Below are 101,827 nucleotides of genomic sequence, written 5' to 3'. Positions count from 1 at the left end.
GAAGAAGCAGACGGCACCCGGTAGGGCTACGTCACCACTTTACCTGGCTCAAATTTCCATAGGTAAACAAAGAGCCGCCACAGAGCGAACCTGTGTGGGTGTGCCTTTCGAAGTAGCTGACATTCAAGAGAGCATTTTCCTCATTTTAATCCATATTTTATTGACCTAACGTTTCAGGTTAACCTTTCTCAGAAGCACCGGTGTGCAGTTGCACACCAGTGTACCCCTCTGTGCGAGAGGGGTACACCATGTAGCTTTGTTGTAAGTTTTTGCCTCATGATGTTTCTTATGTGGTTCGCCCTACCATAAAAGTCCATAATAGCAATTTTTAGACTGAAAAACGAGATGGTGTTTGTGTATCACCGTTAATTACAGCATGCAACAGATTAATAATGTCACTTATTATTTTTGAAAAATACATGACAAGCATTATAAATTCTCTTGTGAACAATCAAAAACTATTCGTCAGAAAGTGCCACACAAAAAACATTGCTAAATCAAATGGAAAGTTAGCTATTGTAAACTCAATCTTTGATCCAATTGAGCCCAGGATTAATTTATCCAGCTCAGACAGGTTCCAGCATATATGGCACAAATCTGGGTGCCACAGCGATTGCATGGCCCTGACTGTAAAGCATAGAGATAGAGTCTGTCATATGACGCTAAATAATGGTAAAGATGTCAATTTATAGATGGACATGTGATAATAGCACCCATAGTCTCCAGAAGTCTGATAGGAGAGGAACGGTGCAGTATAAGAGTGATTTAAACAAACCAATAGAATTACAGGAGAAACATCCAATAGAAAATCTTCAAGGCATTTTTAAGTTAGATACAGAGACACTAAACAAAGAGAAGCTGAATAAATAGTGGTAGAACATTTTAAAACTGGTCTCCTCCAAGCCAAGGAGAATTAAGTATGTTATCAACAATAAAAGTAAACTAAAGTTTTATTCTTTTAAAAGAATAAAAGATTTCTTTTGAGTTCCAGCTGCGGAGCTTGTGTTTCTGTTGGACTAAATCTAAGCAGTTAGTTTTTCATTTGGCTTTGAAGTGATATTGCATAAGTGGTGTGTATATTTCTGTTAAATGAACAAAAAAAAGAGTTTGATGGAAAATTTCAAGAAGAAAGCACTAAAGAAATGCCCAAAAACTTCCATTCACCAGCCACTTTATTAGGTACATCCGTCAGTACCTCGTTGATGAAAATCTATTAAAAAAAAAAAGAGAAATCAATGAATAAATCGATCACGTTTCAGCAACTCAGTGCATTTAGTCATATAGATCTGGTCAAGGTGACCTGCTGAAGTTCAAACTGAACATCAGAATGGGGAAGAAAGGTGATTTAAGTGACTTTGAATGTGGCATGGTTGTTAGTGCTAGACCGCCTGCTCTGAGTGTTCAGAAACTGCTGATCTGCTGGGATTTTCCCACATAGCCAACTCTAGTGTTTATGGAGAACAGTCTGAAAAAGAAAAAATAGCCAGTGAGCAGCAAAAGATGTCTTTCTGATACCAGAGGTCAACAGAGAATAGCCAGACTGCTTTGAGCTGATAAGGCAACAATAACTCATATAATCTCTTGTTACAACCAAGGTATGCAAAAGAGCATCTCTGAACGCACAACATGTTGAACCTTGAAGCAGATGGGCTACAGCACCAGAGGAGCACAGCAGGTGCCAATCCTGTCAGCTAAAAACAGGAAGCCGAGACTACAATTCACAGGAGCTCACATAAACTGGACAGTAGAAGACTGGAAAAACATTGTCAATCGGATCAGATTTCTGCTGTGACATTCAGATTGTGGGATCAGATTTTGGTGTAAACATCATGAAGGCATGGATCAGTCCTGCTTTGTGTCAATGGTTCAGGCTTGTGATAGTGGTGTAATGGTGTGGGGGATATTTTTCTTGCGCCCATCTGGCACAGTGTTCACTGAGTACTGTTGCTAACCATGTCCACCTCTTTATAACCACAGCGTACCCATCTTTTGAAGTGATGCCACAAAGTTCAGATCATCTTGAACAGGACAATGAACTCATTGTACTCAAATGGCATCCGACGTCACCAGATCTCAATCCAGTAGAGTGCCCTTGAGATCTGGTGACTGTGGAAAATTCACATTATGGATATGCAGAGACTGTTTTACTGTTGAGGTCTTAATAAACAAACATTGTGACTGTAGCGACACTCACCCCATATTATCCCGATGAGTTACTGCTTGTTATTACATAGTTTTACCAGGAGAGAGCACCAATGAGTTATACGTTCAAATGTGAACATGATAATCGCTGTTCTTTACAGTTTGTTTGTTAGTTTTTTGTGTGTCATTTGGCTCCAAAAACAAAGAGCATGAGCCAGTAGACCTATATCAACCGGATGTCAATGTAACAATAATGGGCTCAACAATCCACCAATCAAGAGGGTGAACACTACACTGAGTCTATGACCTAACCCAGGAGGTTGCAACATTAGCTGCTGCTCTGAGGGTCACAGACTCTTACCAAAATCCAGATTAAAGAAATATCCGGCCTGCTTCTGGATTAAACAGGATTTTGACACATTTCCGGAACTGCTGGAACAGTACGATTTCAGATCCAAGGAATGAATAAAAGATCTCTCGCTCTGTTTGTTTCTAGTAACATTTTATTATGCTTATTTATTTTCTTTTATACATACATAAATACACACACATTCATCTTACGTGATCTACAATCATGAAAAGATCGGCAGTTCGAGACTGGGAGGAGACACAAACCCAAACTTGGGGGATGGTTGCATCAGGAAGGACATCCGGCTTAAAACCTGTGCCAAATCAGTCATGCGGATCCATCTACTGTGGTGACCCCTTGGGAAATAAGTAAGCAGGTGACAGTACCTTCTAGTACTGTAATAGACTATGAATTGTAAGGCGTATTAATCTCTGAAGAAAATATGTTTGGCTCTGTGGCATGCACATGAGAGACAAAGCCTGGGGGCTCGGTCTGCACAGGAGCGCTGTGGCCTAAGCAACAAGGCTGTAATACTCTCTGTAATGTATTCAACACATTTTAAAATTCATTGGTATTATATGGGGCAATAAAGCTTTTCTTATTCATAATTCCAGCAGTAAAATATTGTTTGTTGTCCACTTGCATCATAATAAGAAGGATGTGTTTTTGCTACTTGCACTACACACCATGCATTTCTTTCTGGATATTCTTTGTGGGTTTATGAGTGATGGGGGAAAAGAGTAAATTCACTATATGTATTTAAAAAGTGCAGCCTTCTCGGGAAGTTGTTTAATGTTCAATGACCTGATTAAAAAATTCAACTGAACATGACATGAAAGAGAATGAATTTATTAATACAGCAGATAGGAGAGGATCTGAGCCCGATGCTCCACACGACATAAAGCCAAGCAGAGTTCAGCTCGAGTGCTGCGGCTGCAGTTGTACAACTCAGATGTCGAGGCTGCTTCTTGATAGAACGTGTAATCTGGGATAATTGGCCCCTTTCTGGGACTCAGATTATACCACCACCATGGCTGTTAGAGGTAATGGGACAGTGTATAATGTTTGGCAGCTGAATAGCACACACAGAGAAAAAAGAAAAAAAGACATCAAAACTATTTTTATTTTTGATCAAAAGCCCGCTGGAGCATTTCAGTCCTTCACATGTCAAACCTACAGACGCACAGACATGACATGCTGTATATCAACTGTCTCCATCACTCGTCATACTTGCAGATGATGGACTGTAAACTCTACACAGACCTTTCCACTTGTGCATGTTGGTCACAATTTCTTTTAATTTATGACTGCATGTCAATTAAAACCAATAGACCCGAGTGCAGGTGTTTAACAGTAGGAATAGCAAGGAACACTGTATTGTGTGATTAGTACACTAATAACGACAATAGGCCTGTACCCTGCTAGAAATAATCAAGACATGTATATGATATCCACCATGCTACTGTGATAATGTCAGGGCCAAAGGAAGGAAAAGAACACATTATTTCTACGTAGCACTTAAAACCCATTGAGTCGGCCCCTGGCTCCTCTGGTCCACATGTCCTGGACAAAATACCGAATCCTAAATTTCCCCCTCACCATTCATCCATCAGAGCATTAGTGTGTCTGTGAATGTTAGAAAGTGCTTTAGGGCATAGAATAAAGAGCTGCATGAATGCGTGTGTGAATGGGCGAATGTGTCTTGTAGCAGAAAGCACTTTGAGTGCTCAGATAGAGTACACTTACCATCACACTTCTTTTACAGGGTATCCTATTTGATACATGAAAACGAACATCGTCTTTTTAAATTAAATTTGCCACTATAAAGTAATGAGAATAAAGCATGGCAAAAAAAGAACTAATGTGAATTAATGTCAGACTTTATGGACAGTCAGTTCTGGCAGAAAATGTTCATGTATGAGCTCACCATCAGAAGTTTAATTCAGAAGTTTAATGCGACTCAGTCTGCTGTGCCTGCAATAATTTTAGCATCAAGCGTTACCTTTGACCTGAGGAAAACTGAGGAACAGGATGGAGTCTCTATATCAGGTTTTCACACAGGCTTGATAAAACACATGTCTGCTGCATGAGAACTCTGTGGAGAGGCTGCCGTCTGTAGATAAACATACAGCTCGAAAATGGAAAGCAGCTTCGACATCTGTTAGTAAAATCCCCTTCTCCGTGGACAAAGAACGCTGATTCAAAATGAAGAAGAAACGCCTCATCGGGGGCCTTGTGAGCGCCACAATGAGCCAAAAGTTGAGAAGCCGAGCTAAACAGAATTACTGAAAACCCATCAGTCATTTTTAGATCATTGTTCAAATAGCTGCCTTCTGACATTTTGTGGACACTGAAACAGAGGCTCTAAAACTACAGTTTCCGAGAAGATGATATTACAGTTGATAGGAAGAAATTGCCTGCGCTCAATCAAATCAAAACCTTCCACAACAACAAAAAAAAAAAAAAATCCTGCAGAGTGGCATCCCACAGTGTACGTTTCACAGTGACAGCATGCTAATCAGCGTGCTCTCCTCTAAAAGTAAAAAAACAAAACAAAAACAACAACAAAAAAGGAAATAAGGAAAACACTCTGTGCTTGCTCAATGTGCTGAGGAAGCAAAAAGAAGAAAAGAGGACTTTGGGATTTCTCGTGGTAAGACTGATGAAATATGCTTCTCTGTCGTCCTCGGGGACACCACCGGGACCAGCCACTGATGCATGCACACGGTCATATATGCACACGCAGCGAAATCAAATACAAATGATTATATAGTGTTAGAAAAACACACACAGTAGTGTATATACTGTACTACACAGCACATGATAATGTGATGATGCAGTAGGGGGAGAATGGATTATAGGGGGAGGGGAAGGTGAGTAAAGGAGGAGATGGGGAAAAGAAAGAGGGGGCGAGAGCAGGGAGAGATAGTAAACCAATTACTCCAAGACTGGAGAAAACCTTTCATTCCAACTCTGTCACCACGCACAAAAATATACAACTTCTATCTCTTACTCCACCTTCCATGCATACAAATGCAGTGTCTACACACACACACACTGGATAGACAGCTCTCTTTATCACTCACTCACACACATATTCAGAGCTCTCTTCAAACAAATGCACTCTTGATTAAATATTGAAGAGGGCCTGTGGCGAACTGAGCAGAGATACAATTTCTGCTGTCTCTCGTGGAGCTCTCCGTCCAGGGAAGAAGAAAAAGTCAAAGGAAGAACAGAGCGGCCTGAGGAAAAGGCACAAAGGGAAGAGGAGAGAGGAAAGGATGAGAGGTGGAGAAAGGGAGAAGAGCCAACAAGGTTGCGATTACAAAAAAATGACAGGAAAGGAGAAGATGGAGGATGGAGCAGAATCACAAAGGAAAGAAGAGTGAGGGGAGAACTGTTACATTGAGCTAAACACAAAATGACAGACAAGGTCATGTATACAAGAACAGAAGCAAAGCTCAGACCCTGAAAGAATGGTTCTTTCATTCTGGTTACTGCACTGACCTTTACAGCATGACAGATGTAACAGGAATTCTGACTCTGCTGCCTAACTGAGTGAAACAGCTCAAAGACTGTGAGACAGATTTCCCCTGAAGTTTGGGTAGAGCCTCATAAAACAGCCGTTAACTTATGGTGGCATTTCCCAAAGTTTACCATATAAGTTTACTGAATTTAAAGTGTGATGTGCAGTAGAGCAAGATGGTAATAGCTGAAGATATAAGGAAAAGAAGAAGCAAATAATAAGTAATATTAAGTAGTGAGTAAATTCAGGGTTTTTTTGGTTAACAACAAAAAAGTCATTTTAAGCAGTATTTTAAAGGAAAACACAAAGATGTTTCTCCATATCGTAACAACAATGTAATTTTACAAGAATGGGGCGTGTCACTGAGCAACCTAACATCCTCATCCTACATTGTGATTGGGCATTTTTTTTGATGCTAGGAAACACTTATGTGAATTGTCAATGTTTGAACTGTCCAACTTAATTAATTACAATAAAACAAATCACATTAAAATTAAATGCATTCTTTTGGAATAGAATTTTAATCAATGTAAAAGTGAATTCAATCCAGGTGCTCTGAAACAGTGTTTGATCCCCATGGAAGATTCTTCGACTTTCACTTTGCAGAAGGAGAAGAAGAAGAAAAAGAACAACAACAACTGACCACAGATTCCCAGATCTCCTTTTAGTTAGTCGGCCCCATCTCTATAATTTAAATATCAAAGTACTACGTAGTTAATATCTAGAGAGGCAAGATTATCCTACTTAGTAATACAGCAAGATCTCCTAAAGGTAATGTACACTAGAATGGTTTTATGCATAGGAAACACTTACATGAACATTTTAGTGAAGCAGAAAGCAGAAATTAAACACATAACACATGTACAACAGATTCACATATACATAAATTCAAGCTTGGTCATATATTGCTGCAGTATTAGCGTGGGCAAATAACAAAACAAACAGTCCATTGCATACCTTTAGCCTCAGGAAAGTCAGCTTTCAAGAGAGAGCTGATCAGAGCGTGAATCCTTAGAGCTACACATGATTGCCATCTAGCAGCAGCCCCAGTGTACTGCAGTAAAGAGTTCAGTCTTACAAGCTCAACCATCGTGTACTGTACTGTATAAACCCTGACCCTGACCAGGACTCACATATCGTGCCCAGAATGTTTTATCTGAGAGGTATGCATGTAATAATGTCTAGCTTTTAAGAGCAGGACACTTCAGGCTGCATTTCTACACTGCAGTCCAAGCGTGAAAATGTAAACCAACAAAAAAATGTATTTATTAAAAATGACCATTTATAGCTATGTTATAAATCATGACAAGACCAAATTGTTTGTTCTTTTCATGATTTGCATTAGATAATAATTACAACCACTGAATGTCAGTTACATCTGCTATCTTAATTTCCACATTTGGCCAGCTGTTATGAACTTGTCTGTATAAATAATTCATCTCCTTAGAGCCCTGGGTCAAACTTTGGAGGGTTTGATGAGTTTCCTTTATACTGTTTCCACCTACTGAGTTTATAACAATGTTGGCGTGGAATGATTGCACAGCATGCATCTGTAGTGACTTTAAGTAACAAAAACTGTTTGGATTTTCTCAAATCTACACAAAGAACAAAAATGGTGAAAAGGTGCAGGGATTTGTTGAAACGTGCAATCAGATGTAAATTCATTACATAAGGCATCAATATAGTTTGTACAATTCTAAATAGCTTAAAGGACAATATTTGGTATGACCACCTTTATTCTACAACAGTCTCGACTCTTTGAGGCAAGCTTTCTTGTCATTTCTCTGTTCTCAGTATAGATAATCCCACACTGCTTCAATAATGTTGAGGTCCAGGGAGGCCAATCTATGACTGTTGTAAATACTGATAATGATTTGACCCAACAATTTCCTAACTGAATTCAACACCCCATAAGCCCTGCTGTTGCTGATTTTCATTTCTTGTGCAATTTGGCATAACTCAGCCTTTACTTCCTGCTTCCATGCTTCTTTGCTTCAAATTCAACACCTTCAAACTTGAATTTTCCAGCTGCTCACATGATGGTCAATGGACAAGACAAAGACTAATATATTTGGCCACAATGACAAGAGGAGTAAAGGTGGAGCTTTCAAACCTAAGAACACTGTACCAGATGTCAAGCATGGTGGTGGTAGTATCATGTTCTTGAGCAGTTTTGCTGACAGTGGCACTGGTACACTGCACAAAGTGGATGGAATAATGAAGGAGGAGGACTCCAAATTCTCATAATTGACATACTGAAACTTGAACACAGCTAGGTGTTGCAACAGCATAATGATCCAAAACACACATCAAAACTGGGTTTGCAAAAGCATTGACATCAACCTTATTGAAAATGTATGGGCTACGCTTAAAACCTGGGTCTACGCCACAAAACCAAACAATCTGAATTAACTCTAAATTCTGCCAATTATGCCAAGAACACTGGTCAAATATCCAGACAGAATTATGGCAGCTGATTGCATATTTTTGAGATGCAAATTCCTAAGAGACATTTAACCCTACATGTATAAAACTTCAGTCTTGTGCACCCCATTGAGTGCACGTAAACTTGACCACAACTGTATTTTGTATATTTTTATTTAGATTCTTTCATCTACTGAGCACTTTCGAGGGCTAGAACTAGTCCCGATACACCAATGAGATTTGTGGCATATTTACTGTGAATAAGCCACCACTCACAGGCCAGAGAAAGAATCATAGCTCTTACTTTTATGTTTATTGTAAGGCAATGCAACCATATACTGTATACTGTGAGGCAATCAAAATGAACAGGATCCGTAATGTTGGAATTTCAGTGTCGATGCAGTCTCACTATTACATTATTTGTCAAAAACAGATATTCCCCTCTGTTTAAAGATGACTGCTAGTTTGACTTTTTTACACATACAACCAATACAACCAATGCAAAAGAAAAGTGAACTGAATTTCCCTGAATGTAAGTTTCATTGATAATGAAAGGAAAAAAAAGGGGATCTTACTAATTTAGACACATTTTATTTCTATGGAACATGGATAGACTTGTCTGAACAGATACTGGATGTTATATAGTTAGTAGTTATAGTTAGTATTTCCACAATGCTGCAGTTTTTGTAATCGAGCAACTATGATGTGATCGACATGAAGGGTTTCAACTTCAATTCACAGTGTTAAAAATATTGCATATTGCAACATATTTCCAAACATAAAGATTGTTTTTAATACTTGAACAAATATTTTTTCGGAGTCATTGACTGTTTGAAATCTAGAACGAATAGACATCATCAAATGTTGTGTTCCTTCACTCGAAATGATCAGCCAGGCCTTTACTGGAGACAGCTTTAGTTGCTGCTTGTTTGTGGGCTCTATTTCTAGTTTTGCTTTGAGTTACTGAAAAGCACACTCTGTTGGGTTGAGATCAGGTGACTTGGCCATTGAAGAAAATCCAATTTCTTTGCCTTGAGAAACTCTTGGTTTTTGCTTTTTTCAGTTTTTGTTTCAGGTCATTATCAGTTTTCACTGTGAAGTGCTGTAAGATCAGTTTTGCAGCATTTGACTGAATCTGAGCAGAGTATAGCCCTGTACACTTCACAAATCATCCTGCTGCTTCACCATTCCCTGGTTCTGCACATTTTTCTCTACTATGAACTATTACTCTAGCTCATGTTCATCTTGGTTTTTTCCCAGACCTGTGTAGGCTTATTTGGATTTTTTCTGTCTAATCTGGCCTTCTTGTTCTCAAGTGTTCTTCAGTGTAACCAGAGGTTTGCATGTTATTCTGAACCCTCTGTATTTCCATTTGTGATTTGTTTTTCTTTCAGACTTTGACAATGATACAGCTGCCTTCTCAACAGGTTTTTTTTGACCTGCTGTGGGGGGTTTCTTGTCAAGGAAATAATTCTGCCATCACTCACTAGTTTAGTGATCTTCAGTGGTTATTCAGGTCCCCTAGAGTTGCTGAGTTGCCCAGTGCATTTATTCTTTTTATGGATGAAGCAGATGATTGATTTTGTCGCTCCTGAAGTTTTTTGTTTCTTTGTTGTTGTTTTGTTTCTCTCTGATAGGTAAAAATTGTTTTTCTTTTTTTCACCGTCATTTCTTGGGACTTCGTTCAGCTACCATTTGGATCTTTAACACTTGGAATCAACTCCAGATCTTTATTAGCCATGAAATAAAAGGGAACAGGCCTCACCTGGCCTCTGAAAATGGTGGATTGTATATAAAAAAACTAGCTGTATCTTCATTTGATGCAGTACTTTTATTAAAGACCTAAAGCCTGCACTTCAGTTGCAGTGTAATAGTATAATTTAAAATCCACTGTGGTGATGTAGAGTTCAAAAGGTTATGTCCCTAACTGTAAACGTTACGATAAGCCATGGATGTTTCTTTTCGTCATAATTAGTAATTAGCTTCAGCTTGAGTCCTCACCTCAGCATTGACTCAAAGTGGTTTCAGTAGAAGGAGCTGCAGGTTTAAGACTAGTCAAAAGAAAGCAAATCTGGCAACCACTATGAGTGTGAATGAGTAATTTTCAAGTTAAATCATTTTCAAGTTAAATCATTTTCAAGTTAAATCATTCCACTGCCATAGTTTTCCCAAGATCAGCTTATTTGACTCAGTTTACTTTCACATTTACAGATTGATGCACTCGAGAGAAGGAAAGCTCATTTCCTTTTGTGTTGTCACATCCTTACTTGTTATTTTTTGTAATGAAAAAATGGGAAGTTAAAAAAAAAGTGCTTGCTGCAACCAATTTCATTACTCCTTGCTTTCATTTTATTGATCTTTTTAGATTTTAGACAAAGTGTGACAGAGACAGGAAACTTCCAAATGATTCTTGTAGATGATGGGCAGCAAAAACAAAAAACATGTCATGTCATACGTCTAGTTCATGACATGTCATGAACTAGACGTATGACATGTGACTTACCGAGGTAAAGAGGAGGTACAACTGCATCATCAGTTGCATGACCCATGGGCCTCTTGACCCCAGGACCGACTTTTTTTTTTTTCTTTTTTTTTTGTGTCCCGTTTGGATCTTTAGCCATCAGAATTGTTGTCTTAAGGCCAAGAAAGATGCCAAGCGGATTTATTTTACCAAGTGGATCATCATGGCCTTGCCATATTGGTCCATTTGATTGACCTTTATTATAATTATGAATTTATTTTATTTTCGGTTGCTACAAACGGGACAGACATGACTGGGGGATAGGACAGGGAGAAAGAATGAAAGAAAGAGAGCGAGAGAAAGAAAACCAGAGGGGAGAAGAGACTGTGAGAAAGGGGGGAAGAAAGAAAGAAAAACAAACAAAACACCTGGATCACCTGTATGGAGAAAAAAAACAGAAGAGAAAGCAAACAAAAAAAGAGCAACATAATAAAAATAGCACCATCACAATAAACTAGCTAGCAGTAGATAACAGTAGGTACTAAATATTAAACGATATTGTGCAGCACGCAAGATAGACAGCGCACAATGTGCTTTGAGGCAGCAGCCAAGAAAGGTGTAGTCCTAGGGAGTGTGGGGAGCCATAGCCCCATCCCCCAGGGTATGAAGCAGGTATGGAGGAGATCCAGGCCCCAGATATCCAGAGGCCCCAGAGTACGAGGACCCGAGGAGGACCACCAAAAGGGGGGGAACCGTGCCACCCTCCTGGGAAGAGCTGAGTAGAGCCCCAAACGAGAGGGGGTTGCAGTGGCGTGCAACCCCCTCTGGGGGTGACCGAGGACCGAGCTTCAGGCCCAGACGCCAGAGGCCTCAACAAGGACCACCACCACACCAACGTCTGAGGGCATCAGCCACCGGCAGGGAGTGTGGTGAGGGGAGATAGGCCTCCGTACTTTGGAGGGCCTGAGATGTACCCAGAGAGGTTGAGTCTAAGACCCAACCTGACATATAGACACAGACGAACAGGCGCACGCGGACACAAACGTGCATTCCCACCCCATACACACAACCAAATACTCAGCACTCACCCAACGTGTAGACAGACAAAAATAGACACTGCACAGACAGTCGCACTCCCCAAACATGCTCTATATCCCAGGTCCAGGTACCCCCGCCCCCAGAGGGGCAAGCCGCACCTAAACCCAGGAGATGTAACCCTTCTCTCTGGGGTGGAGGCAAGCGGACCACCTCCTTATCTGCAGTAGCAGGGAGGCCCCGCATCCCAGACCCCAATCTGACGGCCAGCACCTCCTCCCAGCCCCCCAGCCCTTTTTTTCTTTTTAATCATGAAGGTCAAACATTGAGTCAGCGTCTCAAATTATTTAACAGTTTCACTTCCCTTTACATGAGACTTGCTCTCTGCTATTTTCTTATAATTTATGTACATATGATTCTAGTTTTAGTTTTTTTCTTCAAAGCAGACACTGTTACCTGGTTGGTTTAGTCGGCAGGTTTTATACAAAGATTGTTTCATTCATTTTAATTTAGCTCACAATGCTTACCTGTTTCTTGCTGATGTAGTTTTTCTTTCCATGTAAATCAGTACAAACCACACAGGAAGTCCCTATGTCTTTAGCTTGAACGTGACATACGCTGCTTCAAAACTACTACCTCATTTAGCACATAGAGATATATAGAGATATATGATATATCTATATATAGAGAGAGATATATATAAGATTTAGACTGCCAAACTAAGAAAATATAAGAAATGGTTGTCTTGGAGCAGCAGGAAAAGCATGCATTAAATCATAATGTACTCCAAGGTGCTTAGTGTAGCAGATGGTAAACCCCTTTTAAAATGCAAAGTAACAAAGTACAGAACTTCCAAATGCACACACACACACACACACACACACACACACACACACACACACACACATATCCTAAACAAATCATCTCAATACGTACTGGGCGGCTACAACAGCAAGAAGTGGCATTATAAGCTCTTGTTTAATATTTAGATGAAGGATAAAATAAAATGTAGATTTTTTTATTTCCCAAGGAGAAGACAGTCTGTGGTGTACTGTGGACCTTTGTGGTAGAAAACAAATGACTTTGGTCACAACTACAAAAAGCAGAAATGAGAGAAATAGCTTGCAAGACTTTCTTTCCAGAGAAAACCAACCAGGATAATCACACGTAAACTAAACCCGGTGAATGCATCTGAGAATTGTGGCAGTTATATTTTCCCCAAACCTTACAGATTTAACAATCTGAAATCGTGTCTTGAAATTAGGGATGCAAATGTCAAGACTGGCAATTCCCAATAACTACACCCACTACCCCACAACCACTGAGCTATTCTAAAGCTTCAGAATGTCCACTGAAAGTACCAAAATACTCTACAATCAAATGTGGAAATAAACCCATTCTTACAACATCTCCGGCCAAAAACATGTAGCGGCATGTTACATGTACTCTGTTGTTTAGGTTTGTTTGATTTTAAGCCAGTTCAGGAGTTCTCTCATTTGATTCTCCACTGAGTAATCCCAGCAGACAGAGGGAAAGTTTCATTCCAAATATAGTAACAGGGGAAAATTAGAAAGAATTACATATTTTGACTATAAACCTCACACTGAGCTGGTGAACTGAAGCGCTCCAGACAGCTTGCTGAGGTGAATGCAAGAAATGTATCTGCATGTAATTGGTCCTTGAAAGGAGAAGATTAAGAAAGAAAGAAAGAAAGAAAGTTGTAAAAACAAACCAAATGCTGGTGGAGGAAGTTCGGATCTTTAAGTATTAAAAGAAAAGGAAATGACATATACGGCCAATATTAAATCTTTGATTTTGACACACATTCCATGTAAAGAACAAAGCTCATGTCTAGATTGGGGTTATGAGCATCATATTCCTGCCAGGTTTCAATGTACTGAACAGATTTGAAAATCTTTTGTCTTCTAAGCCAAACTCTCGAAGAACAGAGAACAAAGGATAAAACACACTCACATACAAAAAATGTAAAATTCACCAATTTTTCTGACATTCGTTTATTTGAACACAGAGAACAGTTGTAACTGTTGTTGTAAGCCTGTTGCAACAAAGAGTAAATCTTTCAATTGTATTGAACTTCAAAGAGAGAAAGTAAAGAAAGATAAATATTACAGAGGCCTCAAAGACGTCCTGTTTTTCATGTTATTATAGGGCACAGCTAAACAGCTATCCATCTGTGGGGAAAAAAAAAAAAGGTAACAAAGTGTTAAAATAAACAGAATTTCAACTAAAAAACATTAGAACTACTGATAAGATGATGAGTCTCATATTTTAGGCTGATGTAACATTATGTACAGTTACTTTAAATACCACCATTATTTATATAGACTCTATTATTCTCCAATTAAACTTTCTGTTAACTTCAGTCATTATTTCCTCCAAACAATGAACGTGTCTTTTAGACCCCACTGCTACAAGGCTGTCACGGCGAGTGGGAGATTACACACGGGTGGGGGACACAGCTGGGAGTAATTAATGAGACGAGACAAGGGAGGTAAAACTGAATACACTCACGTGAGACGCAGACCTTCACAATAAAACAGGAAACACGAAATCACTACACAAAGACACAGACTCGACACTGAGAGGCAGACAGGTAGGGTAGTTGTGAAACAGCTAACTGATCATCTGCAGATAAATTGCTTATTTTCAAGAGCTTCAGTCAGGTTTATGAGCGAATCACTGTACAGAAACAGTTTCAGTGAAGGTTACAAATGATCTTCTTAACAGTGTTTTATATACTAATATTTTATTTTATTACCTAATATTTTATTACAGCGATTAGAGCATACTGTAGGTATTAAAGGTACAAACTGGATAATAGACTCCAGTTTGTTCGTGTAAATGGAGAGTCCTCTACACTAAGGTTAATTATGGAGTTCCACAGGGTTCCATGCTGGGACCAATTCTGTTTACGTAATATGCTTTTCTTGGACAGCATCATTACAAGTAATTTTCACTGCTATGCAGATGACACCGAACTCTATCTATCCATGAACCCAGATAATGCACACCAATTAGGTAAACTGCAGGAATGTCTTAAAGACATAAAGACATCTATGACTTCTAATTTTCTGTCTCTAAATTTTGATAAAACTGAGGTTATTGTACTTGGCCATAAAATCTTGGGAATATGATATTTAACCAGATACTTACTCTGGATAGCATTACCTTGGCCTTGAGTAACAGTGTGAGGAATCTTTAAGCCATTGTTTTTAAGGATATGTCCTTCAAATTGCATATTAGACAAATATGTAGGACTTCCTTTTTTATTTCCACAATATCTCAAAATTTAGAAATATCCTGGCTCAGAGTGACACTGAAAAACTAGTTCATGCATTTATTACTTCTTGGCTGGACTACTGTAACTCAATATTATTAGGATGTCCTAAAAAAAACTCCCTGACAATACTTCAGCTGATCCAAAATGCTACAGAAAGAATACTGACAGGGAGTAGAAAGTGAGAGCATATTTCTCCAATACTTGCGATCTCTTCAATGGCTCCTGTTACATCCAGAAATAAATTTGAAATCCTTCTCATCACATACAAGGTTCTGAATAATCAGGCCCCATCTTATTTTAATGACCTTATAGTACTGTATCACCCCATTAGAGCACTTTGCTCCAGCAAAGCTCTGAAGTGAAGATGTAAGTGCAGGCTCATGCAGTACTGTGGAAGACAGTTGAACCATTGGTCATTTCTTTATTATTTGTGAGGAAACTGGAAAATAGTTGCAGTGATTTTTTGAAAAATGGGAATTCAGTATGTAAGGCAACAGCAGAGTTTGCACAATTCTAATCAGCTTGAAAGTCAGCATTTGGCTTGAACCCCTTTATTCTTCAACACAGACTGGACACTGAGGTAAGCTTTCTTGTAATTTCTTTAAGTGGTCTTTAGGCTTGTTGAAGGACATTCAAAGCTCTTCTTTGGATGCCTGCTGCCTTTTATTCCATTCTCAGTAAAGATGATCCCACACTACTTCAGTAATGTTAAGGTCTTGCTTCTGGGGAGGCTAATCCATGACTGACAGTGCTCCACTGTGTGTTTTCTGTTCAGTTATGCAAACTCTGATGGTACTTTTATCCATTCTTATCATCAATTTTGACAAGATCTCCAACATTACTGTCTGATATGTACCAAACCATGACAAAGCCTCCATGTTTTACAGATGGCTTTAGACATTCACTATTGTACCTCATTGTACTATTATATATATTGATGAAGATTTGATCCAAAAAAGTTCTTAATTGGATTCATCACTCCATTTCTTGATTTCTGTCTCTGTGCTTCCCCTGTGTTCCTTGTGTCACGTCTCATCTAGTTATCATTTTATGTCTGTGCTTCTCCTGGTTTCACTGTCAAGTCTGTCTCATGTTTCCTGCTTTATTTTGACAGTTTTGTGCTATGTTAGTGTTTTCAGTTTTGCTTCACCTAGTCTCATTGTATGTGATTTCTCCCAGTGCTCTCCTCCTGTGTCTCATTTCCTAGTTCTCCCTGTGCGTATATAAACCCATGTCATCCTCTGCTTGTTGCCAGATCTTCTGCAACCGCTGCATTTCCTATGTCTCATGTTTTTAGTTTCTTTATACTTGTTTCTAGTTTCCTCCCAGTTTAGGCTTTGACAGTTTAGTCTTTGTCTTTCTTCGCTTTTGTGTTTTGATTCTGCCACAATTAAAGGCACGTTTCAGTTAAGTCCATTGCCAGTGTCTGCATTTGGGTCCACACTCTCTCTTCACTCCACAGTACTGTTTACTCGGTAAAGGAAATAAAAGTGTAATATCAATATGACGGTAAAATAAGGCTTATATTTAATCTGAAGTAGATTTATCTTGGATTGCTTTTTCTCCCGCAGAAGCTGAAATCAAAAGGTTTCCTAAAAGTTTGGATGTGAGTCTAATGTAACATTAACAACCTCTGAGTGGCCTTTTGTGAAGTCACAGCCTAATCTACTCGATGCATAGCTACAAATCTTTCCCACCACTATTATCAAAAGGTTTGGCTTTCTCGAAAAGCTGTCGTTTTTGAACATCACTGAGCAATAACATGTCTTATCAAAACACTAAATGATTTAATGGGTTTTAAACTTTCCAACCTTTATATTCTGCTGATGGGAAATATTTGTGATATTTAGGTCATCATGCTTTATCATTGCATTTTCAGGATATGCTAGTTACACACTTGTCCGTGATAACAGTAAAATCTCTCAGCAGTTCTTCCTTTCACGAGCTACTTCACTGAGGTCACTCTATTGAAATTTCTAGACTTAGCACAACTTCCTTAGAGACAGAAAGCAATTTTATTTCGCAGGATTTTTACTGTGTATTTTCACTGAAAATGGGAAATCCCCATTTTATAGTAATACAAAATAAAATGTTAATGTTTTAAATAAATAAATATACATTTTATTAGTCTGCATGTGTACATATGAAGGATGGCAAACTGCTAATGTTTAAAGTCTTTCAAAAAAATGAAAGTATGTAAAGCAAACTGTATTAAAGGTATGAAAAAAATTGCTGTTCTGTAAATTGTTATCTGATTTATTATGACGCATGATATTATCAGATATATAGGGCACAATTATTCTATAGGGAAAATAAGGCAGAACCCCTTTTAACTTCAAATGCATGTTAGTACTCAGTTGATTGTCTGATAAATACTATGTTCAGTGACACCCCAGTTTTGGCAGACCAATTGTCAAAATGTACTTAAGTAGTTGCCAAATCATAGCTTTACCTCGTGAATCTCTAACCTTTCCTTTTGCTTTCACACATCTAACACAAGAGAGTGTGTATTTTTTTTTTCAGATAACTCCCATTACATTGGTTACAACTGTACATGTATATGTTTAGACACATTTTCATGTGATGCAAATAAATGTATAATTCCTGTACAAGATAATGAATGGGGTTACATCTATTGATCATTTCATCTGCTTGTGCAGTGTATTTATGTATGTCTGTATGTATTTACGCATTGTTTATTCATTTATTTCTTTATTCATTATTTCATTTGATATATAAAGTTGCTACAAGCTAAATGCACTGGAATGCTGCTATGCAAATGTTTGGTTTTAGAAGGATTTTCCCTTTAAATTCTTGAGCTGAAAATATCATAGGGATTTTTTTACATGATGATTCTCTGTGCTTTATAACTTCTCCAATCTTTGCTTAAAAAATTACTTAAATGGCACTTTTATAAATAATAATAAATACATATAATATATATGTATTTAATATATAATACATATAATATATATATATATATATATATATATATATATATATATATATATATATATATATATATATATATATATATATATATGTATTATATAAATATATTATATATAATATATTATATATTATAAATTCTCACAACATAAAAACATAAAAATTATAAAAATTTAATAATAATAATAATGATAATAATAAGGATCAACTGGTCCTGTTGAAGACACTCATAATCTTCATCAAATCTTCATGACGCAGTTACTGTTAATTCCGTTTTGCAAGTCGGGATTGGAAAATCCCATTCGTCTGAGGAATGTATAAAAACAGCGCATCTCAGATACAAGCCAATTCCTTCTGGCCCTGGCAGCCTTCAGCATCAGCGGAAACTTGACAAGTGCTTCCCAGCAGCGCACCATGCCCTCTATATTCAGTAAGTAATTTGCAGGCTGTGGTGCGCGAGTTTCCTGCATATCTTCCTCTTTTCATTCATTCATTCGTTCATTCTTGTTCTGTCTCCCCTAGCAGATGTGCACGTTTTCTCTGCGGTGATGCTGGCCGCTCTGCTTCTCTGCGCTTCCGGCGCTCCGATTGAAGACAGAAGTGTGGCAGGTGACTTCTCAGGTGAGGAGACGGAGGAGGCGGAGATGTCCACTGTCAAGCCTTTTAATATATGGAGGACACTCTTTGACTCAGCTCAAGATTACGAGAAAGCGGTAAGTGCCTGCTCATTAACTATGATTAACAGGTGTCATCAAGTCCGATTGGGGTTCTCTCGGACCCCTGGGACTCTAAAATACTTCCAGCCTATTTAAGTTGTATTTGAATTCTTTTCTATCAGTTTGAGCACCATTTCCAGACTCTGGAGAATCGCGATCAAGCTTTGGACTCCCACACCCCCGCCTCTATCCCGAAGCACTGCAATATTACCAAGTTCAGAAAGGTGAGAGCTCCTTACTCTTTTTCTATTGCTGTCACTAACAAAGGTCGGTGGATGGGTTGGGGTTAGTTCGATAACTCGGGCTGTTCTTCTCTCCTTTGTGCAGGAGGTTTGTCTCCAGACGCTGGCCAAGGGTCTGCTCATCTATTCGGTTTTACTCAAGCACGTAGAGAAGGAGTACCGCGGCAGTTTGAACTTCTCCGACGCTCCGTCAAACATCGGCACTCTGATCGACCTGGCCGGCATGGTGAAAGGAAAGGTGGGTTTGACACGCGTCTTTAACTACGTCAAATTTGACTTTGCAGCAGTCTCTTGGGTTTTTCCTGTCAGTAATGTTAGGAAGACTGATAGAATAAAGTAGATTTACTTCAGAAAAAAAAAATCCACTACATACAGATATTAAAAGTAAAATTCACAAAAAAGGTGACTTCTCTACATTTAGCTGTCACAAAGCCCAGTAACAACATTTCTATTGTAAATGGGAGAGGAGCAGAAGTGATAGGTAGCACAAAATCTCAATTAAATACATCACCTCTCATACTACATCACTATTTCACCAGAATGCCTGTTATCTTAATACTGGCACATTTTCACTTCTGCGTCCTGTTCCTAAATAACACCTCATTCTACCATCTCTTCTGACCCACAGATGAAAAACAGCAATCAAGTCACAGCGCTGACCAGCAGTGAGGAGGAGCAGCTTCTCAAGGAGGTCAACAGCCCAGATCCTTACCACAGCAAGTTGCACGCCTACAGCATCCTGAGAGCCCTCAAAGCATTCCTGAGTGAGGGGAAAAGAGCTGTTTGTAGAATGGAAAAGAAACTGAACCAATCAGCAGATACCAGTTGTTAAAAAGACGAATAATGCTCAAATTACATTCAGTTATGAAATAATAGCTCAGGGAAAACTGGATGGTTTTGACACTCCTACTTTCTCAAGATCATAACCATGCTCCTTCAAGTGCACTGACTCCTCTGGGTACAGCAGGCCCCACAGCAACATACTGTGTATGTAGATTCACCTGCTGTGCTATTCTTATTTATCTTATTTATAATTGGTAGAGATTATTTATTAGAGAAAGATCTATTGTGCGGGAGAAATGCAGTGTAAATACAATTTGCACTGTACTTGTAATTAGCATTTCTGGTGCTGATTACTATTTATTGTTAAAGAATTTTACAGTACAGTGACTTTATTGTTTTTCATATGCTGAAATAAAAAAAATCATTTGCATAAAAAGCAAGGACTTATTCTTTCCCCGACATTTCACACATTTCAACGCAGCAGCGCATTCTGCAACTGCATGAATGTTGACACTTAGATTTAGATCAGTCAACTTAACACATTTATATACACACTTTTAAAGGTGGATGGAAAATGTTCCTGTTAATCTATGACTATGACTCATCATTACCATGTAAGACTGATACATTTGATATATCAAAACTTTATAATTGCTCAGTAAAATATTTGCTACCAGTTTCTTCTGCATAAAAGCGACTGGATTGTTTATATTAAGGAAGAAAAGAGTCATTTCTTTGAAGATTTATTTTCAGAAATGTTAAATTACAAATAAAAACTAAGAAAAAACAGGAAACAAACATCAGTGCTTTGCATTAACAAAACATAACCCTCCAACTGATAGTCCGATCAGCGTGTATTTCAAGGGACAAACCTGTTCACACATCTCTGTCCATGTACCATAGTTACAGACTACATGGAAATGGATAACATCCAATCATTACTTTACAGATAGTGAGAAACAATGTACAAATGTCATCTGATCATTATTATTTTTAGAGGGGAAAGCAAAAGAAGTCCATTTCGTCCAGTCACAGGTGGGTCACATGGTTTGGTTGATGGTTAGGGATTGGTCGTGTGAAGATGTTCCTCAGCCCCAGAGCAAGCTAGAGGACAACAAAGAAAATCAATATTAAAACATCCTTGGAAATATGTTACTGACATAGTGAGGACATAATAGTGTGATGTACTAACAGCATTGCCAAATATATATATATATATATATAAAAAAACATGCTTACAAATGTTATCACAACTATCACCATGTAACTATGTTACATGGGCTGGTAACACACTGAAGTCTTGAACACTTAACAATTTTGATTTGTACAGGATGTTGTTTAGCGCAGCTCAGTATCGCTGCCTACTTGGATCGACTCGCCATGGATCGGCCACGACTTGACTGGTTTTCCTTTATATTCAGTACTACGCAGCATGTGTGGTTGTCATCACAGCAACGCATCAAAGCGTCCCGCGACGTAATTAATATGCAAAACAAAGGCTACATAAAAGATGGATGTCGAGGCAAGAATAAACCTACTGCTCGGTCCGTGGCTTTTTGTCAGACTCAGGGAACACCGTTGTTTCCATCGAGTGACGCTACTGACCAGCCAATCGGTGGCATTACAGTCTGATGACGTCACATTTTAATATCTGTTTGGATCGTTGGAACCCGGGCCAAGCAGGTACTAAAAAAAAAAAAAAAGTACCTGGTACCAGGTACTATGACCTAATGGAAAACCCTGTAAACCATGGCGAACTGTGCCGAGTCGATCCGAGTAGGTACTGATGGAAAAGGGGCTTTAAAGTCCTGGAAAACAAACAAAAAACACTTCTATTTACATCTCATGATTTTAAGATGATCCACTAAAATGCAAAATAGAGAATTTTGCTATCATACCACTTGCACATCATATTTAAATGCTTTACAGAACGGTGCAAAAGTCTTGTGCCAACTCTCATTTCTTCATATTTTGCTTCCAAGCAGCCAGACTTTCTTGTAACTTTTTTAAGTGGTGTAGAGCAACAGTTCTCCAAGTTTTTTGTAAGTCTTTTAAAGTCTTCCTTGGACATAGGTTGCTTTTTTCACTTATTCTCAGTGCCATCCCTGTACCTGACCAGCATCGTCATACATGCTAAAAAAGACACTAAATGTACATGTTAATTTCTAAAATATTGAAAACAATGACCACAGCTTAACTAAAGTCATAATTTCATATTTAATTATTTGTTTGTCCTCATATTTAAACAAAATCAAATCTCTATATAATTAAAAAATTATATAGAGATTAAAAAAAATTTAAATTAAAAATGTTAGCAACGGGCTGTTGAGACTGGGGAGGCGGAGGAGGAGCAACAAGCAGCTCAGTTTCTGGTAAATATAGGTTACCTTTTTTCCTGTTTATCTATACTGAGATAACAGACAAGCCATACATGATGCAATAGGTTCTTTAAAAAAAGAAATAAAAAAAACAAAAAGAAAAAAGATAAGAGATTCTTACAGGACTAAAAATAGCCTCACATCAATACTCCAAGGCAGGTATTAAGACATCACACATCCTTTTCTCTTCAAGCTATCATTCAACTTTGTTAAATGGGCAGTTTTACTTAAAGAATGAACTGTTTTGACATATAATGTATTTTCATCCTTATGTACATGGTCTAAGTGTACATGAATAATCCCTACAATGACCCTACTTCATGAGACTGGACATAAATGTTGTTGGTCAGGAGCTCACCCCCCCCCAAAAAAAAAAAAAACCAAAAAAAAAACCCAGATGTATTATTTGACTTTGGATCTAGGAGTAGGATGCTTTATTTTATTACACACCTCTCAGACCGATTCGTCTTACCTTAAGAAAGTAGGTTCAGGCATCCCTGGATCTGCTCCTCGTTTGAAACCTGTAAGTCAAAACCATAAATAAGAATAACGAGGTGATTCTTGTAAGGCACACTCAAATGTACAAGACACCAACTAACAGTTTTGAATTTCAGTGCAGTCCTCGTGTGCAATATTTTTCCCCCACACAAAACCACATTGTACCCCTTGAACATAACTCCTTTTGTACACTTTACAATGTGTAAATAACTCATGTAAAGTGCACTATTCTACTGCTCAGCTCCATACCATTTAGGTTTATTTTCACCACGTAAGGGAGTAATGCCTTAACTTGAATGTTAATGCTCAAATGAGTGGGGCTCGATTAGTGCTGAAGCGCTGGTGCACACATGACAGAGGAAAAGAGAATATACCGAAACTTTAAAGTTGAGAAAAGAATGATGTGGCTTAATATGATGATGGCGAGATCTAAACATAAATCCCCCTTATTGAAAGCATTTTTTGGGGGGTGGGGGTAGTCCCTCAAATTTGGAGATATGAATTTGAGCACCGGTTTTACTCATATTGTGGTTTATAACTAGTTTCGAGCCACAGTGAGTAAAAATACTGTCCTGTTGAGAACTAATGAAGCAAATCATTTGCTACTTCAGTGATTACGGTGCGTCAGCAGAATGCAAACAGACCCAGAAAAACATCCTGCTTTCATTAAACTAGCTTAGATCAGATCATTCCACAAGCAGCAGAAGACTACAAATTCATATCCCCCGATATCGATACTTCAGCCTTCATTTAAAGTCAAGGAAGTAGTTGAGCCTGACGTAAGACATTCTCAAAAAGGAAAAAGATAAGAGGATCCTGGAAGGCGAAAAATAGCCTCCTGTTACCACTCTCCTAATATCAAGGGTAAAACCTGATTTCTTTGGCTGCTTTGTTTAGACCCGTCAGGTGATCACTGTGTTTAAGTTTAAGGGGTGTATCAGAATCTATCATGGGGCAAGAGTTGGGAGTTCGCCTTGTAATCGGAAGGTTGCCGGTTCGAGCCCCGGCTTGGACAGTCTCGGTCATTGTGTCCTTGGGCAAGACACTTCACCCGTTGCCTACTGGTGGTGGTCAGAGGGCCTGGTGGCGCCAGTATCCGGCAGCCTCGCCTCTGCCAGTGTGCCCCAGGGTGGCTGTGGCTACAATGATGCCTGATTGTTTCCATGTGATAACCGAACACGTAGGTGTCCAGTGAAATCGTCACCAACTTTACAGCTGCTGTATGCTTCGACCCCTTCAGCAGCCTCGCCTTAACCAATGTTTCTGATCCAGAGTGTCCTGATTTGAGCTAAGTGCAGGAAGGTACTCATTCATGTGTGAAACAGGGATGGGCCACGTAGCCTTCAAATTACATCACGATATTTCAAGAAAGTTTTCCGTAACAAGATTTCTGAAACGTAGAAAAGAATTTTTTTTTTTGCTCGGCTTGCAGCTTGCAGGCAGCAGCAATCACAAGTGGAAGTAAATGATAGATATTTCCCACTGAGCTGTCACTGATGACACACTTCCTAATCTGAAGTGTGAATTTATTAAAAGAAGGTGCCGATAGCATCCGCAGCAGTAATATGGTGCAACGGTAGTGACACAGCCTAAGTTAAATGTAAGCACAAAAGCAGCCTGTGATGCTGATCCCCTACAACCCATCCAGAATTCGGGCTCCCACAGAATGTCTTCTGTATGCCACACAGCCAATCAATTACAGATGCTCCTGGCATCAAGAAGCCACATCTAAAGGTCAGACTAAGGTTTGCCATTGAACATCTAAATTATTCAGAGAAGGTTTAGGAGAAAGTGGTGTGGTCGTCAACTCGGCCTGCTGTGTTTGGAGGAAGAAAGATGTTGTGAAGAAAGATGAAGAAAAATGTTGTGTATGAAGCAAAGAACACCATCTCCACAGTCAGGCACAGAGGTGGAAACATTATGCTTGGGGATGTTTTTCTGCCAAGGGTACAGGACAACTTCACTTCATTGATGGTCCAATGAACAAGGCCATGTACTGTAAAATCATGGAAAAGAACCACCTTCCCTCAACCAGGACACTGAAGATGAGTCGTGGGTGGGTCTTCCAGCATGACAATGACCCAAAACATTCTGTCAAGGCAACAAAGGAGGGGCTAAAGACGCATATTAAGGTCATGGAGTGGCCTAGCCAGACTCCCTCACTGTCAAGTCCTGCTTTCCACCATGTAACTACTTCAGTTTGTTTCACAACACCACTTGCTCTTCCTGTCTTAACTAGTGATCACTCCAGCAGTGCTGTAAATGGTTTTCCATTTGGGTGGTACATCACCAGCTGCTAATATCTCCTTTGTAGCCTCGTAGTACATATCGACTATGTTTTTGCCTCAAGTGGTGAAACACGTTTGCTTCTTTCAGTTTTCTTGTATCTTTTGCAAAGATGTTGGAGGCTGTTGAAGTAGCCCCATGTTTAGGCACCAAATTGTCATCAGAGGCTGACGCACAACTCTTGCTCTTGCGTAATATTATCTGACACAATATATGTGGTATAGCCATAGCATGAAAACATTCATCATTTAATATACTAGTTGTTTAACTTCTATATCGGTAATATTCATTAATTTTTTTTTAAAAAAGTACTTCATGACCGACAAACTCAATGCTTGAAATATATAGAAAATGGTGGTAACCCAACAGCAGCATGTATTTAATTTAAGACTATTCTTCCTCAAGTAAACGAGTTGCACATGCAGAAAAGGCAGCAGGAGGGAAATTAGAGAAAGTGTGACATCACTGTTGGTGTTTCCAATATACTGAGAGGAATCTCTTAAGGCGTATGGTCACACATGCACAAGTCTCAACTTCCCCCACATAATCCAAACCACAGCCATGCAAAAGTTTCAACTTCCCCATCAAAGCATAGGTCTTCCCCAACACTCCTTCAAACCACAGCCAGCTATTTCAGGATCACAGAAATGTCTGAAGAAAAACTGTTTTGAATCTACTACCACAGGGACGTGTTACCCGTAAGGCACACAAGGTCACCGTTTACATCATTAAAACAGAAGGGAACTCAACTCGCATAGTCAGCAAAGTGCTGCAAACAGAATGATATGCATTTGTGGCGGAGGTGGGGGCACAACATGGGAGTCCTAGCAGGTTAGCATAAACTTAACTTTCAAAATAAGAGTGAAGGGACTGTCCACAAATTTAAAAGAATAAAAATTAAAAAAAAAAAATATGAGTCAGAAAATATACCAGTTAATTTACTTGGGCAGGCCACCTAATCAACTCTATGTGTAGTAAATGCCATGATAAACCATCATCCTTCCCTTTTTCTAAAAACCTCAAGTAGGGTTCCACCGCTGGCGTTATGTTTGCAAGTGGGCAACAAATAAGAGCCAATATTGGCCTATACCAGATATATCAATATCAGTAAACTTGCTGTTTGGGCAATTTTGAAATCTTATTGATTTACATACAGACAAGCGATGTGTTTTGGGTCTTCTTGTAAGATAGAGGTAACCTTTCGCTTTTAAAATTCAGACCCCGTTTTGTTGCTGACTGCTTGAGGGCTTTTGGGTTGTTGTTTTTTGTTAAAAATCGCTCATATTTTCTTGGCCTGCTTTACTTTAAAATTCAGAAGAGACATTTATATTTATATACGGCCTATGTGAATATATGTTACACGTGTTTAGAGCAGCTCATATACATCTCCATACTTACTTCACCTGCCTTATCAGCACGGGTTTAAAAAACAAAACAAAACACCAAAGGCTACGTTCACACTGCAGGCGAAAGCACATCAAATCCGACTTTTTTGACCCTATGCGACCCATATCTGATCATGGTATAATAGTTTGAACAGCACAAATCTGATATTTTCAAATCCGAACTAGGTTACTTCCGTATGTGGTACTGAATCCGATACACATTTGATGTTTTAGAAAGCGACTGCTGCTTGAATGGTTGTGTCACATTACATCCGTCTTTTACGTCACTGACACAAGCCAGACGCCAATTATCAGCGCCGGAGAAGCGCCCGAACACTTCCTGACCATCCAGTGTAGATGTTAGTGAAACTGTTGGGAAGACAACATTGGAGAAACGTTATTTTATTTGTACTGTATAATCTGCAGATTCTGACAGAAATCTGCAACTATCCTTTGAAGCACTGCTCCTCACTAAAACAGCAATAGGGATAATTATTAGGCCATATGTAAATAACAAAATAACTTTATAATTTAAAGCAAAATTGGGAAACAAAGTCCGAAACAAGTCTTTATATTAAGGGCCATCAGTCAAACAATACTGTTTGGTCTGGGTCTAAACAGAGCGTGTTGTGTGTGACGTGAGGGTTCACACTAGAGCGCGTTTGCTGTCACATTTTATTTGTAGTGTGAACAACCAGACAAAAAAATCGGATTTGATCAAAAAATCGGAATTGAGCATTAAGACCTGCAGTGTGAACGTAGCCTAACGAATGTAACCAAATTTTTCTATGGTGCAACCACAAAAATCCTTGGCCGGTGTGACCAGCTGTTCCAGTAAGAAAAAAGAAAAAAGAAAGAAAAAAGAAAGAAAAAAAGTTGTGCCCCTATCGTGTGTCCCAATCAGAGATAGTCAGGGGCGGGACCTCTATGATTGGGGAGAGGGGCCCGTACACGGACACGCCATCGGGGCTGAAAGCCGAAAGCTCATTGATTCTGACGTGTCGTCGGGTCCGCGCTTTGACAAAAAAGACAACCAACCAAAATTCACAGAACCAGCAGCAAAAGAAGATCCAAACTACGCTTCAAATTTGATAAATGTCGTCATTAATTCCCTCTGACTTTTGCTGTTTGGCTTCCACCACAAAAAAATCACACTTCATGCACAGCTCTCTCTCTCTCTCTGTGTGTACTTCAAGAACAGCTTCCCATCTCAAATCTCTGTTTTCGGCATCATTCATTCGTTTATTACCCACCTCGGACCAGAAAGCCTAATTTCTGCTGTTCAATTATGAAGACAGATATTTTTTAAAATTATGTAATATTGCAGAATATTTTAAAGGTTGTCTGCTATAAAAATCCAGGACAGGAAAATCTCCTTCATGTTTTTCTGTTTTATTCTCAGTTACTTTGACACAAAGGCATCTGCTTTGATGCTCACGCCTCTGATAAAGTGTCACATGTATCAGTACTGATAAATGATCAGAATTATAATATTTCTGACTATCTGAGGCAAAATAGAATCAAATCGGGACCTTGTGAATCGGAATTGAATGGATTATAGAAATCAGTGAAGACACCCAGCTCTAGTGAGTAGCCTAGGCCTGACAGAAGTAGATGTAGCTGTGAGTAATAAGAAAAGATGAAAAGAACTATTGATACATTTTTTTGTTAAGTTAAGGCCTAGCTTTGCTGATACAACAGGTTAGCCATACAAATCCATAGCATGAGTTCATGCTACATGAGTTCCTCTACAACGTACAGCAAAGCCATAGCTGATAGACTAGAGACACTTCAGTTTTTTAAAAATAAAACTGGGGCTCGCAACATTTTATTAATCATGTTATGTTTGATATGCTGTTTTAACGAGGGCCCCAATACAACCCGTCAACCTCACCGGGACAGAAGAAAATACAGTTTAATGCTATGAAGCTGAGCTAACCGGTTAGCATTAGCATCATCTCGCCGCATACCCCTCACTCCTATTCGGATACTGACCGAGGTACAGCACGGTTGGAATAAAACCCCATCGGATGACAAACTGGCCGCACTGGAACAGCTGCTGCAGCCGCTGTTTGCTCTCTTTGCTCAGTTTAGCCATGTTATGATCCCGAACAGACAGTCTCGTGCTGCTTCCAAGGGCAGGGAAAAGGAAGTGACGTTGAAGAGCTAAACACTTACCTTCTCCAGCTGTCATAGGACGCCTCCTTGTGGATGGGCGTGTAGCGGCGGCTGGTTGGAGTTTACATGCTAAACTGCCACACTTTAACTTTAGAAACAGATAGCATGTTCTCGATGAGATGATTTTACTGATTATACCAGTTTTCTTTAAGCGGATTTGGCTTTAATTAAAGCCAAAACTTTATTAAGTCGATAAGACCGTTTAAATAACATTAGGCTCTCCCAGAGTCAATCGTTTGGAGCAATGTTCTTCTCCACTGTGGATGTAGACAACCATAAAGATCATCAGAAAGCAAATCACATCACACACATGGTTTAAACTTATATACTGCACCTATGGAGCAGTTTTGCTGGAAAAAATGGGAAATGGGAGCAGTTATTTATTGACAGATGCACAGATGATGAAAGTCAATATCTTGTACTAGGACCTTTATCCTTTATTCTTCAACACAGCCTAGACACTGAGGCAAGCTTACTTGTCCTTTCTTTAAGTAGTCTTAAGGATTCTTGAAGAACATTCAAAGCTCTTCTCTAGATGTTGGCTACCTTTTGTTTTGCTCGCTGTCAAAATGATTTCACACTGATTTAGTAATCCATCACTGGTAGCATTGTGTTGTGTCTTTTTCTATTCAGGCATGTTTCCACTGCACTGGCAGTGTGTTTGAGGTCATCAGTATCTACTGATTTTCAGTCCAGTTCTTGTGTACCTCAGCATGCCTTCTCCCTGCATGGCTAGAGAGCTACTGCTCAAGATCACTTTATAAATAAGAAATGAGGGGTGACTCCAGACTTGTCACAGTCCTGTATGTGCATGCTTTATATAAAAACTTGAAAGGGTTTCAGGTGACTTTATTAGTGTGATGTTTAGTGATGAGCAGAAAAAACAAACACAAGAGTAGAAAAGTGAAATATAGAAACACTTTATTCCCAGAAGTTGTAGCAGTGAGTTATTTTCAGACGTAGAAAGGCCAATATAACCGGTCTTGAGTACAACAGTATGATGTACAACAACAGCTTACCCGTTCACATTCTGTTAAACCGCACACAGAAAAACATGATTATTGTCCCACCACGTTACAGACACACAGCTCTAGTATACAGACAACAGACTACAAGTTTGCTTGAGGGTCGAGCAGCATGAACGCTTGATTTAAGACATCAAAATTAGCTGATGGTTGGAGTTTTTATTCATTTGCTGGTACAAGAGAATATCACCATGTCTTGTGCAGTGATGAACGACAAGAGGAGACACAGGAAACACGTCACTAAAGCACTACAAACAGCTGGAATGGTGAGTGGATCACAGGACGGGATAGATGCCCTGTTGCTTCAGACAATCTTCCACAGTTGAGGTTGAGTCAGCAGAACTTTACTGTGAAATACCAAATTCTTTAATCACTTTGGAACCTTTAAAAAAAGAGCAACAAAGCATTTTTCTCTTACAGGGAAAGACAATGTTTGAGAGTCAAAACTTTCTCATGAATAAGAAAATACCAGCGCTGAAAAACACAACTCATTTGTTCTTCCATGTGCAAAATTTAATACTTAAATCACACACACGCACGCACACACACACAGCCATCATCCATTAAAAACCCAAATCCTCTTTGTCTTCGTTTTAAATTTTTGCCATCAAATACACAGCAGTTCAGGAAGGAGCGAGGGTGGTGGGGGGGTTGGTGGGGCAGGGGTAATATTGCTTCTCCATCTTTAATGAGAAAACTGTGTGATTGTAAACATAAAGACTAGATTCTTATCATACCGTTTGATTTTTAATGTTTTAGTTGTAGGTTTTTTGTTTCTCTTTAGGAAGAATAAAGCACAGGCATAACTTCTGATAAGTGCCAACAGAAGGAAGATTCAGTAAACAGCCCAAAATATAAAAAACACTGAATAGGACAGTTTTGTATTGCTATGGGAAGGGATCCATTATTATCATCATCATTATTATTTTTTTATAAAAGTAGTAGAAACAGTGTTCCAACTAGGAGAATCAACTATTTCACTTCATCAATCAGCAGCCTTTTTTATCTAAAAACAGTTGTACGTACAGATAAAGTCAACGCACACACACTCACTCACTCACAAACATGCTCGCGCACTCAACACGTGCCCTTTAACAAACCTGGGCGGTAAGGATGGATGTATGGAAAAGCCATGCAGAGGGCAACAAATACAGATTAGATCACTTTTGAAGTACTTTCCCACATAGTTTCTTAGTGATTTTGAATTTTAAGCACGCTCGTTTACGACCACAGTTATGTCCAGGTCATGAGCGCACTGCTAAAAGTCAGACAAAGCTGGAAGCGGCGTCCTCGACGCCTCTGACTGCGCTCGGCATTTCACAGCACAGAGAGTTAAAGATACGGGGGGGGATAAAATAAAAAAAATGGAGTGACAAGGGGGAAACAGCTGGAGTCTTTCTTTTGCAGTCAACTGCAGTTAGCATGGCTTGGAGTTCCAGGTCACAGGTATGGGGTCACAGGATCAGACATGAGTCAAGAGTCACACTTGAGTTCAAAGGTCAGAGCCGAGATGAACGCTAATGCTGGGGGAGCGCTGTGTGTGATTTGGCGCTGGACTCAAGTACACCAAGCCTTCCTCCTGCAGGCTGCAGGAGTAGCGGCCGGCTTCGGAGGCGGTGTGGTTGCTTGAGGGAGGGGCATTGCCGCTGGCCACGTGCTCAAAGGAGCGTGAGAAAACGGCGCTGGCGGTGCGCGTCAGGCTGGTGAGGGCACCCGCTTTGGGCACCGATTGGCTGGAAGTGAGCGTTAGCCGCTTGACAGACAGCTCTGCGTTCTCGCTGGCGGCCCGGCCCGGCATTAGAGGGCCCGCCTCCTTGTCCTTGTCCTTGTCCTTGCTGGTCCGCCCGCCAAGCCGACACTTCTTCATGGCTTTGGCCCCCAGGTTCAATGTTGTGACGCTGTTGCTGATAGTGATGGTGGGTGGGGTCATGTCAGGCCCCGCGCCACCTGGCCAAACCCCTTCATCCACCTCCGAAATATCCATCAGCTCATCCGGGGAACCCAGATCCACTGCGTCTGTGAGATAGACAGGGGGAGATGAAACAAGAGAAACATGAGAAAGCGGCACACGTGTCAAAAGTGAAGAATCTCATCTGTCATCCAGTCTAATCCAATCAATCCTTTAGAGGCTTGTGTTTGAATTTTGCACAATATCATGCTGCTGGATGACAGAGGAGGTCCATCACTGTCCAGCAGGTGGCGACCTCACACTGCAATCTTTCACCACCTGACCAGAAACAGTAAGTCCGGGTACAGTACACAGGTTAAGAGACCCAGCAGCTCTGTGAGACAACAGTCAGTAATTTAGTGGCAGAGGAGTGCATGTTTGATCCCAAAAGCAGGAAAGGACAGCATCTAAGAGCAAAGCCTATGAAAGACCATGAAGGGAAAGTAAGGGAAGCAAACCAAGGCCCACCCTAAATATTTTTTCTCTCTTCACTAACTCTAAATACACAAGAAAACTTTTCCTGTTTTCTTGAATTCATGCATCCACAACTGTGTGTAAGCTTCCAACCACCTTCACATTCACAAACACACATTTCTAATCTGATGCTACCAGTGTAACACAAACACCAGAACAGCTGAAAAACAGACAGATAGGCAGGTCTTGTTACACTTACAGTCTTTCGTGCTCAGATTTAACCTCTTCAAAACAAATATTCACTCATTGGATTCTAAATTTAAATATGGTGAAAGCACATAATTCAAGACCAACGTATCGTTTCTCAGTTCCTACCTACCAGTCAGAAGGAAGTAATCTGTGACCGGGTGCAACCTGGGGTAATGTGTCAAGGCAAACAGACCAAGAAGGTCTCTGATAACTGCGGCGAAAACACAGGAGTTTCCTCGATATGCTAACAAAGATATCTAGGTCTTTTTATTCAAGGTCATCATGACTTATCAGTGAGTATAGGCTTTTGGGGTGACCTTCACTGATCAGGAAAGTCTCATTTTAACACTGTTATTATTCCCCTCTCTGATTAATGCTCTGCTTTTAATGTCATCAACTCGCTCATCATAAGCAAATGTCATTCCTTTGACTTTAATGCATTTTTTATTAGGTTATTGATCTGTTATTCAGTGGCATATTAAATAATTCATTTGCTCTTTAGAAATTCCAGCAGGAGATCTTTATGAAGAAGTTTTAGCCACAAAGGAGAGAGTAAAAATGAATGATGCTTAATAGACAGATGAGAGGAGCAGCACAGTGAGAGGAGGGTAGAACCCAACGCAAACAGGTACAGAGGGGGGAGAAAGAAAAAAAAAAAAGACATCATGCAGCTTTTTTAGAACACACCCCCACAATTGGTTACCTAGGTTACCCCATGAGTGGGGCAAGGGGAAGGAGGGGCAGGACCTTAGTACTGGTTCCTCCCTGTGGAGGCTGACCCAGACCCCTCATTCTCCACCATTCGCCTCACAGACTTCTGCCTCCTGACCTCCAGACGTATGCTGGAGTCATGACCTCGGGGGTCCATGCTGACCTCAGAGGTGGCACCCATCATGTCGCCGTCTGTCGGGGAACGGCCATCGGGGCGTGGCCGCAGGGAGTCCCCGTTGGGCATTCGATCACCGCTCACGCCCGTTACATTGATCTCTGGGATGGCCACGCCCCCCACCGCAGCTTCACCGTCTACACACATCTCCTGGTTCTCTGCTGGTGGGTGGGTGCATGGACGGGGTAGTGAAACAATACACAAACATATAGACACACACGCACGCACATGCACATTTCATGCAGAGGTACATGAAAAAAAAAAAGAAAAAGAAAAAAAAAGGTTGCCAAAAAAACAACAACAAAAAAAAAAAAAAAAAAAAAAAAAACACACAGAGACAACAGAAAAAAAAAAAAAAAACACAGAGACAAACAGGTAATCAATGTAATGGCAGAAAAATAAAAATAAAAAGCAAATCATAGTGATCAGAACATAACACATGGTCAACGTACATGCTAAATGGGAGTGAATACGAACATAGCACTTAAATGAAATAATACTGTTCATAGATCACTGTGCATCCTCGCAAATAATGAATACTTAATACTGTTTTCCTCCATCATCTGCTCATAACAAAAGCTTTATATATAAACTCACAAAAGTAGGATCTGTGACAGAAAAAGCAGGCGTTAGGCTCAATGTGAAACCTACTTCTTAAACTAGCTCAAGGCTGTAATTTACCCAGATGTAGCTACACTGGGAAAAGGGAGCAGCCCTCTCCTAATTCTACACCACAAAGAGGCTGCCATCATTTACTCTAGAGGGTAATGGAAGTCCGATTCATTTGTTCTGTGGTCATTATAATATTAATAAAAGTCTTCGGCACAAGGCTGAAACTGCACAAAAGACTAGCAGACACACATTTTCCACCAGTATCCTACTTTAAAAACATGCTACCTGCACTTTGTCTGATCTGATTTATGTGGCATGCTGAATCTGTCTGCCTGGCAGGCTGTTCTGTCCCTGTGCTGCCAGCATCTCAAGAGTATTCTCAGAAATCAGACAGGAAGCGGTGGTTTCCAATGAGCAGATTCTAAGATGGAGAGGGACGGCACTAGTTAGAAAGCTGAGGATGGGCAATCTATGATCTTGATGGGCTCCATGAGGGATGACAACAACACGTCGACTGTCACACAGTGAAAAAGGGGAAAGCGCACGATGAGATCTAAACCTCTTGCTCTCTCCTTTGGTGTTAAATTCATTCGTTGGTTTTACCTTTTTCTTTTTAAAACATGAGAGAAGCGTGTAGGAACTCTTGTTTGGTAAGTTTGCGTTAGGCCTGTGTATGCGTCTCACCATGTCTCTTCCAGCGGTGTCCCCTGATCGAGAGGGAGGTAACAGCGTTGCGGGAGATCCTCGAGGAGGTAGGTGTGATCTCCACCTGAATACTCCGTGCACCCTCCTTATTGTTGCTTTTCAGTGCTGCACTGTGCAGTGATGACTTAATGGCGTTACCCACCTGGAGATAACAAGAATCGCACATTTACTGCTTCACAGTTCAGTCTATTACTCTGTAACACATTTTAGGAGAAAGACATTGAGCCTTAAATCATGGGGGATCTCAATGTTTTGATGACTGAGCGCATAGTTCAAGAAGCCAGCACACAGATGAAGGCCACACTGAAATTATGCACCCATCAAGATGGAAAAATAACTCCAAAACCAATAATTTTATTATAGTTTTTAATTTAAATTTAATTATAGTTCAATTGATTCCAATTCTGCCAGAAAGCTTGCTTAGCTGCACAGCAGATGTCGTTATATTATCACAATCATCTAACAATGTAATAAAGTTCATAGACAAACTACAGCCTGTTGTCTATGTTTGCTCTTTTAGGTTTCAAAGTTCAAGTTTTATTTTTAGGTAATGTTTAAAATTTCTGGGTTTAAAGAGAGTTATGGTTTATGAAGGCAATGGTAAATTTATGTCCCAGTTCATGGTTAACCATTAGTCAGACACCTGTTACACTTCACACCAGCTGTATTCAGAAATATTTTATTTTTTTTTTAATTTAAAAAATAAAAAAAAAAAAGTTTATGCCCCAACGTCTTTACACACACTAATCTTAGTATGAAGCGAACTGAGACTGATGGAAGAATGCAGCAGTCTCATGTTGCATTCAGGCTCAGGTGGCATAAAATTTTAAAAGTGTTTACTATAATTATGTTTTTATGCAAGATCAAGTGCCGAGGATTTACTGTGCACTGCCAAATTTAGAGTTTTTAAGCCAAGTTACAAAGCTGTCGATATTATAGGTGTATGCTATTTTACAGCTCCAAAAATTACAGAAAGTTTCTACTTTCATTTCCATTTCTGTTTTTTCTTATTGGGCACAAAAAAAACAAAACACCCAACCAAAAAAATAAAACAGTACTAATGTATAGCAAGCACAACTTAGGATGTACACACACTGAGCCTTCAATTGGGCTGATAGCTGATGTTGATACTAACGTATTCTACTTAACATAATAATAATAATAATAATAATAATAATAATAATAATAATAATAAAAAATGATCAGTTTTAAGTATTTCACTTAGCCAACAAAAACCTGATGTGAAACAAGAGAAGCTCTGTTCCTGATCACCAATATCAGCCGACATATGATATTCAGACACTATGTCAGAGCATCCCTGCTTCAACTACATTAGAAAATTGACCCCATCAACCAAGCACAGGATGGACATGAAGTACACGCTGATGTTCTGTCAAGTGGCTAATCCAACAACATCTCATCAATAATTTCACTTGCACATAGTAGACATGCAGGAATTAAGTAACAGAAGAAGCAAAATAAAAAGAAGGAAAACAAAGCCTTGTGTTTCACACTGAAATGGATTTCACAAGTCTTTATACAATAATCTTTGTTCCTAGTGCTCCTCACGGGGCACTTGCACTAATAATCTCCTAACAGCCGAGCACGTAACACACGACAGAAAGACTCATAATCACAACACAACATGTCTTTTGTCTGTGAGGCTTCGGTACACTGGTCTCATGAGGGACACGCCACCACGTCACGCTAAGCTAGCAGCCACCTGGTGTATTCCAATTGCAACACAGAAACCGACAACACAAAATTGACATTTTAAACTTTCCACAGTATCACATGTGTCCCTTTACACGGGAAAAAAATAAAATAAACCATCACCACTGTTACTAATATGAGTGTAAATGCTGTTTGTTTTGATTGCTGTGAAGGAGCACACCTTGAACTGTGTAGTAATACTGTAAGTGCGGGTTCAATCCTCTACTCTCTGGGCCGCAAGGATTATAGCTTAACGGAGCAGAGTGGAAAGCATGTAAATAATCTCGTGGGATTACACTCTGCTTGCACTCTCTGACTGACACACACACACACACACACACACACACTCACACACACACACACACACACACCAAGACAATGCCGTATACTGTGCCGTGCATGAAACAAAACCAGAGGCCAGCATGTGCACAACCATCACATGCTCTCCCCTCTCTCTTACAATTAAAGACACAGACACACACTTAGAGGAGGTGTGATAGTGGCAGAAAAATATCATTGCACCCACCAACAGGGCTTCGGGGAACAACTCTAGCTGGGCTCGATACAGAACGTCATCCAGTGCTTTGGATCCCAGGTCAACTTCACCATTACACCTACACAGGGGCAGAAATGTGCGCACACATGCACACACACACACAGTTTGTTAGTCTAAAACAGATTAAGGGATTATTGTTATTATCATTTTATTTTAATCTGACATGCTGAAATAAGTACAATTTAAAGAAATTAGCTGAGACAACAGAAAAGACTGTAATTACGTTTTCACATCACTTATAAAATGTAAGCTTGGAACATAAACTGTCTGCACTAATTATCTTAACGAGTATCAGGAGATTCCTGTACCCAATCTCTGTGGAATCTTTTTATCAACGCAACTTGAACTTTGACATTGTGATGCCATGAGAACTTTCACTGTGTGCTGCCGTGTGCGTTTGTACTCACAAGGCGTAGTGGATCCCTGTGATGAGCTGAACCAGGAACTCTGATGTGACTGTGAGCCGTGTGTTAATGCCTTTGTACCGCCGCATCTGTTGCCGTGGGTAACCACAAATACACACCCTGGTAGATAACCAATAAAAACACATTAGAGAGGCTTAGATGAGTAAGAACGGAAGCAGAGAAACCACTCCAGTGGGCCACTTAGCTGCAGCACCATTAAAGCCATTTACTTAAGTGTGTGGTGAGCTGAGCTGATGTGAAACTCACCAAGCAAGATTCTAAGTTAAACCACACCCACACCCCCACACACCATGCATCTAACAAGCTTCAGAGGAGTCAAAAAGCATGAGGTAACACCTGTATATTAGAAGCTTTATGCATTGTACAGCGCTGCTAACACAGCAAACAGTTAGGCAGAAATCAAGGCCGATGACTTCTCTTTAGCTCAGTGCTCAGCAGACCAATGCTCAGATTACGGAGCTGGGATGTGTGTACACTGCAGCTCTTTGCCAAATAGCGATATCTTGGCTCTCTCTGGCAGCAAAGTCTATAAGAGGATCAGATAAGCAGCAACTTGCAAACGTGTGTGTGTATGTGTGTGCGCGCCTGTGCGGTTGTGTGTGCGTGCATGCGTGTGTGGGTGTGTTTGTAAGTTGCCTCCATAAAATATTACCTAGAACTTCAGCAACACAAGCTATAAAGTTGGAAAGCAGTTTGTGTGCGTCTGTGTCTAGCCCTCAAGTTAAGTGACCCACAAATGCTACAAATGCTAATGCTTGTGGGCGTGTGTGTGTTTATGTGTATACATTTTACCTGGAGCTGAGCTGGCAGAGGGACTGCAGGGAGGTGGAGGACATGTAGCTGAGAGCGGCGTTGTAGCAAAGCAGGAGGAAGGTCAGCACCTCAAATCTCAATAACACAAACAAACCCTTGAAATGGCACGTTACGTAAGACACACCAAAATCTTAAAACCTGAAATCCCATCTGTACAGAACAGGAGGGTTACTAAAGCAAGAAGTACCATTAGGATAACAAGAACCAAAACATTCAAAATATTTCTGTGGGATCTTTAAATGCACCACTTTTTTGTCTAATAAGAATTCTCCAACTGGAAAACAAGCAATTTGTTAAACTAACTCAAAATTAAAAATGGTTAAGGCAGAGGACGTTCAGTTCAGGCCAACATGGCCGCCAGTCTTTCATCTCAGAATAATTTAAGAAACCCTAATGGCAATATAACAAGTTTAAATGTAACAAGGCAGAGACAACTGCCACAGGCCACAGCTGAAGCTACCCTAAAATAAAAAAACAAACAAACATGGCAGCAGCTTAATTCCCCATCAGTACACAAGTCATCATGAATCTGTTTTAGCCAGTTTGTTATTAAAGGTAATATGTCCTTTTTAGGCTATAATACAAAGCATGCATTCACAAATGAATAAGTAAAAGTACCTTTTTTGATCAGATTTTCCATCTTCCTTTATGTGCATTCTTATTTTGTTAATTAGCTGGTGTTTGCTGCCACTTTGAAAATGAACAGACTGACATCCTGCTACAAGTAAAGCACATTTTAAAACCAACATGACTGTCTTACCTGTTCTGTGCTGTGAAGGTTTCTCTCTGGAGGTGAGGCCCGCTGTACACCACTCTGCTCAGCCCATGGTTAGCTAGAGCTCCTTCGGTAAGGGCCATGGAGCCAATAGTTGAAGGCTAGAGGTGGATACAGTTTATGTAAGTACATTTCTGCAGAAACAACCCTGGCACAACTTTGAATGGAGGACACACTCACCTCATGGTAAACTGAGGGTTTGGAGAGGGAAGGGACGGTAAAAGATAACACCTTACTCTGTCCATCCTTATCAACTATTTCCTGTGAAAGAGAAAGACAGGAAGAGGGAAAACTTATGTGGGCGAAAGCAAAAATAAAAAAGCCCTTTTTCTGTCTGCGTCTGCCCTCAAACCTCTAAAGAGCGTGTGCTGATCTCTTTGAGCACAGTCATCCGCAATGTGTGGGTGGCTGTGTATAAACCTGAGGGTCTCATTTCCCTACTGACACTTTGTTGGTGTGCACTCATATGTATGCATGCGTGCTCACACAGGCACAAACCCCGGGGTTTTGGTGTCCCTCTATGTGCATGTTAATGTCAAACAGATTAATGGGAACCAGCCAGTACGCTGAGTGACAGCTGACCTATTCTGGTATTCAGAGAGGAAGTGAGGAGACAGTGGACTTTGCTGATAGATCACTCGGAGCTGAAAAGGATGAAATACAACTCAACAAACTTAATCACTTCTAATGCTCCCATCAATCTGCAAATGAAAAAAGGCATTTGCAAGGTGCTGTCCATCAGTGTATATGTGCAAAGTCACTGTTTCCACCACTCCTCCCCCGTATTTCCTGTCACGGCTGTCTAGCAAGGCAGAAAGGGCAGAAAGTAATCTTTCAAAACTCATGACGCAGATCCCTGAAATAGTTGAGCAGTTAAGTCCTCTTCGTTGGCAAATTGCACGATAATTTCCACTTGGTAAGGATCAAGGACTTTTCTAGTGTTTTTCCTTACTGTGCACTTAAAACACTAGATACATTTTATTGCCGTCAACCAGAGCAGCTCGCCTCTAGTACAAAATAAATAAAACCGATCACCCGTGAGCTTCATCTCTGCAACTAAAAAACAACTGCAACAAGTGCTTCACCCTCTCCCTCACCAGGTTGTAAATGCCTAGCAGCAGGGCCTCGATGCAGCCGGAGGTGTGGGGGTCTCTGGCTGCGCTGACGGACAGGAGGCTCCACAGGAGCTCTGGCAGGAACTGTAGCGTGAAACGCTGCAGCTGCGGCTCACCGCTCCGGTAAAACTCAAACAACTGGTGACACACTGGCTCTAGTAACTGCATGGGACACATATCCAAAAGAGAAAAAACACATGGCATACAATTAGGCCACAACATTTAAAATAAAAAATAAAGTAAAAATCATGAGACAAGAACTGCCAACTCATTTGCAACAAATTTTGCAACTAGCATCTACAGTTCAATGGTAAGATCAGGGTATAAACACAGCACTGCTTGAAGGACACAGTGTGTTTGCAAATCTGACACATCCATAAACACAAGATTATCAAGCATGAGCAAAAATATAACAATAACAAAAACAAAGCAGGTAAATTGTCGGACTGAACACATGACTAAATACTAAGTACTGGTTGGGTGGTCAGACTTTTACAATCTAATTTTCAAGTTAATAAAAGATTTATATCTACATACATCACTGTAGTTCTCTCTGATGACCTTGTAGAGTGCAGGGACCAGGGCACCTTTGTCTTTTAGTGAGGCAGCATAGGTGGAGACGGCACTGTCAGGAAGGGTCTGAAACACATATGTAACCAGCTCAAGTTTAACATGCTACACATTTAGGTCTTACAGCATTTCAGTTTGAAAAGTAAACACTGAAAAGACAAACACAAATTCATATTATTTACACAGATTTGCCATATATATATATATATATATATATATATATATATATATATATATATATATATATATATATATATATATATATATATATATATATATATATATATATATATATATATATATATATATATATATATATATATATATATATATATATATATATATATATATTCTCATTGCTTTTTTTTTTAAAATAAAATCTGCCATTTAGCAGCAAAGCAGACTGATAGTCTGGTTTTGCTGCTTCTGAAATGACGTTTTAATAGCAGTGAGATCCTGCAGAGACCCTGACAGCTTCTTTAACCACAATCACTGTCTGTCACACTGAGCTGGCTATATTAGGAGGTCAACTTTACAGACATGACAGCAGATTGGTCCTCACACATTCACACAGGAGAAGAAAAAAAAAATCTCATCTGCTCCTTCATTAATATTCGTCACTAAGCCGCAGCTCTAGTACTGGTCACCTAACAGCAAATGCTCATATTTGAGTAGAGCGTGCAATTTTCTGGTAGCGAAGCACTTCAGAGTGCGTTTGTTTATGTGTGAAATAAATCCTGTCAATAATAAGAAGCAGAGTATGTACTGCATACAGATCACAGGTAAATGGCTTTTTTAGTATTTTTTTCCCCTGCCCAAACAAACACTTTCATACAGAAAATAAAGCTTTACCTTAAATTCTGACAGCCATTCCTCCACCACTCCTTGGTCCATAGCCAACATGTTCCTTCATCTGCAGTGGAGTTACCTCTACCTAAAATAAATAAATAAATAAATAGATAATAAAAAGGAAAAAAAAAGAAGAAACAATGATTAAAACAAACAAACAAAAACACAAACTCTGCATAATAAATGTTAACATTTATGACAGCAAATATACAGAACACATACAAACAGTCCACACTTGAACAAAGCTCCACTAAATCTATCAGCCTTCTTTTTTATTTTTGGTAACTTTCAGAAAATAAATAAATAAATAAATAAATTCTGTTACACATCAAACAGTAAGTCTCTCCTTCACGCTCACTGCTCTCCAGACGCACACCTCTGCAGGCGCCGCCTTCTCAACTTAGGCTTACAAATCGAAAAAAATAAATAAATAAAAATCATAAATCACCCACACAGAGAAACCTGGCTGGCTTCTCTTTTCAAGCACTGACGAGAATAAGAAATATGGCACGGCTGAATGCAGATACTCGCTGAACAGGCGCTACAGTTTATATGTCCATAAACAGACAGACAGAGAGGCTCCTCTCCTACTTCAGCTGACATTTTCATGATGCAATGAAATCTCTGCTTCCTCCATTCCTGTTTGTTATTTTTGATATCAGTTCCAGTCCATCACAGTATTCACACTCTCTGCGCACCCTGTACGCCATGCATGTGGCTTCTTTTCTATTGAAACTCCAATGGCACCTTTTCTTTCTTCACTTATTGCTTCCTTTGTTGTCATTTTAATTCTCACTTTGTTGAGAAACAGTATCAGATGGCTCCTACTGCACACTCCTATTTGTTGCCTTTTCATCCTTTATGCCCTGCAGTCACTTGCAGAAACTTGTAGAAAAATTAAAAAGACAGTTTAACCACAATTCTAAATCTACTGCAGTTTGGGTGTAGTTAAAAACGCAGTATTATTTGTTCACTCAATTTCACAATTTTTTTTTTTTTTAAATTAAACGCAAGTAAAAAGTGTATAAGACTCCTTAAGGTGTGTATGTATGTACACACACACACACACACACACACACACACACACACACACACACACACACACGGTCCATCCAATCTTAAATCTTCACTCTACCTAATCATATGCAAAAGACACAAGCTTCAATACAAGAGAAGTAAATTTAGGTCAGATTAATGAGAACTGTCACAAACTAACTACATCCTATCACCAGTTTCAATTCACTTTTTATATAAATAAAGTCACAAAACTCCATCAACACTTTGGGAATCAGAAGACTTGAGCCTAAAACTATAAGTTCTTAATCATCTTGCATAAACAAGACATTTTACAAATGTAACAACTTTGCTTTTATATCAACAAGACTGCAGCCACGCTAACAGCTATGGGAACATACACTTCACATCAAAGCTGGCTGTTGTCTTCATGATGTCACCCATTTAAAGTCTTGTTGTGACTTGTTAAGCTGACCAGTTTCGTAATTAGCATTGTGGTGTATTCAAAGTGTATATTACAACCAAGGGATGGATCTGACTGAGAAGCTGAGGAAAGTGCATGCTTATACAGTAGGAACTGGTTAATTGTTAGTTTTACTATAAATTAGATCCTTTTTTTTTTTGTTTTTTAAAATCACTGGCATTGTTGTTCACACACACACTAAACCCACATCCATCCTGCACAGTCTATGCAATTAGACCCTGACTAATAGAAGACTAAAGTCAATATCTGCCAATTAAAAATTTGATAAATCAGCAGATATTTTTTCCTCTTTACACATGAACCATAAAAACATTTGTTATGTGCTGCTAGTTAAGAGTCTGTGTGAAAAAAATATGAGAATGAAGTTTAAAAAATAAACTTATTTTGTTGTCACAAATTTGTCTAGCCTCTGCCCAACTCTGTTCAGATCAGCAGGTTTGTGGCATTCCAAACGTGTGCTGCCAAACAGGGAAGTCACCGAATGCCCTGGTGGACAAACTATTCAACATAAGCACTCAAAACATTGTTAATTACATGTGTCTTCTTTACTTTGAATTTTCATTTATTGGCTATTCTAAATGCTGATGCCCTATTATCAACAAATACATAGTATTCGCTGATATATCTGTAGGGCTTTGTAAGTGAAAAGTCATGGAATTCAATTCAACAGTCGGTTGCTTCAAGACCCTCCAATAATAGAGAAAATCCCAACAATGAGATAGCCCCATTGAGCAAGCACTTGGTGACAGTGGGAAGGAAAAACTCAATTTTAACAATGACCATTAATGTGATGGAAATCCCTGCAGCAGTTTCCTAATGAACCAATAGTGAGAGTCGGCCTAACACCATCCTCTTTAGAGGCATCTGCATGAATCACATTTTTAAATATTTACTTCTTAAATGTCACATTTTTTTTGTATCACTGGAGCAACACATATGTACATGTTGACGACCCCTTAACCAAATCTACAGTGTGACTATCACTGTAAGACCATGGCAGGCCAGATACCACCTCTGTGCCTCTCTGATGAATCCTGTGTTTTCAGTGAATGGTGCCTGTGTTGTGTGCGCACCCTGAGACTGCAAGTACAAGGCTAAATTGACTGTTGAATGCAGACTCAAATTCCATGTTTGGTATGTCTGGTGAAAGAGGCTGAGGAAAAAGAAAAACGGGGAAGGAAAGAGTCCTTTTATGCTCATACCCGTCACACAGAAAAATGTGCTAAAATTTGGTGCAGGGAAGATAGCATAGTTTCAATTTAACACTACTCCAATGTTTCACTTCTTAGATGAAAAGATACACAAGCGGTTATTAAAAATGTCTTTACTTTCACCTCAGGTAGAAGGCTGGCTTTGAAAGGTAACATTACGCAACATATTCTGTTAAAGAAAATACTCGTTAAGATAAATACAAAACCCACATTCTATAGATTATTGGACAGATATTAATCAGAAAATCTCCCAAGAAGCACAAATAGCATAAAATGGTAATTAAAAAAAAAATAGTTATTTGATTTTTGTGCCTTCCTTTCCCTGTCCCTCTTTTACCCATCTATTTATCCTCCCACACATCATTTCTCTTTCCTCGTCCTCTCTGCCTCCAGATGCCTTTTTCATCCATTCAAATGCTTCTTTTTGTATTACTTCAGTGCTTGGTCCCTTCATGGCAGCCAGGTGTCTATTTATGGACTCCACCAATGACAGGAATGACGAGGGGGGAGGGGAGCCAGTGACTCATAAAATGTGGAAGGATTATAACGCAGAATAGCCTCCATTTACAGAAATTAGTCCTTTGTGGTAGCCTGTTGTTTTGCTCTTTAACACTGATGAGGACAACGAGGACAGCCAGCATATGCTGTTTAATGGCAGACTAACTTGAGTAACAAAATAAAGAGTGTGATTAGACTGAGGATGAGTCAGACTTGTCAGAGGACTTCTTCCTCCTCCTACAGAATCACTTTTAACCCAACTACTGTGTCCACACTGGCGTCTGGGGCATGTCATCTGCATCATATGGCTCCAGAAAAAGACACGTGAAAGCTACAATCACCAGCTGCCAGCCTTGCCGCCCATCTATGTGATATATTTGCCTTCAATCCCAGCAGCAGGAAGAAACTGCAGTGACCAAGTTTGATGCATGGCCAGTAACAAGATACACAGAAAGAATAATCATGTAGAGACAATGGAAAAGAGTTAAGAGTCAAATCAGCTCAACATTGAAGGATACACGCAATTAAGTAATACTAAGAGGAAGAAGTCAGACCACCCTTAATATGCAGATTATTCTTATCATTGAAACCACATCAATAAATATGTCTAATAACCAGTTAGAAATGGAGAACAGAGGCCATTTATAATTTCCAAAGAGCCAAATAAGGAAGTAGCCAGCTCAACTTACAAGTAGCCTTCGCAGAAACATGTGACAGAAACTGTTACAAAACAGGAGGCTGGAAAAAAAACCCATGAATGAATAACATGTTCAAATCATCACCCAGGTCGATTTTTTTTTCCCAGTCAAATGACGCATCAGTCATACATTGTTAATCTTTTCAACTTTATGACTCATGTAGTTCAAGATAGGATCAGCATACCAAGGATTCATGGACGCGCCAGGTGAACATTGGCATCAGCTGATATCGGCCTTGTTGATCACCATTTTTCTGTTGCGTCTGTGTCATTTAACCAGTGTGATGAAGACGTGACAGGCCTTTAATTTAGTTATTTCATAAACTGTATATGAAAGACCTTTTCAAGCTCCCTTTGTCTGGGTTTTTTTTTTGTGGTTTAAAATCCTCCCTGTGCTTCTCTCATCTTCATGCACAAATGTGAACATGGGCCATGTTCACAACATGGCTTATTATTTCTTGCCATTTTATAACAGTGATCCAGAAATCTACAGTACAGTATCAGTCACAAAATATGCCTGCTCCTGTAGTTAGCAATCACAATTTACAAAATAATTATCACACTGTATTCAATAAGATGTGAAACTTGCAACTGAGACCACTGACTCATCATGGAAATGTTTATTAAAGTCATAGATCAAGGGAGAAGTAGGGTAGGTTTTTTATAGACATCTGTACAATATTAGAACCTAAAAGACATTGTTTTTTAAAGACTAATGCTAATGTCTTATGACTTTAAAAAAAAAAGTAATACAAGCATATGTTTTTTTAAATCACCTTTCTTCAACTGCAAATTATGTTCTTTAAGTTAAACTTTGTCAATATTCATTTTATTCTGTAAGATAATGTTATCGTACTTATTTTTGGTTTCTGTTGTTTGCTGCCAAATGAGATTGTCAGGAATACCAACATTTTACTAAATCAATCTGATATCATGCAAATAAATGGGGTAAAGATGGCAATTTCATGCAATTTCTCTGATAATGTAACAATTAATTATGATAAATCATCAGAAATCAGACATATGTTGCTGTCTGCATAGGCAGACATTGATATTTAACGATTACATTTGTGCTCAACAACCTTAATGTTCTATAGGAATACGATCAGAATGCAATCAGCTGACAGGCTGTTGCGTCAAGTCCCTTCGAGTTGTGCTCACTGACAAAGACTCATTCAGACTAATAACAACATGTTGGATATCCATCTGCATTTATACATCAGACAGCAATTATTTTCAAACCTTAAACAATCTCTCTGAGAGTGATTTTAGTCAATCCAAGTCAGACAGCAACTGTTTGCAGAAAGGTTGCCTTCTATCAGCCAAGCTACAATGACATATTAAATGAAATATTTAATATATTTCATTTTTTTTGTAGAACATGCAAGTGGACCATCGTTATTACCGTATTTTTCGGACTATAAGGCACTCTTAAAAGCCTTTAATTTTCTCAAAAATTGACAGTGCACCTTATAATCTGGTGGGCTTTATGTATGGATTCTGTTTTGCTTACTGGCCTCAAACCGATTTTATGTGGTACACAGCGCTCAAAAATCTGTCAAAAAATGTTTTAGTACAACTTTGGTAAGCTACAAAGCTGCACCACTTGATGGATTGTCGGAGCATTGCGGCTACCGTAGTCAAGAGCCTCACGGAGTAATACGTACTGCGCTTCAACATAATATAACCGTATTGTATGTGTATAAGGACTCCAAAATGGCACCTGTTAAGAGACATGCGTATAAAGCGGATTTTAAACCCAAGGCTATCAGTCACGCAGTAGAACATGGGAAGAGAGCAGCTGTGAGAGAATTCAGCATTAATGAGTCAATGGTACAGAAGTGGAGGAAGCAAGAAGAATGAGTTGAGTAAAGTTAGACTTATCTGACTGCTTTATTTTGCTTAATACGCCTTATAATCCCGTGCACCTTATGGTCCGAAAGATACGTATTTGACTTATTTATTTGGCACTGTGGACTTTTGTGGATATTATACATGGTTATGCTCAGGATATGTCAGCCCATTTCCACTGGAAATGCCTTTTGGTTAAACTGTCAGCAAGGAATTTGCATTTGCACCGTTACATTTTTATACAGCTTTAATGCACATAAAACAGCTGCTTGTTTAAGTGAAAATAAATTAATGGGGTTTTTTGCACTAATAAAGTTGTGGAGTTGTAAAGTATTTTGTCTTGCATCAATTAGATCATTATCGCAAATTTTCAAATATATATCGTGATAAATATTTTTGGCCATATTGCCCTGCCCTACTTGCGATCATAAGTGGTAGCGGATGTGAAACGCTCATAAGCTCTGGATAACCGTTTACTCAACACAAACTGCAACAGGTCGGAGAATATAAGGAAAAACAAAAACAAAGACAAGATTATTTTTCTAGCTGCAAGGAGGTTGCCATCTTGTCTTTTGGTCATGTGACTGAGCTATTACCTTGGTCTAAATTAGGAGGTAGCTTTGTCAAGTTAAGTGTGTTGGCTTTTCAGCTGAGCTGACTTAATGCAACTTTGCTTGGCTAATGTTATCTCAGGATGGTTGGCATGATATGGGCATTCTTAGAGTAATTTTATTTATTTTATAAAATATTGATATTTGATGTCCCTTTATCGATATAATATTGCAAAGCAACATATAATACTATGCTATAGCGACGCACACGCACAGATATAATGATAACTCAATCTGAAACTACGTTGAAACCACAAGAGACAGAGATGCACACAGCACATAATAACCTGTTTCAAAGACTTCTAGCCTCTATTGACAAACTGCAGGCAGACTCAATCATCTGGTGGAGGAAAATAGAAATGTAATTGTCTTTGGAGTACACTACTGAGCATAATTATGTCATTAAGCAGGTGTTTACCTTCCATCTAGGTCTGGCTAACTTGTTAGTGGTCTCTGTGTCATTACAGGCTCCCTAATCAAGACAGAAATCAATACAAACTGGAGGGAGCACCCTTGAACAAAAATGATGCAGTAGCTGATGAGTTTTCTCTGTGCAACTCAATAACGCTGACCAGTAAACACATGAATAAACCAGCGTCAAAGATAAGGCGGCAGAGCAGGCTTGACAAGCAACAGCAACAAATCGATGATGTGCTAAAGAAGTAGATGTGAGATAAAGGGAGAAGAGTTGCAGATGGGCAGTCCAGGAAGATAAATAGAGCAGAAATCAATGACTAAATTAAAAGCGGGATAGTGATATCTATGATTCGGTATGAAAGAAATCCCAAGGGGTGGATAACTCAAGACAAGTGCGACACCAGGGTGCACTAGAAGCACATTCAGAGAGCAGACACCTCTGATCTAACATTAGTAACAACAATGCTCATAACAACATTACAATACTTTCTCAAATGGAAATGTGGGGGCACAGCAATGGATTATTTGCAAACTGACTGACTAAAAATAATATACCCAGTGAAAGTTTTCTCACTAAGCTTCATAAGAAACAGCTAGATTTTACTCAGTCATGCCAACTGCCAAACTTCCTTGGTGGGGGTTATAAAAGCAGAGATTTCATCAGGGGTCGATGTTTGTTGCCCCTGGCAACCTCTTAGCCTCTGAGAAACACATGAGATAAGGAATGATACTGTCACACATACATACACAGCTATGTCCCTGTGACCTAGACGAGCTCAAGGAATATCCTACATGTTAAGTAGTTTAACCACAGAGTTTTGCAAAAAGCTGACAGAGCCAGCTACATGGCAGAAAGCAGCAGAGGATGTGTCATGGATTGTACAAGTGTGCCTGTGCAAGTGTGTTTATTCAAAGTCTGGTTTGACAAAACCTGTTCCTGTTAGCTAGCAGAAGTTGACAGCTCATTCCCTGTGATTTTTACACCTACACTACTGTCTTGAACTAATAAACACACACACACACGAACACACACTGGGCTCCCAGTCTAAATGAGCTTATTTGTGACTCCTCCTTCCAAGGACTTCTTTCAAAACAAAGGCTTTGAGTTTACATTTCTAATCCTTGCTGTGAGCTTGATGATCTTACAGCATTGATGCACAACACCTGAGGCAGACATACAATAGCCCAGTATTTCCTTCACATGGTTTCATACAAAAGCCACATTTAAAAGAACACACACACACACACACTACCTGTCTGGGAGAGCTGGAGCAGAGAGAGTGAGAGAGAGAGCAATGAAGCATGTCCAAGTGTGAGAATGAATTAGGTTGACACCCACACACATGTATACATATCTGCCTGTTGATTACATCATTTCCCATTACACACATACTTCGGAATCGGAACCTCCTTTTTTTTTTTTCCTTCTTTTTTTTTTTTGGAGGAAGTTGTTTAGGCCAATGGGAGTGGACGTTTAAATGGAAGGGAGAAGAAAAGAGAATGACGAAGCGGGTGGTTTTAAGAGTGACTGAGCTGCCCCAGCTGCTTTTTCCTGTGGTACAGGGTTTAGTTACAGAAACTGCTGCTTGGCAAAACAATGAGAATCCTACTTACACTGCTACACCAAGGAAGAAAAGCTAAAGGAATGAAAGACAACTATAAAAATGAATGTAATAAAGTAAAATAAAACCTACAGTAGCAAATTACCCACACCTGACTACAGATACACTTTAACTGTTATACTAAGCAACTAGTATCAAAAAGAGGAACTAAAAAACAAGACTGTTTAACCTGAACAGAAACAGAAGTTATTAAGGAACTACTGTAATCTACACTGTGGTTTGTAAAAGCAAAGTTAAAGGCAGGGTTGTGCAACTGTGGTCAAAAAAGGGGAAGACAGGAAAGAGCCTCCATCATGCCCAGAGCTCACAGTTTGACCCCACCTCCCGCTAAGAGTATTTTACACCATTCAGAAGACTTTAACATTTTATTTTGACATCTCTCTTCAGTTTATATCACTTCTCTTTTACACTGTCTGTTGGCATCTTCTTTATTTGGACTACCTTAACTCTGTTGCATCACTGACTCCCACCTTGCTCTCCCCCTAAAGTCTTCTTCAATAGGAGGTTTCGTATAGCTTTGGGGGAAAGGGGATAGGCGGGGGTCTGTTTTTCTGCTTCTATTTTCTTTCATGCGTGCAAACATATAGCTGAGGACTGCCGGTAGCTAAGTAGAAATGACAACAGAGTCTGTGGTTTGCGTGTGGTTTTCACTGCTAAGGGAGACAGAGAAGAGACCCAACAGCGAGGAATCCTCTTATAGCAGCCTACGCTCTCCTCTCTTGCCTCTAAGCTAGTGATGTATCCCTCATCTTGCCCCTCCAATTCTCCATCCTCCTGCAGCAAGTGATTAAAATAAGGGTTTTGTTTTTCCTTCCATTTTTAACACTTCCTTTTCTTTCCCCACCACATGCTTTGTTTCAGCTCATCCTGTTACAGTTAGGCAACTCATTTGTAGCCTCGTGCATAAAATTAGCTTGATTTTCAAGGTTTCTTGTGGAGTTAAAGTGCTACAGGTAATGGCATTTATAAGTACAAAATACAGCTTAACCCATGCCATGCATGTGTGTGCAAAAGATACAGAATTTTTAAAAAAAAAAATGGAAGAGACTGCAACAGTTTTCACCGCTCAAATTGCCAGAAAATTTCATGAGCCCTCTGGCACAGACGACTGTCCATGATGCCAGATGACAGCAGAGCCTGCACGATCTTTCTGCTCCATGACCTGCTGTGCTTCATTGTCAAAAAGCATTAAGAGCCCTAAGACACTTGCAGCCATGGATGCCACACATTAACAAGCCTAAACACACACAGACCCACCCAAATGACATTACACTGACAGGGCACCCAACCAACAAACCCTAGGCACAGCCTCCACCTAAAGTCAAAGGTAAACACACAAACACACATATGGTAAGCAAAGGACAACAATGAATTAAACGCTAAAACAAAAACTGCCACAACAGCAGAAGCCTTTTTTTTTTTTTTTGCGAAGGTCACAGAGAAGTAAAACAAGCAGCTTTAAACTTCTGAGAGCACGTACTCGCAAGGCTCTGTGGCTTCACACCAGCCCCCCTATACAGGAAGCCCCAGAACAGGATGAGTGGTGTGGAGAAAAGCTGCATCACATGACAGCTATTAGAAAAATCCCAACAACGCATTATCCAATATGCCCGTCTGTGGTGGTTTCTCTTCCCCTGTCACGAACACAAATCACCTGAGGAATAACAAGTGCACACACCTGCACACAGCTGTTACCAAACAGGATAAAGACAGGTACAAAGTCTGCCTCCACGACTGATGGGACAGAAGCAAAATGGTAGCAAAGAATATGTCGTTACTATGATAAGTTGGAAAGCCCCCCCGCCTGCTGTGTCATATCAAATTATTTAGTTGATTTAAGTAGGATCCTACCTGTTCCTGGGCGCTGCTATCCAGCTAGTCTCACACCCTCAACACTGGTTATACACCTTCTGTTTAAAAATAAATTTAAAAAAAGCCAAAAAAAACCCCGAGAATTTCTGTCCCGGTGAACTGTTAGCTCAATGGAAAAATTACATTAGCTTTTTCCCGCCGTTCACTTTGAGGCATTTTTCTTAGCCCGTATGAGCCAGAGACCTAAAATTAATCCCGAGCCGTCACACTCTCTCTATATCGCCTTGCTGAATGACTTCGAGCTGTCACTACGGTTGCTTACAGATTAGCTAGTTAGCTGGATCAGCTAAGGGGCGACTCTAGGCAAACTGAGGAAGTTGCTGTTTACTTACTGGCATGCTATCTGTCAGCTTCCTGCTATCACCGTCCTCCGTCGTTCCGCTAGGACGAGTAAACGGCTATCACTTTGCTACTCCATAAATCTCCTCAATAATTCAACAACATCACCTCCTTCCATCTTCATTACTTTCTCCACTCAGACAACCTTTTAGAGAAGAGGACGCGCTCTACACTGAATGTCAGGTTTCTCAGCCAATAAGAGAGAAGTATATAATCCAATTGCCGCACGCCCAACTAAACCATCCAATCAAATTAGACACGAGGACCGCAAGTTAATAATTTCCACGATCACGGTAGGTTGTCCCAGTCAGTCACCGCTCTCTAACAGCCAAGTGATTTGTCAAATCTGCTATTAATGAACATTTGTATGTATAAGAAACGTACAGTTTGCAGGATATTAATTATCGATTTAGATTATTTACTAAAAATACGAATGTTAATGAGTAAACTATAAAAATATCCAGTTACCATATTTCACTAAAATTGGGTCCACGGCCTATATTCAAGATTTTCCTCTATTTGATCCTCGTTCTTTTTATTTGCCGATTATTTTCATAAAAAAGGAAGTGTTGGTGTTGCTTCTCTTTTACATCACACTTTACACCTAATTAATCCAAAGCCAAAGACAGAAACACTGCTCCAAAACTGTCCCTCTCTGGTAAACAATACCATGTGACAATAGCCTTTAGAACAATGGATTTTTGGAAATGAATTATCAACATGGCATATGACCATGTGTTGGTGGGCTTTTAGGTTAATAACAGTGGGAAAGCTGCGGTTTTTAATCAGTTAATAGAAGTCTGTATATTGAAACAGTAAAACATCCCACGCACAATCACGACAAACCCCCAGTTTAGTTTTCAGCTGCTGTTGCAGTGAGCTTTCATGTCATATCATCTCAGCTCTGTCATGTCTGGGAAACATACCAGGCATGAAGTTTGCAATCTGTTAAAGCAGAGTCCAGGCAGAGTTGTGGGAAAGCTTCGCAGAAATCAGTGAACCTATTCTGGTAAAAGTCACACACACACAAAGTAGTGGCACGTTTATAAATTTAATTCTGGAGTTCAGACAAGCTTTGTCATTGCGGTGCTATTTCTAAAAGCCTGATGAGTATGTAACGATGAGCGGTTGTTAGATAAAAGTGAAGCGGCATTGCCCCCTAATGTTGGCTAGTGAAATTACATGTATTCGGGAAAGAATGGGACCCACTGTGCTGATTTTCAACTACACAAGTTGTCAATTCCACAGGCACTCATACATCCTCATACCACCAGAGATGCAGACTTTTGAACTGAGCACTGGTAACAATTGTCTCTTTAGTCCAGAGGATGGAGCTTCCCTGTTTTTGATTTGATTTGTCTGACCACATTGCCTCAGTCCAGGTTAAGTGCCTCAGGGAAGACAGCAGGGTTTTTTGATCATGTTCACATATGGCTTCTTCTTCGCATGATACGCCTTTAACTTAAATTTGTGAATGACATGGCAACGCATGTTTACAGACAATAATTTCTAGAAGTGTTTCATGAGCCCATGTAGTGATTTCCATGACAGGACTGTACGTTTAATCCCGTGCATTCAGATTTTCAGCGTTGTCTCTTGTGCACAGAGATTTGTCCAGATTCTCTGAAACCTTTGATGGCATTATGCACTGTAGATACACAGATATATTAAAAGTCTTCACAATTTACATTGAAGAACATCATCAAAGCTAAATCTAGAAGAAAAAAAAATTCTAAAATGGAATATTTAACACAGTTTGAAGCTTGAGCTTTTGGCTTTTACACAGTTACACACATCCAGAGTTCATTATTAGAACCTTAAGCCAGGTTAAGTATGAGCATCTACCACTCTAACAATACATATGACCGAATGTAATGACGCAAAATAAAATAAAAAAAAACACTTTAAACCTATTTAAAGTGTTAGAATACATTTCTATTATAATCAAATAATAAAAGGAGATATGACAGTCTTGATACAATTGGTGGGGATATTTATGGAGATAACCCATGGAAATGCTGTACTTCTGCATTGTTGTCGGTTAAAACAAAACTTTTAGAAAGGTATGTGCACTACAGTTGAGCCCCTGCTATCTGTGCAGCCTCAGTGAGAACTGCCGTGGCCTGTTGTCTGTATCCTTGAGACAACTCTTTGGCCCTCCTCACTTCCCTCATGTTCTCCTCCAGGTTCTCACTAAGTCTCCCTTGTTCTTGGTAAGTTTCTGCTGTCTTCTTCACTTGCTCAGCCATTTTATCATGGCTACGGAGCAACCAGCCAATAAGCTCTTGAAGGGTGGTCCCCTTTGAAATGGTCATCCTGGTGCTGTCAGAAGCACCCTTCAGTTCGTTCTGAGCCCTCTGCAGACGTGGAGGAAGCGGTTTCCCCTCACCTGCGCCCTCAGACCACACAGAAACCGCACTGAGGAAGAAGTCGTAGCCCTTCATCTTAAGAGAGACCTGGTATGTTGGTTCTGGAAGTACATGAGTTTTTTAAAAAATGGGGGAGGGAGTGAGGCATGAGCTACCATGTAGCGTGTGTTAAAAAGTATGTGTCACTCACCCTGCTCCTCTCTAATCTTCCCCAAACACTGAACAAAAGCGAGGGTGTCATCATGGGAACAGTCACAGCTCTGCTGGAGGTTTCTTATATGCTGCACCATGGCCTCGTAGCCTTCCTGCTGCTTGTTGAAGGTCTCAGCCATCTCCAAAAACCTCTGATCCAGCTCTGGCACGCACACTCGCCTCATCACCAGCCGTCCAATCCGTCTCACAGTCTGTGCATCTGAGTAGAAAAAGAAAGAAAGAAAGGTAGTAGTAAGACAGCAAGAAAAACAGGTGGATCAAATTTATCTGTCATTTTTATAAGTATTAAAAAAAGACTGAGATGACTTGCCGCTGTGCGCTGATGAACGGCTCAGCCTGGCGGATTCAGCACTATTGACTTCAGAGCGTCGGGGATCCAGGAGAGGCCGTCTCTGAAACAGCGAAAGTTGGTTTTATTTACATAGTGTTTTTTCTTTTCTTCTTCTTGTGCCACAAATATTAGGCATATTTGATCATGTGTACCGGTGCAATGATGTGATCATAAACTCAGCTTCAATATTATAATAATTATGTTTCAAATCCCCAACAAAAGTAGATTATTAGGTGAAGACCCAATAATGCTACATTACAGCAGTTAAGAGGAGGATCCCATCATTTTACTTGCAATGGAAAAATCGAGCGAAGCGAAGCTGTATAGTTTCCTTGCTAAACACGCTCTTATAAAGACACCATAAAACCCAGTGCAGCGCATAAACACATACCTCATTGTTGTTGGAGTTATCGCCAAAGAAGCAGCAACAGCATAAACGGAACATTTTCTGCGGCTCTGTGGCCTCTCAGTTTGTTTTCAGGTCACTTATTTCTAACAAGGCAATTGTAGTCCGCATTCTCCGTGACGTCAGCGTCATGAGAGTCGAGGAAAGAAAAGCTTCCTGGTTTTGTATTTTACATTGCTGTACAGATAAGAATTCAACAGGTGCAACGACAGGTGAGCTATTACAGCGCATGCGCTTTGCGGCGCTTTGCATGCCGCAAAGCTGAAGCAGCTTTGATATGCCTGTCCGATAGGATATAAAACTACAGTTTTGTTATGAATAACAGAGTTCGCAGAAATATACAGTTAATATACAGCTAAAGTCCAACCAGAGCAATAACTAGTGAAGTAGACAAACACCCTGACTAAAAAAACCCTATATCATAATTAGTCCACAACCTATTATAACCTATATAGGCTTCGTCCCACCTATTCTGACTGTAAGAAACAGCCTTTTCTACAGTTACTCGGAGACACTGACATATTATTCCTCCAGGTGAAATTAGCTGTATCCCAACTGTACTATAGAGCTATAGAGAAACTTTTATGTTTTATTCACACCTGCTGTTTATGAAAACCAAAACGAACTGCTGGGCTTATTTCACAACTCTTCTTGGTCTCAGAGTTGTAATACAGTATTTTTGTCCAGGCTACAGGGGGCAGCATTACGACATTCTGTGCAGACCACAGAAGAAGGCAAAAAAGACGGAAAAAGAAGAAGCAGAAGAAGAGCATCACAACAACCAGAAAAAATTGAGTTCTAGCTACACGAATGAACAATTAAGCTAACACGTTGTGCTTATTTGTTTTGTTTTTTTAACCCCTGGCAGACAAATTAATTTATCCATATGTAGAAGCCGCCGTGAAGTTGTCGGCCTTTACAACAAACTGCTGTCGGGGTTTGCAGGCAAGCTGCCTGTAGCTAAGCGACAACAAAGAGACTACAGCTGTACGCCGTAGTCATACTGTTAGCGTTGGTACCAAAATCCTTCATTTTTTCCTTCGTTTTCCGTCAAGTAGTCAGACTGACATGACGGGGATGGCTTCTCCAGAGAAGGCGTCAAGCTCAAAAAAGAAGGGCGAGAGAAAGTGTGCCACCAAAGAGGAGTACAGGCAACTGTCCAGCATCATGGGAGTCATGAACAATTTGAGAAAACAGGTGTGAGTGTGTGTGCGGGAGAGAGAGAGGGAACACGAACCAAAAGTACCAGGCTGAATATCTTTAAGAGGGCTTTACATTAGGCATTTCCTCTGTTCTGACACCTGATTACTGCGTGTGATTTGCAGGGTACTCTCTGTGATGTGACCCTGGTGGTTCAGGGAAAGCACTTCCCTGCCCACCGAGTGGTGCTTGCTGCTGCCAGCCACTTCTTTAGCCTCATGTTCACCAGTAAGTCTGACAAACACAAACCAAGACCAATATCGGCATGTTGAGGGAGCAAGAGTGTGATTTCTTATTATATTTTAGAAGGTAGTAGATGCAGATATATGTTGCATAAATAATCAGTGGATTCCTGTTTTTGGCTTTTAAAAGTTGAATGAGCAAAAGGAAAGAATTTTTTATGTAAAAGTAGATGCCAGGAGAGCATGTATTGCATCTCCACACCCCAAAGGCTGTGTCCTCACTGCAGAAAAACTGAATATTTTACTTAGTGTCATCTGCCCACTCCTAATCTAATAAAGGCAAACATAGGGATTAGTCTGTTTAAGTAATTACATTGATTGTGTGTTTCTCAATAAAGATGGCACAAAAGCTGAAAGTTTATGACCACCCCTATAACGACTACTATGTATTTTTATGCATAATCTATTTATTACTGCTTCCCATCTTGACACACTGACAGTGATGTTGTCATGTAGTGCTAGTACACTTGTTATATTTGTGTTTGTTATATTTTCTTTACTTCTAGCCAGAATGATGGAGTCAATGTCCCACGAGGTGGAGCTCAGGAGTGCTGAACCTGAGATTATTGAGCTGCTGATTGAATTTATCTACACTGCAAGGTAAGAATTGTGTACCAAATTAATTATTACAGATAAAAAAAAAAAACAGAAGCATTTTTATTGAGAGAGGCATGTTTGTTTTTTGTTTGTCTGTGTGTGTCAGAATCTCAGTGAACAGCAGTAATGTCCAGTCACTGCTGGATGCAGCCAATCAGTATCAGATTGAACCTGTGAAGAGGATGTGTGTGGAGTTCCTTAAAGGACAGATTGATGCAACAAACTGCCTAGGTGAGTGCACAAATACAAATACAGACCTTCCATTTGTGTTACACATGATATTTACTTACTCTTGTTCTGTCCTCTTGTAGGCATTTCAGCCCTTGCAGACTGCATGGACTGTCCAGAGCTGAAGGTGGCTGCAGATGATTTTTTTCAGATTCACTTCACTGAAGTCTATAAATTGGATGAATTTCTGCAACTGGATGTTGCGCAGCTCACACATCTGCTGCACCAGGACAAACTCACCGTCCGTGCTGAGGCCCAGGTACGCGTGTATACGTCCTTTAAATATATTTGTGCCAAAGAAGACGTCTGTCACCAAAAATTTGTTAACATGTTCTTCTGTTGCGTTGTGCTCAGATTTATGATGCTGCGGTGCGCTGGCTGAAGTATGATGTGTGTAACAGAAAGCAGTACATGGTGGAGGTGTTGGGGTGTGTTCGCTTTCCACTGGTTTCCAAAACATTCCTCTCCAAGACTGTCCAGGCCGAGCCCCTCATCCAGGACAATCCACAGTGCCTCAAGATGGTCATCGGTGAGCAGGAAGAGTCAAAAACACGTGCACGCATGTACAAATTCTACATTTCAAGTGAAGAAAATGAGCAGACAAAGTTAACTGTCTCGTTCATGTCGATAGACAAAAAAAGCACAAGCAGTTCACACTGGCAAAAAAAAAGGTTTTAAGGATGTTTTATAAATGCATTAAAGGAGTAATATCTAATTTATATGTAAGTATTTAGACTTCTCGTGCGGCACCCTTGGGTCCAGTCTACTTGGAATTATCCTAGAGCCCTTGCTTTTGGAAGTTTCTCTAATTTTTCTCAGCAGAATTGTTCAGAAGGTTAGTTGCTCAGTGACTTCTTTCCCCAAAACACTGAACTTATCTGCTGCTTTTTGGTGAACTCCCTGCAGGCCTACTCTTGAGGTCTTAGCCACCTGTTTAACTAAGACGCTCTGTTTCACATTACTCAGGAAGCCTGTTAGTTATTCCAAATTTCTTCCATATAAGCATGGCTGAGGCTGCTTTTAGTGCTTTAAAAATATTTGTAATCCTTCCCCGGATCTATACTTTGGCACAGTCCTGTCTCACAGGTCTGTGGAGAGTTCAACTCAACTTCACCTCTTTGTTTTCAGACGGGTGTGAGTCTTTAGTAATTGCGTCCAGTCCAATTATTATATTGCTTGTAGAGGGACGAGTTAAACTGTATAAACCACTAACAGGTAGATTGCACCAGAGCTCATAATACGGGATCTGAATACTTCAGTAAATGGAAAATTTCGTAACTCTTTCCTTTTACTTTGTCATTGTGGATTATTGCGTTTTGATTAATTGTGGAAAATAAATTCACTCCAATTTGATCCAAGTCTAACACCCTCTAAAACAAAATGTGAAATACTTGAAAGACTTGATAATTCTATGCATGCCCTGGAGTCGTAGAAGTGCTGAATCTTAATCTAAATGATCTACATCATACATTATTATGATAGCAAAAGATCGATGTATAACATATATTGGGTATTTCATTACCTCAAAGGGCTGCTCGCTTTACTTGAGCACACACACAAAACAAAATAACCAGTGCTTTTCTCCAAGGTGGGATGCGTTACCACTTGCTCTCCCTGGAAGACCGTGAAGACCTGGGAGAGAGCAGTCGGCCACGACGCAAGAAGCATGACTACCGCATTGCTCTGTTTGGTGGCTCACAGCCTCAGTCCTGCCGCTACTTTAACCCGAAGGTACCGGGCTGCAAATGCTAATGAGTTATAGTCACAGGGGCAATCACACCAAAGAACAATTAAAGGGAGTGCAGATATGTGCTCTTGAGTATTACAGTATAATTAATAAGCTAAAGATAAGATTGTTTTGTTTTTTTAAAAAAGGTTTTAATTTTACAGACACCTAATCCGTTCTTTGGTTCACAAAACACTCTATGAGACTTGAGTTTAGTCAGGTCTGTTGAAATCATATTTGGGAATGTTTACTATGGTTTTCCATACAGGACTCTAGCTGGACCGACATCCGCTGCCCCTTTGAAAAGCGCCGTGACGCCACAGCTGTCTTCTGGGACAATGTGGTTTACATTTTGGGTGGCTCACAGCTCTTTCCCATCAAGCGTATGGACTGCTACAATGTCCTGAAGGACAGCTGGTACTCCAAGCTGGGTCCACCCACACCTCGCGACAGTCTGGCTGCCTGCGCTGCCCAGGGAAAGATCTATACATCTGGGGGATCAGAAGTAGGTAAGCATGAAGTGAGGGGAGAAAAGGTTTAAAAATGAGAGACTCTGGGATCTTGTGCAACTACCCAAAGAGATGCAGACATGGGATGGGGAAAGTAAGCTGGTTTGTGCTACTATTATTACATTCTCTAAAAAAGTAGGAACATTTAAATAGTAAAGATGTCTTGTTAAAGCATAGATAATAATTTCTTCACGGTTGACTGACCACCAACATGTGCCTACAGGCAGCTCAGCCCTGGACCTTTTCGAATGCTACGACACCAGGACAGAGTCATGGCAGATCAAAACAAGTATGCTGATGGCGCGCTGCAGCCATGGATCCGTGGAGGCCAACGGGCTCATTTATGTTTGTGGAGGAACGGTGGGGAACAATGTCTCTGGCAGAGTGCTCAACAACTGTGAGGTCTACGACCCCAACACACAACAGTGAGTCAAACAAACATATAACATACAACGCTTCTTAATGTGTCCATTTAAAATGCCATTGGCCTGCTTCACTCAATTTTTGCCTTTCACAGATGGAGGGAGTTATGTGGGATGAGAGAGGCCAGGAAGAACCACGGACTGGTGGTTGTAAACAACAGGATATATGCTGTTGGAGGGCAGGGAGCAATAGGTAATTCATCGTCCCCCCAGATTTTTATACTGCCCATGCACTCCCCGTCATTTTGTTCCTACCTTCAGTGGCCCTAATATGCAATCGTATGCACAACTGTCTGTGTGTGTGTTTCTAGGTGGACTGGACTCGGTTGAATACTATGATATTGCAACTAACGAGTGGCGTGGCGCTTCACCTATGCCGTGGCGAGGTGTAACTGTGAAGTGTGCGGCAGTTGGTGATATCATCTATGTGCTGGCAGGATTCCAAGGAGTGGGACGCCTTGGACACGCCCTGGAATACCACACTGATACTGACAGGTTGGGTTATTAACTGAATACTACCCAAGTAATACAATTTGATTGATACGGCTGAAGTCTTTATCAGTAGTATGTGAACACCACATGACCACCTTCTTCATTGACATTTTCATTAAATTTTCAGGTCTGGCTATTTTATTCATTAATTCCTTAGTTGTTTTTGGTGGTTACTGTAGCTGGGTATATATTGCTAATAGGTGTAATAGCGTATTAGCTAATAATCATACTAGTAAAAAAATACTCATAAACATGCTGTCAAACCATTTGAGTTGCATTTCTTCACAAAACATTGTTCAATTCAGTCACCTGGGCAACGCAGGCTGTAAATCTATACAGTTAAGTAGTAACTTGTTTAAACGCTGAATCGAAATATTCTGATTTTCTTCTTCGCTCAGGTGGGTGACTTGCAACAAGGTGCGAGCGTTTCCTGTCACAAGCTGCCTGATTTGTGTGGTCGACACCTGCGGAGTCAACGAAGACGAAGACATGGACCTCATAGACTCTCAGCCACATGCTGCAGCCACTGCCTCATCATCTTCCTCAGCCTCATCATCCTCATAGCAGTAGAGGTAGTTTAAGTGTACTCGTATATTGAGTTGCGATGCTTGTCAACAGTTCTGACACCCAGTGAACTGATTTCTGTGGGCTTGTTTTTCAGAAAGGAGCTCATAGTAAGGGTTAGGCTGTTAAGTGGTTATGTTCTTTAACCAGTCAGTCCTAATCCTTTGGGCTGGACACTAGTTTCATCTATCCATTCTCTGGATAGGTAGTAGGATTTAAAATTTGGGATTTAGATATTCATCTGAAGGCCTGTTAAAAAGCCTGCCAACAACTCTACGGAAAATACTGCTGCTGTCACACTGTTGACCTGTCTCTACCTGCTGCTCAGTGATTGTTTGCATCTTATTGCCCAGACAGGGTCTGTGTTCTGGATGAGAGAACTGTTGCTTCTAACTTTGGTCTTTGAATGTTTTAATTCACATATAAACGTAGCTGAAATACGTGGGGTTATGTAAGGTCATTTTTGTTTGATGTTGCATGGATGGATGGATCCAGTTGGATCCAGTAATTCATTGGACAAACTGTAACTGTGCCTCTGTACATAACTCCAGTATATTTTGAATTAGACAATCAAGATGATCAGACTGGCAGCTATAATTCAGAGGGGTTTACATTTTCATACATTGGAGCCTTTGAAAATGGCAGCCTAAGTAATTAACGTCAAACCTGGAGACCATCTTTGTATTCCTGCATTTGTTTCTTTGACTGCACGCTCCTCTGAGACCATCAGGAGTTAAGCAACCAAACTCAGCACAGGGGTACAGCATAGCCCCCTAAACATATATATTGATATCAGATATTTTGATGCCATCATGTTACCTACCAACCATCACCACCCCTTATTATTATACCATATAAAAGTATATCAATTTGCCAAAAACACAAATAGGCCTGTACTGTATTTTTAATACTTGAATGAAAACCCTTTGGACTCACTGGCTGCATGAAGGGCTTTTACTGATGCTTTTTCAGGTGTGACAGCAGCAACAAATGCTAGTTACCGTGGTTCATTTGCAGCCAAACACACCCATACTAACATTGCCTCCATCATCTTTGACAGATGATGTGGTACGGTTCATATCATGACCTGTTTCTCTCCTTCTCCATAGTTTTCTCTTCCCATCATTCTAGTACAAATTCATCCTGGTCTCATCTGTCCAAAGATTTATTTAGACCTGTACAGGCTCTTTTAGATGTTTTTAGCATAGTTTTCTTTAGATTTTCTGATCTTTTGTTAGCCACAGAAATAATTCTGTCATCGTTTACTTTAGTTGTCTTTTGTGGTCTTTTTGGCCCTTTGGTGCATTCCTTCTTTTTAAAAAGCCACTCCTAAAGTTTCTGCCATCTCTCTGATAGGTGTATGACTAATATGAACATCTCTTTGGGCCTCATTATGTAAAAACCCCCCAAAACAAAACAGTGAAGAATTATAAAATACAAATGTTGAGACTTTGAGTCAACTTTAGATATAATGACTGTGTCACATGTCATGAAATTGAAATGGAACAGGGCTCATCTAGTGATGAAACTAGGTGATCGCCAATTGTCCAATTACTTTTTGAACCTCTAAAAAATGGGGGACTGCGCAAAAAAAAAAAATGCAATACCAAAACAGTTAATGCAAACTTTTTGTTAAACCCCCTGAATTAAACCTGAAGGCTTGAACCTCAGTCACATCTTGATTATTTGATTTATGTGGTGGTAGTGGTGTGCAGGAACAAAGGTACATAAATTGTGTCTTTATTCAACAAATTATGGACCTAACTGTAATTTTAAACACTTTTCTTTCTTTTTCAGTGCTCAGAAAATAGCATTTGAGGGACTTGTGCAAATTTTCAAGGGCCAGCGGGAAGTTTTCCCAAATTAATCGAAAAAGTTCTTATGCTTTTTAATGTTTTTCCTAGTTTATGTGGTTTACTCTGTTTGCTTATCTTTTTATCACTTCGGTAGTTTGGCTGCTTACAGGAAGGTCCTGTCAATTCAAACCCAGGACCTTCTTGCTGTGAGGGGACAGTGCTAACCATTGAACTGCTGTGTGAGCATTTCATTTTGTATATTCACGTCATTTTCTTGTTACGATGTAACTTTTTTGCTGTTTGAATTTAATGTGTGTAAATCAGTTTGTGAAAGAAAAACCAGTCAAATACTGGCTGGGTTTATATTTTATTTTATTTTATTTGGTCCTTATACAAAACACTGTAAAATTAGAATTTTTATGGGCTGTAAAATATTCTGTGTCAAAGTGTAGATACAGCATCTGTAAGTATTTAACTCTTGGCTGTGTGCTGATTTAACACTGGTGTAGCATCTTACTGTTCAGTAGCTTTGTGTTGTGCCTTTAAAGAGAAAGCGTTAACATTGTATTCTTAGCTATAAGCAGTTGCAATTAAAACACATAGTGTGATGGTTTAAAAACACGTTTCCATTCCTTTTCAAATACAAATATGATTAAAAATATAAGAGCACCAAGTTAGTGAAACATAAGGCAGCTGCAATGAAATGAAGAAAATGTAAGATTTTATAAAATGCTCCAGACTTTTTCATTAGCTGCCATACAACTTTCTGCTCATGTTACTGACGAAAACTAGGATCTCTGTGACTGTTTAAATGTTGTGCTCGAATATGTAAATAAAACTGGGAAGCTGGAAACAAGTGCATTCATTAGAGTAAGATTACTTTGATAAAAGCTCATGATGCATAATGATGCTAAAATTGTGTAATTTGTGGAAAAACTGATGTTCTGATATGAACGTATGTCTTTACAGACATTACTCGAGATGGCAATGCACAATTAAACATTATGACTAGAGGAAGTTAAATTAGTGCAACATACACAGTGGTAAACATTAAGAGCTGTCATTTTCCCTGAGCAACTGTTGTAAACCACTGACAGGCCTTCCTTAATTTGGCCCCCGAGCAAGTGTCTTTTATCCATCTGTTAATTTTTCTGTCTCCCTATCAATAATCCTCATCGTCATCATCAGACTCTTCCTCGCTCATAAGGAGAGCAAACCGGTTGTTTATCTCATTAGCATCTCTCCCCCCTCCCTGAGCTCCTCTTCCTCTTCCACCTCTCCCTCTTCTTCCTCTACCTCCCCGCCCTCTGCCTCTCCCCCTCCTCCCTGATTCTGAGGATGAGTGAGTGGCTTTGGAACTGCAGTTCCTCACAGCTTTCAGCAGGGAGGAGTAGAGCTGCGCAGACAAAGATCCCCCAGGCAGCAGAGACTCAGCATCTCGGCCTCCTTTCAGATACCTGACGAGGCCGTGCACCAGCGTACCACTGAACAACCTGAGAGACAGAGGGAGTGAGAACAAGGCAACAAAGATGCAAAAATGTACTCTAAAAAAATACTCTTTTCCATCGTGGTATAACTGTGGACAGATATCACATATAATTATTATCACCCCATTTGTGTAAGCTTAGCAGAAAAACCCCAAACTCACGTCAAATGTAATTAAAGCTTTCTACATGTAAATCTAGAGATAATTCTCTTTTTCCTTGCCAGCTCCTGTTTGTTGGTTGCACCTCTAGTTCTAATGCATACAGAGTACCATTTTCTTTTACTGTATGTCCCTGACATACAGTACTTACCATGAGAGATGAGGTTCTGGCAGCGGCAGCAGCAGTAGCTGATTTAGACAAAGTGCACTCCAAAGGCAGGCCTGCCATTGGCTGAAACTGTGAGCCATTCCAATATCTACTCCCCGTCTCTCACCTGGTCTCACACGTTGTCGATCTAGCCCTGCACACACTTTATGTTCCAGAGCCCAGTTTGGCTGCGGAACTGCAGTGTTTGAAAGCAAATACAAGCTTTTAGGTAATGACAAGAAAAATGAAAGTTTGGCATGTTACTAAGGCATATTAGTATTTTTAACCATGTCAAAGAAACCAGGAGGGATACAATCCAACTAACCAGTGTGTTGATAGTGGATAGCTCCAAGCTGTGTGTTCAAGAAGACCTCTCCATAAACCATGCCTAGGACCAAAGCTTGCACCTGGGGCTGTGAGGGTGTCGGTGTGGCCTCTCGAAACCAGAATCCTGTCACAGCTACAGGCAGCTGCAGGTGGAAAGGAACGGAAACTAAGGCTGACTGGTTCACGCCCAAGACTTGTAACAGGGCACCAAGTCGGACTGCTGCAGGAGCCTGGAAAAAAATATTGAAAAATACAATCAGATCATGTGGAAAACTTCTAACTCCAGACAGATGCAAAACAAATACTGATTCTGAAAAATGTTTACCTGACCAAGTCCAGCCAGGTGTACATGGTTTCTGAGTGGGACTGCCTCCACTTCCATCTTCTTCAAGTTCAGGTCCAAGCGATCATACTCTTCCACAGAAATGGGAGCGCCCTGAGCCTGGACTGTTGATGACCCAGCTGCTTGTTCCTTGCTAAATGCTGCATTTATGCTCTGACCCCTACCTCCACACCCCCTTCCTCCTCGCCCACCTCTCATTCCCTGTCTGTTTTCTTGCATCCTCATATCTTGTATTTCACCTCCTGGCCCCTTCATTGGCTGTGTACCTCCAACTCTTCCTTCAGTTACATTACCTTGAGATCTGTGCAGTAATATCCCGTATACAGCCTGCCGAATGGCTCTAGAACTACAGTGGCTGCTAGCTAGTTTACTGTTCTCCACCTGCGGGATGAGAAGGACCCTGCGCATCACCAAAGCATCAAGCACCAAGGGAGGAAGCCGACCCTGAAGTGCTGCTGTCGACAGGCACTCCGGCAGCTGTGCCGGCCCAGAGGTCTGCCCTCCCTGAAATGCCTTACCTCCAGAAAACCAGCGGGCCACAGAGCTCGGAGCCTTGATATGGTACTCCTGCATACATGCCAGCAGCCTGGATGCGAGACCACCCTTCTGCCCTCTTTTGCCCTTACAGGCTTCCTCCCCCATTAGGCTGCTCACTTCTTCTAAGGCCTCAGCCACAGTTTTAAAAGAGGACAGCCAAAGAAGGAGGCCTTCAATACGAGAAGGGGGTGATCTACCTTTACCCCTGCCGCCACCTCTCCTTAACAGACTTGCATCTAACAGAGAAAGAAGGGTTTCAGTATCTTTTGGAGTTCCGTAGTCATTTCCAGTCAGAACAGCACATAAAGGGAGCAACTCGGGGTTCATGCCCCCGAACAAGCGACACAGGCCAGCAGTGGTGTAGCAGCGAGCTAAGATGTAGCGTTGCGAGGCTTTACCGTTAAGGTTGGTCCACTGGAAAAAACGGAATGGCAGATAACCTCCTAAGATCGGAAAACAATTGAGATAGATACCACATGAGAAAATACATACTGCAAAATACTGTTACCACCAAACGGCTATTTAGAATCTGTGTTAAAGTGTCAGAGACTACCCAAACCTGGAAGGTCAAAGATATAGAAGTCACTGTCATTTGTCAGCACTGGGCATTTCCACTCTTGTGCCAAGCACGCAATCTCCCAGTCAGCCTCAGCTGGACACTGGATGAGTGGGACTCCACTCTGGATGAGGACCTGAATGAAGACGTCTCTTGTAAGAATGGGGAGAACAGAGCCATTGCGGCCGTGAGAGAGGTTGTCTGCCTCTTTTATCTTGGACTGCAGGCGCTGGCGTAGAGTATCAAACTTCTTGTTACTGGGGTCCATCCCTAATAATAATTATAAAGATAAAAAAGGAAAACAGATGTTTGCAGGTGTTATAGCAATATTTAATGTGAAAAGTGGTTTTTGCTTTAGGTTTGTGCAGATTAAAGATATAAGCAACAAAAGCATTCATGAAAAGGTAAAGGATAAAAAAATCTAATATAGTTCAATGATATAATGATTTAATAACCTACAGACCTATCGATTATTACAATGAAAAGCAATATAAAGATGACTGAAGTTAAGATGTCCTATTGAAATTAAGGGGAATGGTTACTAAATGAGGTGAGTACTTAAATTGAAGATATTAGATGATGTTGTACCCAAATACAGAGAACTTACAAAATAAATAAATAAATAGAAATAATGTAAGCTGTCCCCTTTTTTTAAATGTCTAGAAAAGTACATACTTGAAACATCCTAACTTGACGGCCTTGTATAAAGCATCTTTACCTCCATCCAGAACCACATATGGCTGGATGTTACAGGTTGCCAGTGCAGTGAGGAACTGGGTGAGCAGAGAAGCAAAGGCATCGTAGTCCCCTCCGTGCAGCTGATCCAATCCGTGGCTAAAGTACAGGCGGAAATAAAGACTGCAGCCATCGATAACGAGCCGACTGTCCCTAAACTTCACATCTTGTAGGAAGTGTCTGTTCCCCTCCACAAAGGTCGTCAGACCATGGACACCCATTACATCTCAGGGCGTGGACGAGTTCCTGGAGTGAGATTATGTATAAGATAATGGTACTCACGATGGTTAAAATGCACGAAAGCCAGTTTCTGTGCAATCATGCAATAAACGGAAGGTAACTGCCAGAAAATGACAGGAGTCACAGTTCGCTCCAATGTGAAGACAGACACAGAGAATGTCGGCTGGAAAATTATGACTCGTCGGAAGTTATTGCAACATAAAACTCTGAGTAACTGACGACAAATGACATCCAGAATCAGCCGTATTTAGTAGAGCAGTAAATGTTTACGAGTTGTACTAACCAATGACACTTTCTTCTCTTTACTTGCTCGAGTGTTTTTCTGTCTTGCGCAGTTCCTTCCTTGTACTTCAAAATAAAGTTCCCTGCTAGTAACAAACGTTTGTATTCCTCTGTAAACACGATAATATCTAATTTTCCTCTATATAAAAAATCAGTAAAGAACACGCGCAAATAAAGCCACAACACTGTAGAGAATAATGACAGTTAAATTTTAATTAATTTGAAAAGCCTTACGTTAAATTGCGTTTGCGTTCTCGCGAGGGAACACGAGAACGCAAACGCTAGCGAGGGCGCTAGCCAGTTTTGTTCTCACGTTTGAAAAATAATTACGTTTTATTACGATCACAATGTCCGGAGGAACAAACCTCGGGATTCCCGGGACAAGCCAAGCCACCCCCGGTGCATTTGCACACCGAAAAAAAGACAGCAGCCCGTCCGCTAGGTTTTGGGAGAGTCCGGATACTTTAGCCCAGCTGGAAGTGGTGAGACAGTGGATCGGGAAGCACTACAAAAAGGTAGTTAGCCGACCAGGAAGCTAAGCAAGATGCTAGCCGCTCCCCCTCCCTGTTAGCAAGCCCAGTGGGTTACAGCGTAAACATACGGTTATGTGTTCACACTGGCTGTCTAGATATAGAGAAATTAAGTCAGCGGACCCTGCACAAAAGGAAAAATATATAAACGTGAAGTGCAAATCTAGCGCAGTCGTATCATATGTAAATACAGCCCTAAGCTTGTGTATATAATAGAGTATTGAGTGGCACGATAAATAAAAATTCTACTCCTATCTAATTTCAAACCCTCTCTGTTTGTTAGTATGTTCTGGCGGATGCCCCATCTTGCCAGGTCCTGGCTGCAGTCACCTTGCAGCTTCTCCAGTTCCAAGAAGATGCATTTGGCCGACAAGCTACCAGCCCTGCACTCACCAAGCTGCCTGTGAGTCTATCTCTCACTGTCTATCTAATTGTCGTCCCAAGTGACTTTAAAATGCCTGATAGAATTGGCTTGTAAGTCGCTGTAAGTTCCTCACTTTGTAGTGTACTTGGAGTATTAAAGTAGTAGTAGACTGATTATTGATTGATGAGTTTAAAACTGTGGAAGCAAATGCTTGCCTCTAAGTATGCGTGACACTTAATAGTGAAGAGGATAAAAACAACAACAACACACAAATATGAAAGTTGTTCACGTCCATGACCCAAACCCACAAGAAAACCTTGTTGATTTCTCTACAGGCACAGTGCTTCCTTGACTTGAGACCAGGTGATGGACTCTGCCACATTCTTGGCACAGCTTACAAGTTCAAGTTTGATCAGGGCTGGTGGGTAGTTTCCTAATATGATCCCTAACAGATCTCATTTGCTGCCACCTGTGTCCTTAATATCTCTTTGTTCTCTACCTATTTTCACACAGGCGAAGGTTTGACTTACAGAATCCATCAAGGACTGAGAGGAACGTGGAGATGTTTGGTACAATTGAAAAAGCACTGATCCAGGTGAAAACCGCAAATCTCAATACACACAACTGCACACACATACACACCAAGGACTGTTCCTTCACGAACTTGAATATTTGTCACAACAGAACAACTGCATGTCATTGCCTGTCGTATATCTGGACCCTACACTGGATCAGGATCTGGCCGGCAGACTAACTGGCATCATCACCAAACATCAGGTAAAGTACTGCAAATAAGCAGGAGATTATTTGTAGCTCAGAGTGAGACTAAATGTATGTAGCTCTGATACAGTAGTTGGATTTCAGTGCTACTGATTCACAGTTTGTCCCCCTGCAGGGTACTGTTACAGAGGACAGAACGCTTGCCAGTCATCACATATACCCCTGCCCTCCCTCGACAGAGGAAGGTTAGTTAAAGTTTGTATGTGTATATGTGTTTGCTGATGTTATGATGCCTACCACTTAGCTTAAATACATTTTGTATACACATCTGTTTTTAGATGAATGGATGCGTCCTGTCATGCGGAAAGACAAGCATGTCTTGGTACACTGGGGCATGCACCCTGACAGGTAAAGCAAGCACAAACACACACAGGTGCTCACACACAACACTTGACCAGCATGAAGTGACAACATCTCTTGTCTCTTACAGTTATGATAGTTGGCTGTCATCGAGTGATGTTGAGGGAGAGGTTGAAGAGCTGCCACATCCAGAAAGGCCCTGGAGGGTTAGTGTGGCACCACATACATCATGCTGTCAGGAGTTAGTTACTGCTGCAGTTACTGAGTGATGTTTGTCTTGAGTTTTCTTTGTCAGACAGAATGTGATTGTCAGCGGGGACATTAAGGAACCACACGTACTATAAATAATAGATGATTTTATATAATGTCTAAAAAATTTACAGAAATTTTACAGTTGACTGAATCCTATTCATTTAGCATGCTCTGTATTCATTTCTTACACTTGATGAGATACAGAAGTATGCATCACTCATTAATATTCAATTTGTGTGGGTGTGTGCGTGCGTGTTCTCCAGGTCCATGCTGGTTGGATTCTGGACACGGATGTTTTCAACGAATGGATGAATGAGGAAGACTACTGTGTGGACGAAAGGAATGTGCCAGTCATCCTCCGGCAGCGTATTCACCTCCAAGACGACCAGGTTTGTGTGAAGTAGTAAAAAATGGCACTGGTCTGTAGGCTTAGGAAGGAGTTCCCCTTTAACCCTTTAAAACCGGTCAGAGCGGGCATGCTCCGTTTTGCGTAACTATCTTTAAATCCCGGTAGCTCTGCAACCACCTGAGCTAGTGCGATAATTTTTTTTGCATATGAAACCGGAGGAGTTGTACTTACATCTTATGCCATCAGCTTGTCCTAGGTCACAGTTTCCTTCCACATATAGCTTTGCAAAAACTGCATAAAAAGCACTTGCAGCAACAAAAACATAATATTCCAGAAACACGCTTTGCCGATCCGATCAGCTGTTCATAACACTTCCTACGTCCATCAGCACGAACTATCGCATGTCCGCCATGACCTGCCCAAAACCGGAAGTGATGTCATTTTGCGGAAATGTAGTTTTTTACCATCAAGGCCTCATGAGCTTATACTGGTGTTTTTAAAAGTTATGTTTGACTTTATGACTTTCTGTGTCGTTTCTGGGATGCTTAGGACTCATATTGCACTGCTGGAAATAGTTTATTTTGATGCATATGCTGCTTTTTTGCAAATTTGCACTATAATATTTATTTTCGTTTTTCCTGCAGTGTATAGAAATTAGTGTATTTCAAAAATAAAACTATGAAGACACTCAAAATAAATTTTCTGTGGTGGGAAACTATTTTGTGCAACTTTTTTGTATTTACAGTTTTGAGGGATAAGCCTCTTAAATTTCTCTAACTAGAAATATATGTTAAAAAAACAAAAACGATTTTCAATTTTTTTGTAGTTTATTGCACTTTTTTGCGATTTATGTAATTACTATGCACTTAATGCATGCATATTATTAAAATTTAGGCTTTAATGGTTGTATTGATGTATAGCAACTTGAAATGCTCCCAAAAATGGCTCTACAACATGTAAAAATATAATATAAGCTCTGGCGGACTTGGTTCTATGGTAGGTCTTAAAGGGTTAATTAATGCATGCTTATGTTTTAACAGTTTAATCAACTGCAAAATGCAGGTGTGATCCTGTTGTGTGATTCTTTTGTTCTCAGAATTGTAAGCAGACACGCTTCTTTTCCCATTTCAGACAATTCTCCTAGAGATGAAAAACAGCTGTCAGACACAAAGTTGCAAATCTTGCTCTTTTTTTCAAAATAGTCTCTATTCCGTTTTTAGTTTTTCTCCATCTGCCTTTAACCTTTTGTTACAGGATCCAAAGTCTACACCCTCCAAAAAGAGAAGGCGCTCCCCGTCCCCTCCCTCCTCTGAAGGCAGAAAGAAAGGAAAGAAAGGGTAAGACATAGGTGTTTCTTTTAATAAGGGGCTGTGCTTTTGGGTTGTCACAAAAGGTATCACTGTTGATTTGTGTGCTCACACACAGGAGAAGGCGTGGACAACAGGACGAAGAGCCAGAAGAGGACCTGACCAAAGACATGGAAGACCCGATTCCTGTGCCTAACATGGAGGAGGTCATACTACCCAAGAATGGTGAAACTCTTGAAGACAGTGTCCAAAACACATTAAAAATGTGTACATTTCCTTTAAAGTGTTTAAATGTGTTTAATATTTTCTTATCCGATCTATGTAGTCAACCTTAAGAAGGACAGTGAGAACACTCCAGTGAAAGGAGGGATCATGGCTGACCTAGGTAGACATGCTTGTGCCATCGTAAATGCATACAGAGAAGTCTCGAAACATTACATTTTTTTTTGTAAATATGTCATTCTTATGTTTATGTGTGATTTTTGTTTTTTTACATCCTTGTAACCACTGTCGTTTTTTTTCCAGACGACCAGGAGGATGATTTCCCAGGACGGGTAAATATGATGTCATTTCTCTCACTTAAAATGTTTCTAATTGTAGGAATTTTGGGTGTAGTTTCCAGATTTGAAAAAGTAATATTTCTCTGTGTATTGCTCATCTCTCTTTAGGAAGATGAGGATGGAAGAGCAGAGATCCCACGCCTATCAGAGGGAGAGGAAAACATCACAGAACAAACACATCACATAATAATACCGAGCTACACATCATGGTTCAATTACAACAGGTAAGAATATGTATTTGGATTTACCTGTATGCTGAACCTCTTAATTTTATTCAAAAGACCTAAAAGCTCCCTGTGCATCTTGTCCAGCATTCACTCGATAGAGAAACGTGCACTCCCTGAATTCTTCAATGGGAAGAACAAGTCAAAAACTCCTGAAATGTGAGTACTGCTGATGTTTAGACTTTATCGCTATTACAGATGATGGAGAAGGCTTCAGTATAGCTTTCTTTACACCTTTGCAGCTACCTGGCATATCGTAACTTCATGATCGACACGTACCGGCTGAACCCCCAGGAATACCTCAGTTCAACATCCTGTAGACGCAACCTGACTGGAGACGTTTGTGCCCTCATAAGGTATAACTTTGTGCGTGTGGGTGTTTGCTGTCATGTGGGTCTGCTGCATCTGCTAAATTAGGTTTAGTGTGTAGGTGTTCATCTGTAAATGTGTTAGTAAATGAAATCTGTTAATGCTGGAAAGGAGCAGTAGGTGGTATATGTGTCGTTAATGATTCTGTAGTTAATAAGTATTTGTGTCTAAAACATGTTGAGTTTATGTATTTACATGTGTTTGAGCTATAGGGGCTGTTCCAGCTACAGCAGATTAGAATTAATATGAAACAAATGTTTGTGTCCAGGGTTCATGCATTCCTGGAGCAGTGGGGTTTGATTAACTACCAAGTGGATGCAGAGAGCAGGCCTCTCCCTATGGGACCTCCACCCACCCCTCACTTCAACGTACTCGCTGACACGCCATCTGGGCTGGCCCCCCTGCAACACAAACCGCTACAGGTTTGTCGTGTTGCTGTTGCGCAAAGCTCTCAGCACAGACAAGTTTAAAACACAGTTTTTGTCATGTGAAACATCTTCTGACAAACTCTTACTTATTTCCGCAGGTGTCAGCTTCACAGCACATGTTGTATTTCCCAGAAAAGAGCAGAGAGAAACCTTCAGACTGCCAAAACTTTGGTCTGCGTACTGACATCTACGCCAAGAAACACCCTAAGGTCTTACACTGTTAATACAAAAATTTAAAAAAATAGTTTATAATGGTGCTTACAGTAAAGAGCAACTACAGCTCAGTACAAGTCTTGATCCAGTTTTCATTTCTTTATGTTGTGCTTCCATGGTGCCAAGTGTTGAGAAATAGTTCTCCAGACTTTCTGTCCAAAGTTCTCTTTGGAAAGTGGATACTTTTTCAACAATTTTCAGTCCAGTCCTCTTACCTGATTATTTTTAGAGCATTTTAAGGCACTTAAACCACTTGACATATGAATAATAAAAAGGCACCAAACTCATGGGATGAACCAGTGTTGTGTCTGACACAACCAGTATCTTCAGGCACTTTGTGTCTTGCAGCCTGACGCAAAAATACAGAATTTGTTCTCATTTCTTTAGTCGAATCTGTGAAAAATGCTAAAGACAACACAGCTTGACAGGCATAAAATAGTGTTTTTACACTAACAAGGTGATTCTGAAAGAGCTTTTAGCTGATGAATTGGCGTTTCAAAGCATGGTGTGCAGTGTGTCCTTAAAGAAATTGAGCAAACCGGACAAGTGGAGGCCTGATAGAGAACAGAACAAAATGCAGCAAACATCCAAAGAAGAGCTTTAAATGTCCTTCAAGAAGCCTGGAGAATTATTCTTTAAGACTACTTAAAGAAACTGCAAGAAAGCTGCCTAAGAGAGTTAATGGATTGCATTTATATAGCGCTTTTCTAGACATTCAAAGCGCTTTACAATTCCACTATTCATTCACTCTCACATTCACACTGTTCAGGGTGTGTTAAAGAATAAAGGTGGTCATACAAATATAAACTTTGAAGCTCATCATAATTGTACAAAGTCAGTTTTTCCATGCATGTGTACATGTTTTAATAAATCGCTGCATCCACATCCCATTTTTCTAGCAAAGTATTAAAGTGTAGCTCAAGACTTTTGCGGAGTGTTATGAATCTTGAAGATACGTCTTAATTTGAGAGGTTTGTTTAACAGCAAGTCTCAAAATTCCTTAAAAGAGACACTCTTCCACTGTGTCTCATAGAATAGACCAGAATGTGTTTTATAACAGTGTTATACAGGCTTTATTCTTAAATTATTGTCATATTTGTGATACTTGCCTCAGACTAAAGGAGCGAGTGCAGGAAGAGAGTGGACAGAGCAGGAGACTCTTTTGCTGTTAGAGGTAAGACCAGTAACTTTATCGCCACATGCATTTTGCATTTTTTATTTATGAGATCTTTTATGTAATGAGATCTTTTACGTAAGCCCTTAAGCCTTGTTCGTCTTGGTCTCTCTATCACCACCTCTACGTTTCTCAGGCCTTAGAGGTTTACCGAGATGACTGGAACAAAGTTTCAGAGCACGTGGGCTCCAGAACACAGGACGAATGTATTCTCCACTTCCTCCGTCTGCCGATAGAAGACCCTTACCTAGAAGACTCTTCAGCCTCTCTTGGTCCACTGGCATATCAGCCTGTGCCTTTCAGCCAATCAGAGAACCCTGTTATGAGCACCGTGGCCTTTCTGGCATCTGTGGTGGATCCTCGTGTGGCATCAGCCGCAGCTAAGGCAGCATTGGGTAAGACTACAGAGGGAAGAAAGTTCATTTCTGTGTAATCTAGGTTTTTAAGTACCTCTGAGATAGTATATTGTATACACAATGTTTGCGAAACAGGGGAAATGTGTGTTGTGACTGTTGCTTTCTGCTTTCAGAGGAGTTTTCTAAAGTGCAGGAGGAATCGACAGAAAAAGCCTCTGAAATGTTGAACCAGCCAGAAAAAAATGGTAATGCTGAAATATAGAAAGGCAAAATTGCACATTACTCTCTCACTGTGCTGTTATAATGTAACATTTTATTGCTCTGTATCTTATAGAAGCGGTAGATGCAGAAAAACTGGAGCCAAATTCTAACCTTCATCAGGTAATGTACCAGTAGGAGCTCAGAGAGTTTTTTGTGTGTGCTGGTGGAGTATGTTGCTTAACTTGAGCGTGTGTTTGCATTTCAGGTTACTGTCAGGACTGACGGGCTCCAGGTGGAACCCAGCTTGCCAAAAGTGGAGGGAGTCAAAAGAGAAAATGCTGAAAATATACTTGCTGAGGAGAGAGATGGTACATCAATATGTGCGCTACAGTGAATATGCATCGTATGTATGCATATACGCATCAGCGGCTCTAATAACGAAATTTTCTCGTGTGCGCTTCAGCAAGGGGAGATGGCGACGAGAACGCAGGCCGGCGGGAGGGGGATGGGGACGACGGGAGGAGAGGGATGGAGCTGGAGCTGGTGGAGGGCAGCGTTGCCACGGCAGCAGCAGCAGCTCTGTCCTCGGCTGCCACGAAGGCCAAGGTAAAGCCCACCCACTGGCTTAAAATCCAACCAATCGCGCATATATAAACTAAAGAAATGCTTAAGTGGAGGGTTTGGGGTTTTTTTCCCATTTATTCCACAGGTTTCCTAGCAACCAAAAGAGATGTAAAATATCTTGACGGTTACATCGAAGGAAACTCTCCCACTTTGCATATAATTGATTGGGGATATATGAAGAATATACTGTATACTTCCCAGTGTTTGTCTCCACTTCCTGTGGTTGTTTTACCTGTGCTACATTCTTAGCTATTACAACCACCATACCAGCTACTGTTGTCTTCTATCACTGTCTTTTTTTACTCTGTATTTGAAGCATTTGGCAGCAGTAGAAGAGAGAAAGATCAAGTCGCTGGTTGCTCTGCTGGTGGAGACCCAGATGAAGAAGCTGGAGATCAAGTTGAGACACTTCGAAGAACTTGAAACCATCATGGACCGCGAGAAAGAGGCTGTGAGTGATAACAATGTCTTCTATTATATAGGGAAACTTTACTTAACTACTCCATGTCTTGTTGCTCATTTGTGAGCTATAATTCCACACTCCAGTAGACCTCTGAAAGGTTTGTGTCCACATAGAAACCAAAAACAGTACTTAACACCTGTGCATATGCGTGTCCCATGCAGTTAGAGCAGCAGCGGCAACAGCTGCTGACGGAAAGACAGACTTTCCACACTGAGCAGCTGAAGCAGGTGGAGATGAAGGTTCGCCAGCAGAGGGAGCAGCAAGGGCAGCCGGGTTACACAATGCAGCATTCAGGTCTGAACATGGACACCGAAAGCATCCTATCAGTCTATAAATATGGTTAACCCTTCAATTCTTTATATAAAACCCACAACATGATCACATTGTAAGGTGCATCCACTGTCACAGAAATCGGTTCAGTTCTGTCTGTTAGTCTGCCATTGAATTTTAATCCCTTTTCCTCCCTAGGCCAGTCCATTCCTAACCGAATGATGCCTGCAGGAGGAAATGCCCAAACGATGGCTCCTCGACACCCTGGAGCTCCAAATGGCATGTGTGAGTGTTTTCCGCTGTTGTCCTAGATTTATTATTTTATATTATTTTGGAGTGTACTGACACAAAGTTCTTCTGTCACTATCTCAGACCCACCCTCACAACCTGATGGGATAGCACCAGCTCCCACTGGTCCTCCATCATCCAGTCACAGCTGAACTAATCAGAAAACAGCACGTGCAGGTGTGAATACATCACTCCTCTTTCAATCTAAACCAAGCATCTGGAACAGCTGCTCACAATTAAACTCTGCAACGCTTCAGTAGTTTCCTTTCAGCACTGAAGGATTCACAAACAGGTAGACACAGTTGATGTGTATTTGTTCAACAGCGCAGCTCATCCACTCTTTGTGAACTGTTTGTGCTCTGATGTCAGAGTTGAGAAATCTGTAGACTGAACTCTGCTCATTAAAGGTTCTTTTTTATGAAACAGTTTTGTTGCTTTTATCCTCATTCAGCTGGTTTCTTTGTGACTTTGTGCTATTTGCAGTGGTCCACTTTCCAATCCATTGGCATGTTGGCGGTACACATGTGCCAGAATATCATTTCAAATTAAATTCCAGCCTGTGATTTGAGCTTTGAAATCATTTTCATTATGTGTATGGCTTGTTAACGCAAACACCTAATCGTCAAGAGGATCTGCTGAAGTTTAAAGTGAATTTGGGGGCGTAGTCTTCCCACACAGCCATCTCTAGAGTTAACAAAAAATGGTTAAAAAAAAAAAAACTTCCATTGAGTGGCAGTTCTCTGGGTGGAAACGCCTCATCTGCTTTGAATAATGAGGTAATAATGAAGAAAATGGCCAGACTGATTCAAGCTTACAGGAAGGATGCAACTCAAATTACTCACTACAACAAAGTTATACAGAAGAACGTCACTGAATACACATGTTGAATCTTGAGGCAGAGGGGCTACAGCAGCAGAAGACCACACCAGGTTCCACTCCTGCCAGACAAGAACAGGAAACTGAAGCTACATATGATAAAGGGGCATATCACAAAGTTTAATTCAGCTGGTTTCTAGAATCAGTTCAGTTCACTCAACCGGCCTCCACAAGCACCAGATTTCAGTCTAACAGAGCACCTTGTGGATGTGGTGGAACAGGAGACTCACATTATGGATGTGCAGCAAACAAATCTGCAGCAACTGTGTGATGTTGTCATATAAACATGAACCAAAATCCGTGAGGAATGTTTCCAGCACCTTGTTGAATCTGCCATGAAGAATTTAAGCAGTTCTGAAGGTGAAAGCGGATCCAACCCAGGCATTAGCAAGGTGTGCCTATTAAAGTGTCCAGTGAGTGCATACCCTTTTCAGGAACCCTTAGGTAAATATGTTACATGTTTTTATATGATTGATAATTACGAAAAAGCTGGATGAAATTATGTGTGTATTAATTTAACCTGATCACCTGAATTCTACAGTCCTGTAATGCTGGCAGAGATTTGAGAGTCAGTGATGGCTGTTCTGTGTTCATGTGTATCAAAAGAAAGTGCACACGTCCTCTCCAATTAAAGGCATCTGCATGGTAGAAATGATGAAGCCTATAGGAGTTCTCTAACAACACTGCAGTGGCTACGACCTTTTTTCTCTCTTTGCATTTTGAGAAAATAATTCTCTCGATCAGTGAAACTGCTTTTGCTGTTTCTCTTGCGATGTTTTGTTAGCGCGTAGGAGTCGGATGTTTGCTTTCACTTGCCTTGTAATTTGTAATATATGTCAGGTGTATTTGTTTGTTTACTTTTTATATTGTTATGTGGTATACTTGTAATTTCTGCTGCCAGGTCTCTCTTGGAAAAATGAATTTGTAATCTCAGTGAGGCTTCTGGTTAAATAAAGGATATATCCATCCTCTTCCACTTATCCTATTCAGGGTCGCAGGGGGTCTGGAGCCTATACCCGCTGTCTTAGGGCGAGAGGCAGGGTACACCCTGGACAGGTTGCCAGTCTGTTGCAGGGCTAACACAGAGAGACAGACAACCATTCACACCTATGGGCAATTTAGAATCACCAGTTAACTTAACCCCACTAACTGTAGGTCTTTGCAATGTGGGAGGAAGCTGGAGTACCTGGAGAGAACCCACACAGACTAAATGTTTTTTTACAAAGTAGCAAGAGATAGAAATTCTATATTCTCATGGTCTCCTTTTTCTTTAAGCAATGTTCTTAATGTTAGCTGGCACGATTTTTGTCCTGTGGCAACGAGTATGTTCATCATTTCAAGTCAATTGATTGATTGATTGATTGATTGATTGAGTCAAGACCCAGTAAAAAATGTCAGAGGCTCAGATCAGTGGTGAATTTAAGACTTTAGATTTCCTTGTCATAGATTTTTATTAACAATTTCATGACAATTTTTTAAAAAAAAGTGAATTCATTTTAAATTCTATTTTCTGTGTGTTTATAATGCATTATAAACCAAATTGAATAGCCTCAGTTTCCTGTTTTTAGCTGACAGCAGCAGCACCCAGTGTGGTTTTCTACTGCTGTAGCTCATCTGCGTCAAGGTGCAACATGTTGCACATTCAGAGTTGCTCTTCTGCATAGCATGGTATAGCATGGTATGCAACAAGTGGTTATTTGAGCGACCATGGCCTTCGTATCAGCCCAATCCCAGCAGATCAGCAGTTTCTGAAATACTCAGTTCAGTTTCTTCCTCATTCTGATGCTCAGTTTGAACTTCAGGAGATCATCTTGACCATGTCTGCATGCCTAAATGCACTGAGCTGCTGCCATTGGGCGATTAGTTGACGAGGTCTACATACTAAAGTCACCAGTGAGGGATTATGTGAATTAAATAAATGTTCACTCAAATGTCTAATATGATAAAATGATTACATGGGGAGATTTTATAACAAGCAAATCACAGGGCCTTTCAGGCAGACGTGAAAGAAAACTACAGTTTAACACCTGCATCAGGTCATCACTCTATAAAGTAAGAAAATAACAACTGATCAGCAAGGTATTGGCAGAGGCTGCCCTTTGACCCCATACGAGGGTCAATGAGAAAAAACAAAAACTAAACTAAATGGTTAAAAATGTGTACAGATGTAGACTCACTCTTCATGCCTTCGGTCACCACGCAGTAACCAAGGAAGACCAGTGAGGTTATTGCTGTTACGGCCACAGCTTCAAACGTTGGAACTGTCTCACATGCTACTTCCACAGTCATGCCTCCAAAGTAAGAGCTATAACTGTCCAAAAATGACAACATAAAAACAACCAAAAGATAATAATAAATTCAGACTTGCATTCCCACAAGGCAGTAAAAACAAACCATTTAAAGATTTAAGACTGTGGCAGCAGGCTATTATCCACGCACAGAATAGCTTCATGTCAGTAACAATAGTGACGTAAGTGACTGAACTCTCAGCTGAATTGACTGCATTATTCTGAGAAATGTTTCAGCTGCTTGGTAGATAGCTTTGGTCATGAACTAGTGACAGTTGTAGTTTGCTTACTGCTCATTAGTCTGTAAACATGTGACATATCAGGTGTCCTAATTTCATTTTAGGTTACACCTGTGTTATCCCTTTAAACTAGAAACCAGGAGCAAAGTTTCAAAAAGATTGTGTTAACAAAAAGCTTTCAAATCTTTCTCATGCCTTTTTTTAAATATAAAATATAAAATATAAAATATATAAAATATAAAATATACAGGACAAAAATTCCAATAATAGGGAACAAATGAACTCCACCAATGACCCCAAACAGGCCACATCAACACAAATAGCAAGCTACTAAAATCAAGATGACTAAAGTGAAGAGCAACAACACTGCAATGTTGTATAACCAAATCTTCCAAATTAAAAGCCTCAGGATGACCTTGTACATCAGTTTCATATGTAACCCATATAATGCATAGAACCACATACTTTCAAAATCATAAACATTTACACTAAAGCGAACAAATACTTTATGTATTATTAAATTTTGTTCTTTGAATTATTTTACTAAATAGAGAGAACACGACTCAGTTAGTCAAAATATTTATAATTATTTTATTAAATCATCTTCCGGAAGAGATAGACATGCACAGCCCAAAGCCAATTGCAAATCTCTAGCATTAGAAACCAAAAATGTGTATCATATAGGTGTTATTTTGGTCCTTTACACGTCACACATAGTTTTGATAAAAACAACTTCTCCCTGTACTGGTTTCCTGTATTTTATTAATATGCCTTTATTATTAAAATACATAAAACAACATAATCAGAAAATAAGCACTAAGAATATATATTTATTCCGTAACAGTATCAAATAGTTTCATAAACAAAAAGATGCTGACTACAATTATGTCCAATCATCTATCCAGTTCAAAATGGCAAGGCGGCTGTGTGTCATGCATGCACCTATTGGGTCTTTTATGAATTTTCGACACAGCATGAAAGCTTCCTAAAAAAGTCATCTGTTAATAATCCAACCAACATACACAATGTTTAAAAATATATGGTAGACCACATACATGGTGACACAGCCCCAGGCATCCTGCAAATCTCTGTTTTTTCTCCTTCTAGGAATATGGTTCAAATTCATGTGATGTTTGAGTTAACATTTTCTCCTTTCCTGTATAAATTCCTGGCATTTGAAAGCATAAAAAGAGTTCATTAAAAAAAAAAAATGCTGTGTATTCAAAGTGCTGGGTCAAAGGCTGGAAATCTTGAAGGGCGGAGGTACAGTACTGCAAGAATTTCACCAATGACTCACAGATGCTCTCAGAATCTGTCTGCATGAATTATTTTATTACTGACATTACTCCAGCTTCCCCAACATAAAGCTGTGTGATGTTTGGCCTCCTGAAATCAGGGCCGCTTCTAAAAGGACAACAGGGCAGAACTGGCACCTGCACTGCATCAGCGGGAAAGAGGCCTGTGTTGCTAAGTATGAGCATCAGAAGTGGTTTGTATGTATATTTTTATAGATCTTGATAAATCTATAAGGTTATAGAGGTTATACACTGTTTATGCCATGATAGAAATCATTTTTCCAATATTATTCAAACTCATCTCTAATAAATTCTTGACAACATTGTTTAAGAAGTCGTTTAAAGACAATCATTATGCACAGAAACCAGGTCAGTGAATGCTTTTTTATTTACTACGCCTGTTGTTACCCTTTATTATCTCTTATCCCTTCAAACAATATTCATCACACTGTGACGGTTATGCTGGGCTACAAATTATAAGCTTTGCATACTGAGCTGTAAAATGTGTAGCTTGTTCACCTCATGTTCCTATTCCCCTTACGCTCAGCACGATGCATCAGAAGAGCAATTTGTTGGAGCAAAAGGAGGGGCGCTAATGAGTTCCTGGGTATGCGACGTGATTTGATTTGGCATAAGCTGTTTCTCAAGGTAGGAGAAATAAAAAATGAAAAGTAAGCCAAAATGTAAAGTCCAGGACTCCAGCTCAGCAAGAAAGCCACCCAATTAAAGGGTGTCGCTGGGCAGCCTTCACTGCCCATTCGGTGGTATTAATGAGACACGTTTCTGTATCTCTGTATTGTTATTAGTGGATTCAAGTTACAGAGCTGGGATGTTCCAAGCAAAACAAGTGAGTCCCTCCTTCCTAGCCCCTGCAGAGTCAGCTGATTTTTGTACAATAAAACAAGTGAGCCTTATACAAATGCACAACATGTGCAAAGTTCAGGTGGGAACTGTCAGATTTTACTGATTTCGCATTGAATGACTTAGCTGGCTGTCCGTGTCAAGGTCAATACACATTGAAAATGTGGGAAAAGTTAGGGCTTTCTTCATTTCATGATACAATTTAATAGATTATGGATGTTACACCCCTCTGAAACCCCTATTCTCTTTGCAGTGGCAGTGCAAGAGTCTCCAGGTGTTGCCTGGGCTAAACTGACCACACCTGGTGTGGTGTAGATAAATGCATGCCTGAGGCTGACTTTGGAGAGGCACACCAGATTCTTTCATTATGCTCTTGTCGGTACCAACAGTTTTAGCAAATTTATTATGTCATTTAAAATAAAACCTCTTCTTTGTGAAACTTCTTTGAGCCAGATCACAAAGGTGTTGGTAATATAATGAAGGCTCCAGTTTTTCTGAATAGATGAGTTTCTAGGCTACAATAGGACAAAAACACTGCTTCACTGAAAGGACCACACACTGTTACTTACCAAGCCCAAGGCTTTATGGGTGTGGATGCAATTCAAAAAGCAGTCTCGTCTTCGCCCTGTGTAGACTGGTTGTTGCAGCATCTACAGTGACACGCAGAATATGCACTTGGAGGGTGTTTTGGACATCCTGTTCACCCCTCACTGTTCAGCCCAGGAACAGGATGGAAAAAGCAACGTGGAGCGAACGCAACATGCACGCACAGAGCTTGGCGTCGACTAAGGTGTGTTATTCTTCCATTCTGTTTCTCAGTAAGATCCATCTGTTCACCCTGCACAGTAATACACTCCTTTCCTTTTGGTCCCCAAACAGCTCTCCCTGCAAATATCCAGACAGTCAAATGAATTGAAAGATGACATGCATGTGCTTGTGTACATTTATTTTGATCTATCTATCTATCTATCTATCTATCTATCTATCTATCTATCTATCTATCTATCTATCTATCTATCTATCTATCTATCTATCTATCTATCTATCTATCTATCTATCTATCTATCTATCTATCTATATGTGTGTGTGTGTGTGTGTGTCTGTTTGCAGGGGCAGTAGTTGGGTGCGGAAGCAATTTTGTTCTGCTCTGTTTGGCAGTGCATCTGTGAACATTTTTCTGTTTCTCGATTTCCACCACCAAAGGTTCACCCCTTTTCTATGCACACACATCTCTGTCCAGCCCCTGAATCCTCATGTCTCTCTCTTTCTCTGTCATCCTCTTGTGTGGCTGTCCCTCCACCCTGCTAGCACCATCTCACATAAAAAATAAATAAATAAATGAAAATAAATAAACAAAAAATCCCCCACTTTTCTGTTGTCAGGAGTGTAGACTGATTGTGTTTGGACTCTTTAGATTTTAGTGTTTTTTAGGGTAATTGATAGTGAACAGCAGGAGGGAGCGCACAGTGTTGGCTGGGATCGATTCACTCCTGATTTAATGAGTAATGTGGAAAAGTGTAATTTGTTCACTAGGAACAGAGCATTTGGTCCTAATTATTTCATAATGTATTTGACATAATCCCATTTAGGAGTAGAGCAGATACTCTGCCCTCCACAGGCCATTTCGTGAGGTGACTGTAGTGCAGACACAGAGATGGGAGAAGGGATTCATGTGACAGAGCAGTGATTACACTGTTTTAGGAAGCAACTGATTTAGGAAGATAGAGGGGGAAAGCGATACAATTGGGGAGGGATTATGAAAATCATACTTTAGGAGATCCAAAGGGGGTGTGTTGGTTTGGTCAGAGAGAGAGAGAGAGAGAGAGAGAGAGAGAGAGAGTGTGTGTGTGTGTGTGTGTGTGTGTGTGTGTGTGTGTGTGTGTGTGTTTTGGGGGGGCTTTTCACCAGCAGCTGCTATTGTCTGGAGTCTATATCTCAATATAAGACTAAGAGGATTATCTAAACGCACACTCTTAAAGAAGAACAAACCTCTCTCCTCTGTCTGTTGGCCAAAGGCATTATGTGCCCAAATAACCCGGTGACATATAAAAACCACACGGAGAGAGAGAGAGAGGGAGAGAGAGAGGGGGGGGGGGGGGGGGGAGAGAGAGGGAGAGAGAGAGAGAGAGAGAGAGACTCTTGGACCTAAGCTCTCACACACATTAGCTGTGGCGTAAACTGGAGCATATTGACTTCCAGTGACAGCAGACGCTGTTTAAATCCCCCACTCACCCCCATTCTGCACAAGCGACAGCAAGCTGAGACTGGACACCGGGAGCATTTGCTCGAGTGATTGTCTGTGCGCGTGCGGCCTGGCACTCTGACACCGAGGCGCACTGTGCGCGCGCGTTCTTCGCCGGTGTAACCAAAAGCTGGGAAAAGGCGTATCAGTTCGACGACCCAGTCTCATTAGAATCTAGTCTGCAGACCCTTCGCTGGTCGCGCGCATTTTACTACTACAACTCCTCGCGGTGACGCTTCAGCTGTCGACGGAGTGGCACGCGCGCAAAAGCTGTGGAGAAGAGGGCACCCGCCCGGGACAATGGAACCGAACCCTAGCCGTTAAACAGTTGACACACACACGCACGCGCGCACACACACTGCAGCTGAGAGAGAGATCAGGCGTTTGGAAGGATAAAGGCGACATGGCGAAAACGGACAAGCTCTGAAGTTTGGAGGTTCTGCTGTGAGGATTATTGTACAGTCCACGGTCTGACCGGCGAAACGAGGACCAGAGTTTGCATCACTGTATCCAAGGGAATAAGCCCACGTTATGGCGCGCGCTGACAGCCGTTTGGGGACCTGGCAGGTGCTCCTGACCATCTCAATGGTCATCCTCCCTGTGTCTGCTCACGGTAAGTCCGCGGATCTACCGTGTCCCACCCTGTGCGTGCGTGTTGCCTGTAATTATTTCAGTAAGGAAGCACGCGCACGTGCGTGAATCCAAATCACACTTGCTTTGCCATAGATTAGAAAGAATGACAAATCCAATTGTCCGTGCATACGCCATGGAAATATAGATGCCATTTAAAATGTGGGCACTGTTGGCATTGTCCATTATGATTATTAAGCCTTTGCTTGGTAATTCTGTTTTGTGAGGACACATTTTTAATGCATTGATTAGTTTGGCCATTCGCCATTAGAAATGCCCATCTGTCCAAATTTTTATAGCACGAACAAAATTGGATTCTCAGTCCAACCAATCACTACATTCTGCAGATAAACCTTATATTTTCTGTCTCTCATCCTATTGGCTGCTATATGTAATGATCACTAGTGACACTTGAACCAGTGGCTGTGGGCAGGGTTCAGCCAGTATCAGGTTCATTAAGCGTGTGAAAGGCGGGGGGAGAACCTCCCCCTGCCTGTAATTATGTTAATTCAAAGATGTAAGATCTACTACTACATTTTTTTAAATGAAAAATAATGAGATGTCTGTGGACGATCACAGCGACAGACACATTTCACAGTTCAGCACTGCAGCTGCGACCCGCCGTGCCGGTGCGTTCCCCAGACAAAGGCGGGATTAGGTGCACCATGGCCGGGCTACAGGAGGCCCATTCATGGTGCTGAAAGGACTGAATTCCTCCAGACACTGAGGAGAAGGAGGGGTGGGGGGCGAGACGACTGGACAGGCCAACCCCGCTCCCCTCTCCTCCTTCTCGTTTACTGTCCATCCCCTGGGATTGTGGGAACACAAATCTGACACAGACGGTTCCTGCTCTGTGTGTCTGTCTGTGTATCTGTGTGGCATAGACACGCGCCCGCGTGCTCCCCCCCGAGTGGTGGAAATGTGAAAAATCCTGGAAATATAAAAAATGAGCGCTACTGCTGCCCAGCAACAGGGTGGGTTGTGCACGCAGAGGGTCGTTGGGGTTCACACGAGCACGCGCATCAGCTGTATTTCCCCCCCATGCAGCCTTGTCTCGCGCCCTCAGTGGGTAGCGAGGCGTTAACTCTATGTCATATTGACCGGTAAATATATGCCTGGCATCCTGTCTCCCATGTTTAAAGCCCGCAGACCACTTGCCAGGGGATATTTGTTTAATTAAGAGTACCAGGGGCCTACAGGGGATTCTTATTTCACTGGCTTCCTGGGGAGATGGAAATCTTTTAGATATTTTGCTTTTCACTAAACAGTAACCTGCTCATCACATAAAACGAAGAAACAAGGAAAGTGATTCACTACTGCTTTAGTATTCCTGCAGAGTCCCTTAACATGCAGCACCTGCTGTCATAACTTCATTTTCAGCTCAAATTTAATACGTTCTTTTACTCACGCAGAGAGGTTTGCTTCAGCAGACTAATGTTTTTATAATATACGGTTTTTTTTTCATTACTGGGTAATTTGACTTCGTTGGTTTTTATTTATTTAGTCTATAAAATGTTCACAAGTTCAGTGCTGCCTTTAGTCAAGGTATTTTTGTCTAACGGGGATGTGGTGGTGGTGAGTTACCATCATAAGATACAAAGTCACACCCCAAAAAATCTGTCACTTTTGCTTGATTTTAATAAATTATCAAATATAAACTGGAGATTATTCTTGCAGTCAGCTGATTGATTAATTGGCTAATCATTTTGAGCTCAAAGCTAGTCAATCCTCACACACACAAACACTCCTGCGGGAATAGATTTCTCTTGTTGGCCATGCCTGTAAAACAATGTGGACTGAATCCAGAACCCCATCGTTCCTCCATGTGACTATGTGTGTGCTTCTGTGTATCCAATGCATGATGTGAGGTCCATCTGCCCCGTAGCCCCAGAAAGCTCATGATATGTTAGAATACATCAGATCATCAGCATCTCCTTGATTTTCTTTCCTTTGCAGAGATGGGGAGGAGGAAAAAAAATCTTGAATGCCCACGGATCAATGGGCGGAGGCTGCAGCTTTTCATCATTAATGAATGTTTGATTGTAAAATAAATCAATAAGGCTCAAGTATTAATACATTCTTAAATTTGGATGTTGCAGTTTTGCTCAGTAGGTACCTTTACCTGACTGCTGACTGTGAAAATAATAGCTGTAGTCAGCATCTTTTAGGTTTATATTGGTGGTCAAAGGTGGTTACAATGTACTTGTATGCAGGGTTCCTTCCCACTGTGCCCTGATGGTAAGGCCGCTGGGAGTCTGCACTCCAACCAATCACAGTGACCTCAGGTAAAACTTGTTACCATGGTGACATGCTCTGTGTGATGCCAGAGGTTAAGAGCCGAGCGGCAGCTAAAGGCACAAATCGCACTGTTTCTAAGACTGCTAAGCAAGCGGGGCTCGTGCATTCAATTTGATCATCTTGCCCTTGTAATCTCTTCCTGTGCCCTTTTGCTCTTGTAATCTCCACAAAGACTGCCAGCTGCTAACAGGATACGCAGCATCCGCATCTCAACAGAGAACAAATCGGCAGACTGAACCTTTAAATGAAAGCAGAATTCATTGTAATCAGATTTAGCCGGTGGAGCCTGTCTCTCCTCCAAAGTGTGAGGCATTGCAATCCTTGCCACCTGAGTTTTCCCAGAGATGAAGCTGGCATAAAACGCAGAGTGACTGGCTGGCTGATTGATCGAAAAACAAGAGAGAGCACCAACACTAGATTCTCTGTTTCCACTGCAACTCCCTCGCTCCATTCCTCCTTTCAACCTGGCACCTCTTTACATCTCACCATGGCAACTGCACTGTGTGTGTGTGTGTGTATGTGTGTGTGAGGTGAATCTCATGGTTCCTCAGCCACCGCTAGTCTCCGTGACTCGAGGCACGTTCAGATGGTTTTTGTATTAGTCCTGAATGAAGTGCCAGACACTGAAAGCAGGGATCTCATTGGACACGTTGATCTCAGGGTGCTGGTGGGAGAGAAGCTGTCCAGCCCAGCCAAGTTTGGCCATTTGCAGATGTACGAGCCAGTGGAAAAGTGTGAAGAAGTGGCTTCTTAAAATGTAGTGAACTGTGGGAACACTGCAGCCAGTTCTTTCTTTCTTTCTTTCTTTCTTTCTTTCTTTAAAGGAAGAAATACTTTGAACCACATTAACTTTAGTAGTGTCCAACACATAAAAACTTTATATACAGGATCACCAGTCAGGAAAACCACTTAAAAAGTTTTTTTGCTTTGCATCCAGAAAAGTGTTTTTTTTTTTTTATTCTGTAAAAGTTATACTTCTACATCATTAATGCTGTTGCACAATCCTCTGATATGCTTTAATTCAGGATTTGTTTAGTGCTCTTTTATGTCTGTTTAAAACTTAAAAGATAAAGCTTTTAGTTTAACTCAGAACAAAAATGATAAACATCAGCTCACCTGTTGTGTTCCAGCTGCAGAAAAAATACACTTTCCATTACCTCCAGAGTTCATAAATGAACAAATTACGGTATCTCGTTTGTTTAATTGCAGTAAAACATATGTGTAAAAACGATATGTTGTGTTTTTTTTAAGTGCTCAAACAGTTCTTGGTCAGGTGTGTTTACTTCAGCAATCAGCAGCGCCTCCTTGTTATGTGCTAATTTGTAAATTTCACATTTGGGGAATTTTTGCCTTTGGATGTCAGGCTTGATTTCTCTCCCTGTGCCCAAATGAATGCCAAGCTGAGAATGTTACAATTTAGTATAAATAATGCTTTAAAAATGTTTCAGTTTAAACAGATATCCTTAAAATTTGGCCCAAGTGTCTTCAGTGTGGGAGGGGTATCATTTGAGTCCTGGCAAGAAAGAAAATCTAAATGTATGAACACAGCATCATATGCCAGACAGGGAGTAGCTGAGCTCACTCAGGCATGTGTGCTCCTCACCCAATCAAAAAGGGACATTTTTTCAGCCAATGGAAAAATAGCACCGTGCTGTTTCTAATTTCTTAGCAGGAGCCAGGGAATCACTTAGAAAGAAGAAGAAGTGCTGGGTAGCCTGCAACCCACCTCCCACACATCCTGTGCCCACCCCATAGTTTCACTGTGTTTTAGAAAGACAACTCTGAAGCGGACTCCACAGGAGTCACACACACAGTCATACTGCACTCTAAAAATCACTCCAACGTTTATGGAATAAAACAAATTCATCTTGTAATGTCTAAATTAATTTTTTGTGTAATAACCTTAGTCTAGTCAGACATCATGTACAAAACCCCCCCAACCCCAAACAGAATCTCACAGGCAGGAGGAGATCCCAGCAGCTGGCCTCTAATCTTCAAACTAAAAGCCTGCTTTCCTAACCTCTGAGCTATTACTACACCTACCTTCCTTTTTACCCACTTATTATTCCTAGATGCCCAAAAATAGGAGGCTGAAACTGATAGTATCCTGTTATTTCCTTATCTTGCTTAAATTATATGCAAGATGCAATATGATGGTCACGCTGGCATAAATCACAGAGACTCTGCGTTTTATAGCTGCACCATTTCACCAAGTGGAAATTTGTCAAGATATCAAGTGCATTTTTTTTTGCAGTGTTACCAAATTCTTTTGGAAATACGTGTCTCCGCTTGAATTTAAAAGAGAGTTCTGTGGGTTTTAATTATGCGTGGCTGCCGAGAATGAGCATGCAGTGATGGGCCAATTAGCAGTCTGCTGCCTGGTGGAAGGTTTTAAGACTTTTCTGGTGATATCTTCACCTTTCTGCCTATGAGTGTGCGTCTTTCTCTGTAGATTGCTAAAAGCAAGAGAAGTTTCCAGCCAGGCGGCTTCTAACCTACAACTCTAACCCCTAATCTAATCCTCACTAGAGCACATGACTCAGGCGCTAATCCTACATCACCATGCAGTCTTCAGCTCTTGTTGACATTTCTTTGACAAGTAATCAGTTGGCTTTTCAAAGGGAAAGTGGAGCCAAGTTTTAGTAACACTTTCACTCACACTGAATAGATTTTGTATTTTTTGGTTTATAATTGAATAATGTTTTAAAGCTCAGAGGAGTTAATAGTCAGGGAGATGGTGAATTCTCTTAGAAAACCAGGCTAATACAACTCTAAAGCACCTCTGCACAAGGCTGTGGTGGAGACTGCAGTGGATCTACCAAAGCCATTCACACTTTATCCTTGGGCCTCAGTCTTTATCATACAAAACTAGACTCAGCACCTTCGGACTGGTTAAATCTATATATAAAAACCTTTGTGTGTACTTTTTGTGAAGAGTAAGACCACAGCAAATAAAAGCCAAAGCAATTCAGTTTTCTGAATTGCTTTGGCTTGTCTTCTTTGTCTGCTGCCATGGCTTGGGTCTAGAGGCTACAGATTTTAATGGAAAGCATGAACTGCATGCTTCACAGTTTCCAGAGTTAAAAGTCAAAAGTTGAGCTCTTAATCCTTGTTGTGTGTGATTGACAGGGAGGCATTCAATTGGCAAACACCACCATCATCGCAACCATTCATCTGTCAACAAGGAGGCCTTGAACACCAGGATGGTGCTAAGTGATGACTCAGCAGAGAGAGACCATCTGATTGGAGCAGGCCTTGTGTTTGGTGCCAAACTCCCACTCAGCTCCACCAAACACCACCACTCACATAAGCGCGTCCACTTGGATTTTGTAGAGGAGGACCCACCTGTGGCGGAGGAGCTAACCGCAGGAGGTGCGGGTCCAGATCAGCCCGGGAACCCCTTATCCGATGACGTGATCACCGTGGAGTTTCACAGTCCTGCCCCCGACGTCGTGCCCTCCGATGCTGCTCTGGGATGGGCGAAAGCCCCCAAGCCCCAAAAGCAGAAGGCAGGCGACCCTACATCATGGACCCTTTCTGATTTTTACGACTATCTATCCCCCAATGATGACGACCCCTCGGCAGTCGATACAACCCCAGAACCCGAACCCTCCCCGTCACCTCCAGCAGAAATGGAGGATGAGAATCCGCTCCTAGCTGGTTCTCCTGCTGTTCCCGACAAGGTCAAGCCTAACGTGGACAGCAGGCCACCCTTACCAGCTCCTCCCACGTCAGGGCAAGACCAGGATGAGGGGCTAGGCTTAGGAGGTGCCATGGGGGAGGGTGGCTGCAGGCTGGGCTTTGTGCAGTCTGGGCCCGGGGTGTGTGTATCTCAGTGTGACGTCAAACCCAATTTCTGCTTCAATCAAGGGGTGTGCACCGTAGTGCCAGGAATGGGAGCCTTCTGCAGGTGAGAGCTATGCAAACACAGGATCATACAGTCTTCCTTTTTCCATCATGCATAGTAATTTAAAGGCAGGATGTGACTTTCTGGTGAGCAACTGGCATTTGTGCGTGCACATTATGTGCATGGCAGCAGGGGTGCCCGAGAGGGTCGTTGGGTGCTAAAATATTCCCCTTTTTAATTTGTCTTCTTGGGATAATTTCCAATATGCTTGTTCTCCCACACAATTGAAAATATGTAGCATGAACACTGGAAACACAGACACACACACACGCACAAACACGGAAACAGAAGGCTGGCCTGATGTGTCACAAGGGTTTGTCAAGATCACAGCAGGGTCCCCAAGAGATAATCTCAGTTTTGGGTTTTGGAGGCAGGGCGTAAAAGAGGGTGTGTGTGTTGTTAGGCTGATGGCAGCTGACAGAGACACACAGCATGCACAAATAGAAAGTACGAGAAAGATGACAATACACCGAGGTCACACAAACTCGCGCGCTCGCACACTGCTCATGCAAATGCACACGCATTCATTCACGCCTTGATGGCACCATCTGCCCTCTCCTGCAGCCTCTCTGTAAGCCTGGAGGCAAACTGTTGCTTATCTTATCATACCTGCTGAGTAATATGCACACACACACGCATATGGACACACACACTTACATATGCTCAAACAGCAGTGAAAAAGTTGTAAGTAGTTTGACAGAAAAAGATCAGGAATATGGAAAACACACAGACACACACACACACACACACACACACACACACACACACACACACACACACACACACACACACACACACACACACACACACACACACACACGTGTTCTGATCCTTTGATCTCATTAAGGGGCTAGGCTGCAGGCCAAATCCCTGCTTTGCTGGAAAGACCTCAGGACAGCATGTCAACAGCTCTGAGTACAAGTTTACACTTACACATTGTAGGCATAATTCTGGCACACAGGCACACACCTTCTTGGGCATTTGACTTTTTTATTTTGAGGATGGAAAGAAAGACAGAAAGTTAATAATAATAAATCAATATGGTCTCTTTATATTCCTTCTTAATCCAGGTGCAATGTGCAGGACTACGTGTGGAACAAAGGTGCGCGTTGCGACTGGGCCGTCACCGAGTTCCAGGTGCTGTGCGTGGTGGTGGGCGTGTCCTCCGTGGTCCTCCTGCTGCTTTTTATGATCATCGTATTCTTTGCCAAGAGGCTGCACCACCTCAAGAACGAGAACAAGCGCCTTCGCAAACGCAGGTGTGTGCGTATGACCGGGAAGTGAGAAAATATTTTTGAAAAGAGAGCTGTGACTCAGAGTTTGGTCGGTGCAAAGCGAGGTGACAACCTTATTACAAGCACATGGCAGTCAAAGCAGAGCAAATATGAAAGGAAGTCTATAAATTATTTGGTTTTCGCAGAAGTGACATGTGTTTTGTGCGAGCTGGTATATGTAGTGGAGAAAAAAATGCAGCTCTTAAAGATATGAATGCAAAAAACAACCATATTGCTCCAAATATTTACCACACAAATCTCTCTCTCTGCCATCCTGCAGTAAGTACCGCCCACAGAGCAGCGAGCCACAGACGGACGGCCTCTCAGTTTCCACAACAGCTGACGGCTCACAGCCAAACGTAAGGAAACTGTGTGACACCCCTCCGCCCGCTCCCCAAGCTCATACTCACAACCTGGCGTACTATGACAACATTATCTGTCAGGTATGCCCAGCTCTCCTCATGTTTGGTCCCGTCCCTTTCCCCCCTTTTTCTTAGTTTTTATTTCATTTTTCTATATATTTTCCCCCCTTCCCACCTCATTGTGTTCTCTCCTGTGTTGTCTCCCTGCCAGCTTCGCTTGATGATTCAGTCTACTGTATGTTTCTGCTGCACTGCCATCTGAAGTTTGCAGGCACACCAAAACGCACCATAATGTTGTCCTGTTACATCAAGACATAGATAAAAATGTAGCGTATGTCTGTGTTTAATGTTTTTTACCCTGACCCCTGATTCCCCTCAGAGGCCATCAACAGCCAGCTTTACCTGGGACTATAAACCCAGAAATTCTTATAATCAGCTCCAGGTAAGCACAAAGGAGATGCCCACATTACCTACATTAGTCTTCCTCCCTGGCTTTGCTTTAAAGTCCCCGACTGTGCAACTGCTAGAAACTTACAGTATTGTGCAAAAATCTCAAGTCACCCATTACTCCTTTATATTTTGTTTCAAGTAGCCAGACATTCCTATGTGTTTTAAAGTTTTCTTGAACAATAGTTCCTCAGGCTTTGTGAGGGTCATTCAGAGTTTTTCCATTTGGCTGCGTTTTCACCCATTTTCAGTCCAGTCCTTGGATCTGACCATTTTCAGAGGCATTCAAGTGTAAAAAAGAGACACCTGATTCAACACATAGACAATTAGCAAAGAACCAGTTTTAAATTGTATCTGTATGAGCACTTTGTTACTAGCAGCATGTCACAAAACCCATCATGTTGGATCAATTGCATTTTTTGGGGGGGTTCAAACCTTCATCAGTATGTACAGAGTAGGTCAGGAGAGAGGTACAACAATGTCTACAGCCATCTGTAAATCATGGTGGAGGCTCCGTCAGGGGTTGCATATTAATTTCAGCCAGTGGTGTTGGAATTGTTGTCAAAACTGATGAAATTCCAAACACAGAATTCATCATGCAAAACCATCTGGAAAGCATTAGATCGGCAACAGCTTCATTTTTTTTTACCATGACAATGACCACACTTCCAATGCAGTAAATGCCTGAAATAGACAAACACACAGTGAAGAACTATCAGTCATGGATTGGCCTCCCTAAATAACTCTCTTCCAAAGAAAAGCTTTGAATGTCCTTCAAGAAACCTAGAGAACTATTTCTGAAGATTACTTAAAGAAATTACAAGAAAGCATATAAGGCAAACTCCTTTTTTTGCCTTATATGCATGAATACTTGCACATTTTAATAAATCGCCACATCTATTTCTCATTATCTCAGCAAAATATCAAGAAAAGAGATGCGGCTCAAGACTTTTGCACAGTACTGTAAATCTTTTGCACTTTATACGCTGCAAGCTGTCACTTCCACGACCTCTTCCCGCACCTGATCTCGTATCAGCTGAATTCCATGTAGGTGTAATGATTAATCACCCCCTGCCAGGCGTCCTGCAGCCAGTTGTTCAGAGGTGATATGTACTCATCGCTGTGTGGAGAAACAGTGAGTTCATACATTTGCTGCCTCTCCTACCTGCGCCTCTGCAGCTTCCTGAGAAGCTCGCTGAGGAAATTGAGCCACCATTTTGTCTCAGCTGCTTGCTCTCCATGCAGCTCAAACAGCCATTTTGGGTCCCCCTGCAGCAGGTTTCCTCTTTTCTCCCCAGTACCCTTCCACAGGTTGTGCTTTCTGTAGCATGCAGTAATGCATTCATTTCTGTCCACAATTCTTTTGTCTGTGTGTGTGTGCGTGTGTGCGTGTGTGTTGTGGGGGTGTTGTGTTTGCAGGAAGATGTGTTTGTTCCCCTGTTTACATCCATCAATTGCCTGCTGGGTTACTAAGGCAATAGAGAAGGTTACTGATGCATGAGTAAATTCATACTTAAAATTCAGTGTGGATTCTTGTGAATAAAGACGGATATAATAGGAGAATAACTTAAACGGCATAGGGGGTGTAGGAGATCAACAGCAACAGCACAACTTTAAATTTTCGGAACCTGTTTTGATGTGAAAGGGCGTTCGGCGAATTGCGTACAACAGTAGCCAGTGAAACTGATCGATTGTGCCCTACTTACCGCCTGATGTGACTTTGACCTTCAGATGTTGGTGAAAAGCCAATCAATGGATAGCTTGAACAATTACGAGCCTGACACACGGACATGAAACACAATAGATTTGCATTCTTACAAAAACAAGTCTCTGGGACTGACTTCACATTTGATCTGCAGAAACTAAAATCCAAATCATGCACTGATTCTCAGTCCATTAGCGACACTTAGCTGAACTACCTGAAGTGATCAAATTAGGATTTTTTTTTTAATAAGCTGCTGCTCTGAGAGCGGTGCTGGCATTTCAGTGCAGTGATTATAGCTACTTTTCGGTATCTTCCGGATCCTCTAAATGTCAGGTCGGGGGTTAAAAAGCCCCTGCAGGTACATGTCCTGTATTGCAATTTTTTTTAAATGTCATAGGTCCAACAGGTTGTTTTTTTTTTATGCTGCGGTATGATTAGCTGATTAGATAAAGGCCTGGATGTGAAGGTCTGGTGGTGGTTTTTCCGTGACTTTCAAGAATGATTATCTCGAGCAAGCAACAGGGGAAGGGTTTTCTGGAAGGGTTTCTTGTGTGTTTTTTGTTTTAACCAGTTATAAATATCATCTTTAAGTTCAGTTAGGCCAGTTACTCTGCGATGTCTGTCTCTCCTAGTCTGGCAGTGTATTTCTGCCAGTTCAGATTAAGTTGTCTCTGCAAAATCGTAATGCACAGCGATGCGCCACTATATTAGATCTTTCCCCAACACACACTAAGCAGTTTTTCCCTGTTAAATGACTGCCTGAGCAAGTGATTGCACACTCTTGCAAACAACAGTACAGTAAAAGTTCAGTTCTGTAATTAAAGGTGCAATCTCACACAAAATAGACCCCCCTGAGGATGATTATTAGATCTCAAAATAACTTTACCTTCGCCAGGGGCAAAAGTGTACACATATCTATATTCCCAAGCAGTAAAAGATGCATATCTGCACAGCTAAGAGAGTAAAAAGAGTAATTTAAAAAGGAAATCTCACTATTATTATTTTACAAGAATTCTGTTTAGCTTGATTTACTGACCAAAATAGTTTTTTAAAAAATGTACTTGAGTGTGTTTGTGATTTTTCAACAAAATACTGTGCACTCAAAAAAATGTATTTACATAAGATGAGTATTTCACAAGCAAATGACTCAGATAAACTTAAACAGTTTCTTGGGAGCTACCTGAAAGAGTTGTGTGGAACCATTTGACATAACTTTTTTAAAAGCAAATCCTCCAAAATTGTTCAAATGTTTCACCAAATTCCCCCCAAAATAAAAAGAACTTGTAGATTTTTAAGGTTCCACTAATTACTTGATTATTTAAGTTAGAAAAAACACATTTACTACATTCTGGTAAGTCTCTCTGTGCATGTCTTGCATATCAGCAGCACACTGGTGTAAAGATTTCCTCTTACAGCAAAAAAAAGTCTGGTTTGGAAGTTTCCCGAGGCCTTTGTTCTCACCTTGCATGCTGGATTGTCCTCCCACAGTCCAAATACATGTGCGTAAGGTTAATTGGGGATTTTTAGGTGCCTGTAGGTGCAGATGTGAGATGGATAAAGCTTTGAGTTGTAAGTTGTAAGACTGGCACCATGGAAGTGTTGTTGTATTTCCCAGAATAGTTTTGTACCTCGTCATTAAAATTTCGTGTTTTCTCTGCATATGAAGCATCTGTGAAGCGTAACCAACTTTCTCTGCAGGATGAGCCGCAGAAGCAGGAGAACCAAGCCAAGTCCCCGCAGCCCAAGGAGGAGGGGTCTATGAACATCCTCAACTCTCACTCCCCGAAGCACGAGAACAACCGCCCGGCCTCCGCCGTCCACGACCACGGCCTCACTCCTAACAACACGGAGGAAAAAGCCGAGGTAAACATGCTCCAGAACAACCTGGTATAAAGCTTCACCTTCTGTTAAAGTGTGCACACACACTCACACACACACACAAAAACGACAAAGCGCCGAGGCTAACATCGTTTACACCATGCGAAGTGCATACTGTGCATTCCTAGCAGTCTGATGAGACCTAATGTAAAAAGTAAGCACAACATGAATTAAAGATACAACTTGAAAAGCACAATAGTCTTGTTTACAAGGCTACCATGCCAACACTGATCACATAGTGGTGCCGCCTCCTCCTTCCTTTCATATCCGCCCCTTATGCTGGACTAAAACCTCTGGCTTGGACCAACTATTGACTGACTTTCCTTTCTGCTGATGCCCTGCCTTGGTCTTTGGCCAATGAAATCCTTTGCTGTCTTTTCTCACATTTCCCCAGCCCCTCCTTCCCCTTACCTCTGCTTGCCCCGCCTTATTGTCGCTCTCTGCCCGCATGCATTGTTGTTATCAATGAAAAGTGTCTGAAAACATAATATTTGCAACAAAAAATAAAATAAAAAGAAGTACGTGGAAATTAAGTGGATCTGTATTTGCGAAATATTAATGTTTGCTAATAAGTGGATATGTCTAGATTACATGAGGTCAAAGTAACTGCTCGGAGTTGATATACTATATACAATAGATATATTACACACGCTGTGTCTTGATTTTCAGTGTGATTTATAATGCTTTAATGTACCTTGCTATTCTTTTGTACTTTTTTTGGTATACATGGAGGATTGCAGTTCACGGTTGTTGGAATAAATCTTTTTAATTTACCCAGCTTGTCCCCGTGTGTTGTTGTGAGCTTTCCTCCAGACTGTATCTCTCTGTCCAGCTCTTTCATTCTTTTTCTTTCTTTCTTTCTCTGCATGTCTGCCTATGATGAAGCTAACTACTGCTCAGCTGCTCTCCCGCTAATAATAACTGAATGCTCGGCTGACCCTGCTTTTGTGCTACAGTAGGCTCCTCACAGATTGCACCGTCCGCACACACAATGGTGACTGCCCATTCAGAACCATGGACAGCTCCCTCAAATGAATAGAAACCGCAATAAAAGGTTCAAATGAAACATGTTTTGTTCAATAAGAAGAAATTTAACGCAGGCTTTTTAACCAGACTGGCAAGGAAACAGGATTTCTGAGTTTTCTTTTTTTTATTATTTTTTTTATTTTTGATGTATCTGTACTTTCCATGTATTAAGAAGTACACATGTTCCTGTTTGAATACCCCCCAAATTCCAACCTTCACTCTGTACTTACACCGATGAGAATGTAATTCGCCATAGTTATTTTTTATTCATCTACACTAAACACCTCTTCTGACTGACAGCAGTGTTTTTAAGTATCATATACACTCACCTGACAGTTTTTTAGGTACACCTTGCTAGTGCCAGGTTGGAGCCCCCGCTTTAATTCTTCGTCGTATAGATTCAACGAGGTGCTGAAACATTTCTCAGAGATTTTGGTCCATATTGAAATGACAGCATCCCTAAGGTGCTCTGTTGTATTCAGATCTGGTGACTGTGGCAACTATTTGAGAACTCATGTCATGTTCAAGAAACCAGTTAGAGATGATTGAGCTTTGTGACATGGTGTGTTACACTTCAGGATAACGAGGATGGACATGGTCAGCAACCAAAAGTAAATGTCCCACACTGTTACAGCACCACCACCAGCCTCAGCTATTGATCCAAGACAGGATAGAGTCATGCTTTCATGTTGATTACACAAAATTTTGACCCTCTAATCTGAATGTCGCAGCAGAAAGACTCATCAGACCAGACAACGCTGTTCTAATCTTCTGTTGTCCAATAATGGTGAGCTCTTGGGAATTGTAGCTTCAGTATCTGTTCTTAGGTGACAGGAGTGGCACCCAGTGTGGTCTTCTGCTGACCCACCTGCTTCAAGCTTTAACATAAAGTGCTGTGCATTCAGAGATAATTGGTGGTTATTTGAATTACTTTTATCTTCATGTAAGTTCAAAGCGGTCTCGCAATTCTCCTCCAACATCCGAGAACATCAACAAGGATGGTTGTATGTGAAAATCCCAGCAAATCATCAGTTTGTAAAAGAGTCAGACCAGTTCATCTGCCACCAACAATCAATGCCACATTCAAAGTCACTTCAACTTCTGTTCATCCCCATTCTGATGCTCTGTTTGAAACTCAGCACACCTTGTCTTCATGCATAAATGCACTGAGCTGCAGTGTACCTGTATAAAGTGGCCAGTGAGTATATATGTCATCATTATGAAAAATAATATTGATATTCAAACAGTTTAAACTAAATTCTCAACATTTATAGCCACTTAGTCCCAAATTTTATTACAGTTTAACTGGCTATAATCATTCTATTTCTATTATGTGTCTAATGGAAATTATTACCTAACTGTGCAGTTTCCCTTAACTCCATGAAGCTCAAAGCGTCTCTCAGCTCGCTGCTTAGCTAGCTAGTCTGTAACTCTTTGGAGCTACTGCCTCTTACACCCTTCTTCAGCAAACAGACACTGATCTTATTCAGGAGTTATCGGGAACAAGAACCACAGGAATTTGAGAGTGAATATTAATTGAATGTTGCTCTGTAGTTGCCAGACATGTAAATCTGGCAACTGATGAGAAATGATGAGAAATACATTTGGTATTTCTCATCATTTCCCCCCAAAAGCTAATTACACCAGAAGCTAAAAATCAATACTGTAGCTTTCAGCTATCCCAGGGCCCCAGTGTCACCCCTGTGCTTGTCAATGTAATTTGATTTCATGTTTTGCATTGTTGCAATCTTCTCCACTTACCATATTTCAACATCAGGATGGAGTGACTATTGGCCTGGAAGTGCTTCTCCCCAAAGAGGCCAAGCTTCACCCAGAGAACAACCCGCCCCTTGAGTATGATGTCTTCCTCTACAAGGTTGCCAACAATGGAGACTCTGCCTCTCCCAGCCAAGGCCTCACCTCTCACTCATCCAGTTCTTACCCCACCACTCATCCCATTCCCAGATCACCCAATACACCTAAGACATCCAAGGTGCCTAAGTCACCCAAATCCCCCAAACAGACCAAGGAACCGCTGAGAGGGAGGCACTCTTCACCTGGCCGGCACCGCTCACTCGGTCGCCATCCATCACCAAGTCGCCACTCAGCTCCCGGGTGTTATTCTTCCCCTATCTGCCGTATGTCTTCCCACCACTCTCCCTCTCATTTCCGGTGCATGCCCACCTGCTCTCCCACTCCCCCTCAGCTACGCAGGCCCAGAGGTCGGTCTCAGGAACCGGAAGCTGAGACCTCAGAGACTGGGCGAGAGTACTATGGAGGACACATCCGCCCATTCCCATCATCACCACATCTTACCCAGCCTCCTCCATCACCATCCAGGGGGAAGTACTGCCCGGTCAGTACCCGATCCCTGCCACCACTCTCCTGACCAGGCCTTTGCTCAGTCCAGCCCTTTAAACGCACAAACATCTGTCATGATCTACTCTGTCCAGTGATCTGTGTCCATCGTGTCTCTAACTTTTTTTTAATTAGCTATTTATAGTTCTTTCATCCACCTGTCCATTTTTGCCCCCTGTTTCCCCACTTTTATACCCTTAGGATAAGGAAGGCACCTAAACCTGTTCTAGGAAGCGAAATAACTGGGACAACCCTGCACAGACCACATTCACTGAAATTGAAACATGGATGGACCAAAAAAACACCAATAAATCACTGCATGGTTGCTGCAGCTGCATATTCACACCTCTCTGTAAAAAAAAAAAGCCCAACATCTCAAGGCTCAGGTTTCTGCTCACAGAATAAACTCTTATATGTGAACAACACTATCTTAGCATGGTGCCAACATCAGCGACAGCTGACGATATTGTCAATAAAAGGTTTCATAGCCTTAGTGTTATCAGCGGTTTATACAAATCTTTTGCTATTCGATGTGTATTTTTTCATGTTTTCATAGGTGTTTTGAGTGTCTTTTTCAGTGTTTCTAATCCTTAATAAATAGGATACAACAAATCGTGCAGTACTGTTTTCTGAAGATGGAGAAACTTTCTGTGTGGTGGCTGTTCATGAAATATGAGGGACTCTGCTGCCCCCTTGTGGACAATGCAAGCATTGCAACGAATGGTCTTTGGGAGTGGTTAGATAGATCCTTATACTGTGAGACACTGCCACGTTTTACATAAACAACAAAAATAAAATAAAAATAAAACGAGGTTTTTCAAAGAGTAAGACCGATATTGTGCACTATAATAGTGCAGTTTGCATTATTACATAATATGCACATTATAAATGTGAGAAAAAGCTCTAAGAAGGTATAATACAGAAATATTTGTTTGAGAATTAAAATGATCCTGTGAGGGAAATCTCATGTTTTTGAATGAACCCCAGAAAAATTACAATTTCTTTGATGTAATTTCAAATTATTTGAAATTGTTTGAAATATTCAAAATATTACTTTTTAAAAATTATTTTAAATGAAACCGGGGTGAGAGAGGCTATATAGTTCTCTGAAGTGGTGTGTTGGTGTCCATGCTCATAAAGACAGCATATAACTGAAAATTTATATGACACCAGTTAAGCTTCATGATATTTAAGGTGCTGCATGAGTAGAAAGTTAGCAGATAGTTTGCACACCAGTACAAAGCCTTAGTAGCATTT

The 101,827-nt window shown here is 40.8% G+C and overlaps 8 protein-coding genes across 15 annotated transcripts; 4 read left to right on the top strand and 4 right to left on the bottom strand.

Annotated features, from left to right (window-relative positions):
* The first annotated feature begins 18,735 nt into the window (after positions 1-18,735).
* Positions 18,736-19,977, top strand: LOC102792459 (interleukin-6-like). The gene is made up of 4 exons (XM_035906538.2): positions 18,736-18,900; positions 19,026-19,127; positions 19,231-19,383; positions 19,774-19,977. Exons 1-4 carry the CDS (start codon positions 18,736-18,738, stop codon positions 19,975-19,977), a joined length of 624 nt encoding a protein of 207 aa, XP_035762431.2.
* Positions 19,978-20,658: 681 nt separating this feature from the next.
* On the bottom strand, positions 20,659-28,628 carry tomm7 (translocase of outer mitochondrial membrane 7 homolog (yeast)). Its single transcript, XM_006787701.3, has 3 exons — positions 28,471-28,628; positions 22,779-22,827; positions 20,659-21,032 (listed from the first exon to the last, which is right to left on the bottom strand). Exons 1-3 carry the CDS (start codon positions 28,571-28,573, stop codon positions 21,017-21,019), a joined length of 168 nt encoding a protein of 55 aa, XP_006787764.2. The 5' UTR covers positions 28,574-28,628; the 3' UTR covers positions 20,659-21,016.
* A 929-nt stretch (positions 28,629-29,557) lies between these two features.
* On the bottom strand, positions 29,558-52,085 carry hycc1 (hyccin PI4KA lipid kinase complex subunit 1). 4 transcript variants are annotated; one of them, XM_087835428.1, is made up of 12 exons: positions 51,918-52,085; positions 41,312-41,393; positions 40,427-40,528; positions 39,872-40,051; positions 38,955-39,035; positions 38,760-38,875; positions 37,979-38,074; positions 37,169-37,285; positions 36,732-36,819; positions 34,472-34,634; positions 32,993-33,336; positions 31,556-31,694 (listed from the first exon to the last, which is right to left on the bottom strand). In XM_087835428.1, exons 2-11 carry the CDS (start codon positions 41,360-41,362, stop codon positions 33,038-33,040), a joined length of 1,293 nt encoding a protein of 430 aa, XP_087691554.1. In that variant the 5' UTR covers positions 41,363-41,393; positions 51,918-52,085; the 3' UTR covers positions 31,556-31,694; positions 32,993-33,037. The 4 variants fall into 4 exon arrangements, with proteins under 4 accessions (XP_087691552.1, XP_087691553.1, XP_087691554.1 ...); XM_087835429.1 differs by having other exon boundaries at positions 32,993-33,333; XM_087835426.1 differs by lacking the exon at positions 32,993-33,336 and having other exon boundaries at positions 29,558-31,694.
* Positions 52,086-52,967: 882 nt separating this feature from the next.
* LOC118453982 (uncharacterized) lies at positions 52,968-55,365 on the bottom strand. The gene is made up of 4 exons (XM_087835289.1): positions 55,229-55,365; positions 54,817-54,898; positions 54,484-54,705; positions 52,968-54,394 (listed from the first exon to the last, which is right to left on the bottom strand). The coding sequence occupies exons 1-4, from the start codon at positions 55,280-55,282 to the stop codon at positions 53,997-53,999; spliced, it is 756 nt and encodes a 251-aa protein (XP_087691415.1). The 5' UTR covers positions 55,283-55,365; the 3' UTR covers positions 52,968-53,996.
* Positions 55,366-55,975: 610 nt separating this feature from the next.
* On the top strand, positions 55,976-63,086 carry klhl7 (kelch-like family member 7). Of its 3 annotated transcripts, XM_006787705.3 has the most exons (13): positions 55,976-56,440; positions 56,569-56,671; positions 57,192-57,285; positions 57,389-57,513; positions 57,594-57,769; positions 57,865-58,039; positions 59,099-59,241; positions 59,505-59,745; positions 59,969-60,170; positions 60,263-60,360; positions 60,479-60,662; positions 61,058-61,231; positions 63,021-63,086. In XM_006787705.3, the coding sequence occupies exons 1-12, from the start codon at positions 56,312-56,314 to the stop codon at positions 61,221-61,223; spliced, it is 1,836 nt and encodes a 611-aa protein (XP_006787768.1). In that variant the 5' UTR covers positions 55,976-56,311; the 3' UTR covers positions 61,224-61,231; positions 63,021-63,086. The 3 variants fall into 3 exon arrangements, with proteins under 3 accessions (XP_006787768.1, XP_006787767.1, XP_035762323.1); XM_006787704.3 differs by having other exon boundaries at positions 61,058-63,086; XM_035906430.2 differs by lacking the exon at positions 55,976-56,440 and having other exon boundaries at positions 56,625-56,671; positions 57,196-57,285; positions 61,058-63,086.
* A 262-nt stretch (positions 63,087-63,348) lies between these two features.
* Positions 63,349-68,369, bottom strand: aste1b (asteroid structure-specific endonuclease 1b). 2 transcript variants are annotated; one of them, XM_035906429.2, is made up of 7 exons: positions 68,198-68,369; positions 67,294-67,556; positions 66,579-66,845; positions 65,465-66,462; positions 65,138-65,369; positions 64,816-65,008; positions 63,349-64,512 (listed from the first exon to the last, which is right to left on the bottom strand). In XM_035906429.2, exons 2-7 carry the CDS (start codon positions 67,529-67,531, stop codon positions 64,182-64,184), a joined length of 2,259 nt encoding a protein of 752 aa, XP_035762322.2. In that variant the 5' UTR covers positions 67,532-67,556; positions 68,198-68,369; the 3' UTR covers positions 63,349-64,181. The 2 variants fall into 2 exon arrangements, with proteins under 2 accessions (XP_035762322.2, XP_006787765.2); XM_006787702.3 differs by lacking the exon at positions 68,198-68,369 and adding an exon at positions 67,834-67,973.
* smarcc1b (SWI/SNF related BAF chromatin remodeling complex subunit C1b) lies at positions 68,106-77,309 on the top strand. The gene is made up of 28 exons (XM_006787706.3): positions 68,106-68,347; positions 68,646-68,765; positions 69,062-69,147; positions 69,240-69,321; positions 69,411-69,503; positions 69,622-69,691; positions 69,785-69,854; positions 69,937-70,012; positions 70,322-70,447; positions 71,662-71,744; positions 71,833-71,939; positions 72,040-72,099; positions 72,240-72,268; positions 72,383-72,498; positions 72,586-72,657; positions 72,741-72,854; positions 73,136-73,289; positions 73,394-73,504; positions 74,623-74,682; positions 74,819-75,077; positions 75,212-75,283; positions 75,373-75,419; positions 75,505-75,607; positions 75,703-75,845; positions 76,180-76,314; positions 76,488-76,620; positions 76,795-76,881; positions 76,969-77,309. Exons 1-28 carry the CDS (start codon positions 68,180-68,182, stop codon positions 77,034-77,036), a joined length of 2,844 nt encoding a protein of 947 aa, XP_006787769.1. The 5' UTR covers positions 68,106-68,179; the 3' UTR covers positions 77,037-77,309.
* A 7,270-nt stretch (positions 77,310-84,579) lies between these two features.
* Positions 84,580-101,104, top strand: cspg5b (chondroitin sulfate proteoglycan 5b). 2 transcript variants are annotated; one of them, XM_087835209.1, is made up of 6 exons: positions 84,580-85,298; positions 90,743-91,523; positions 92,591-92,779; positions 93,075-93,237; positions 97,007-97,171; positions 99,990-101,104. In XM_087835209.1, the coding sequence occupies exons 1-6, from the start codon at positions 85,217-85,219 to the stop codon at positions 100,599-100,601; spliced, it is 1,992 nt and encodes a 663-aa protein (XP_087691335.1). In that variant the 5' UTR covers positions 84,580-85,216; the 3' UTR covers positions 100,602-101,104. The 2 variants fall into 2 exon arrangements, with proteins under 2 accessions (XP_087691335.1, XP_087691336.1); XM_087835210.1 differs by having other exon boundaries at positions 93,075-93,153; positions 99,990-101,103.
* The last annotated feature ends 723 nt before the right edge of the window (positions 101,105-101,827 follow it).

This window comes from Neolamprologus brichardi, chromosome 22 (genome assembly GCF_056152115.1).
Source record: "Neolamprologus brichardi isolate AB-2024 chromosome 22, ASM5615211v1, whole genome shotgun sequence".
Taxonomy (NCBI): domain Eukaryota; kingdom Metazoa; phylum Chordata; class Actinopteri; order Cichliformes; family Cichlidae; genus Neolamprologus; species Neolamprologus brichardi.
Note: the sequence above shows the minus strand (reverse complement) of the source record. Positions and strands in the feature narration are given on the sequence as shown.

Bases quoted from the DNA above. Each gene is read 5' to 3' on its own strand.
- LOC102792459 (XM_035906538.2), top strand. From the start codon at position 18,736: ATGCTGGCCGCTCTGCTTCTCTGCGCTTCCGGCGCTCCGATTGAAGAC. The intron at 18,901-19,025 runs GTAAGTGCCTGC...CTTTTCTATCAG, and splicing joins CTCAAGATTACGAGAAAGCG to TTTGAGCACCATTTCCAGAC. The intron at 19,128-19,230 runs GTGAGAGCTCCT...TCCTTTGTGCAG, and splicing joins ATATTACCAAGTTCAGAAAG to GAGGTTTGTCTCCAGACGCT.
- tomm7 (XM_006787701.3), bottom strand. From the start codon at position 28,573: ATGGCTAAACTGAGCAAAGAGAGCAAACAGCGGCTGCAGCAGCTGTTC. The intron at 22,828-28,470 runs GTCAGTATCCGA...TTTGACTTACAG, and splicing joins TCCAACCGTGCTGTACCTCG to GTTTCAAACGAGGAGCAGAT.
- hycc1 (XM_087835426.1), bottom strand. From the start codon at position 41,362: ATGTTGGCTATGGACCAAGGAGTGGTGGAGGAATGGCTGTCAGAATTT. The intron at 40,529-41,311 runs GTAAAGCTTTAT...TATGTGTTTCAG, and splicing joins AATGGCTGTCAGAATTTAAG to ACCCTTCCTGACAGTGCCGT. The intron at 39,036-39,871 runs GTGAGGGAGAGG...TCTCTTTCACAG, and splicing joins TGCTAGGCATTTACAACCTG to GAAATAGTTGATAAGGATGG.
- LOC118453982 (XM_087835289.1), bottom strand. From the start codon at position 55,282: ATGTTCCGTTTATGCTGTTGCTGCTTCTTTGGCGATAACTCCAACAAC. The intron at 54,706-54,816 runs GCAAGTCATCTC...TTTTCTACTCAG, and splicing joins CCGTTCATCAGCGCACAGCG to ATGCACAGACTGTGAGACGG. The intron at 54,395-54,483 runs GTGAGTGACACA...ATGTACTTCCAG, and splicing joins GAAGATTAGAGAGGAGCAGG to AACCAACATACCAGGTCTCT.
- klhl7 (XM_006787705.3), top strand. From the start codon at position 56,312: ATGACGGGGATGGCTTCTCCAGAGAAGGCGTCAAGCTCAAAAAAGAAG. The intron at 56,672-57,191 runs GTAAGTCTGACA...CTTTACTTCTAG, and splicing joins CTTTAGCCTCATGTTCACCA to CCAGAATGATGGAGTCAATG. The intron at 57,514-57,593 runs GTGAGTGCACAA...GTCCTCTTGTAG, and splicing joins TGATGCAACAAACTGCCTAG to GCATTTCAGCCCTTGCAGAC.
- aste1b (XM_035906429.2), bottom strand. From the start codon at position 67,531: ATGGGTGTCCATGGTCTGACGACCTTTGTGGAGGGGAACAGACACTTC. The intron at 66,846-67,293 runs GTAAAGATGCTT...AATTATTATTAG, and splicing joins ATATGTGGTTCTGGATGGAG to GGATGGACCCCAGTAACAAG. The intron at 65,009-65,137 runs GTTAGTTGGATT...CAAACACTGCAG, and splicing joins TATCCACTATCAACACACTG to TTCCGCAGCCAAACTGGGCT.
- smarcc1b (XM_006787706.3), top strand. From the start codon at position 68,180: ATGTCCGGAGGAACAAACCTCGGGATTCCCGGGACAAGCCAAGCCACC. The intron at 69,504-69,621 runs GTAAAGTACTGC...GTCCCCCTGCAG, and splicing joins GCATCATCACCAAACATCAG to GGTACTGTTACAGAGGACAG. The intron at 69,855-69,936 runs GTAAAGCAAGCA...TGTCTCTTACAG, and splicing joins TGGGGCATGCACCCTGACAG to TTATGATAGTTGGCTGTCAT.
- cspg5b (XM_087835209.1), top strand. From the start codon at position 85,217: ATGGCGCGCGCTGACAGCCGTTTGGGGACCTGGCAGGTGCTCCTGACC. The intron at 85,299-90,742 runs GTAAGTCCGCGG...TGTGATTGACAG, and splicing joins CCTCCCTGTGTCTGCTCACG to GGAGGCATTCAATTGGCAAA. The intron at 97,172-99,989 runs GTAAACATGCTC...TTTCAACATCAG, and splicing joins ACACGGAGGAAAAAGCCGAG to GATGGAGTGACTATTGGCCT.